General features: G+C 49.1%; 4 protein-coding genes and 2 long non-coding RNA genes across 6 annotated transcripts; 5 read left to right on the top strand and 1 right to left on the bottom strand.

The window, feature by feature from the left end:
- Window positions 1–3191: 3191 nt before the first annotated feature.
- On the top strand, window positions 3192–10171 carry LOC133351983 (uncharacterized). Its single transcript, XR_009756241.1, has 5 exons — window positions 3192–3311; window positions 3411–3512; window positions 4271–4419; window positions 7966–8009; window positions 10108–10171. It is a non-coding gene; the product is annotated as an uncharacterized LOC133351983 (long non-coding RNA).
- An 18584-nt stretch (window positions 10172–28755) lies between these two features.
- On the top strand, window positions 28756–62078 carry LOC133351891 (probable ATP-dependent DNA helicase HFM1). Its single transcript, XM_061567469.1, has 15 exons — window positions 28756–28953; window positions 42508–42641; window positions 43646–43696; window positions 44458–44535; window positions 51205–51296; window positions 52423–52526; window positions 53205–53252; window positions 53555–53652; window positions 53759–53896; window positions 54013–54098; window positions 56872–56955; window positions 58232–58389; window positions 59952–60055; window positions 61225–61386; window positions 61972–62078. Exons 1-15 carry the CDS (start codon window positions 28946–28948, stop codon window positions 62076–62078), a joined length of 1452 nt encoding a protein of 483 aa, XP_061423453.1. The 5' UTR covers window positions 28756–28945.
- Window positions 62079–62960: 882 nt separating this feature from the next.
- On the top strand, window positions 62961–68468 carry LOC133352058 (uncharacterized). Its single transcript, XR_009756252.1, has 7 exons — window positions 62961–63082; window positions 63991–64076; window positions 64230–64273; window positions 65336–65471; window positions 66319–66469; window positions 66899–66966; window positions 68159–68468. It is a non-coding gene; the product is annotated as an uncharacterized LOC133352058 (long non-coding RNA).
- A 496-nt stretch (window positions 68469–68964) lies between these two features.
- PRPF38A (pre-mRNA processing factor 38A) lies at window positions 68965–80481 on the top strand. The gene is made up of 10 exons (XM_061567576.1): window positions 68965–69146; window positions 69730–69889; window positions 70739–70860; window positions 71941–72026; window positions 76637–76762; window positions 77235–77344; window positions 78066–78092; window positions 79275–79369; window positions 80027–80075; window positions 80190–80481. Exons 1-10 carry the CDS (start codon window positions 69017–69019, stop codon window positions 80227–80229), a joined length of 945 nt encoding a protein of 314 aa, XP_061423560.1. The 5' UTR covers window positions 68965–69016; the 3' UTR covers window positions 80230–80481.
- Window positions 80482–81960: 1479 nt separating this feature from the next.
- Window positions 81961–90872, top strand: DPH2 (diphthamide biosynthesis 2). The gene is made up of 6 exons (XM_061567618.1): window positions 81961–82316; window positions 82626–82738; window positions 83879–84099; window positions 86825–87496; window positions 88144–88332; window positions 89291–90872. Exons 1-6 carry the CDS (start codon window positions 82011–82013, stop codon window positions 89422–89424), a joined length of 1635 nt encoding a protein of 544 aa, XP_061423602.1. The 5' UTR covers window positions 81961–82010; the 3' UTR covers window positions 89425–90872.
- Window positions 90873–125877: 35005 nt separating this feature from the next.
- Window positions 125878–130625, bottom strand: LOC133351931 (trypsin-2-like). Its single transcript, XM_061567545.1, has 5 exons — window positions 130514–130625; window positions 128601–128760; window positions 127714–127973; window positions 127069–127202; window positions 125878–126125 (listed from the first exon to the last, which is right to left on the bottom strand). The coding sequence occupies exons 1-5, from the start codon at window positions 130551–130553 to the stop codon at window positions 125976–125978; spliced, it is 744 nt and encodes a 247-aa protein (XP_061423529.1). The 5' UTR covers window positions 130554–130625; the 3' UTR covers window positions 125878–125975.
- Between the last annotated feature and the right edge of the window lie 9951 nt (window positions 130626–140576).

Below are 140576 nucleotides of genomic sequence, written 5' to 3'. Positions count from 1 at the left end.
CCCCTTACTAGTATATAAGATCGTGCCTCTTGGGACTTCTCTTCACTTGATACAGCAATTTTGCTGTGACGGTTTCACCTGAAGACGGAAGCTTGTGTTGCCTCCGAAACGTCGTGATTTAATTTATTTGTTTTCTTTTTTAACCTACGTGACTTTACCGAAAAAAACAAAGAGTATGAATCTTTGCAGTCACGAAAGCTTCAAATCTAGAATCTTCAATCAACCAACCAAGCGGGTTTCCTTAAAACCCTCTGCTGCTAGACCACCCAGATTGTATGGCTTACCAAAAATCCATAAAGAAGGTACGCCCCTTCGATTTAAAGCTTTCGTCACTGCAGGGATTCATCGTCTTGTCACGTAGAAGGGAAATAATAAAATAATAAAAATAAAACATAATAAAATACAATTCTCACGACGTTTCGGCCACAACGCAAACAGCCGTCCTCATGTGAAGAACAGGGCTGTCGGAAAGACGGCGTCATTTGGATGAAAGACAGCGTCCGAATGACGCTGTCTTTCCGACAGCCCTGTTCTTCACCTGAGGACGGCTGCTTGCATTGTGAGAATTGTATTTATGATGTTTTACTTTGTATTATTTTATTATTTCCCTTTTACGTGACTTTATCAAAAGAACCAAGAAGAGGTACTGCCCTTCGTTCTATCGTTTCCACCATTGACTCACCCACCTACAAATTAGCCCGATTTCTTTCTGAGACCTTACAACTATGTACTGGTAAGACCACCTCAGCTGTACTTAACTCAGTTCACTTGGTGTGGTTAATTAAGGACATCTCACTATCTCCAGGTGATTTGCTCATTAGTTTCGATGTGGTTTCTTTGTTTGCCAAAGTTCCTGTGCCTGACACAGGAACTTTGGTCCAACAAGGACTGAATGCTGATGTACCGGCCCTGGTGAGATACTGCCTCACCAACACCTACTTCACCTGGAATGGAACATTCTAAAAACAAGTTGAAGGTACCCCAATGGGTTGTCCCTTATTTCCAGTTGTACCCAATGTTTTCATGGAAAATTTTGAGACAGATGCCATCCAGGCATTCACTCTACATCCGTCTTTGTGGAAGAGGTACGTAGATGACACGTTCATCATCTGGCCACATGGCCGACCAGCTCTGAACCAATTCCTCAACCACATCAATTCCATACACCCAGCCATAAAATTCACTATGGAGGTGGAAAAGGATGGCAAATTACCATTATTGGATGTTTGAATAGAAAAGAGACCAGATGGCTCAATGGGACACTCTGTCTACAGGAAAGCCACCCATATGGATGCCTACCTAAAACCTGACTCCCACCACCATCTATCCCAAAAGAATTCTCTCGTCAAAACTCTACACCATAGAGCTCGATGTATTTCCGACCATCATCACCTAGCCGGTAAACTGGAACACGTACACCAAGATCTCAAGATGAATGGATATTCAGACTACACAATCCGTAAAGCTATCACCCCAACCGTTGGAAAAGAACCATCTGAGGACCCAATCAAAACTATCACCTTGCCATACATAGCAGGGGTCACCAATTTTTTTTCCAAAATCATGAGCAAACACAAGATCCAGGTTCGATTTAACACAGTACATAAGATTCGTGATCTGATCCCATCTGTGAGGATGTGATCCCTGACATGCAATACCCCGGTGTCTACAAACTAAGCTGTGTCTGTGGCAGTAGTTACATTGAGGAAACTCAGGCAACATGTCGCAGACTGGGTTCGTGAACATAAGGCAGATATGAAACACGGTAGGACCAATACCTCGGCCGTGGCTGATCATTGTTTTAATGCGATGGGCTCACGCGAAATTGATTTCTCGAAGACGAAGGTACTTTGAAAACCCACTGGCTATCAACAATGATTCGTTCATGAAGGCATCCACATATATAGACACAGATACAGTTTCCACCAAGAAGATGGGTACAAACTGAGCAATCATTGGAAGGACGTTATTAACCAGTTAAAATCATCACTAGCTGTGATGTTCCCATCCTACCACCTTCCAATGTTAGTTGTTATTTTCGGCTCTCTGATGTTTTACATTAACAGATTAAATTTCTCACACTAACACAGCCACCTCGTGCGCCATCCTGGAGGTTGCTGCTCGGCGGTCTTCCATTAACATGCTAATCTCTCACATTAACAAAGCCACCTCGGCGTGCTCGCCGCCGTGGAGGATGCTCGGCGATCTTACATTAACATGCTCATTTTTACCTGGCAGCCCTTTGATTGGTGGAAAACCTACCACCGCCGTAGTCGCTGCCCACCACATTAACATTGGCTGCTGACATTTGGGCTACGCTCATTACAAACCTTTATAAACAGTTGTCTTTAGAAGCTAACCCCCCTTTTCCTGATGACGACCACGTGTGTTGCCATAGAAACTTCGTAGTTTTTTGTTATTTTTGTTATTTTCTTTGAACCTATCTATGTGACCTTACCGAAAGACCCAACGAATATATACACCGGTGTGCTGTACTAGTGACGAATTGGCATGTTCTGTTTACGTGACAACCCTTACTAGTTGGCTGTGTCGGGTGGTGGCGGGTTTTAACGATACGCGATCTAACCCATAAAAACCCTCTCATGGATGATATTGGTCACGAAAGCCTACGTATTAAACTGACTTCACAATTTATTTAGCAATATGAAATACGTACTGAGGCCCTTCCCTCGTATTAGCCTTAGGCACCTCATAAGTTTAATCTGGGCCTGATAATAATGCATCTAAGACCTGGGGAACAAGGTGATCAAGAGGAGATTGACACATGTGACTGAAAATTGCACACTTCCATTATGGCACTAAGACCGTCCGTAGTGCCATATCACTTGAGAAAGAGATGAGCGCGCACACACATCATCATCAGCCATGATCAATCCACTGTTGGATGAAGAGGCCAATTATATTTTTTGTTCAATGTGCTGTGAAGATAGAGTAAGCTCAAAGGTTTGTGCCGTGAAATGAAAACGATGAGAAGCACTGCTCTAGAGGGATATTGGTCTACTCTTTCACATTGACCAGACGTGTTGGAAGAGGCAGGCATACCCACACTTTACCCTACTACACGCGTCCTGCCGATCAACTATGGTTGTATGTACTGTATTTATACACTGCTCGGTGGACAGGGGCAGTGGGGGGAGATTTAAAAGTGTGCACCGTTTAAAATATTGCGCTGGAAGGTGGAATTGATTACAAGTCTAGCGTGGTAACCATTGCACCATATATACTGGTAATTTATTGTAATTTCAGACTGCAGAACCATGCTTCTCACCTAAAGGATATCAAGTTGCGAGGTAAGTTTGTAAAGCCCTCACTGTTTTTAACGATGATTTAAAACAATTGCATTAAAATATAAAATTCCCATTCGTGTATTTTTTTTATTACTGTTGTAGATTTGCTGATGAAAGGAATTGCATACCATCATGCAGGGATGGAAACGTCTGATAGAAGAAAAATTGAAGATGTTTTCTTGCAAGGAGAACTGCCAGTACTGTGTACGTAAAATATGAGTAGTATATACTTTATTCATGGAGAGATTGTAAATTGATATATGTGTCCATGCATAAGGTTTGCATGTGGCTTTGTAAAATTAGTAGGGGCTGTCGTGTGCATATTTTAAGATTACAAACCCATACTGATATCTAACAGTATCCTTGCGTATAAGCATCTGGAAGTCCACCATCAATGGTTCAAGCAAGCCTGACTGGTGATGAGACACTGAACATTGAAACTGCACCAATGCTGCTGAAATTGTGGTTACTGGCAGCTGCCTTGTAACCAGCCGCATGTGATATATTTGCTGTCAGATACATGATTACAGTATTTTATAGAGTTCAATATTTTTATGATGACTTATTAATTTCACCGAGTTATTTATGCTATGGTTTGTGTATAGGGGCGGCAGTGTGTTTGACACTTGTTACAGAGGTTACAGAGGTTTGCAGTTGGAATATGGCAATTCGTTCTGGTTAATACTGCAAGTATATTACCGTAATCATAACATACTTTGTGCGGTCTCCTTAAGAGTGGCCATTAATATTCCCGTGACATTATTTGAAGAGAGTAGGTTGTTGTGTGCTGGTGTCGAGGTCCAGATTTATAAATGTTCCCACAAAATATCATCAGGAAGCATATAGCAACATTGCCCCTACCGTGAAACTATTGCAGAATATGTGCAACACAGCACCTTTTTTGTGATAGCCTGATATAAGAATGGTGCAAATACCGAATTTTTTATTTTATTTCTCTGCAGTCTCCACAAGTACACTGGCTATGGGTGTAAACCTTCCTGCACACTTGGTCATCGTCAAATCTACCATGCACTACACCGGGGGAGGCATGCTGCAAGAATATGGGGAAACAGATATTCTACAGATGATTGGCAGGGCAGGAAGACCACAGGTAGATGCACATATTCTGACTATATTGGTTCATAAATCCTTACTTTTGAGAACTAAATATTCGTTTTCAAAACTGAAATGCATTCTTGCATTGTGCACAAATGTATTCTAGTTTATTGCATCCCATCTCTTGAAACCCATCATGTGGACAATATAGCATCTATTTTGAAGAAGAGGTAAAGTCAGTGCTTTCTTGCTTAATTGTGCATTGATGTGGTGCTCATCTACTATTTACAGCCCTCAGCCAGGGGTGGGCCTCCTTCATTCCAATGGAATGGTAGAGTCTTTCCAAAGGACAACCAAATGTTGACTTTTTCACGAAGTTACATTTATTTTATCGACCAAAGAGGGATGATGGGCTGAGTCAACCTCTAACCATGAGTTGAACTCACAACCTTCTGATTGCAAGCTGGCCGATCTACCTCTGAGCCACCTGGCTGGTTCTGCAGGATGTAGTAAACTGTTACACTAGTCTTGCTCAATTATGAATGTCTCATACCATGTTAACCATTTGTTAAAACATAATTGTGTTTTTTTTTTAAATGGTAAAAAATAATTACAATCGGCTAAGCGCAGTAATAGATTATAGACGTGTGTCGCCATGCTGGAAGTGGGGAGCGGTTGTGTAGCGGTTAGCGCGCTGCGTTACAAACCTGGCGACCTTAGTGATGATTATCTGAACCGAACCTGGTACTGGCCATCCACCCCCTCGTGTACCGTGCTTGCCTTCATAGGTGTTTGCTAACAGCATTTGCCCCAACAGCCAGTTAAGGCTCTATGGGGGATTTTTGTATTTTGTAGTAGTATATGCCTGTGGTAGAAAGAGTTTGTGGATTGTGCATATTTGTGTGTCATACTCACTAGAGATGGCCGTATAGAAAGTTATGTGTGAACCTGTGTGTTTTCCCCAGGAATTTTTGTTTCCTCCCAAACACAAAACATATCCAAATAAATTATGCAAATATTTAATGCAGAATCCATCTGAATTTCCTAATTATTCGTATTGCTATTTATCAAATTTTTTTATGCAAAGTAACATACGTTATATCGTTTACAGTTTGATGTTTCAGCCACTGCAGTGATATTGACAAGAAATGAATTAAAATAAAAATATGAGCGAATGCTAAGTGGGACCCAAGAACTAGAAAGCAGGTAGGACAATAATGGCAGTTTTTTTATGTATATAAAAAAGGGAAATTTGTGGATATGTTTTCAGTTTCATTTATTAGGTATCACCCTGTGAGCCATGTGGCTCTTGACTCGGGTGCAACCACAACAAAACAAAATTATGAACAAGAAACATCTTAAAGTGACTACACGCAACAGAAAAAATAATGGAAAAAACAGCAAAGTCTTCCAGAAAAAACACCGCATTTCAACGCTGTGTGCAAAAAAAATCCCATTGGGATGCAAGTCAAACAATAACAACCATAAGACAATGTAGATTAAAGTTATCAGGCCAACTATGTACGACAACAAACAAACATGGCCAGACCAAACCGTCCTCAAAATCACTCAAATAAAGCCACAAAAACTATGTAACAGTGATCATAGGAACTGTTATTTTAATCCAACAACAAACGATATACATAACATGTACAACCAAATCCCGCAGCCATAACTCGCTGCAGGAGTCACTCCATAACAGCAGGAGCATCAGTAGCAGAATCTAAATTTCTCAATACACCTTTAAAGATCAGCACACCACAATCAAAACTCAAGATCATACTTTGCAGCAGTCATCCGGAATGATACATTTGATTTCAGGCCATTCTGAATAGCAGTGGCAGCTAGGTGTGTACAGCTCCTCTAGATCAGTTTTGAGTGAAGATCTCACAGGTAGTGATCCAAGTTGCAGTTTATTGGCGATAGTATTCCAGACCCTGGGGGCATCAATAGAAAAGGCCCTTCCTCCAGTATTTGTACGGCAATAAGGAATGTGAAGCTGGTAAATGAGCGCAGACCTTAGGTCACATTTGTTCTTCGAAACAGTGAGGAGATCCAGCAGGTAGTCTGCTGATTTTTATGTAAGTACATCGTGAATACATAACATCTGATGCACAAGCCATCGATCATTAAGATAAGTTAAGTTTGACCTAATGTAGAGATCACAGTGGTGGGTCCTATATGGGCAGTTCAATGCAAATCTTAAGGCCGAGTGATAAATTGAGTCAAGTTTCTTCAGTAAAGTATTGGGGGCTGATTTATATACGATGTCACAGTAATCAAGTAGAGGCAGTATAGTAGCTTTTATCAATTCCAAGCGGAATATAGGGGGGAAGCAGTGCTTGTGTCGATAAAGAAAACTAATTTTTTATTTTGTCTTTTTACCAATATAATCAATATGATCTTGAAAATTCAGTTTTGAATCAAAGATGACCCCAAGATACTTATAGATCTTGACTTGCTCTATTTGATGATTATTTAAGGAATATATTTTGGGGAAAATATCTTCCTGCTTTACTCCTGGTGAGAAGCATAGCACCTTGGTTTTGGAGGTATTCAGGACCAGTTTAAGAGCTACTAGCTTATGTTGTAGTTTGTTGAAATCACCCTAGAGCTTAGCAATCACGTCATCCAGAGAGCGGCCAGCAGTAATCAGTATAGTGTCATCTGCAAACAGATTTACCCTGGAATGATCCAGGTCAGTGCCCAAGTCATTGACATAAAGAGAACAAGAGGGGGTCGAGGATGGAACCCTGTGGAACCCCTTTTGTTATCTTAACACTGTTTGACCTCCAACCATCTGTGAATACAGTTTGGGTGCGAGAAGAGAGGTAATTTTTTAAACCATTCTACTGCGTGTTTGGAGAAACGGAGGCAACTTAGTTTACTAAGCAGGGTGCTGTGGTCCACTGTATCAAAGGCTTTGGACAAGTCAAGAAAAAGACTGGCACAGTACTGCTTATTATCAAGGCGACTGTAAATGTCATTCAGAGATTCTAATGCAGTAGATGTGGTGCTGTATTTTTTTCGGAACCCAGATTGTTTTCGATGTAATAGATTGTTGTTGGACAGGAAACTGCGAATTTGGTAGTTCAATCATTTTTTTTTATTGCATCAATGGGGACAAAATTGAGATAGGTCGGTAGTTATTTGGATCATCTTTAGGGCCCCCTTTGTGAAGTTGATGAACATAGGAATATTTCCATTCTAGAGGTACTGATGCTTCTTTGATGGACAGGTTGAAAATATGGGCTACAGGTTTGTATATTAGGTGACCAACAGTTAGCAGAGCAAAGACGGGAATACTATCTGCTCCGGTAGAGGAGGACCCTTTTGAGGTAGGACAGTTGTTTCAGAACATTACTTTCGTGGATTGGCTAGAAACTAAATTCGTTTAATGTTTGGACAGGGGTGTAGGAAATTGCATGACCAGGGGTGACTCCCAATCCATTATCAAAAAGGTCACCAGCTTCAGAAAAATGAAGGTTAAAATTGTAGACTATTTTTTGGAGTTCTGAAAAATAGTCCCTCTTTCGGTTAAGCGCAATGGGCAGATTATATGTGTTGGATGCCTTTTTCGATAAATTTGATTGTTTTGCAGAAGATCCTGGCATTTCCATGTGATTCCAGGAGAGTGGAGGAAAAGTAAGCATGTTTTGCATTCCGTATTTTTTTGACGCATCTATTCCTTAACATCCTGTATTCTAGCCAGTCATTGACCAAATTACTTTTCTGAGCACATGCCCAAGCCTCGTCCCTAGTTTGCATGAGCTTAGTAATCAAAGGATCAAACCATGGTGGGCGGTTGCCTTTAGTTTTAAATCTAACTAACGGAGCATGTTTGTTAAGAATTTGGAGAAACGTACCTGAAGGTCTCCCAAGCCGTAGCCAGGTTGGGGATATCACAGACCATGACAATATCCGAGTGAAGCACATCATTAGTAAATGCCTGAATGCTGTAAGTGTCTCATGGAGTGCTTCTCAACCAATGTAGGGGGGGCTTTGGGTCTGGCTGATGATCTCACCCCAAATAAGATGGAGTGATCACTAAGGTTTATTACCCAGAACACCAGTCAGTGAGAAATTGTGAGGGGCATTTGTCAATAGGACTTCAAGCAGAGATGACTGTCCCGGATTTTTTAGGTTGGGTCTTGTGGGGACATTTATTAATTAAAATAGGTTAAATTCATCTGCAAAATTTGTGGCCACGGCCAGCGGGTTTAGCCAATTCCAATTCAGATCACCCACTAAAACTATTTCACTTTTAGGGAGGCCCCCAAGAAGCTCTCTCTCAGTGCAGACGCAGCTTCAACATCCTTACTACTAGGTGGTCTATAGCAGCACACTACCAATATCTGTTGATTATTTGGGAGAGTTATTCTGAGAGCCAGACCTTCAAAGCAACATTTTTTTAACAAGGAGTGAGCTGGTGAACATGCAATAGTATCATCATAAACAACTACGCTGGTTTGGTCGTCTGCGTGCGTATCTGGACGTTAATTTATTTACGGACCCGCCCAAACAGCTCGCTCTGATTCGATGAAAATAAAACAGCCGGCAAAAAGCCACAGCTCACTTTGATTCGATAAAAATAAATAATTAACACGCCCGGAAGAGAGCGATAGCATAGGTTTGGCATGGTCTGCGCCGCAGTGCTGCAGTGCACTGTGGGCGCAGACCCTGCGCTGTGTGAGTGTGGTGTGTATGCAAGTGTGCGAATGGTAGTTACGCTAATATTACGTTTATTTATGTAAAAAATGGGTGCTGCGTGCTGCGATTAGTGGAGTCCCCAAACAACTTTACCTTACGAGTAGGCAGGGGTCGCTATACAGTAAGTCTTAGCGGACTGAGCTGCCAGCTTCACCTGCCGGGACCACGGCCAGTTGCGTAGCACCCCTTACAGTTTCGCCCATGGGTCAATACCCCCATGGGGCAACCCAGCTGACTGTTTGATGGGTACAATGGGTACTTTTCGGTTTATCCGGCTTATTACCATTATTATGTATTGACGTTGATCACGTCTCCATGGACGGCTTGCTGTCTACTTCGGTTGTGTAATTCAGATGTTGTGCATGCTGCTGCTGGTAAGGGCATGTGTTGCATAATATGCAGCATGTGTCCGCGTATCATGTTTGGCACGGATGCAGTTGGCGTTACTGTACATTTATCATGTTTTGGAGTGCCAATCCCATGCACTTTGAAATTTAATAAACTGTCAAAAAAGGTTGCAGCCCGGCCCCCGCCGCTGTCACTCTCTGGCCGTTGCACAAGCCATATCGAAATTTGCGACATGCAAATTTCGTGTGACACCACCCGGGTAACTCCCGGGATCAAAATGGGCATTGGAAAGTGATCGCTTTATTGAGATGATTATGGTACTACCACAGGGTATTGTGAACGGTTCAGGAGGAGGAGAGGTCTGGTTTTCTAAGTCTCACAGTACCGGTAAGAAGCGCCGGGTGGGGGATGCCCTCCACTGGGGTACAAATTCTGTCATTATTAGTATACGATCATGCAATGTTTCTATCTGCAAACTGTCATAACTGAAACGATCCCCGTTATTGTTCGATTGAGAAATGGAGTGACCCACACCTCTGATATCATATGTGAGGAACCCAAAAATCTGATGCATGCGTAAAACACCCACAATGGGAATACGTAAACGTAAAAACACCAACAAAATATTTTTATAAGAAAAAAATAGGTGGCCCCATAACGGATTTGTCTGTGTGTGTACATACAGACGGAGGATGCAGGGGCTAACCTGTGTGCGATCGGAACGGTGCAATTTCTGACCAATGTCACTGTGGATGGCGCACACGCTGACGCACACCGGAGCTGTGTCTTTGCCATGCAAGGGCATGGTGGATGGTGGAGTGCATATGGATGGTGCGTTACGAATAAAATTAAACAAAACAAACCCCTGGAAGCAGCCATGCGAGCAGGCTACCTTGAGAGCGATCGCGAATTGGTTGCGTGTCTGGAAGAAGCCTCGCTCTTTCAGATGCCGTACCAGCTTCGTCAACTCTTCGCTACCATTCTGCTGTATTCCATGGCAGCAGATACCAAGGCTCTCTGGGGTAAATTCTACGACGAATTGGCTCGCGATTACGAGTACCAGTACCGCCAGCTGACCAACAAAGAAGAAATGCTAAATCTTCTTGGTTCTTTCGCTAAAGTCACGTACAAGGGAAGTAATACAATAAAAAAATTTAAACATAATAAAATAATGCTCACGACGTTTCGGCCACAACGCAAGCCGCCGTCCTCAGGTGAAAACCAGGTATGTCGAGGCGACAGCGTCTGAATGAAACAGCACACGTGCTTGGAGCATATATATAAGCTGGGTTGGAAGGGGGGGAAAGGGCGCCTTGACAAAAAATTTGCATATCAAGAGCAATTTAGCATATTTATGGGAAATGCAGGTATGTGATTAGTACTACTTATGCCCGTGCATTATGCAGAATTAGCAGCATCAAAGGGAGGGGATATGGGAAATGCAGGTATGTGATTAGTACTACTTATACCCGTGCATTATGCAGGATTAGCAGCATCAAAGAAAATACAAAAAAAATTGGTAAAGTTCAAGACCCTTCACAGCCTCCACGAGTTCCTCACGGCAGGTGGGATCGCTCTGTCGGACTTTGACGACCTCCCGCAGCTTTCCGAGTACCCACACTTGGTCTTGGACTCGCTGCTTGAGAACAACCATATCCGCCGCGAATTGGACATGAAGGACTTCCCATTTCGACTTCGGCGCAAACAGTTCCCCATTGTCCCAGCATTCGCGATGACCATCAACAAGGCGCAAGGGCAAACTGTTCACAACCTGCGATTATATCTACCAACGCCATGCTTCTCGCACGGCCAACTGTACGTGGCACTATCGCGAAGTCACGGCAACATCCAACATCAAGGCGCTTATTGAGGGACCTGACGACGAGGAGGAAGACGGAGTGTACACGAAGAATATCGTGAATCGCCAGATATTTGAATAAGTTGCATTCTATATTTGAAGAAGTTGCATTATTGAATAATGTCATTAAAATACATATAACCTCACAAAAATAAACATAAAACAATCACCAAAACATGTATATTGTGTCCAGCCACTTTCAACTCCCCACCAACCAAGTATATACACACCGCCCGCGAAGCGGGCGGCAACTGCTAGTCATCATAAACAACTACGCTGGTTTGGTCGTCTGCGTGCGTATCTGGACGTTAATTTATTTACGGACCCGCCCAAACAGCTCGCTCTGATTCGATGAAAATAAAACAGCCGGCAAAAAGCCACAGCTCACTTTGATTCGATAAAAATAAATAATTAACACGCCCGGAAGAGAGCGATAGCATAGGTTTGGCATGGTCTGCGCCGCAGTGCTGCAGTGCACTGTGGGCGCAGACCCTGCGCTGTGTGAGTGTGGTGTGTATGCAAGTGTGCGAATGGTAGTTACGCTAATATTACGTTTATTTATGTAAAAAATGGGTGCTGCGTGCTGCGATTAGTGGAGTCCCCAAACAACTTTACCTTACGAGTAGGCAGGGGTCGCTATACAGTAAGTCTTAGCGGACTGAGCTGCCAGCTTCACCTGCCGGGACCACGGCCAGTTGCGTAGCACCCCTTACAGTTTCGCCCATGGGTCAATACCCCCATGGGGCAACCCAGCTGACTGTTTGATGGGTACAATGGGTACTTTTCGGTTTATCCGGCTTATTACCATTATTATGTATTGACGTTGATCACGTCTCCATGGACGGCTTGCTGTCTACTTCGGTTGTGTAATTCAGATGTTGTGCATGCTGCTGCTGGTAAGGGCATGTGTTGCATAATATGCAGCATGTGTCCGCGTATCATGTTTGGCACGGATGCAGTTGGCGTTACTGTACATTTATCATGTTTTGGAGTGCCAATCCCATGCACTTTGAAATTTAATAAACTGTCAAAAAAGGTTGCAGCCCGGCCCCCGCCGCTGTCACTCTCTGGCCGTTGCACAAGCCATATCGAAATTTGCGACATGCAAATTTCGTGTGACACCACCCGGGTAACTCCCGGGATCAAAATGGGCATTGGAAAGTGATCGCTTTATTGAGATGATTATGGTACTACCACAGGGTATTGTGAACGGTTCAGGAGGAGGAGAGGTCTGGTTTTCTAAGTCTCACAGTACCGGTAAGAAGCGCCGGGTGGGGGATGCCCTCCACTGGGGTACAAATTCTGTCATTATTAGTATACGATCATGCAATGTTTCTATCTGCAAACTGTCATAACTGAAACGATCCCCGTTATTGTTCGATTGAGAAATGGAGTGACCCACACCTCTGATATCATATGTGAGGAACCCAAAAATCTGATGCATGCGTAAAACACCCACAATGGGAATACATAAACGTAAAAACACCAACAAAATATTTTTTATAAGAAAAAAATAGGTGGCCCCATAACGGATTTGTCTGTGTGTGTACATACAGACGGAGGATGCAGGGGCTAACCTGTGTGCGATCGGAACGGTGCAATTTCTGACCAATGTCACTGTGGATGGCGCACACGCTGACGCACACCGGAGCTGTGTCTTTGCCATGCAAGGGCATGGTGGATGGTGGAGTGCATATGGATGGTGCGTTACGAATAAAATTAAACAAAACAAACCCCTGGAAGCAGCCATGCGAGCAGGCTACCTTGAGAGCGATCGCGAATTGGTTGCGTGTCTGGAAGAAGCCTCGCTCTTTCAGATGCCGTACCAGCTTCGTCAACTCTTCGCTACCATTCTGCTGTATTCCATGGCAGCAGATACCAAGGCTCTCTGGGGTAAATTCTACGACGAATTGGCTCGCGATTACGAGTACCAGTACCGCCAGCTGACCAACAAAGAAGAAATGCTAAATCTTCTTGGTTCTTTCGCTAAAGTCACGTACAAGGGAAGTAATACAATAAAAAAATTTAAACATAATAAAATAATTCTCACGACGTTTCGGCCACAACGCAAGCCGCCGTCCTCAGGTGAAAACCAGGTATGTCGAGGCGACAGCGTCTGAATGAAACAGCACACGTGCTTGGAGCATATATATAAGCTGGGTTGGAAGGGGGGGAAAGGGCGCCTTGACAAAAAATTTGCATATCAAGAGCAATTTAGCATATTTATGGGAAATGCAGGTATGTGATTAGTACTACTTATGCCCGTGCATTATGCAGAATTAGCAGCATCAAAGGGAGGGGATATGGGAAATGCAGGTATGTGATTAGTACTACTTATACCCGTGCATTATGCAGGATTAGCAGCATCAAAGAAAATACAAAAAAAATTGGTAAAGTTCAAGACCCTTCACAGCCTCCACGAGTTCCTCACGGCAGGTGGGATCGCTCTGTCGGACTTTGACGACCTCCCGCAGCTTTCCGAGTACCCACACTTGGTCTTGGACTCGCTGCTTGAGAACAACCATATCCGCCGCGAATTGGACATGAAGGACTTCCCATTTCGACTTCGGCGCAAACAGTTCCCCATTGTCCCAGCATTCGCGATGACCATCAACAAGGCGCAAGGGCAAACTGTTCACAACCTGCGATTATATCTACCAACGCCATGCTTCTCGCACGGCCAACTGTACGTGGCACTATCGCGAGTCACGGCAACATCCAACATCAAGGCGCTTATTGAGGGACCTGACGACGAGGAGGAAGACGGAGTGTACACGAAGAATATCGTGAATCGCCAGATATTTGAATAAGTTGCATTCTATATTTGAAGAAGTTGCATTATTGAATAATGTCATTAAAATACATATAACCTCACAAAAATAAACATAAAACAATCACCAAAACATGTATATTGTGTCCAGCCACTTTCAACTCCCCACCAACCAAGTATATACACACCGCCCGCGAAGCGGGCGGCAACTGCTAGTCATCATAAACAACTACGCTGGTTTGGTCGTCTGCGTGCGTATCTGGACGTTAATTTATTTACGGACCCGCCCAAACAGCTCGCTCTGATTCGATGAAAATAAAACAGCCGGCAAAAAGCCACAGCTCACTTTGATTCGATAAAAATAAATAATTAACACGCCCGGAAGAGAGCGATAGCATAGGTTTGGCATGGTCTGCGCCGCAGTGCTGCAGTGCACTGTGGGCGCAGACCCTGCGCTGTGTGAGTGTGGTGTGTATGCAAGTGTGCGAATGGTAGTTACGCTAATATTACGTTTATTTATGTAAAAAATGGGTGCTGCGTGCTGCGATTAGTGGAGTCCCCAAACAACTTTACCTTACGAGTAGGCAGGGGTCGCTATACAGTAAGTCTTAGCGGACTGAGCTGCCAGCTTCACCTGCCGGGACCACGGCCAGTTGCGTAGCACCCCTTACAGTTTCGCCCATGGGTCAATACCCCCATGGGGCAACCCAGCTGACTGTTTGATGGGTACAATGGGTACTTTTCGGTTTATCCGGCTTATTACCATTATTATGTATTGACGTTGATCACGTCTCCATGGACGGCTTGCTGTCTACTTCGGTTGTGTAATTCAGATGTTGTGCATGCTGCTGCTGGTAAGGGCATGTGTTGCATAATATGCAGCATGTGTCCGCGTATCATGTTTGGCACGGATGCAGTTGGCGTTACTGTACATTTATCATGTTTTGGAGTGCCAATCCCATGCACTTTGAAATTTAATAAACTGTCAAAAAAGGTTGCAGCCCGGCCCCCGCCGCTGTCACTCTCTGGCCGTTGCACAAGCCATATCGAAATTTGCGACATGCAAATTTCGTGTGACACCACCCGGGTAACTCCCGGGATCAAAATGGGCATTGGAAAGTGATCGCTTTATTGAGATGATTATGGTACTACCACAGGGTATTGTGAACGGTTCAGGAGGAGGAGAGGTCTGGTTTTCTAAGTCTCACAGTACCGGTAAGAAGCGCCGGGTGGGGGATGCCCTCCACTGGGGTACAAATTCTGTCATTATTAGTATACGATCATGCAATGTTTCTATCTGCAAACTGTCATAACTGAAACGATCCCCGTTATTGTTCGATTGAGAAATGGAGTGACCCACACCTCTGATATCATATGTGAGGAACCCAAAAATCTGATGCATGCGTAAAACACCCACAATGGGAATACGTAAACGTAAAAACACCAACAAAATATTTTTTATAAGAAAAAAATAGGTGGCCCCATAACGGATTTGTCTGTGTGTGTACATACAGACGGAGGATGCAGGGGCTAACCTGTGTGCGATCGGAACGGTGCAATTTCTGACCAATGTCACTGTGGATGGCGCACACGCTGACGCACACCGGAGCTGTGTCTTTGCCATGCAAGGGCATGGTGGATGGTGGAGTGCATATGGATGGTGCGTTACGAATAAAATTAAACAAAACAAACCCCTGGAAGCAGCCATGCGAGCAGGCTACCTTGAGAGCGATCGCGAATTGGTTGCGTGTCTGGAAGAAGCCTCGCTCTTTCAGATGCCGTACCAGCTTCGTCAACTCTTCGCTACCATTCTGCTGTATTCCATGGCAGCAGATACCAAGGCTCTCTGGGGTAAATTCTACGACGAATTGGCTCGCGATTACGAGTACCAGTACCGCCAGCTGACCAACAAAGAAGAAATGCTAAATCTTCTTGGTTCTTTCGCTAAAGTCACGTACAAGGGAAGTAATACAATAAAAAAATTTAAACATAATAAAATAATTCTCACGACGTTTCGGCCACAACGCAAGCCGCCGTCCTCAGGTGAAAACCAGGTATGTCGAGGCGACAGCGTCTGAATGAAACAGCACACGTGCTTGGAGCATATATATAAGCTGGGTTGGAAGGGGGGGAAAGGGCGCCTTGACAAAAAAATTTGCATATCAAGAGCAATTTAGCATATTTATGGGAAATGCAGGTATGTGATTAGTACTACTTATGCCCGTGCATTATGCAGAATTAGCAGCATCAAAGGGAGGGGATATGGGAAATGCAGGTATGTGATTAGTACTACTTATACCCGTGCATTATGCAGGATTAGCAGCATCAAAGAAAATACAAAAAAAATTGGTAAAGTTCAAGACCCTTCACAGCCTCCACGAGTTCCTCACGGCAGGTGGGATCGCTCTGTCGGACTTTGACGACCTCCCGCAGCTTTCCGAGTACCCACACTTGGTCTTGGACTCGCTGCTTGAGAACAACCATATCCGCCGCGAATTGGACATGAAGGACTTCCCATTTCGACTTCGGCGCAAACAGTTCCCCATTGTCCCAGCATTCGCGATGACCATCAACAAGGCGCAAGGGCAAACTGTTCACAACCTGCGATTATATCTACCAACGCCATGCTTCTCGCACGGCCAACTGTACGTGGCACTATCGCGAGTCACGGCAACATCCAACATCAAGGCGCTTATTGAGGGACCTGACGACGAGGAGGAAGACGGAGTGTACACGAAGAATATCGTGAATCGCCAGATATTTGAATAAGTTGCATTCTATATTTGAAGAAGTTGCATTATTGAATAATGTCATTAAAATACATATAACCTCACAAAAATAAACATAAAACAATCACCAAAACATGTATATTGTGTCCAGCCACTTTCAACTCCCCACCAACCAAGTATATACACACCGCCCGCGAAGCGGGCGGCAACTGCTAGTCATCATAAACAACTACGCTGGTTTGGTCGTCTGCGTGCGTATCTGGACGTTAATTTATTTACGGACCCGCCCAAACAGCTCGCTCTGATTCGATGAAAATAAAACAGCCGGCAAAAAGCCACAGCTCACTTTGATTCGATAAAAATAAATAATTAACACGCCCGGAAGAGAGCGATAGCATAGGTTTGGCATGGTCTGCGCCGCAGTGCTGCAGTGCACTGTGGGCGCAGACCCTGCGCTGTGTGAGTGTGGTGTGTATGCAAGTGTGCGAATGGTAGTTACGCTAATATTACGTTTATTTATGTAAAAAATGGGTGCTGCGTGCTGCGATTAGTGGAGTCCCCAAACAACTTTACCTTACGAGTAGGCAGGGGTCGCTATACAGTAAGTCTTAGCGGACTGAGCTGCCAGCTTCACCTGCCGGGACCACGGCCAGTTGCGTAGCACCCCTTACAGTTTCGCCCATGGGTCAATACCCCCATGGGGCAACCCAGCTGACTGTTTGATGGGTACAATGGGTACTTTTCGGTTTATCCGGCTTATTACCATTATTATGTATTGACGTTGATCACGTCTCCATGGACGGCTTGCTGTCTACTTCGGTTGTGTAATTCAGATGTTGTGCATGCTGCTGCTGGTAAGGGCATGTGTTGCATAATATGCAGCATGTGTCCGCGTATCATGTTTGGCACGGATGCAGTTGGCGTTACTGTACATTTATCATGTTTTGGAGTGCCAATCCCATGCACTTTGAAATTTAATAAACTGTCAAAAAAGGTTGCAGCCCGGCCCCCGCCGCTGTCACTCTCTGGCCGTTGCACAAGCCATATCGAAATTTGCGACATGCAAATTTCGTGTGACACCACCCGGGTAACTCCCGGGATCAAAATGGGCATTGGAAAGTGATCGCTTTATTGAGATGATTATGGTACTACCACAGGGTATTGTGAACGGTTCAGGAGGAGGAGAGGTCTGGTTTTCTAAGTCTCACAGTACCGGTAAGAAGCGCCGGGTGGGGGATGCCCTCCACTGGGGTACAAATTCTGTCATTATTAGTATACGATCATGCAATGTTTCTATCTGCAAACTGTCATAACTGAAACGATCCCCGTTATTGTTCGATTGAGAAATGGAGTGACCCACACCTCTGATATCATATGTGAGGAACCCAAAAATCTGATGCATGCGTAAAACACCCACAATGGGAATACGTAAACGTAAAAACACCAACAAAATATTTTTATAAGAAAAAAATAGGTGGCCCCATAACGGATTTGTCTGTGTGTGTACATACAGACGGAGGATGCAGGGGCTAACCTGTGTGCGATCGGAACGGTGCAATTTCTGACCAATGTCACTGTGGATGGCGCACACGCTGACGCACACCGGAGCTGTGTCTTTGCCATGCAAGGGCATGGTGGATGGTGGAGTGCATATGGATGGTGCGTTACGAATAAAATTAAACAAAACAAACCCCTGGAAGCAGCCATGCGAGCAGGCTACCTTGAGAGCGATCGCGAATTGGTTGCGTGTCTGGAAGAAGCCTCGCTCTTTCAGATGCCGTACCAGCTTCGTCAACTCTTCGCTACCATTCTGCTGTATTCCATGGCAGCAGATACCAAGGCTCTCTGGGGTAAATTCTACGACGAATTGGCTCGCGATTACGAGTACCAGTACCGCCAGCTGACCAACAAAGAAGAAATGCTAAATCTTCTTGGTTCTTTCGCTAAAGTCACGTACAAGGGAAGTAATACAATAAAAAAATTTAAACATAATAAAATAATTCTCACGACGTTTCGGCCACAACGCAAGCCGCCGTCCTCAGGTGAAAACCAGGTATGTCGAGGCGACATCGTCTGAATGAAACAGCACACGTGCTTGGAGCATATATATAAGCTGGGTTGGAAGGGGGGGAAAGGGCGCCTTGACAAAAAAATTTGCATATCAAGAGCAATTTAGCATATTTATGGGAAATGCAGGTATGTGATTAGTACTACTTATGCCCGTGCATTATGCATAATTAGCAGCATCAAAGGGAGGGGATATGGGAAATGCAGGTATGTGATTAGTACTACTTATACCCGTGCATTATGCAGGATTAGCAGCATCAAAGAAAATACAAAAAAAATTGGTAAAGTTCAAGACCCTTCACAGCCTCCACGAGTTCCTCACGGCAGGTGGGATCGCTCTGTCGGACTTTGACGACCTCCCGCAGCTTTCCGAGTACCCACACTTGGTCTTGGACTCGCTGCTTGAGAACAACCATATCCGCCGCGAATTGGACATGAAGGACTTCCCATTTCGACTTCGGCGCAAACAGTTCCCCATTGTCCCAGCATTCGCGATGACCATCAACAAGGCGCAAGGGCAAACTGTTCACAACCTGCGATTATATCTACCAACGCCATGCTTCTCGCACGGCCAACTGTACGTGGCACTATCGCGAGTCACGGCAACATCCAACATCAAGGCGCTTATTGAGGGACCTGACGACGAGGAGGAAGACGGAGTGTACACGAAGAATATCGTGAATCGCCAGATATTTGAATAAGTTGCATTCTATATTTGAAGAAGTTGCATTATTGAATAATGTCATTAAAATACATATAACCTCACAAAAATAAACATAAAACAATCACCAAAACATGTATATTGTGTCCAGCCACTTTCAACTCCCCACCAACCAAGTATATACACACCGCCCGCGAAGCGGGCGGCAACTGCTAGTCATCATAAACAACTACGCTGGTTTGGTCGTCTGCGTGCGTATCTGGACGTTAATTTATTTACGGACCCGCCCAAACAGCTCGCTCTGATTCGATGAAAATAAAACAGCCGGCAAAAAGCCACAGCTCACTTTGATTCGATAAAAATAAATAATTAACACGCCCGGAAGAGAGCGATAGCATAGGTTTGGCATGGTCTGCGCCGCAGTGCTGCAGTGCACTGTGGGCGCAGACCCTGCGCTGTGTGAGTGTGGTGTGTATGCAAGTGTGCGAATGGTAGTTACGCTAATATTACGTTTATTTATGTAAAAAATGGGTGCTGCGTGCTGCGATTAGTGGAGTCCCCAAACAACTTTACCTTACGAGTAGGCAGGGGTCGCTATACAGTAAGTCTTAGCGGACTGAGCTGCCAGCTTCACCTGCCGGGACCACGGCCAGTTGCGTAGCACCCCTTACAGTTTCGCCCATGGGTCAATACCCCCATGGGGCAACCCAGCTGACTGTTTGATGGGTACAATGGGTACTTTTCGGTTTATCCGGCTTATTACCATTATTATGTATTGACGTTGATCACGTCTCCATGGACGGCTTGCTGTCTACTTCGGTTGTGTAATTCAGATGTTGTGCATGCTGCTGCTGGTAAGGGCATGTGTTGCATAATATGCAGCATGTGTCCGCGTATCATGTTTGGCACGGATGCAGTTGGCGTTACTGTACATTTATCATGTTTTGGAGTGCCAATCCCATGCACTTTGAAATTTAATAAACTGTCAAAAAAGGTTGCAGCCCGGCCCCCGCCGCTGTCACTCTCTGGCCGTTGCACAAGCCATATCGAAATTTGCGACATGCAAATTTCGTGTGACACCACCCGGGTAACTCCCGGGATCAAAATGGGCATTGGAAAGTGATCGCTTTATTGAGATGATTATGGTACTACCACAGGGTATTGTGAACGGTTCAGGAGGAGGAGAGGTCTGGTTTTCTAAGTCTCACAGTACCGGTAAGAAGCGCCGGGTGGGGGATGCCCTCCACTGGGGTACAAATTCTGTCATTATTAGTATACGATCATGCAATGTTTCTATCTGCAAACTGTCATAACTGAAACGATCCCCGTTATTGTTCGATTGAGAAATGGAGTGACCCACACCTCTGATATCATATGTGAGGAACCCAAAAATCTGATGCATGCGTAAAACACCCACAATGGGAATACATAAACGTAAAAACACCAACAAAATATTTTTTATAAGAAAAAAATAGGTGGCCCCATAACGGATTTGTCTGTGTGTGTACATACAGACGGAGGATGCAGGGGCTAACCTGTGTGCGATCGGAACGGTGCAATTTCTGACCAATGTCACTGTGGATGGCGCACACGCTGACGCACACCGGAGCTGTGTCTTTGCCATGCAAGGGCATGGTGGATGGTGGAGTGCATATGGATGGTGCGTTACGAATAAAATTAAACAAAACAAACCCCTGGAAGCAGCCATGCGAGCAGGCTACCTTGAGAGCGATCGCGAATTGGTTGCGTGTCTGGAAGAAGCCTCGCTCTTTCAGATGCCGTACCAGCTTCGTCAACTCTTCGCTACCATTCTGCTGTATTCCATGGCAGCAGATACCAAGGCTCTCTGGGGTAAATTCTACGACGAATTGGCTCGCGATTACGAGTACCAGTACCGCCAGCTGACCAACAAAGAAGAAATGCTAAATCTTCTTGGTTCTTTCGCTAAAGTCACGTACAAGGGAAGTAATACAATAAAAAAATTTAAACATAATAAAATAATTCTCACGACGTTTCGGCCACAACGCAAGCCGCCGTCCTCAGGTGAAAACCAGGTATGTCGAGGCGACAGCGTCTGAATGAAACAGCACACGTGCTTGGAGCATATATATAAGCTGGGTTGGAAGGGGGGAAAGGGCGCCTTGACAAAAAAATTTGCATATCAAGAGCAATTTAGCATATTTATGGGAAATGCAGGTATGTGATTAGTACTACTTATGCCCGTGCATTATGCAGAATTAGCAGCATCAAAGGGAGGGGATATGGGAAATGCAGGTATGTGATTAGTACTACTTATACCCGTGCATTATGCAGGATTAGCAGCATCAAAGAAAATACAAAAAAAATTGGTAAAGTTCAAGACCCTTCACAGCCTCCACGAGTTCCTCACGGCAGGTGGGATCGCTCTGTCGGACTTTGACGACCTCCCGCAGCTTTCCGAGTACCCACACTTGGTCTTGGACTCGCTGCTTGAGAACAACCATATCCGCCGCGAATTGGACATGAAGGACTTCCCATTTCGACTTCGGCGCAAACAGTTCCCCATTGTCCCAGCATTCGCGATGACCATCAACAAGGCGCAAGGGCAAACTGTTCACAACCTGCGATTATATCTACCAACGCCATGCTTCTCGCACGGCCAACTGTACGTGGCACTATCGCGAGTCACGGCAACATCCAACATCAAGGCGCTTATTGAGGGACCTGACGACGAGGAGGAAGACGGAGTGTACACGAAGAATATCGTGAATCGCCAGATATTTGAATAAGTTGCATTCTATATTTGAAGAAGTTGCATTATTGAATAATGTCATTAAAATACATATAACCTCACAAAAATAAACATAAAACAATCACCAAAACATGTATATTGTGTCCAGCCACTTTCAACTCCCCACCAACCAAGTATATACACACCGCCCGCGAAGCGGGCGGCAACTGCTAGTCATCATAAACAACTACGCTGGTTTGGTCGTCTGCGTGCGTATCTGGACGTTAATTTATTTACGGACCCGCCCAAACAGCTCGCTCTGATTCGATGAAAATAAAACAGCCGGCAAAAAGCCACAGCTCACTTTGATTCGATAAAAATAAATAATTAACACGCCCGGAAGAGAGCGATAGCATAGGTTTGGCATGGTCTGCGCCGCAGTGCTGCAGTGCACTGTGGGCGCAGACCCTGCGCTGTGTGAGTGTGGTGTGTATGCAAGTGTGCGAATGGTAGTTACGCTAATATTACGTTTATTTATGTAAAAAATGGGTGCTGCGTGCTGCGATTAGTGGAGTCCCCAAACAACTTTACCTTACGAGTAGGCAGGGGTCGCTATACAGTAAGTCTTAGCGGACTGAGCTGCCAGCTTCACCTGCCGGGACCACGGCCAGTTGCGTAGCACCCCTTACAGTTTCGCCCATGGGTCAATACCCCCATGGGGCAACCCAGCTGACTGTTTGATGGGTACAATGGGTACTTTTCGGTTTATCCGGCTTATTACCATTATTATGTATTGACGTTGATCACGTCTCCATGGACGGCTTGCTGTCTACTTCGGTTGTGTAATTCAGATGTTGTGCATGCTGCTGCTGGTAAGGGCATGTGTTGCATAATATGCAGCATGTGTCCGCGTATCATGTTTGGCACGGATGCAGTTGGCGTTACTGTACATTTATCATGTTTTGGAGTGCCAATCCCATGCACTTTGAAATTTAATAAACTGTCAAAAAAGGTTGCAGCCCGGCCCCCGCCGCTGTCACTCTCTGGCCGTTGCACAAGCCATATCGAAATTTGCGACATGCAAATTTCGTGTGACACCACCCGGGTAACTCCCGGGATCAAAATGGGCATTGGAAAGTGATCGCTTTATTGAGATGATTATGGTACTACCACAGGGTATTGTGAACGGTTCAGGAGGAGGAGAGGTCTGGTTTTCTAAGTCTCACAGTACCGGTAAGAAGCGCCGGGTGGGGGATGCCCTCCACTGGGGTACAAATTCTGTCATTATTAGTATACGATCATGCAATGTTTCTATCTGCAAACTGTCATAACTGAAACGATCCCCGTTATTGTTCGATTGAGAAATGGAGTGACCCACACCTCTGATATCATATGTGAGGAACCCAAAAATCTGATGCATGCGTAAAACACCCACAATGGGAATACGTAAACGTAAAAACACCAACAAAATATTTTTTATAAGAAAAAAATAGGTGGCCCCATAACGGATTTGTCTGTGTGTGTACATACAGACGGAGGATGCAGGGGCTAGCCTGTGTGCGATCGGAACGGTGCAATTTCTGACCAATGTCACTGTGGATGGCGCACACGCTGACGCACACCGGAGCTGTGTCTTTGCCATGCAAGGGCATGGTGGATGGTGGAGTGCATATGGATGGTGCGTTACGAATAAAATTAAACAAATCAAACCCCTGGAATCAGCCATGCGAGCAGGCTACCTTGAGAGCGATCGCGAATTGGTTGCGTGTCTGGAAGAAGCCTCGCTCTTTCAGATGCCGTACCAGCTTCGTCAACTCTTCGCTACCATTCTGCTGTATTCCATGGCAGCAGATACCAAGGCTCTCTGGGGTAAATTCTACGACGAATTGGCTCGCGATTACGAGTACCAGTACCGCCAGCTGACCAACAAAGAAGAAATGCTAAATCTTCTTGGTTCTTTCGCTAAAGTCACGTACAAGGGAAGTAATACAATAAAAAAATTTAAACATGATAAAATAATTCTCACGACGTTTCGGCCACAACGCAAGCCGCCGTCCTCAGGTGAAAACCAGGTATGTCGAGGCGACAGCGTCTGAATGAAACAGCACACGTGCTTGGAGCATATATATAAGCTGGGTTGGAAGGGGGGGAAAGGGCGCCTTGACAAAAAAATTTGCATATCAAGACCAAATTAGCATATTTATGGGAAATGCAGGTATGTGATTAGTACTACTTATGCCCGTGCATTATGCAGAATTAGCAGCATCAAAGGGAGGGGATATGGGAAATGCAGGTATGTGATTAGTACTACTTATGCCCGTGCATTATGCAGGATTAGCAGCATCAAAGGGAGGGGATATGGGAAATGCAGGTATGTGATTAGTACTACTTATACCCGTGCATTATGCAGGATTAGCAGCATCAAAGAAAATACAAAAAAAATTGGTAAAGTTTAAGACCCTTCACAGCCTCCACGAGTTCCTCACGGCAGGTGGGATCGCTCTGTCGGACTTTGACGACCTCCCGCAGCTTTCCGAGTACCCACACTTGGTCTTGGACTCGCTGCTTGAGAACAACCATATCCGCCGCGAATTGGACATGAAGGACTTCCCATTTCGACTTCGGCGCAAACAGTTCCCCATTGTCCCAGCATTCGCGATGACCATCAACAAGGCGCAAGGGCAAACTGTTCACAACCTGCGATTATATCTACCAACGCCATGCTTCTCGCACGGCCAACTGTACGTGGCACTATCGCGAGTCACGGCAACATCCAACATCAAGGCGCTTATTGAGGGACCTGACGACGAGGAGGAAGACGGAGTGTACACGAAGAATATCGTGAATCGCCAGATATTTGAATAAGTTGCATCATCATCATCATCATAAACAACTACGCTGGTTTGGTCGTCTGCGTGCGTATCTGGACGTTAATTTATTTACGGACCCGCCCAAACAGCTCGCTCTGATTCGATGAAAATAAAACAGCCGGCAAAAAGCCACAGCTCACTTTGATTCGATAAAAATAAATAATTAACACGCCCGGAAGAGAGCGATAGCATAGGTTTGGCATGGTCTGCGCCGCAGTGCTGCAGTGCACTGTGGGCGCAGACCCTGCGCTGTGTGAGTGTGGTGTGTATGCAAGTGTGCGAATGGTAGTTACGCTAATATTACGTTTATTTATGTAAAAAATGGGTGCTGCGTGCTGCGATTAGTGGAGTCCCCAAACAACTTTACCTTACGAGTAGGCAGGGGTCGCTATACAGTAAGTCTTAGCGGACTGAGCTGCCAGCTTCACCTGCCGGGACCACGGCCAGTTGCGTAGCACCCCTTACAGTTTCGCCCATGGGTCAATACCCCCATGGGGCAACCCAGCTGACTGTTTGATGGGTACAATGGGTACTTTTCGGTTTATCCGGCTTATTACCATTATTATGTATTGACGTTGATCACGTCTCCATGGACGGCTTGCTGTCTACTTCGGTTGTGTAATTCAGATGTTGTGCATGCTGCTGCTGGTAAGGGCATGTGTTGCATAATATGCAGCATGTGTCCGCGTATCATGTTTGGCACGGATGCAGTTGGCGTTACTGTACATTTATCATGTTTTGGAGTGCCAATCCCATGCACTTTGAAATTTAATAAACTGTCAAAAAAGGTTGCAGCCCGGCCCCCGCCGCTGTCACTCTCTGGCCGTTGCACAAGCCATATCGAAATTTGCGACATGCAAATTTCGTGTGACACCACCCGGGTAACTCCCGGGATCAAAATGGGCATTGGAAAGTGATCGCTTTATTGAGATGATTATGGTACTACCACAGGGTATTGTGAACGGTTCAGGAGGAGGAGAGGTCTGGTTTTCTAAGTCTCACAGTACCGGTAAGAAGCGCCGGGTGGGGGATGCCCTCCACTGGGGTACAAATTCTGTCATTATTAGTATACGATCATGCAATGTTTCTATCTGCAAACTGTCATAACTGAAACGATCCCCGTTATTGTTCGATTGAGAAATGGAGTGACCCACACCTCTGATATCATATGTGAGGAACCCAAAAATCTGATGCATGCGTAAAACACCCACAATGGGAATACGTAAACGTAAAAACACCAACAAAATATTTTTTATAAGAAAAAAATAGGTGGCCCCATAACGGATTTGTCTGTGTGTGTACATACAGACGGAGGATGCAGGGGCTAACCTGTGTGCGATCGGAACGGTGCAATTTCTGACCAATGTCACTGTGGATGGCGCACACGCTGACGCACACCGGAGCTGTGTCTTTGCCATGCAAGGGCATGGTGGATGGTGGAGTGCATATGGATGGTGCGTTACGAATAAAATTAAACAAAACAAACCCCTGGAAGCAGCCATGCGAGCAGGCTACCTTGAGAGCGATCGCGAATTGGTTGCGTGTCTGGAAGAAGCCTCGCTCTTTCAGATGCCGTACCAGCTTCGTCAACTCTTCGCTACCATTCTGCTGTATTCCATGGCAGCAGATACCAAGGCTCTCTGGGGTAAATTCTACGACGAATTGGCTCGCGATTACGAGTACCAGTACCGCCAGCTGACCAACAAAGAAGAAATGCTAAATCTTCTTGGTTCTTTCGCTAAAGTCACGTACAAGGGAAGTAATACAATAAAAAAATTTAAACATAATAAAATAATTCTCACGACGTTTCGACCACAACGCAAGCCGCCGTCCTCAGGTGAAAACCAGGTATGTCGAGGCGACAGCGTCTGAATGAAACAGCACACGTGCTTGGAGCATATATATAAGCTGGGTTGGAAGGGGGGGAAAGGGCGCCTTGACAAAACAATTTGCATATCAAGAGCAATTTAGCATATTTATGGGAAATGCAGGTATGTGATTAGTACTACTTATGCCCGTGCATTATGCAGAATTAGCAGCATCAAAGGGAGGGGATATGGGAAATGCAGGTATGTGATTAGTACTACTTATGCCCGTGCATTATGCAGGATTAGCAGCATCAAAGGGAGGGGATATGGGAAATGCAGGTATGTGATTAGTACTACTTATACCCGTGCATTATGCAGGATTAGCAGCATCAAAGAAAATGCAAAAAAAATTGGTAAAGTTCAAGACCCTTCACAGCCTCCACGAGTTCCTCACGGCAGGTGGGATCGCTCTGTCGGACTTTGACGACCTCCCGCAGCTTTCCGAGTACCCACACTTGGTCTTGGACTCGCTGCTTGAGAACAACCATATCCGCCGCGAATTGGACATGAAGGACTTCCCATTTCGACTTCGGCGCAAACAGTTCCCCATTGTCCCAGCATTCGCGATGACCATCAACAAGGCGCAAGGGCAAACTGTTCACAACCTGCGATTATATCTACCAACGCCATGCTTCTCGCACGGCCAACTGTACGTGGCACTATCGCGAGTCACGGCAACATCCAACATCAAGGCGCTTATTGAGGGACCTGACGACGAGGAGGAAGACGGAGTGTACACGAAGAATATCGTGAATCGCCAGATATTTGAATAAGTTGCATTCTATATTTGAAGAAGTTGCATTATTGAATAATGTCATTAAAATACATATAACCTCACAAAAATAAACATAAAACAATCACCAAAACATGTATATTGTGTCCAGCCACTTTCAACTCCCCACCAACCAAGTATATACACACCGCCCGCGAAGCAGGCGGCAACTGCTAGTTCTATATTTGAAGAAGTTGCATTATTGAATAATGTCATTAAAATACATATAACCTCACAAAAATAAACATAAAACAATCACCAAAACATGTATATTGTGTCCAGCCACTTTCAACTCCCCACCAACCAAGTATATACACACCGCCCGCGAAGCGGGCGGCAACTGCTAGTTATTAACTTAGATTGCAATTCCACCTCCTTTGTGTGTCTGTTCGAAATGTTTAGCATACTTCCCAACATACTTCCCAACACTTGAAATTTGGCATGTGGGTAGCTTCCACACTGTGTACACAGCGTAAAAAGTTTAAAAATAGACTTTTGTATTTGGGGAGGGGGGGGGTGACCATGAAGTGTGTGGCGTCAAACCGCATACAGGCCTGGCGAGAATCGATATCTGGTGAGCGTTTGTGGTATCGATTAAACGGGAATAGGCCGATTCTAAATAAATCTACAACCTTCGATTCCTTTGCTCGATTTAAAGAATTGATTCTTGGCACGCGAGCGTCAGTAGACCTTCCACCGCGCGTTGGGTTTTATTTTTTATCAATCAGGTAATGATCAAAGTTTTATTTTCATTTATGATTAAATTGCTTTAAAATATATAATTGTATGATTTATAAAGATTAGGGCTATTGTGTGAAAACTACATGTAGCACGTTAAATGTTTCCCCCCCTAAGTAACATGGCTAGACGGTACAATGCCAATGGGTCTTTTATGTAAAAATGTATTTAGGTAAATTATTATTGCAAGTACTTTGAATTCTTACCTATAAAAAATAATTTTTGTTTGTCTGTGTCTCTCCGTCTGTCTGTGTACGCAACTTGCGACGCTTTGAACTCACAAACTGGGATTTACATTTCTAACTTTAAAGTAGTTAAATTGACAATTTAGTACCATAAATTATTATATTACTACGCTGAGCGCGCGCCAAAGCACGCATCTTCGCATGCACGAAACGTCGTGGTTCCCATAGCAACGCACACGCGCGATCGGTGGGGGCGGGGAAACATTCTCATTCGCTTTAATGCAAAAAAAAGACAATGCTAAGGTAATTCTTCAAAGTGTCAAGTCCTCTTCTCCCACCCTAATGTGTGCAGTTACTACTATAGTCAGTATATTCTGCTGCAGAGTCGGTAGATACGACTATACAGCCAGTGCATACTGCTATAGAGTCTGCAGATACTACTATAGAGTCAGCAGATAATACTATGGAGTTAGTAGTTACTACTATAGTCAGTAGATACTAGTATGCAGTCAACAATGCTTGACTCAGGGAGGAGGATGCCCCTGCCATGCATAGTCCCATGGGATGTTGGCTATCAACAACAAGGCAACTCCTATGACTAATTGGGAATGGGACGCAAGCGTAGGATTGATCACCCTGTCGCTGGCCGCCTTTGGGGAGGGTGTATACTATGAAAGGCCGAAACACCCTAGGAACCAAAGGTTCACTACTGACGATGCGCTCCCCAAATTTCACCAGGCTCACTGTTCATGAACTCTTGGAAGTGCTTGCACAAAGGATAGTAACATCTCATCCTGTGTTCTTGGAATCTTACTATTGAGTCAATAGATACCAATATAGATTCAGTAGGTACTACTATAGTCATTAGATACTACTGTAGAGTCAGTAGTCATAACTGTAGCGCCAGATACTACTGGAGAGTCAGATACTACTGTAGAGTCACTAGCTACTACTCACTCTATTGTATGTAGGGTGTTTAGGTATATGTGCCTACGCGGGGGTAAAAATATTTTCTGAGGGTGGCGGGAGGGTCAAGAATTTTCGGAGACCTTTACTATCAACTATTTACCATCTACTTTCTAAAACTTTTTTGACTTATAATTTTGTTGACGGACAAATGGACAGACAAACCGCATGCCGGGCTTTCACAATAGCTTAGTATTTGTGTATATATATGTTATGTTTTTAAGTTTTGAGACGTTTTGAAATATATTTTTCCCACGGGCAACGCCAGGTACTTCCCGCTAGTATGTATGTCCTGCCCAAGCTTACTTATTTTTCTTCATAGCTTTGATGCCTCTAACTTGCGTATCTGGTATGTAATAAAAAACAGATGCTGCTTTGTGCTGCTCGCTTCTCCTTGCTCATGCTTTTTCCCTCTCTTCCCTCCCTTCTCATTACCCTGATATCTTGACCCAGTGACGACTCCACCTTAAGTCTTTGATGCAGAAAAATGTTGTGACAAAACAGAGGTTGTGCTTCTTGGCTCTGTGCACCCAACTTAAGCTCATCACCCACAGTAAAAAAACGTTGGTGGCATCCATGACCTTGCTTTGAAGTTTGAAGGCTATATGAAAAGTGTAATTTCGAAGTAATTTTTCATCTTCAAAATATTGTCAGCACGAGATCATGCTTGACCACCTATTATGCAGATAATTTGGATAATGCATGTCTTCTCTCGGGTCGATTATTGTCGCGCCCTCTTGTTTGGCATGCCTCCTGCAAGAGTTCTCAATAGGCTGCAATGTTTTCATAATGCAGCCTGCCTGACTTCTGTCTATAACCGCTTCATCCAAATATATCACACATGTTCTGGAATCTCTACTTTGACTCTTGGTGAATCTTAGAATCGACTCTGAGATCGTGTTATTAGCCTAAAAAGTACCCACCTACCATTGGGACCTTTTGAATCCCAGTATTCTATCTCACAATCTACATTTCATGGATTCCAGTCTTCTCTGCATCCCAAAGATGAGACAGCACTCCAAGGGCGATTGGGCCTTCTGCTGTGGTTCCCCATCTGTGGAATGCCCTCCCCAGCCATATTCGTGATTTGGGCATTGTCGATGTTATTAAGTCACGACTGAAAACTGACGTCCATACTATTTAGTTGGAACACTAGACCAATTACTTAGGGCAAAGTATGAAATGTTGACATTTTCATATGTGTAGTGACGTAAATGATGTCACTATAGTGTTAGCACCAGCCACTATCATAGGAGTGCTGCGCCTGGAACCTCACAAGGAGGCTAGAGACACGTGGCAGGGAGCCGGGAGCTTCTGACATGATTCAGAAGGGGGCGTGGTCGAGGACGGGGCGAGGCCGCGGCCGGGGGAATAAAGGGGGAGCCCGACAGGGATCGAGGCTCGTCTGTGGGATCGTAGTGGGGTCCCGCGTCTATTCACTCCTCGATATTCGGTCCGGGTCTTCGCTCGGCATCGTGGGTCAGGCAGCTTGTGTGCTGACTGACCCGTTCGTTAATAGTTAACCCACAAAGCACATCGTAAACAGTGTAGCCACACCTAGCTATAGAACCCGATGCGGTTAGAGTTACAGGTTGGGGAAGTTGTTAAATAAACGTGTTGCCTTCAACTCCAGTGTGTGCGCCTCCGTACAGCACACTACACATGTGAAGTATGGGAATTGACGGCAGGAACTTCTTGACGGGAACACACTTTTATTAAATCTTTACGTATCAAAATACAACGTGTAGTCTCCTTTCATCCGACTTCACACTCCACTACTCTCGTGTAAACTCTAGGCCTCTGGCTACACACGATACCCTTCACTCGTGTAGACCCTACGCCTCTGGCTACACAATACACTCGACTCGTGTAGACCCTATGTCCCTGGCTACACAATACACTCGACTCGTGTAGACCCTATGTCCCTGGCTACACAATACACTCGACTCGTGTAGACCCTATGTCCCTGGCTACACAATACACTGCATTCGGCTCGTGTAGACCTTACGCCTCTGGCTACACACACTACACTCGCCTCTGGGTTACACAGAGTCCCGGTCCCGTTAGGACAGCGGGACTAGGTACCGCAGGGCCCTAGGTCTTCATCCCCGTCTTCATTCTTCGCTGGTTACACACTGCCCTCACGCCTGTGTGCATCCCCTTTTATAGCCCCTGCTCACGAGAGGCGGAGCTGATGCGTACTTCAACGTGAGCATCGCTCCTTAATGAACCAATCACGACGCACTCTCTCTACGATCCGTTTTCCCCAGCGCGTGTTAACACTCCTCCACCAATCACACCGCGCTGCCACCCGATCACTCCCTCTCAGCACGTCACCCGTCCACAGCCAATCAGTACCCCGTAACCCACGACCCCGCGCTGACCCCTGATCCTCCACCGTCAGCGCACGTCACCACCTACACAGCCAATCATTACGCGCTGGCATACGATCTCTAATCCCAGCGCGTATCACCTCTACATCACCCCCTCCCACATAGCTTGCAGCCGGCCCGGCTGTTAACCAACAACACAACCTAACGTCAATGCAGTAACAAAGAAACTCCACCTCTCAGTGTGCCCCGTAACGCAACAACAACAACACAACACAACACTTAAATATGAAGCAATATACAGCCCGACGAACAACACAATAAAGCGAACACCGGAAAACGAACACAATAAAAGCGAACACCGGAAACCGAACGCGCCAAGTGTCTCTGTGATCAAACGCAGTGCCGAGGCGCTCCGGCTGCCTCGACTCCTCACGTGGCAGGTCACACAAAGTAGCGCGACCTAGCGCGAGTCCGTCTGGCCGGTCCGTCGTATGGGACGGGACGTTGGCGACCGTCCGGTGGCTCCGGCTGCTCAAGATCCGGCCGCCGGTGGTCGGCAGCTGTCAGTTCCGAGACACCTGGGAGCGGATCAGGCGGAGACATGTGAGGAGCAGGCAAAGACAATTCCCCCTCAGGGTCGCTGGTCACGTCACATGCTCGGCCCTCATGACACAAGGGGAGGCCATACGGAGGCGAGAACGGTTTCAGTCGGGAGGGGTGGACGTACCAACGGCGTTTTCCCCATTTTATCTGAACGCACTGGGGGCGTGCAACCCGCACGACCTCCACGGGTCCCCGCCACGGCTTCAACAATTTAGGCGACGTAGCCAAAGGTGCCTGCGGGCAATGCAGCCAGGCCCTGTCACCTGGTTCCCAATTGTGCACGGACACCTTCCGTGCCCGCAACCGCTCGTTTGCAATTTGGCGAGCCCGTGAATTAAGCCGTGCGGCCTCCCTTGCCTCTGTCAGCTTATGAATATTAAATTTAATATGCTCTGCCAATTTCGAATTTGCTCGTGGTGCGGACAGACCCAGCTGCGTTTCCATGGGCGGGTCAGCTTCCCGACCGTACATCAGATAAAACGGGGAAAATCCCGTAGCTGCATGGGGGGCCATTCTATACGCGGCGAGGACCCCAGGGACCTGCAGGTCCCAATCAACATGCGCCTCACACACCTGCTGGCACAACATAGAAGTCAATGTCCTGTTAAGCCTCTCCACCATCCCGTCCGTCTGCGGGTGGTACGGGGAGGTACGCACCTTCTTGGTACCCAACAGGTCGCACACCTCTTGCAGTAATTTACTCGAAAAATTCTTCCCTTGGTCAGTCAGCAAGCGTTCGGGAGCCCCCTTGTCCAGGATGTAGCCCTGGACAAAGGCGTCCGTCACAGCCGCCGCCGACTGGTTGGCGAGTGGCCACGCCATAGGCCACCGGGTAAAATATTCGACCCCCACCAACAGGTACTTATTACCCCTAGGCGTGACCGGAAAAGGCCCCAGAATGTCGAGTGCAACGAGCTCGTTAGTGCGCGAGACCTGGATGGATTGCAGCGGTGGATTAGCTGGCACAGGCGGTGGTTTCCGTCTGGCGCACTCAACACAACCCTTCAGAATGTTCACCACGTCACCCCCCATTCCCGGCCAATAATAGTCACGCTGAAGCAGGGCAAGCGTTTTGTTAACTCCCAAATGCAAGAGGCGTTCGTGTGCGGCCAAGACAACCTTACCCCTCACAGCAGCAGGCACCACAATCGCATGCCGCCGGGACAAACTGTCCCATCTCATCAATAGGCCTTGCTTAAGCTCGTAGGAGCCAGTTCGGTCGTGGTTACCTTCGGAACCCCCCGTCTTGCGGCGCAATGCCAGCAGGGAGCTGTCCGCCATTCGGAGACGGCCCCACTCAATCAATGACATTGAGAGCAGCGAGTCCTGACCCCCAGGGGTAGCGGGACCATCCCCAATTGGTGTGCTCGCGGCCGCAACCAACGCCTCCCTACCTTCCGTAACCGGCGGTTTACAGCGCGCCGATCCCGATAAGCACGCACATTTGTGACAAGGCAACAACCGCGACAGGGCATCGGCATTTGTGTGTCGCAAGCCTTTACGGTACGTAGTCGTGAACTGATAGTCCTGGAGGACTTCCAACCACCGCGACAATTGGCCCGAGGGCTGGGCGACCCGCAATGAATACTGGAGCGCCGCGTGGTCCGTCCGGACCGTGAAATGACGACCATAGAGATATGGCCTGAATTGTTGTACAAAAAAAACAATGGCAAGCAGTTCGCGACGGGTGACGCAGTAGCGCTGCTCTGCCGGCGACAACACCCTGCTACCATAGGCGACCACTCGTTCGACCCCTCCAACGACTTGGGACAGCACTCCCCCAATGCCCGTGTTGCTAGCGTCCGTGTCTAGCAAGAAGGGACTCGCGAAGTCCGGATAGCGCAAGGGTGGGGCCCTAACCAAGGCGTCCCGGAGGGAGCAGAATGCAGCCTCCTCCTCCGGTCCCCATCGGAACTTCACTCCTTTCGCCGTTAGAGCGTGCAAGGGTTTTGCAATGGTGGCAAAGTGCTCAACGAATCGGCGATAATACGAAGCAAAACCGATGAAACTGCGTACGTCTGACACTGACGTGGGCGTTGGCCACGAACTGACACAGTCCGTCTTCGCAGGATCGGTAGAAATCCCCGAAGAGTCGACAATGTGACCCAAGTACCTCACGGATTTACGAAAAAGGTGGCATTTGGCCGGTTTAAACTTTAATTTAGCCGATCGCATTCGCAAGAACACCCCCCTCAATCGCTGGAGGTGTTCTTCAAACGTTTTACCGAAAACAATGACATCGTCAAGGTAAATGAGGCACGTATCCCACTGCAAGCCCGACAAAACCAATTCCATAAGACGCTGAAACGTCGCCGGAGAGGAGTGAAGTCCCATGGGTAACCGGTTAAACTGAAACAGGCCCCCTGGAGTCCGAAATGCGGTCTTAGGCTTAGACTCTTCGTCGAGTGGCAACTGCCAGAATCCGGATAATAAATCAAGAGTCGAAAAGTATCGCGCACCAGACAATGCGTCGAGAGACTCGTCCATCCTGGGGAGCGGATACGCATCGGCCACAGAGATCTTATTCAGGCGACGGAAATCGACGCAAAATCGCAGGGACCCGTCCTGCTTTTTAACGAGCACAATAGGCGCTCCCCAAGGACTGGAGGAAGGCGAAATAATGTCGGCTTCTAGCATATCGTTAACTGCCAACTGAACATGTTCCTTCTCAGCAGGACTCAGTCGGAAGGGATTTTGCCTGACCGGTGCCGCATCGCCCGTTTCAATGTGGTGGCGTAGCAGGTCCGTGCACCCAATGTCATACTTATGTTTACTGAAGACATCCGAAAATTCAATGAGCAACCCGCGCAGCGCACCCAACTGTACCGCTGATAAATCGTCAGAGTCCGCGCACAGCGAATCAACCCAATCGAGGTCCTCCTTCAATGTAACGTTTTTCGTGGGACTCGGATCCGCCTGCGCAACCAGCCTCTCCTCCGCAGGGACCCGCGCCGCGTGAGCTAGCACGGTGCCCTGCTGAATGACGGCCGGCCGCGCCCCAGGGTTTAAAACCATCACAAACGGATCCCTGTCAGCCCCCACCAAAGTGTGAGCCACCGACAAATCGAGACCTCCAACAGCCCTATTAGAAGGACCCAAAAGCATGCCCTGTTCCGAGGCCTCCTTCACCCATGGCTTCCGCAACCGGAGGGGAATTAACATTTGTGAACCCGGGGGCACGTGCACGGTCTGTGTCGCTAACGCCTGTATGGTAGCGCACGCCGTCCGAATTTCATTAGGGCTCGTCAAAAATGAAATACGGCGACCCGATGGTAGTTCAATGCAACGCTGATCAATGAGAATTTTGATGGGCATTTTTGCCAAAAAATCAGTGCCCAATAGACAAGGGACCGCCAGGGAGGACGAAACAAAAACGGGTCCCGACAATTTGATATCACCAATGCAAATGGATGCCCTAATCTGACCGATAATGCCCAACGATCCCCCGTTAGCGGCGTAAAATGGCACATCCACCGGAAGAAGCGGACGACATTGTACAGGGAGAATATTATAAATGAGATCCGATATAATAGTCGCCGATGCCCCCGTGTCCACTAACACCCTGACCTCGACCCCATCAATAGATCCAGTAACTACGGATGAACCCGCTGAGGCAGCCACTATTCTGTGCCCCAACTCCGACCATTTAATGTCTCCCCGGTCCCGGCCGAATCGCCCTCTCTGAACCGAATTCCCGAACTCTACTCGGCTCTCCCCCGCCGCAACGCGACGACCCATATGTGCCGAGTATGCGGGCCGAGCATGTGAGGTGCCGCGACTTGCCGGGGTTTGCAGGGACGACTTGGGGCCTTGGTCGTCGTCCAGCCGAGGTCCCATGGCGCGCTGACGTGGGGCGCGGCAACCGGAGGCCACGTGGCCCCGGAGGCCGCAGTTATAGCAGGTGATGACAGTCGTCGGAGATCTCGGTTGCTCCAGCTTGCGGGCCGCTCGCAGAGGCGAACGACCCCCCGATCTCCAGTCCCCCGGTCGTCCCGCGATGAACGCCTCCTCTCGTGGGCTGACGACTTGGGGCACGGTGACAACTGGGCCCGGAGTTGAGGCCACGGCAGCGTTGCAGACGACTCCCTGTTTACGTTGAAGGACCTCGTGCGCTTGTATGCTTGTGGCGACCCGTAAGGATGAAATATCGGTCTCATCGGCCGTGTTGATGGGGACCCCCAGGTCCTGCGCCAACTTGAGCAGCTGCTCCAAAACCATGGCATCTTGGCCCTCCTCGTCCATACGAGGGAACGCGGCGTCGGCGAGAGCAAGCAACGCCGTGCGGTAGGCGAGCACGGTCTCCGTGTCCGCCTTCCGTCTTGCATAAAAATGATGGCGGCACGCGGAGGGAGGACCATAGACCTTGGCCATGAGAGCCAGCGCATCTTTGAGCGTGGAGCGGTCCGACCTGCGTGCGGACGTGAAGGCCGCGAGCGCGTTGTCATCCAGCATGGCAGGCAGTGCCCGCAGTGCCGTAGCGTCGGACCAGGCGGACATCTCCTGATGCGCCAAAAATCTGCGCTGAAATTGGCTCCAATCCCCGCCTTCCGCCTTGAAGGCTGACAACGTGGGAAGGCGCTGCTGAAAAATGAAGTCGTCCTCCTCCTCGTGCTTCCTCTCTGCCGCCCCGCCGGTGTGTAAGATGGCGGCCCCATCGGCGGGTGTGTGATGGCGGTCCGCCGCGCGCGTTGGTGACGTCAGCGGGCGCGCATGGAGAACCGCTGCCACGTGGTGATGGCCGTTCCCGCCAAAAGTCGGTGCAGATGAAATGGCGGCCATCGCCAAATCGTTTTGGCGGGAATCTGCAGGGCGACCCTGCAGAACGTCGGCCGCCGTTCCCGCTCCTCCCGACGAGCTGATCTCCGCCAAGATGGACGCGGCGGCGAGCAGCAGCTCCGCCAGACGGGAGTGCGCTTCGCGAAGCACGGCGTCAGCCCCCCGTGGCTCGTCCGGCGCCGTCGGCGGATCCTGCCCCGTGGGCAACTCCTCTTCCTCACCCCCCGATGCCAGTTGACCCGCGTCGTCGAGGTTGTCCCCGTGGTCAATCCCGTGGGTCCGACGGTTCCTCCTTGTATCCATGCTTGGAAGACCGTTTCACTTCTGACGCCAGTTGAAGTATGGGAATTGACGGCAGGAACTTCTTGACGGGAACACACTTTTATTAAATCTTTACGTATCAAAATACAACGTGTAGTCTCCTTTCATCCGACTTCACACTCCACTACTCTCGTGTAAACTCTAGGCCTCTGGCTACACACGATACCCTTCACTCGTGTAGACCCTACGCCTCTGGCTACACAATACACTCGACTCGTGTAGACCCTATGTCCCTGGCTACACAATACACTCGACTCGTGTAGACCCTATGTCCCTGGCTACACAATACACTCGACTCGTGTAGACCCTATGTCCCTGGCTACACAATACACTGCATTCGGCTCGTGTAGACCTTACGCCTCTGGCTACACACACTACACTCGCCTCTGGGTTACACAGAGTCCCGGTCCCGTTAGGACAGCGGGACTAGGTACCGCAGGGCCCTAGGTCTTCATCCCCGTCTTCATTCTTCGCTGGTTACACACTGCCCTCACGCCTGTGTGCATCCCCTTTTATAGCCCCTGCTCACGAGAGGCGGAGCTGATGCGTACTTCAACGTGAGCATCGCTCCTTAATGAACCAATCACGACGCACTCTCTCTACGATCCGTTTTCCCCAGCGCGTGTTAACACTCCTCCACCAATCACACCGCGCTGCCACCCGATCACTCCCTCTCAGCACGTCACCCGTCCACAGCCAATCAGTACCCCGTAACCCACGACCCCGCGTTGACCCCTGATCCTCCACCGTCAGCGCACGTCACCACCTACACAGCCAATCATTACGCGCTGGCATACGATCTCTAATCCCAGCGCGTATCACCTCTACACATGTAACAGCACTTTGTGTTCTTTTGAGGAAAAGTACTATAATAGTAGGTTTTTACCCTTTTAACTGGTACAAAACTGACACCTTTATTCAAGGCATCATGTTTGCAATGACCACAACACAAGTAGTCAAAAAAGCAAACAAAAAGAAGCAACTCTGATAAGGATGATAATATGCACTGTCCTTGAAGTTGATTGGCCCACACCCGAGACGGCTTTCTTTAGAGCCTAGTCCCCATTGGTGTAGGGCCAGATGACACCAGAAGGCGTACAACTCAAACACAGTGCAATATCAGAGTATTGAGAGCTCGGGGTAAGCATTTACACTATGAGATCTCTTTTACCAGTGGCAAAATATAATAGTAGGTTTTTACCCTTTTAACTGGTACAAAACTGACACCTTTATTCAAGGCATCATGTTTGCAATGACCACAACACAAGTAGTCAAAAAAGCAAACAAAAAGAAGCAACTCTGATAAGGATGATAATATGCACTGTCCTTGAAGTTGATTGGCCCACACCCGAGACGGCTTTCTTTAGAGCCTAGTCCCCATTGGTGTAGGGCCAGATGACACCAGAAGGCGTACAACTCAAACACAGTGCAATATCAGAGTATTGAGAGCTCGGGGTAAGCATTTACACTATGAGATCTCTTTTACCAGTGGCAAAATATAATAGTAGGTTTTTACCCTTTTAACTGGTACAAAACTGACACCTTTATTCAAGGCATCATGTTTGCAATGACCACAACACAAGTAGTCAAAAAAGCAAACAAAAAGAAGCAACTCTGATAAGGATGATAATATGCACTGTCCTTGAAGTTGATTGGCCCACACCCGAGACGGCTTTCTTTAGAGCCTAGTCCCCATTGGTGTAGGGCCAGATGACACCAGCAGGCGTACAACTCAAACACAGTGCAATATCAGAGTATTGAGAGCTCGGGGTAAGCATTTACACTATGAGATCTCTTTTACCAGTGGCAAAATATAATAGTAGGTTTTTACCCTTTTAACTGGTACAAAACTGACACCTTTATTCAAGGCATCATGTTTGCAATGACCACAACACAAGTAGTCAAAAAAGCAAACAAAAAGAAGCAACTCTGATAAGGATGATAATATGCACTGTCCTTGAAGTTGATTGGCCCACACCCGAGACGGCTTTCTTTAGAGCCTAGTCCCCATTGGTGTAGGGCCAGATGACACCAGAAGGCGTACAACTCAAACACAGTGCAATATCAGAGTATTGAGAGCTCGGGGTAAGCATTTACACTATGAGATCTCTTTAACCAGTGGCAAAATATAATAGTAGGTTTTTACCCTTTTAACTGGTACAAAACTGACACCTTTATTCAAGGCATCATGTTTGCAATGACCACAACACAAGTAGTCAAAAAAGCAAACAAAAAGAAGCAACTCTGATAAGGATGATAATATGCACTGTCCTTGAAGTTGATTGGCCCACACCCGAGACGGCTTTCTTTAGAGCCTAGTCCCCATTGGTGTAGGGCCAGATGACACCAGAAGGCGTACAACTCAAACACAGTGCAATATCAGAGTATTGAGAGCTCGGGGTAAGCATTTACACTATGAGATCTCTTTTACCAGTGGCAAAATATAATAGTAGGTTTTTACCCTTTTAACTGGTACAAAACTGACACCTTTATTCAAGGCATCATGTTTGCAATGACCACAACACAAGTAGTCAAAAAAGCAAACAAAAAGAAGCAACTCTGATAAGGATGATAATATGCACTGTCCTTGAAGTTGATTGGCCCACACCCGAGACGGCTTTCTTTAGAGCCTAGTCCCCATTGGTGTAGGGCCAGATGACACCAGAAGGCGTACAACTCAAACACAGTGCAATATCAGAGTATTGAGAGCTCGGGGTAAGCATTTACACTATGAGATCTCTTTTACCAGTGGCAAAATATAATAGTAGGTTTTTACCCTTTTAACTGGTACAAAACTGACACCTTTATTCAAGGCATCATGTTTGCAATGACCACAACACAAGTAGTCAAAAAAGCAAACAAAAAGAAGCAACTCTGATAAGGATGATAATATGCACTGTCCTTGAAGTTGATTGGCCCACACCCGAGACGGCTTTCTTTAGAGCCTAGTCCCCATTGGTGTAGGGCCAGATGACACCAGAAGGCGTACAACTCAAACACAGTGCAATATCAGAGTATTGAGAGCTCGGGGTAAGCATTTACACTATGAGATCTCTTTTACCAGTGGCAAAATATAATAGTAGGTTTTTACCCTTTTAACTGGTACAAAACTGACACCTTTATTCAAGGCATCATGTTTGCAATGACCACAACACAAGTAGTCAAAAAAGCAAACAAAAAGAAGCAACTCTGATAAGGATGATAATATGCACTGTCCTTGAAGTTGATTGGCCCACACCCGAGACGGCTTTCTTTAGAGCCTAGTCCCCATTGGTGTAAGGCCAGATGACACCAGAAGGCGTACAACTCAAACACAGTGCAATATCAGAGTATTGAGAGCTCGGGGTAAGCATTTACACTATGAGATCTCTTTTACCAGTGGCAAAATATAATAGTAGGTTTTTACCCTTTTAACTGGTACAAAACTGACACCTTTATTCAAGGCATCATGTTTGCAATGACCACAACACAAGTAGTCAAAAAAGCAAACAAAAAGAAGCAACTCTGATAAGGATGATAATATGCACTGTCCTTGAAGTTGATTGGCCCACACCCGAGACGGCTTTCTTTAGAGCCTAGTCCCCATTGGTGTAGGGCCAGATGACACCAGAAGGCGTACAACTCAAACACAGTGCAATATCAGAGTATTGAGAGCTCGGGGTAAGCATTTACACTATGAGATCTCTTTTACCAGTGGCAAAATATAATAGTAGGTTTTTACCCTTTTAACTGGTACAAAACTGACACCTTTATTCAAGGCATCATGTTTGCAATGACCACAACACAAGTAGTCAAAAAAGCAAACAAAAAGAAGCAACTCTGATAAGGATGATAATATGCATTGTCCTTGAAGTTGATTGGCCCACACCCGAGACGGCTTTCTTTAGAGCCTAGTCCCCATTGGTGTAGGGCCAGATGACACCAGAAGGCGTACAACTCAAACACAGTGCAATATCAGAGTATTGAGAGCTCGGGGTAAGCATTTACACTATGAGATCTCTTTTACCAGTGGCAAAATATAATAGTAGGTTTTTACCCTTTTAACTGGTACAAAACTGACACCTTTATTCAAGGCATCATGTTTGCAATGACCACAACACAAGTAGTCAAAAAAGCAAACAAAAAGAAGCAACTCTGATAAGGATGATAATATGCACTGTCCTTGAAGTTGATTGGCCCACACCCGAGACGGCTTTCTTTAGAGCCTAGTCCCCATTGGTGTAGGGCCAGATGACACCAGAAGGCGTACAACTCAAACACAGTGCAATATCAGAGTATTGAGAGCTCGGGGTAAGCATTTACACTATGAGATCTCTTTTACCAGTGGCAAAATATAATAGTAGGTTTTTACCCTTTGAGTTGTACGCCTTCTGGTGTCATCTGGCCCTACACCAATGGGGACTAGGCTCTAAAGAAAGCCGTCTCGGGTGTGGGCCAATCAACTTCAAGGACAGTGCATATTATCATCCTTATCAGAGTTGCTTCTTTTTGTTTGCTTTTTTGACTACTTGTGTTGTGGTCATTGCAAACATGATGCCTTGAATAAAGGTGTCAGTTTTGTACCAGTTAAAAGGGTAAAAACCTACTATTATATTTTGCCACTGGTAAAAGAGATCTCATAGTGAAAAGTACTATATCAAAATAAACACTTATTTTGTATTATACTATCTTGTTCAAGATCTTTCCAATTTTCACGCTGTAATGAAAACTTTCTCAATTAATTTTAAGATAGTTCAGAATTATGTGTTTTTTATACTTTTTGTGAATTTCCATTAATAAGCTTCCTCTGTGCAACTTCATTTTCCCATTGCTATGAAGTAGCTACCGTTAATTTGTGAACACCTTCGGTCTCTTGCAGTTTGCACATGAATTTAACAGAGCACCTCAATGCGGAGATTGTACTGCACACGATCACAGATGTCAACGTGGCATTGGATTGGATCCGATCCACATTCCTGTACATTCGGGCACTCAAAAACCCAAAGCATTACAGTAAGAAATGCATTTACAATTAAAAATCAAAACATACAATGTTCGCGTGACAGATAAAAAATAGTGTTGCCTCTTAAATAGCTATAGTCTACGATAGTATAATCACCAGGTTCAAATTATGCATAGGAAAGGAATAACAATAAACATGTATTGGAAAAGGTTTAGTTACCTATTTGTGCATTTATTTAAGAAAATTATTCAAGAACATACATTTTAAATGTGTTTTTGAGTAGTATAGGTATTTTGGAAGGATGTATATAGATGTGTATCTATCCTATTTTCAAAATGTATTTGAGTGAATGACACTTATTCGAATGAAACACAAAATAATGTGATGTATATTATATAGTTTTGTGTTGAACGAAGATCCATATCTAACAGAGAGGGCCCTTGCTTGTAAACATCTGGCATTGCTTCATACAATCCTGACTTGGCACTGAATTGCAAAACCGGTCCACAGTTTTGATCCGAGGATGGAATGCGCATGATAAATTAGAATGATTATTATAAAAATTATGCACTGGCAATAACGTTATGAGTAAAAAAAAATACTGAATTTTTATGTGGCGAGACAGATATGTGAAGGAGGTAGTATTTCCTGCTTATATATGGACACTAAAACATTGTGTGAAACCATCTTTGGGTATTTTGAGCCATTATGCCTTTGCATAGATCAGCTATTGGAATATAAAACAGTAATCTTCGCTGTAATTACATTTCACAATGTTGGGTGCTTTCAAAAATATTATGAGCTGACTGGAGGAAATAACATGTTTTAATGTTATTAAGTACAAAGGACATAATGACAGTATATTTGCAAGGAGTAATGTTAAACATTCTGAAAATTTATATTTTGTTCGTTGACATAAAGTGTTTCAATAGTTTTGACTTTTGACTATGACAAGATATTAAACTGTTAAAGCCGTCTTAAGTACATCTCAAGCGATGCATAAAAAGGCAGCATACTGAAAAATAAATGTACTCTGTATGAATCATTGATACAGAATTTCCCGCTGGTCTGAGCAAAGAGGACATTGAGAAGAAACTTCTGCAAGGTAGAGTGATATTAACACAATTTCACATCAAACTGTAATTTTGCTGGAATAATAGTAGACAATTTGAAACTAAGGGAAATATAATTGTATGCTTGTGTTATTCGTATGTTACTGTGCTTCCCCTGGTACTGATGCTTTACAGTACTTGTGAATTCCCTCCGATGGTCTCATTTTCCAAACTCTTACAACCTTGCTCAATTCAAGAAACCTATCTACTTGTTAGAAGAAAAAAAACTGAGAAGAAAACCCATATCCGCAGCCTCCGAAACAGCCACTTGGTCAATTCAAATTGTTCCTTATTTTTCAATTACATACAGCATAATTTTCAATGATTAAAATTGAGACAAATTGCTTTTTCTTTAATTGTATTTGTTTAACGATCGTTATGTTAAAATAATTCAACTGACAACATGCCTTCTTCCCATATCTGTCTCTCCCCGTAAAATACAATCATTGTTTATAACATATCCAATCAGCCACACGGCCTTCTGGGAGTGAATATTTTCAGCAGCGTTGGTTTCAACGCAAGCAAAAATCTGGACCGGTCTCGACATTCAATGTATAAGCAGTCAGGCTTGTTTGAACCAATACAAGTGACCTGCTCGACGTTAAGAGGCAAGGATCTCCTCTGTTAGCTATGAATGTGTAAAGCATATTTTAGATTTTAGTGGAGAGACAAATGAGAAGAAGGCATATTACCTGCTTAGTTTGTTGTATTGTCCACAACGATGTTAATGTTTATTTTGCATTATTTATTTCAGAACTATGTTTAGAGAGTTTGAACTCACTGGCAACTTTCAAGCTAATTTGTATGCAGAATGGAGATATTAAGCCAACAGGTAAATAATCCTTCCGCTTAAACAGCATATTATTACGTGTTTGTGTGCTTTATTTGTGATGAAAAAACATAATGTAATCTCACATTTTATTTGTATATAGCGTCCAGTGATTAACGCAAATTGCATCTCAAAACGTGCTGTAGAATTTGTAACATGCACTGTTTCCTAACGGAGCCACAGGGGTAAAACCACAGACAAGCAGGGAAGGCAGTGAGAACCTGTGTAGTGACATAAGAAGGGAGGGGCTGCTGGGGGCTCTGGGACCCTGGGCGGGCCAGGCGCTTAAGCCTATTGGCGCCAGGCGCTGGGTTTTCAGGCGGGTCAGACGCTTAAGCCTCTTGGCGCCAGGCGTTGGGTTCCCGGGTGGCCCAGGCGCTTAAGCCGCTTGGCGCCACCAACGGGGGGGGGGGGGGGCTGTGTGTGCTCTGTGGGATATCTGGGGGCGCACACGGCCCCACCCCTCGTTGGGGACTAGGCATAAAAGGGGAGCTCCCTGGATGATCAGGGCCAGTCGTAGCTCAAGACCCAAGACACAAGACCAGCCATCTGAGGACCCTGGGATGTTGTGAGAGCCAGTGGTGGGACTCTGGAACTCCCGACTCTACGACCTTGTGAGGGCGAGTTCCAGAGCGTAGCCAGAGTAGAGTATCTAGGCTGTGTACCTAGGCTGTGTACCTAGGCTGTAACAGAGTTTCAGGAGTGTTGGAGAGTTGGAGAGTTGGAGTGTTGGACTGTTGGACTGTTGGAGTGTTGGATTGTAATAAAAAAGTTACCTCTACAAGTGTCTCTGGAACCCGTTACATTTGGCGTCAGAAGTGGCTATGGAGACAAGAAGTAAGCCATGTACCTTCAGTCCTGACGGCGATGTCGAGGAGCAGGCAGCGATGGGGCGGCAAACGCCGGCCGACAACAACGCTGCACCGCTGGCCGACAGCGACGCTGCACCGCCGGCTGAGCAGCTGTCTGCTCCGCCGACCGTCCCCTCTCCAACGTCGGGAGCAGGGATGGAGGAGGCGCTGCTTCGCCTCGCAGAGCTGCTCTGCGCCACCGCCTCCCTCCTGGGCGAGATGCGGCGCTCACAGGCGATGGCGGGAGGGAGAGAGGAAGCGCAGCGCTCGCCCGAGCCCGCCGCCGCCGCTACGGGCATGGTGGACGCCACCGGCATTCCTGCCGCGGATGTGGGGGATACTTCCGGGAATGACATCACTTCCACCGGAGGAGCAATGACCGCTGGGAGCTACGTCACTTCCAGGCCCAGCGTGGTCCAACCAAACAACGCCGCGTCATCAGCGCTGCGACCTTTACCGCCGGACGACAGCTGGCTTCAACCTAGCATAGCGCGTCATCAGCGCTGCGACCGGACAGTGAGGGCGCCATTCTTACTGTAACCGGCGCCGGGGCCGGCACATCGACCGACACGCTGGTCGCCGCCTTTGCTCTGGCCAAAGGTTGGAGGTCGGGAGACCAGGCCCCTGACACTTTGTCCATTTACGCGCTCCGGATTAATGATTTTTGTTGACATTTTCTTCGTTGTCGTCGGGGAGTCGTGATTGTTGTTGGGTAAACTGTGTGAAGCTTCGCTCGTGAGTGTTGTCAATGTGTGTGCGAAACTTTGCTTGTGATTGTTAACAATGTATGGTTTGTATTGAGCTTTGTTCATGATTGTTAATGTATAGCTTGTGCTGTCATTGTTAACGATGTATAGACTGTATGGGGCATTTATCTTGAGATGGTGACATGCTGCCAAAGATTTGGAATTGTCGTGCTGGCTCTCAAATATCTTGGGGTGCAGATCCTGACCAGGATGGCCCAGTGGGTATTGCGTGTCTAACACGAGAGTTGTGGTCCCGTCATGCTACGGCTGATGGCTTGACCTGACAGCCCGGAGATTGAAACACTCCGTGGCATGTCTAGCCTAGTGGGCTGTGCGCTCACATGGCTCGGAGAGTGTGGTCCCGTCATGGAATCGCTGACGACTTGACCTGACGGCCCGGAGGTTGAGACCCTCCGTGGTGCGTCTGGAGCAGTAGGCTCGCCCTGACGGCCTGGAGATTGAAACACTCCGAGGCGCGTTGAAACAGTGGGCTGGAGATTCGTGGTGTTCAGGTGTAGTTGTCCCGTTATGTTGGGACTGTATCCCTCAGTTGTTAGGGGGCATGTTGTGCAGGGAGTGAACGATGGGTCGTCTCAGCTCGGTCGGTACAGCTATATGCTGCGATGCGAGTCTTGGAGAGAGACTTGGTCTCAGCTCGGTCGGTACAGCTATATGCTGCGATGCGAGTCTTGGAGAGAGACTGGGTCTCAGCTCGGTCGGTACAGCTATATGCTGCGATGCGAGTCTTGGAGAGAGACTGGGTCTCAGCTCGGTCGGTACAGCTATATGCTGCGATGCGAGTCTTGGAGAGAGACTGGGTCGTCTCAGCTCGGTAGGTACAGCTATATGCTGCGATGCGAGTCTTGGAGAGAGACTGGGTTGAAGTTCCCCCGATATGGCCGACGCGTGCTACTGGTTGTGACGCCGCGTCGAAAAGGCGGTGGGGTAGTAACACGGAAATTCCCCCCCGATATGGCCGACGTGCGCGGTTTTAAGATGGAGACGCCACGTTGGAAAGGCGGGGGGTGCTAACGGTTGACATGTAATGTCGGTGGTGGTCCTCATTGAGGGCTGCTGGGACGCAAGCACGGGATGCCTTGGAGATACGGTTCGCGCGTGCGGCCACCATTTATGGACAGGAGCAGGCAGATTTATTTTGTTTGTGTCAGGTCAATTTTATATATATATATTTTAAACTGTAGATACTGGAGCAGCTCTGAAGTGTGACTTCTTTGCCCAGTACATGGGTCGGCCCTGAAGTACGACTTCTCGACCCGGGACGTAGACAGACGTCCGGATTAGTGTGTGTAGAGGGATGCTCGACATGTTGGTCTTCGCCTTCTCTCCACCTGACGGATGGGAGGCTGGCAGGGTGGTGTGGAACCCTGCCATCCATGCGGTGGTTGCGCATCCAACGCGTCGGAATCTGTATATTTGTTGTTGTTAATTCTCCGTTTTCTATGCCGATCCCGAGGAGGGCTAGGTGTGCCGCGGGTCGTTTGTTCACGTGTTATTGCTTCACCTTTTTGTTAATTGATGCTTGTATATAGTGTAAAGTTGTACAGGTTGGTTATGGTATTTATGGTTGCTTTCTTGTTCTCTTTTCTTTTCCTGTTGAGGCTCGCGTATTTTTTTTCTCTCTCTCCCTTTCGTTAATTTAAACTTTCTAATTATTGACAGCCGGGACGGCTGGAGGCTACGTAGAGGGGGGTAATGTAGTGACATAAGAAGGGAGGGGCTGCTGGGGGCTCTGGGAACCTGGGCGGGCCAGGCGCTTAAGTCTCTTGGCGCCAGGTGCTGGGTACCCAGGCGGGTCAGACGCTTAAGCCTCTTGACGCCAGGTGTTGGGTTCCCGGGTGGCCCAGGCGCTTAAGCCGCTTGGCGTCACCAACGGGGGGGGGGGGGGGGGGCTGTGTGTGCTCTGTGGGATATCTGGGGGCGCACACGGCCCCACCCCTCGTTGGGGACTAGGCATAAAAGGGGAGCTCCCTGGATGATCAGGGCCAGTCGTAGCTCAAGACCCAAGACACAAGACCAGCCATCTGAGGACCCTGGGATGTTGTGAGAGCCAGTGGTGGGACTCTGGAACTCCCGACTCTACGACCTTGTGAGGGCGAGTTTCAGAGCGTAGCCAGAGTAGAGTATCTAGGCTGTGTACCTAGGCTGTGTACCTAGGCTGTAACAGAGTATCAGGAGTGTTGGAGAGTTGGAGTGTTGGAGTGTTGGACTGTTGGAGTGTTGGATTGTAATAAAGAAGTTACCTCTACAAGTGTCTCCGGAACCCGTTACACCTGCGCCAACAATTGCTCGAGCCCTGTGCTGCTATATTGGGATGTTTCGCCAATTTCATTAATGAGTGTCTGTGCATGTGCCACGGTGTTATTGGGCCAAGATGCGCCGTTCCCATGCGGTAGCCGGCAATACCGGCCTCATGCCAATAGGGGGCAACAGAGGGTTCATACTCTTCTTGGTTCTTTCGGTAAAGTCACGTAAGAAGGGAAGTAATAAAATAATAAAAATAAAACATAATAAAATAATTCTCACGACGTTTCGGCCACAACGCAAGTCGCCGTCCTCAGGTGAAACCAGGTCTGTCGAGGCGACAGCGTCTGAATGAAACAGCACACGTGCTTGGAGCATATATATAAGCTGGGTTTGAAGGGGGGGGGGGAAAGGGGGCGCCTTGACAAAAGAATTTGCATATCAAGAGGAATCCAGCATACCCATGGGAAATGCAGGTATGCGATTAGTACTACTTGTGTAAGTGCATTATGCAGGATTAGCAGCATCCAAGGGAGGGGTTATGGGAAATGCAGATATGTGATTAAAGTAGCACTAATCACATATCTGCATTTCCCATATCCCCTCCTTGGATGCTGCTAATGCACTTACAAGTAGTACTAATCGCATACCTGCATTTCCCATGGGTATGCTGGATTCCTCTTGATATGCAAATTATTTTGTCAAGGCGCCCCCTTTCCCCCCCCACTTCCAACCCAGCTTATATATATGCTCCAAGCACGTGTGCTGTTTCATTCAGACGCTGTCGCCTCGACAGACCTGGTTTTACCTGAGGACGGCTACTTGCGTTGTGACCGAAACGTCGTGAGAATTTTTTTATTATGTTTTATTTTTAATATTTTATTACTTCCCTTCTACGTGACTTTACCGAAAGAACCAAGAAGATGAATCCCTGCAGTCACGAAATCTTTAAATCGAAATTTAGGGTTCATACTCTTAGTTCTTTCGGTAAAGTCACGTAGGTAAAAAATGAAATAAAAATTAATAAAAATAAAAACAATACAATCACGACGTTTCGGAGGCAACACAAGCTTCCGTCTTCAGGTGAAACTGTCACAGCAAAATATCTGTATCAAGTGAAGAGAAGTCCCAAGAGGTAGGACCCTATATAGTGGTTAAGGGGGGAGGAGCCAGGAAGGGCCGCGGGGGAGGAGGAGTTGTGAAGTGGTCAAGTACTGCTTTTCGTTATGCTGCTAGGTGGGTAAATAAATTAAATACGATTAAGCCGCATTTTGTTATGCTGCTGGAGAATGCTGTTAAACGCTGGGGATGTTAACACTCGGTAGAGTAAAATAGTGCCTGTCGGATAAAATGGTCCAAAAATGTGTAGTTAAATCTTTTTTGCATGGTTGATAATATCTTTCCAATGATTACTAAGTTTGTACCCATCATCACGGTTGAAATTATGTCTGTGTTTGTATATTTTGTTTGTATATTTTCAACCGTGATGATGGGTACAAACTTAGTAATCATTGGAAAGATGTTATCAACTATGCAAAAAAGATTTAACTACACATTTTTGGACCATTTTATCTGATAGGCACTATTTTACTCTACCGAGTGTTAACATCCCCAGCGTTTAACAGCATTCTCCAGCAGTATAACAAAATGCGGCTTAATCGTATTTAATTAATTTACCCACCCAGCAGCATAACGAAAAGCAGTACTTGACCACTTCACAACTCCTCCTCCCCCACGGCCCTTCCTGTCTCCTCCCCCCTTAACCACTATATAAGGTCGTACCTCTTGGGACTTCTCTTCACTTGATACAGATATTTTGCTGTGACAGTTTCACCTGAAGATGGAAGCTTGTGTTGCCTCCGAAACGTCATGATTTTTTATTTTTATTAATTTTAATTTCATTTTTTACCTACGTGACTTTACCAAAAGAACTAAGAGTATGAATCCTTGCAGTCACGAAAGCTTCAAATCTAGAATTAGGCAATAGAGGGGCTGAGCCCCAGTGCTGACAGTCTGTGCGCCATCGGGTCCAACGGTTACCCTATGGAACAGTATGTAAAAGGGGCAGACCCCAGACCCCAGGAGTGGGGCTGGGGATGACATCATCCCCAGATCCTTCTCGAAGGTTCGAGAAGGAAGGTGTGGCCGGGGCGGAGCGAGCCACGGCTCTGTATAAAAGCCGGACCTCTGGACGGTCCCGGCAGTCGTCGTCCAGCTGAAGACAAGAAGCCTCCTAAAGACTGAAGAGCCCCAAGGGCAGAGCTGTACCCCTGGCAAGGGTCGGCTCGAAGCTATACCAGTGAAGACTGAAGAGCCCGAGGGCAGAGCCGTACCCCTGGCAAGGGTCGGCTCCAGCTTATATACCAGTGAAGATTCAAGCTTAACTCACGGAGGACTTGTAGATTAGCCAGTGAGAGGCGTAGCAGTCTGGAGAGTAACCTCCATCGTGTATCGGGTGTGAGGGGCCGTTACCTCTCTGGGTTAAGTGCTAATTGTTAAATAAAAACTGTGTTGCCTCAGAGAAGCCTTCTTCTAGTTATTCAACCCACTACACATGGAAAACCCCCACGTGTGCAAGGGGTAATAACTCAATATCCGTGCATATGGATACATGAATTTGCTGTACTGCCACACCCTGGCAAGCCAAGTATATGGCGATATTGGCCACCTTGGGAAGAGAGTTTTACCAATTTGTGTTTGATCCACCAACCCTGTATTACAGGCATGCAGTATAGTCACCAACACCCTGGCATTTAATTTAAGTTTTTTAATATGTGTTGCTATTTTAACAAAAATGGTTTTATATTGTACAGATGTTGGCAGATTGATGGCTTCCTACTACATCGCATTTGATACCATAAAGCTGTTTGGCACATTACAGGGCTCTGAAGCCATGCAAGACCTGGTAAGTAAGGTCACAGGCTTGGTTTCTCATTCTTCCATATCACCATAAACTTATGTCAACAAGGCTTACTGCGCAATGTCCCTTACTTAGCAGAGGGAGAGCTCCCTGAAAGGGTTCATGACAACGCATTACAAGTAGTGACTGTAATTATGTTAACAGACAAGGATATATGTATCTGACACGTATCAAACAAACACAATGACTTACAGCAGCGGATTTGACAAACGGCCGTAAACTATTATTTTGTATAAACAAATTCATAAGCAGAAAAACAATTGTGCAGATAATTTAGCAGTTTTGGCATGTTTGGCGGTCATCATCATCATTGTATCTATACAGTACACCTTATTGGAGCAAGGATACCTTCTTATTTTATTTTTACTTAAAAAGACAGACTTTTTGTTTAGTACTGCATAAATCGTTGCTGACAATTCTATCAATAGGTGTGCTTCTGGCATAAGGTTCAACTAACACGTACATTTTAAGGCATAATCAATGCATTGTACAGCAGCATTCAGAGCCAAGTAAAAGTGATTTCCTGCTCAAATGAGCACTGAGGTTGTCCATCTACCGTTTACAGCCCTGAGACTATCGTGGAAAATCCACAATCCTATTACAGGGGTCTCTCCGCAGTACAACCACTGTTAACTTACTAACAGAGTGGTACTCATGTTATCAAACTCGGAGGGAAGGTGGGTTGAGTCAACTCACAACCAGCATTTGAACTTGGAACCTACTGTCTGCGAGCCACTCACACTGTTGAGCCACCAGGTCATAACTCCCGCATATATTTTACAAGATAGTGTTTTTGTGATTAGCTATTAGCTGAACTGATACATTTTGCTCTCTTTAACGCATTTTCGGTTTAGGACACCTTGTATTATAAATGTTTTAGAGGTTTGTAATTGCTATTAAATACTGATTTGTTACTATAATGGATGTGCGTTTATGGCTGACCTAAGAGCAAATGGTGCAATAGTGTCAGGGCAGATTTGGTAGCTCACTGTGTGTCTATTGTGCAGCAGCTGCGAGATCTGGCGGAGGGTGGAATGCATTTATAAATTCTGTGTAGTAGCATCAATGGTTTTGGCCATGATGACATCTTGATCTTTGACCTTCTTTACAGGTGACTCTTATCTCAAGCTGTCGAGAGTATAAAGACATCGCACTCCGCGTTAATGAAAAGAAAACCCTGAACACATTGAACATGGCCAAAAATCACACAATACGGTAACAATCAGTGACACACATCACAAAATAACCATTAGCATCGTAAAGAATGGGAAAAAAATAAGCGTACAATATGCCTCCACATATCTGTCCCTCCACATAAAAGAATACATATTTTACACATCCTAGCATTTCAGCAGACTTGGTTTCACACAACGAAACTCTGGACTGGTTTTGACATTCTGTGTCTCATCAGCAGTCACGTTTGTTTAAACCAATACAGATGAATTGTCATGTAAATATACAATTATGCATACTGTATATTGGCAAAGTTACATTACAATAAATAAAAACATTTATATGGTATTTGGCCAGGTTGAAGAATGTTAGGTATTTTTTTAAGACCCTGTATTAATGTCATATTTTTGGGAATAAAAATCCAGAACCTACACTGGAATAATCTTTAAAGTTTAATATCAAATGTTTTATTGGTCTAAAACATTTATTATAATTTGATTTAAGAGGTTTCTCAAATAGTGAAACATCAAATGAGAAAACATTTACATATTTGAGAAAATAGTAGTTCAAGTATTACGTATTTCAAAATATTGTACGGATAAACGAATGGGGTTTAAGTTTGTATGAGCGTATTTTAAGAGTATATTATATATTCAGTGTGTATTAGTTATTATTTGGATAAGCCATTATAAGTTAATCTGAATGCTTATATCCTTTCAGATATCCAATGTCCGGTAAAATAAAGACCATTGAAATGAAAGTAAACTGGTCAGTACAGCTATGAATTCAATATTCCTGTTAAGATAACACATACGTATATTTGGAGTTGGTTATTATCTTTCTTTATAGTTAGCAACACAACTTTGTGTTTAGGGTTTTAATGTTCTACACATTTGCAGATTATTATCCATTTGAAATCACCATACAGATCACACATTTTAATTGGAGAGCCTTCAAAATGTATTGACACTCATTTTAACACTTTAAACTGCATCTATATTGCAAAAAAAAGTTTGTTCGAGTGGAGAATTATGTTTTGCTACACAATTAAAATTACGCGTTGTTTGTAGTCTCATTCAAGCTCAGCTGGGATGTGTACTCGTGCAAGATTTTGCATTGATACAGGACACTGCCAAAATCTTCAGGACTGGAATCCGACTTACAAAATGTAAGTTTAAACTGCACTATTTAAACAAATTTACATTGTTTCTGAAGCTAACTTTTAAACGCATAACAGTATTTATATATGTTATTTCTCCATTTTGTGTTTGTAGGTCTTGCCGAATTTTTGCAGCAAAAGGATAAGCAGAATAATTTCCAGGCCGTGGTGAATGCAGTCCACCTCGCTAAATGTTTTCGTGCAAAGCTTTGGGAAAATTCACCTTCCGTTTTTAAACAACTTGAAAAAATCGGTAAATATGGTCCCTTTTACGATTAAAAGCAATAAATACAAATTATTTACAACCACGCATTTTTTTCAGAAGACCCTTCAATGAAACATTACTTAACCTCAGTATTTCTGCTGTAGGCTTCTCAATGTCCAGCGCACTGGTCAACGCTGGATTGACATCTTTTGAGAAAATTGAAAACACTCATGGACGGGAAATTGAGTTGGTGAGATAATGGGTGTAGTGTTAATGTATCTATGTTTGTGCTGGTGTTAAGCACACTTCCCAATACAATTATATGGTAGCTATACCATAAATGCCATTGGCCCAGTGGTAGCGCTTGTTGCAAAAGCTCGCAGTTCGAAGCTGGCAGACCGCACTGGTTAATTAATACTGCAGATTTATTCACCATAAAAATCTAAACACCATCTTCTTCAAAGTGAACATTAAAGATCCCTTGATGTCATTCAAAGAAGACCATTGTGTGCCGGCGTCATTGTCCAAATTAGCAAAATGTGTAGTGAGTCCAACTGAGTCGCAGACGTTATCTTGGGAGCAACACTATTTATTACGCAACTTTAACACAACATCACACAATCTACATTCGGGTCTTGAATGCCCATCTAACCACACTACGGCAGAACTAGACACGGTTCGCTATCCCTGTCCGGACCACAAGCTGGTTCCCGGACCACATGGCTAGAGGCTTCTTCTCCCCGACGTGGATCTTCTTCACACCAGCACACGAAGAACCTCGAGCTCCTCACGGGGCCCCCGTTATATCCCTCTGGGCTGGCTCCGCCCTTCACCCCGCCCACCTTCCAGATCTCTCGAGCTATTTCTCGAAGGCTCTTTTTGACCACGTGACCACCCAGCGGCCCTCGTCCACCGCTGGCCCCCCTCCAATATTATCCGGTCACGTGTCGGCAGGTCAACCAGCGTATCATGCCCCAACGTAACCCTGGCTGGCTGACGCTCCCTCTCGCTCCTTCACCGGGAGCCCGCACCACACACTGCTCACGGTGCCTTTGCATTGACAAGCGCTCACCCAAGACTCGCTAGCACTGGTACTACGCCCCGTAAGTAGGCTACACATAATGTCAGCACATTATCCGCCGTGGCTTCGTAAGCCCGGCACCATACAGTAACAATCACAGTCACGATAAATGTAAAAAGTAATTTGCAAATTACTCAATTGGGAAACACATTACAATCGTACTCTTTGGTTCTTTCGGTAAAGTCACGTAGGTATAAAATAAATTTAATCACGACGTTTCGGGCGCAACACAAGTGTCCGTCATCAGGTGGGACAACCACAGCAAGAAACAATTGCTGAAGTGAGCAAAAGAGCTACTGTAACTCTTTCTATGTGACTTTACCGAAAGAACCAAAGAGTAACTTCTGCTACTAGACCACCCAGATTATATGGTCTTCCTAAGATCCATAAAGAAGGCACTCCACTTCGGCCTATCGTTTCCACTATCAATTCACCTACCTACAAACTGGCCCTCCCCCCTCTTACCTATATAGCCTCTTGTTACAGCAGCTCTTTTGCCCACTTCAGCAATTGTTTCTTGCTGTGGTTGTCCCACCTGATGACGGACACTTGTGTTGCACCCGAAACGTCGTAATTCAATTTTTTTTATTTTTTTATATCTACGTGTAATTCCTGCAGTCACGAAAGCTCCAAATTAGTAGCAGAAGGTTTTAGGGAGAGCCGTTTGACTGGTTCGATTAGAGAAGTCGAACTGGTAATGATATTGTTGGTTTTTGTAGTCAGGCTGTTAGTAGGATCTTTGTTGATTTTGGTGTAGCTGCCATCATTAAGAAGGTCCTGGATTTTGTTGTATGTGGTTTTATCCATGACAGTAGCATTGCCTTTGTCGGCTGAGAGGATGACTGTCATCTGTCTTTTTTAATTTTGCGAGTTCAGACCGCTCGTCTTTGCTGAGGTTACTAATGGATTTATTAGCATTTTTAAGGATGGTGGCAATTTCAGATCTAGCAACGTCTGTCAGGATGTGTCACAAGCCTTTGAGGGCTACGTCGACCTGGGAGATTATATCATCCACTGGGATATGTTTAGGGGTGACTGCGAAATTCAACCCTTTAGCTAGTACCGATTTCAGGCTGTCAGAGATTGGGATGTTACTCTGATGACAATCTTGTTAACATCTAACTTTTTAACATGTGGATCTGGCTTCTTTTTTCACAGGAGGTTGAATTTAGCGATCAAGTTAACTTTAAATTTGGTTGACATTGAATTAGCAGAGGAGACTGTCATGTTATCTACATGGTCCCAATCAAAAGTGGACATTTTATCTGTTAATATTAGGTGTGATTGTAAGAGTCTTGTCTAAATTATCAAGTTCAAATCGGAGCAATCTTATTCTCTCTGAGATTAGTGATAGGCTGGCTTTGAACAAGATCCGTTTAGCGTTAGGAGAAATGACAGCAGCAGATGTGAGTGTAAATGCGATAGGTATTACCTTGTTATCGCGGCATCTCTTGAAGATCAGCGACTCGATTAGTTGCGCCTTCTTGTCCCGCTGTCTGTTAAAGCTCTAACAGATGTGTGTAAACCCTCCCCGTAGAGGCGGTTCAAACTATATTTGAAGTTTTCGTGACTGCAGGGATCCATACTCTTTGGTTCTTTCGGTAAAGTCACGTAGGTATAAAAAATAAAATAAATTTAATCATGACGTTTTAGGCGCAACAAGCATCCGTCATCAGGTGGGACAACCACAGCAAGAAACAATTGCTGAAGTGGGCAAAAGAGCTGCTGTAACAAGAGGCTATATAGGTAAGAGGTAGGGGGGAGGGCCCGTTTGTAGGCAGGTTAGTTAATAGTGGAAACGATAGGCCGAAGTGGAGTGCCTTCATTACAATCATCACCCTTCCTTAATAATAGTAACACCTGCCAATAATGAGTGTATTTCTTGTTTGTAAATTCAACAAAACCAAATTATGTTTTGCTGGTGTATTCCTGCGTTGTGCAGATAGTGAACAGACACCCTCCATTTGGGAACCAGATAAAAGAAGCTGTGCAGCGTCTGCCCAAGTACGAAGTCAGAGTGGAGCAGGTGCATGAGACCGAACCCCGACTCCAATCAAAGATTCCACATTGCTAAAAACAACAAACGCACAGTCACATGGCTCGGGTGCAAATCAGCTTCCCTTTCAGTGTGTTACTACTTTCAACGTACTCAAAGTAGCAGGAGCTTAAAGGCAAACGTCAATTAGGACTTTGCCAATACCTGTGAAACCATTCATCCATGTGGCTCAATTTACTTGAAGCAGCATGAGTCTAAGGAAAACATCAATTAGGTTTTTGATAATACCTGTGAAACTATCCACGTGGGTCAGCAGTAGAGTGAGCGACCTGCCATCGGAAGGTTTGCAAGTTTAAGTACTAGTTGGGAGTTGACTCACTCCATCATCCCTCCGTGGTAGATAAAATAAGCACCGATTTGTGGGGAAGTCAACTGGTTGTCTTATGGATAATATAGAGATGCATTATTTCCACCACTGGCTCAGGGCTGTAAATGGGAGATGGTCACCACCTCAATGCTCGTTTGAGAAATAAATAACTACGAGTACTTGTGTAGTGAGTCACTTCGGAGACAATAATAGGAGGAGGCACGTACGTGTGTTCTACACTTCTTAGACACTACTCGCACACGGGATAGATATAAACGGGTCGGGACAGCCGGCACGCTGCCTAACCCACGATGCGAGGAGACGAAGACGTAGCACGGCGGGTTCCATTCCAAACGACAGCCCCGATCCAGCCTCGGGACCTCCCTTTTATGCCCCCCAGCGTGGCCTGACTCCGCTCTCGGCCTCGCCCCCTTCTGGAACCTACCAGAAGGCTCCGGGCTATACCCCACGTGTCCCCTCTGTCACCTTTGCCCTCCATCCCTTACCCCGGCCTATCACGTGCCCTGCCAGCCGACCGGGCTGCTACGTCCTCAGGTGCCCCCCTCTGCCAGCAACCAGCACTATGCACCCTAGTGACCCATTCTGGGACATTGCATGCCCTGCTGGCAGAGAGAGCTACTACACCCACAATTCCACTTTCTGTCAGTAATCAGCGCTACGCGCCATAGTGACCCATTTGATGTCACTACACTTGTAATGCAGTATCTTGGTACAGCGATGGTGATTACAGTGGGGCAAATGGCTGTTGACTTTTAGAATTTTGCTATCATTTGTTAAATGTTTTTTCACTAGGTTTTAAATTAAGGAATCGAATAATTAACTTTTATCTTCACCTTAGTAATATTCAATTTAATTGAATGGCTTGGTAATCTTTACATATCATCTAATTCAGAATAGCGCTGGTTGCTTGTTTTTCAGGGTAACAAGTACTACAAAGGTGTGGCTGAGGTGATAATTACAGTGATACTAAAGAACTGTGCGGACCTGCAGTCCCACCGCACAGCTCCGGACAACCACTGCTGCACGCTACTACTGGGCAACGCCGACAACAACCTCGTCTATCGGAAAATCATCACGTGCGCTTAAATTCCACATCGGAGTAATTGTGACAAGGCCACGTGTTTTTATGTTGAATAGAACAAAATAATCATTAGCCTGATAATTTCAGACCCAAACATCGCACCTCCTTGCTTTGACATTCCTCAAAGACACTGGTGAACCATCGACCGCATCACAACATCAACAGGCCAATGCGCATGTCTCCTTCAGTGCGATAAGTGGCCATGTCACCCAAACTATGGACCATATGGTAAACCACTGTAGTCTGCTCTCCTTCAACGGAGCAGTAGAAAAACTACACAAACTCGCTCCTGAAGCTTGCTCGTGGCTATCAGATTTCGACATTGGCATTTAGCTCCTGAACATACAGCGATATAAAGAAATAGAACATAATAATTAGCATCATATAGAAGTAAATGTAACAAAATAAGCAGACATTACGCCTCCTTCCTATATGTAAACAATATTGTTCCTAAAAACAAATTTGATATAATTGTAGTGAGTCCAACTGAGTCGCAGACGTTAATTTGGGAGCAACACTAAATATAACACAACAGCACCAATATAACGTAACCTATGCTCTGGACTCGAATGCCCATCGAGCCATGCTACGGCAGAACTAGACACGGTTCGCTATCCCGGTCCGGACCACAAGCTGAGTCCTGGACCGCGTGGCTAGAGGCTTCTTCTCCCCGACGTGGATCTTCGAACACCAACACACGAAGAACCCCGAGCTCCTCACGGAGCTCTCGTTATATGCTCCCGGGCTGGGGCTCACTCCGCCCTTAGCCCCGCCCACCTTCCAGGCTCCTCGGGCCCCTTCTCGAACGTTCCCGAGAGCTCTCTGGGACCACGTGACCGCCCCTCAGCCCCCGTCCACCGGTGCCCCCCCTCCAGTATCATCCGGTCACGTGACAACAGGTCAGCCAGAGTATCATGCCCCAGAGTAACCCTGGCTGGCTGACGCTCTCGCTCCCTCACTGGGAGCCGGCACCGCACGCTGCTCGCGGTGGCTTCGCGCTAATCCGCGCTCACCCAACCACCGCTAGTGTTAGTACTGCAGCCAGCAACTCGGGCTGCCCGCAATAACATCACCGGCCGTGACTTCGCAAGTCTTGGCACCATACAGTGACAAGTACAGTCACTACATAATATTCAAATTTAAAATGCACTTGTTACTTGCAAAATTAATAATAATCACTTGTTTTTTATAGGGCCTTTTACTCTGGGGTGTCTATGAGCGCTGTATGCACAATAAGCGACTTACATCACGTCTCAAACACATTTAAATGGGCACCCCCAGTCACAACTGTCCCTGTGGAGACAAGAAGATTTAGCACCTGGCCTGCAATTGGGCGTGAGGTTGCCAGTAGGGGGAAATGGTTGCTGTGTGTAATTCCAATTGTGTAATTTTTTTTGTATTTTTTAAAAATTTGTCAACGAGTAGAACTGGTCTAATCGTTTTGAATGTCAGAAATCTTTAACGTCAGTGCAACATAGCGCACATATTTCATTATGAATATACCCGCAGTAATATCAAGTTATGGAAGCTACATATACATCAATATGACCTTAACAGAGATTACATGCTGCTGAAAACAGGGAGTTGGATGAAAAAGGTTGAAGTTGTTTGGCCGGAAAAAAGTGACGAGCTCAACATTTACCTCCTCAGCTCTACATATGGTATGTCTCAGGGTTACCACCTTGTCCACAGACTACACCAGGAAATATTTCTCAGTCAGCCTTGGTCAGGAGTCAGCAACCTGCGGCTTCGGAGCCACATGCAGCTTTTTACAGACTGCTTCATGACGTAATGTATGTATGTACAGTATTCACATGCATGGCAGCTCTTGAAATATAGAGTTTTGCATTGAATTAAAAAAGGCTCTTCTTGTTATTTTGGTTGCCGACCCCTGGCCGAGGTCTAACGAAACTGTGCAGTGTTCTGGAATAAATGTCAACTCAATCCTGGTACCAGGTCTAGGTAACAATAAATTCCTGCCACCCGAGCACACACGTCAATTCCCGAACAGGTGGCAACATTGTACATGTTATACACAAACTTGATTTCATCCATGTAGCCTCTCGTCCAATTTTACTTGTTATTTATCAAAGGTTACAATACAAAGTGGTTTCGTATAACATCTAAATGCGACAGCACCTCAAGACACCGTACATAAACAGAAGGCACATTTTCTAAAAATTATATATAGAGAGGCAGTCAGTCATAGGCAGAGGAAAAAGGAAGCTCTTGGTGCTGTATTTATACAAGGAAAGGGAGTCGACATAACTTATGATTGGGAGGAGGGAGGTCCAGATTATGGGGGCAGCAAACGAGAGTTAGCAACTTCCCAGTGAACCAAGGTTTACAGGGGGAATTTGACAGAAATCCTTGGTTGCTGGAGTGAAGAGTATGTGGAGGGGAGTAGATTGAGATGAGAGGGAGATATTTAGGCATGGGCGAGTCAATGGAGGATCTTTAAGATGGTTGGTACTATTTAAAAATTGATGTGGGATTGCATTGGGAGAGTGGAGGGATCTGAGTATTGTGGTGATGTTTTGTTTACGGATGTGGACGATAAGCCTGTCAGCGGCATCTGGGATAATCTGGAGTTTGAGGATGTGAGGAGATGTGAAGGTATGGATGGCAGCTGGGGTAAGGAAATGGTGGACGTGGGAAATGTGCAGATGGAGGTATGGGCCCTCCAGAGTTGATATTGGAAAGAGAACTCGAGCTCAGGATCAATTACAACGGCAAGGTTTCTCACTCTCGTGTGTTTGGCTGAAAAAAAATGAGTGGTGAAGATGATTAAAGCTATAGTCGTAAAAATGTGGTTTAATGCTTTTCCCAGTTGGTATGGACATCCATCAGAACTTCACACCATCCTACTCTAGCCCACGCACCTCTGGGTTCTACGGCAATGAGAGGCATCAGCAGGCCCAATCCCTGCATGCTACTACCTGCGAGAAACCAAAGACGTTTGTCACAGCAGCAATACAAGCAGCCGGCAATGGTTTGTGTCGCCTCATTTCTACATGCATTTTAGATTAATTTGTTTATTTCGATGTATGCATTTGATTCCATTGAACCAATTTAGAATGCAGCATCTCATATCTACAATACTGATATAATCCTTAAATTGTGCAATTGTTCCCACCAGCTCAGGTTTGGCAGTATGCAGTAATATACATAAGGGACGTTAAGTGTGGTGCATTATATTTTCCTGCAAAGATCATCTCTTTTGTGCTAAAGAGTTCCAAACTGACAGTGACGATCTACCCCCCTCCCATCTTCCTTGAGACCCCGAAATTAATATTTTATTCTCAGAGAAAATACATTAACTATATGTATTTTGTATGACTATAGGGACCTAATTAAAACTTCAGGACTGTCCCCCACCCTCCTTGGAACATTTTAAGACATGCTTCTGCACACTATAGTGGTTTACATATCTCAATTCTTTGCTCGACCTAAAATAAAAGTAATGTTCATTAAAATTCAGCATTTGATTGTATTAGTCACATCATATGTAATATGTCGTAATAAAATACGTTTACAATGAAAAACTTCTCCACAGAGCTCTCATTTGTTTTTGAAGGTTACTCTGCTGGCTCGGATGGTTCCAAAAGAAGCTGTCTTCATAAGTGTAAGAATAAACAAATGTGTGGACACGAGTGCTGTGAGTACCTTCATTACAATTGCTAGGCTTGTATTGCAAAATAATTTAAACATTTACAAAGTTATTAATATAATAAGCAATTATTATTTTGGGTTGTGTATCATATGTTGCATCAAACGAGGACCGATACACTTCTGGCCATTAACCAGCATAGATTCAAGTAAATCTGACTTTGCTGATGAGACACTGAATGACAAAACTGGTGCAGCGTTTTATTGTATTAAACTACAGTAATTCTGCTGTAATTATGCATTCCCAGAATGGAGGTTTTGCAAATGGGATGTGTACAAATACTTTAATGTCTATGTGGAGGGACAAACATGGAGGCGTATTTATTTTTTTGTAGGCTGGTAATGGAATGTGTAAAATAATGTGATTTGTTACGATTCGATTCAAGACTGCATTATTTGTGTCAAGTTTCTGCTGTCTCATTTGTATGGTCTGTCTCGTATATTCTGTCTGTGTGGTCTCATTTTCAACGTACGCCAAAATGACACATTTGCATATAATTTGCATCAATCGATCATTCTTTCATGCACAATTTGTTGCAAGTATCATAGGCATAATAAATAAATAACTCGTATAGTCTTTGTTTTCCTGCTCAAATGAGCATTTAGGCGATACTCATTTCCTAATGACAGCTATGGTCCAGTGGTGCTAATTGTACATTCCTGTGGTGGGGGCGAGTCTGATTCACAGGAGTCTGAGTCTGTCGTCTTCCCCACAATATGATACCAATTTTACTGACCCTGGTGAATGTAGGCTGAGCTAACCACCCACTCGGCTCTGAACTTGTAACCTTCCAACTGTGAGCGGCCCACCCGTAATGCGAAAGCACCTGTTAAATTCAGTGTTGTTACTCAGGTCTAATCGCTTGTGTTGCGCCATTTTAACTTCTAGGCAAAGAAATATGGCCAGGTCAATGCCGCTAACGCCTAGGACCCCAAGCACTCACGTACGTGACTTCGTAAGTGAACGAAAAAGCAAGACCTTAAGTCTAACTGGCTTTCCAAATCACAAAGGACTTAAGGTATGAGTGAAAATGTTATAGTTAAACATAGCACACTTTACAGCCCTCGCGTCTGTTACTGCACTTGTGTTGATACTGTACCTCGTTTTGTCTTGTTCATCATAACATTCAATCTGGATAATCCCTATAGATGGAACATCTAATTTTCAAGGGTGTTCAGGGTGTAAATTGGCATGTACGTAGCAAACACGTATGCAAACATTTAGAACTGATAGTGAGTATCGCACCCTGTCAACACACAAATAAATACATAATGCAGTGGTGCACACCGCTGCACTGTGAAGAATGCACTCGAGCTGTAACAGTTGTGCACATTGTGCGAGTGGGTTTTAATCATAGTCGAGTGTGTGCGGGAGATCATTGTTCCATGTTGAAGTGGCTCTGGGAGCGAGAGTGTGCCTGTTTCGGTTTCCACTCTTGGGATAGTTACGGATTACAACAGCCTTTGTCTGAATGCGTTTCTATGTAGCCTTTGCTACATTTTAAATATATAAGCACCCATGTATCAATAAGCACCCATGCTTTGTGAAATATTCTGAAATGCATTTGTATGTATGTTGAAGTTCTTTCGCACCGTATGTAGCCAACCGTGCCATATCGGAGGTGCGGCAGAAGTACAACAAACTAAACACAAAAATCAGTTCTAAAGAAATTAGTTTTCAATCTAGATTTAAAAGTGCATAAGGATTAAATGTGGCATTATTTAATATACACCCCAAACATTATATATCTTGTCTCATATTGACTTGTTTTCATTAGTAACATGCCAATTTTATAATAATTGTCATTTGATACAAAACGAAAATATCAGATTGTATTTGCGTTTAGTACTATAAATGGTAAACCCTCAATATACCTTAAGCACGTTATGAGCATACTGTTGTGTCTTGTGTTGAGTACATTCATAGGTTTGCTCTGTAAAGGGGAGAAATACAGTGAATTTATCCAAGTTTGCTTACGCCCCTAAGCCTCAGTATGGACCGCATGATGACAGGTACGTTTTACAGTAAATTAAGTGTGCTGAATATTAAAAATGCAACAGTGATTCATACATTTTAATTATGCTGAGTCATACAGTGTTAAGGTGTATTGTACTTGTATAGCCATGGCAAAGCTTTATATTTTAAACGTGTATGTCTTATTGCAGATGCAGTGGCCCTTCTGAGCTGCTGTCGCCACAAGGCCAGTTGGGTAATTTGGTTATGTCTGTAGATAATAGCTATATGCTCAACTTCAAATGTTACACTTGTCATTTTTATAACTCCGTGTCGGCTGAGCTCTTAACCTCCTAAAACAATGACTACAATTAAATGCAATGCTTTATTTAAAAATAAGCGACGCATGTCTTTCTGGGCCCTTTGGTCGAGTGTCTGTCCCACGAGACATTCTCACTCATGCCTGCATGTCTATCTATCTCTCTGTCCCTTCCGCTTCCAAAGTTAACAGAATAATATGGCACTGTTGTAATTATATGTTTGTAACCCTACATTTTAATTGTACAAACCTGGAAACAAATTAAAGGAGATAAGAAAAGATGGAGGTTTAAAATACTGTAGTGAAAAAAGTCAGAATAAATGTCTTGCTCAAATGAGCATTGTTGCACACTCCTGTTTATAGCCCTGATCCAGTGTTGGGAATTCACCTTTCCAATGGCAGGGGGAGACTCTATCCATAGGACAACCACTGATTAATTTCTCACAAACTGGTACTTCTAGACCACGAAGGGTTGATGGGCAGAGTCAACCCCAAATGAGGATTTAAATTCGTAATCTCCCAATTTGCAAGCACTCGATCTAGTGCTGAGCCACATTGTCGGATAGCTTTAAAATGAGCCACAGACTATAAAAAGAGCAAACATTTATTCACTTGGGAATGTATTATAATAGATGATTAAATAAATAAAAATTAAATTTCTTGATCTATTTTCCAGATAAAATGTTTTAAAAGTACAATGCCAAGCATATTAAGCTGTTTCCGATATACAGGGTAGCCTAAAATTTAGGGTAATTTAATTTAACACTGGCATTAAACATTTTTTTTATTCTTTAAGGTAATATTTGATCTATTATTATTAATACCTATTTTTCTTCTGCCCCAGAGGTCACCTCGACAAAGAACCCGAATTGAATTGAGACAAAATAATTGATGAATGTTCAAAGATTACACCTGCAATCTTGATTTGAAGCTTTCGTGACTGCAGGAATCCATACTCTTTGGTTCTTTCGGTAAAGTCCTCGATGTGACGGCGTGCAGATGTGTTTGCTGATGACAAGAGTGTGAATTACATGTCGGAGTCCAGAGAGTTACCAAGTGGAGTGGCCAAACTACTATCTCCCTTGAGCGTCACTGATGTTCCAGTTCCAGCATTTCTAAATCAAGCCGACAGCGGGTGTGTCTCTCAGATCACCTTTCACACAACACACATTCTACATGTAAACGTTATTCAGCGAAATCATCCAAAATGCACCAGGTCTTACCAGTCCAAAGCTAATCAGTTAAGTCTGGTTAAGCATTCAATGGGTGATCATCGGGGCTTTCTAGCTGTTGATAGCTTGGACTATGATCTGGGTTTTCTCAGAGTTTACCAGTTTTCTCCAACATACTAATTTTCTCATGAATGGAAATGGCCAAACATCCCAAACCAAGATCTGGAAATAGTCTTAGGAGTCAGTGAGGTTTTCCTGGAAAATTAAACAGCTTGATCCTTAAGAGAGGAATACAATACTCATTGGTTCTTTCGGTAAAGTCACGTATGTAGAAATAAAATTAAAGTAATTATTATAAAAAAACACTTTTTAAAAAAATACGCTTTATTGAAATGTACCGTACTTGTAATGGAAGAACTCCTCGACTCCAGGAAGTGGCCCCGAAGCTTGCCATAACGTAAGGGACCGTGGTCATTTACAGCCAACGTCAGTTTACCGTGGACAATTAAAGCCAAGCCGAAACATAACATATAAAAAATAATGTTTTAAAATATGTTTATTTTTTTTATGATAGAATATAGTATTGTCATCAGTATGACATAAGTATACAAAGTTTGCAGTCGATACCACATTGGGAAGTGGGTAAAAATTAAGTTACAAGATTTGAGGATACAACAACAACAGACAGTGAGTTAAATAAAAGCGTGTAATAAAATAAAATAGATCAGATTGTGATCTATTTTTATTTTATTTCTATATACGTGACTTTACCGAAAGAGCTACTAAATAGGCCACATTCTGGTTGTGCAGAGTCGACAAGAGGGATAACAACCATAGGAAGAGATCTTATGACAGATGCTCAGGACTGGATGTGCAGTGGAATCGCCAGGAGCAATGTGAGCAAGCTGTTCCCCCCTGTGTCGCACAAGCCAATCAACCTCTGCTGACAAATCCTGAGCAGGTAAAATTGCATCACAGACTTCACATACAAATGTAAATTCTACATTTAATATGGACGTTTGGTAAGATATGATGAACCATGATCGCACGTGTGGTTTAAGGTTTAGTTCCAAATAGAGCATTGAAATTATAATTATTCATAGAATTTAACGACAGTTACCTGCTTATCACTTAATATTTATCTGCTATGATTACTCTTCGCTTGAGCCTCACCCATTGATTTCTAAACACATGTTGAGAACTCGGTTTACCAGACTTTCATCTCATCCACGCTCTTCATCCACTGACCACAACAACTCTCGTTTTGCTTCTTCCCTTGCTTGGAGAAGTCTGGTGGTATCAACGGCTTTCACCACGATGACATCTTGTTTTTGACATGATTGTGATTGGAGGACGATATTTAAGTTCTTACTCTCTTTTTACATCTCAGGTGGCATGCAGTGAGAAATCCTACGGTGATTCCAAAAGTCGCATGTTTTTTTCTCCAAGCTCCACTTGGTGAGAAAAACCAATGCTTTCAAAAACGGGCCAAAAACACGAGTGTAGTATTATCGTATTTAACGTTCTTATATAGTACCTGCCCCAGCGGTAGTGGTTTTTCCCGCTTGTTGTAAAGGTCCCAGGGTTAGAATCTAGCAGGTTGTCCTGGATATTACTGTAGGTCTATTAACTGCTAAATACGACACGCCGTCTGCTTCGAAGAGGATGTTAAAATAGATGAGTTGGCCATTGTGTGCCGGAGTCAAATTTGCAAATGACAGTACTGTACTGTTGTACGCCGTATATTGAAAGGTTACATTTCCTACGGGGGTAAGAAAAAAACGAATTAGCGACGGTGCTGTTATACGAGTGTATAATAGGGAGTTAATTGAATCTTTATAGTGTACTTGGTTGTCAAGAAATTGTCATCCGCCACAGTTGGTTCGCGTCCTGGTGCATAGTGTGTCAATAGTGCAAAAGGAATCAAGGCATAGTTTATACATTCTAAATGTAAAATGTTAAGATTTATTGTATTCTATATCAGGTTATTGTCCTTTCTGTCGTCGTAGAGCACGTTTAAAGAATCTGCATTGGTGTCCTATAAAAAATATTGAGAGAATTGCATGGGACAGAAAATGGATCAAAACCCACTCTCCCATATTAAAAATTAGCAACCCTCACAAGTAGTCATGAAGCTGGGTGTAATTACCAGCGAAACATCACAGCACTCAAATTGTAAATGTGCATTTATCCATAATATAGGTTTTTTGGGTTATATCGCGTAAATATAAATGCCAATTCGTTACTAGTACAGCACGCCGATGTGTTGGAGAGCAACTCCACAACATTTACAATCTACGCCAGTGGTTACAACTAGCTTCATCAGGCGGACAGCCAGATTCGTGCATTTACTCTGCAACACACCGGTGGGCTGAAGTATGAACTATTGGTACGTCTTGTTTACGTGACAAACTTTACTAATTTGCTGTGTCGGGTGGTGGTGGGTTAACGACACATTTATGCGATCTAACCAAAACAAAAACCTTTACTGTATTATTAGCATTTGTCGCCCCCTATGGGCTAATATAATTTTTGACTGATGCTTTCCTGGGTTAACAAGTATAGTCAGTGAATAATATGGCCTACTGTGAGGATTATTTTAAATTGACACACTTATTGTAATGCTTGTCGTTATTGTTAAACATTTTAGTGTACAACAAAAGGAGGATGACGAGGACGCTATGAAGAACTTTCTAAATATATTTAGTGGGATTTTCTGAGTTGGTAAATTGGTTATGAAACGTCTGACCGAGGTGTTCTCGTAAAATTGCGTCACTTATATTATATTAACGGATGGTCTTCATCATAACATAATTTCCTTGCCTGCAATAATGTTTTAACAATGTAGGTTATCTAATAAAAACATTTCACGGTTGGTGTTGTATATTTAATGCTCTGATCGTATTACCAGTTTCAGTAAATGTTCAAGAGATGTAATGTTTCACAGTTGTGAAAATAAAGTTAACGTTTCCAAATACTTTTGAGCACCGAACGACGTCTCTTAAGGTATTGAGCCAGTGGAAGGACAAAAACAAATCCTGTGATAGCGGAGGCGGGGAGGGGGACTGCGGACATATGTCCTGTATTGGATCGAGTGTTCTCCAGCGACCAAGGGGAAGAGAAGACAAGGCCAGATGGCGGGAGACTGGTAGGCAGATCTGAGGTCGCTGTTGTGCAGCAGCACTCGCAGCTGCGGGGATTGACGGAGGGTATAACGCGTTGGAAATGGAGTGCGATGGTGGCATCAACGAGCTTAGGCCATGATCACATCTCAACGCCTGGGCGTCTCCATTAAGCGCGCAGTCGTTTTTCACCGACCCAACGCGGCGGCTACAGTCCACAATTGACTGGTTGCAACGTCCCCAGACCACAGCTGAGCGTTGCCATAGCGGAACGCGGCCCCCACGTGATCGGCACGTGCGCGTGACAATCCCATCCACAAATCCCTTCCGGGGTCGTCGGCGCAGCCGCTGGGGTCAGAGGCGGCCGCTTCCGGCCCGAGGCGGCGATGGCGAACCGGACGGTGAAGGACGCTCACAGCATCCGCGGCACCAACCCGCAGTACCTGGTGGAGAAGATCATCCGCACGCGCATCTACGAGTCCAAGTACTGGAAGGAGGAATGCTTCGCGCTCACGGGTGAGGAGCGCGGCGCGCGTTTGACCGTAGCCGGAGCCTCGCTCCTTCCGCGCGCGCCCCGCAGCCGCCTGCGGAGTTGCAATGGCGACACGCGGCGGCGGCCTCTGTGCCTCTGTGCCTGGCTGCTTCTGTGCCTGGGTGCCTCTGTGCCTGGGTGCCTCTGTGCCTGGGTGCCTCTGTGCCTGGGTGCCTCTGTGCCTGGGTGCCTGGCTGCCTCTGTGCGTTGAGTGCGTTACGAACTTTGCGCAGCGGTTAGCGCACTGGCAAAACGTCTCTTAGGGCCCAACATAGGGTGACGAATAAAAATGAACCGGTCCTGGACCTCACCCCTCGATCGACTCGGCCTTAAATGAGTACTGTAGCAGGTGCGGTTTGTAAATATCCCCGCTGAGTGGGGAGACAAAGGCGGCCGGGCCGTGGTGCTGGCCACCCACCCCCTCGTGTGCCGTGCCGGCCTTGAAAGGTGCTCGCCAACAGCATTCGCCACCAACAGGTTGTTGAGGCATCGTTGCTCTGTGTGCTTGTGTTGTGTTTCTGCTGCGTGTATTCACCCCGGTTGCGCCTCGCGCGTGTGTCCCGGCAGCCGAGCTGGTGGTGGACAAGGCGATGGAGCTGCGTTTCGTGGGCGGAGTGTACGGGGGAAACATAAAGCCCACTCCCTTTCTGTGCCTGGTGCTCAAGATGTTGCAGATCCAGCCAGAGAAAGACATCGTGGTTGAGTTCATCCGAAACGAGGACTTCAAGTGAGACATCGCAACAAGTTAACCGTGTAGCGAGGAGCCATAAGAGCAGATGGTGGGAGACTCGGGCAGATCTATGAGGTCTCTGTGTGAGTCTATGGGTCTCCATGTTGGTTATCTATGTGGTCCAAGACCAGATTAGCGGTTAGCGCGCTGCGCTAAAAACCCGGCGAGCCGAGTTCGATTCCCGCTCTCGACCAACAACGGCAGTGACAATTATCTGACCCCGTCCTGGGCCTCCCATAGGTCGACTCAGTCTAAAATGAGTACCTGATGCAGTGTGTAAACATCGCCCACTGGGGAGGCAAAGGCGGCCGGGCGTGGTGCTAGCCATCTACCCCCACGTGTCCCGTGCCGGCCTTAAGAGGTGCTCGCTAACATCACTTGCCCCAACAGTCTGTTAAGGCTATATGGGGGATCTTTCCCTTGTCTAAGACCATATAGGATCTGGCGGAGGGTGGTGGGTATGGTGGCATCAGCGGCATTGGCCATGATGACAATATTGATCTTGAAGTGCATTTTTTGCGCCTCGCTGCACATTTGGAAACATTGCTCGACTTAGTTTACCGACGAAACAACAGTCTAAACGTCGTGTCCTCTCACCGCTTAGCCTTTCCGCTTATTCCCCTTGCACTGCTCCACCTTGCAATTTCCTCCCTTTCGTTTCTCTCCCCCCTAAGCTCTTACAACAATAATAATAACCTTGCTAAATTCAAGAAACTGTGTTAACTCTTTATCTATTGTAACTTTAATAAGTGCTGTTTATTACTGGGCGCTTAACATGTGCTCGGCAACAGTTTATATAAAAAAAAGCTTCCTAAAATAATTTGTAAATTTAAATGTGTCGCACAGGTATGTGAGGCTTCTGGGAGCCATGTACATGCGGCTGACTGGAACCCCCATGGACTGCTACAAGTATTTGGAGCCACTCTACAACGATTACAGGAAGATCAAACGACAGGCACGGAGCGGTGGTGGGTTTCTCTAACTTGTGGTCAATCCAACGTGAAGCAAGAACAGCGTATTGAATTCATAATACATTTTTTGGGTCAGATCGCCACGTGAGTAAAATGTGTGGCGTACTCTTCCACCCAACGCAGTCGATTAATAAAAGTTGTCACGCCATGAACACAAACGTGTCGGTTTATTACTGCTTAAAGCAGCACATTGGTAGTGTCAGAGAGTGGTTTCACAACATTTAACAACTGGGTATGGATGTTTCGCTGGTAGTTACAACCGGCATCATCAGTCAGTTGCCAGAATTGTAAAAAATGTCCTCCAGTCTTGGGCTTTAAATAGGTGGTGTGATGTCTTTAATGTGCACCCACAAGGGAGCGATCTGACACAAACATCTATAATAGATCATAATGTTTGTCATGAAAGCCTACATGTTAAGTTTAGCACTTTGAAAGTTGTAAGTCAACGTGTTGTATTTCACCGAGATGATTATAGACCTGGGGAAAGAGACGATGGGAGGGAAATCTAAATTGGAGCAGTGAGAGGGTAAGAAGCAGAAAGAGAAGACGCATTGTGACCTGCAGTCCAGCAGTTGAACACAGTATTGATGAAACAAAATGGCCATTGAGTCCTCGACATTGGTGGAGGAATCAATAAGTGAAGTTCATGGGAACAGTAGACGTGGTAGCGATAAAATAATGAGTGACAGGGAGGCGGCTGACTCCCGGTGAGCGAGTGACTGGAGTGAATTCGTAAGCACTGGATCATCAGTCGCCCTGAATACTTTACTATGAAAACTATCAAGTGGAGAGAGGTAGGAACTGTGTGCTACATACTCTTAGGTTTTTTCGGTAAAGTCACGTAGGTAAAAAAAAAATAATGTGTGCTCGATCTCAGATATGGCACACCACATTTACAACTTCAGCTTAATGTGTGCTCTGTATGGCAGCATTAATAAATGTTCGAATGTGGTAATTGACATCACTGGCTCAGCGCTGTTAACAAGAGATGGGCATTGTTTAATATGTGTGGACCACATGTTGGGAACCACTGCCTCTACCCTGTGATGTAACCTTGTCATGTTTGTGCTCCCAAAGAATTTGAAATGATCCATGTGGATGAATTCATCGATGAGCTGCTGAGAGAGGAGCGGGTTTGCGACATTATTCTGCCCAGGCTGCAGGTAAGACGGCTGTGTTGTCCGAGTGTCTTGCAAATTGCATGGGAAGTTCAGTGATCTGGTCCCTAGCATTTTTGACTGCAGATTATCTGTCCTCTTGTCTGGAAAGGGAAACAATTGTGCAAAGTTTCTTAAACCACACCCTCCCCCACTCGCTCATTGATTGGCAGGTTGTGTGGTGGGGTAAAGTGTGGGTACACCTACCTCATGTTTCATTGCTGTACATTGATTTTTTGCATTTGTTATTTTGGTGACACTGGTCACTCTTGCAAATGAGTCTCTTCCTGTTTGCTTCAATTTCTCACCTGAATAACATCTGGTAATGCAACAGCTTTTGTTGCGCAAGCCTTACTGCTGATGAGACCCAAAATGTGTAAGCTGGTCCGGAGTTTGCTTACTTAATAAATACTGCTTGATAATGTTGGTCTGGAAAGTCAATAGGCTGATCTAATGTTTGTATTTATTTGGCGAAACAAAATAAACTTGAAATCTCCCAAGAAGTCTGCCCAGTCTGGAAAGAGTAGGCCAAAGTATCCTCTGGAAGGCACAGGTAATTGCAGGGCTGCACTTCGACCTTTTTATGTTATGTTCACATTCTTAAAAATTATATATGAAAATCATAAAAGTGTAATAACTCATACTGTTTGGGTCTTTCGGTAAAGTCGTGTAGATAGAAAAATAATAAAAATTCACGACGTTTCGATCGTAACACAAGCAATCGTCTTCAGGTGAAAAAATAGAGCAGGAGAACTGCTGAGGTAGGAGAAATTTCGTGGGAGAGCTGCTACAGCAAGAGGTTATATAGGTTTGAGAAGGGTGCAACCCAAGTGGGCGAAGCTAGAGATGGAATTTGCATGTAAATGTAAGATCGGAGAGCCTGATACACCTCACGACTAGGTGCTGAAGAGGCGTCCATTGTATTGATAGAGATTAGCATGTCACTCTGTAATTTGCATATAAATGTAAGATCGGAGAGCCTGATTTTCCTCACGACTACCGAAAGACACAAAGTATGAATTCCTGCAGTCACGACAGCTAAGTCAAAATGTAATAACTCAATGAGGCAATAATTATACATGCTTCCAGACTGTTCAGAGTTTTCCTCAGGGTAGTTATCACGTTGTTAACTGTGGTATTAACAGTTAACAATGTCATTTTGACACCAATTATCCTTTCAGAAAAAAAGGATCATGTGGAATGTTTAGCAACTTTTTTTAAGATTAACATCATCATTGCTATGAGAAAAGGCCCATGCTGTATGCAATTTGTTTTTTTTATAAACACGAGAACAGTAACCATGGTAGTAGCAATAGAAGAGTGAAAAGGAGGCAACTTACCACCGGCGAGCGAGTGACCGGAGAGTCTAGATTTGAAGCTTTCGTGACTGCAAGGATTCATACTCTTAGCTTTTTTTCGGTAAAGTCACGTAGGTAAAACAATTAATAAATATATAACAATGTCTCATCACAAATAACTCTCGCTACAGTTATTTTGCTGTGCCTTTTTACACCTAATGAGGGAGGCTTGTGTTGCCTCCGAAACGTCGTGATTTAATTTAGTTGTTTTCATTTATTTATTTTATTAATTGTTTTACCTACGTGACTTTACCGAAAAAACCAAAGAGAATGACCGGAGAGTGTTGCATCATCACTGCCCTTGTAAGGAAAACATAAAATACCTACTCTTGGCATTGTGTGTGGTAGATTTGTATGCTTGTTGTCATCTTCCTATATATAAATGTCAATTTTTGTCTGTCTATCTGTCTGTGTTTTCACGTGCTTGCGAGGGATTTGGCTCTCAAACGGTGGGGTTTACGTAAAAAAAATTGCCAGGTACCACACCGTAAGCCCCGCGGTTGGCAAGCGCTATTCCTTTTTCACGTCCGTCACCTTAAAATTAGTTTCATTAGCAATTTTGTGCGATTTTTCGTTATTTATTTATGTAGTTTTGTCGCCCGCCGCGGGACAAAGCACGCAATTGCGCATGCGCGAAACGCTGACAGGAGTTTCCCTAGCAACGCACACACGATCGCTAAAAAATGTAATTCGCGTTAACAATGCTTAAAAAATATACACACAACGCTGAGGTTCATTCTTCACAGTCTTATGTCCCCCCCCCACCCCAATGCATGCAGTTACTGATATAAAGTCCGTAGATATTAATATTATAGCGCTTCCATAGCATTATTGCAGCGCGGGTGGGGAGAGCGGCCCAGCCCCCAGGCTGGCAATGTGTCACCTCCTCCGGCTGGGAAATCTAGGCGAAACAGCAGGCTCTGCACGGGACTAGGCCTCACCACGGCAATGTAAAGTACAATTTTATTTAATCTTTTGCTAATAACTCAGGTTCATTGTTTACTATTATGAAACAAATAAGTTGGCAAATATTACAATAATAATGTTTGTATGCAGAAAACGAATATTTCATTATTAGGTTGCTAAATATTTCCCTTTTAGGTGTGTTTTTATGACGCTGTGACAGTGTACTGCCAGTCTGTGCTGTGGCCAGCTGCCTGCTGTTAATGTCCGTGCACTCGCACTCTATTATCTACACTGCTAATTTTATTTTCGCCCATTATGAGTATATGCCAGTCTATAATCAGTTGCCTGCATTTTTACCTCACTCAGTGTACTGTTCAGCCTTTCATGTCGACTGTATCCTGCTTTTCAGCTGCTGACCATATTGCCAGTTTTTTATGTCGACTGTAGCAATGCTTATGTCATTGAGTCGGCGTACTGGCAGTCTATAATTTAGACTGTAGCCTGCTTCTCAACTTACCTGTGCGTATTGCTGCTCTTTAATGTAGACTTATTTCACCTTATTTCTTCAATGCATTTCTATTGTATCGATTTGCTCACATCACGCTATTTACTGAAACGTAGTACTGCGATACTGATAGCTGTGCCATCATCGGGGATTGCTGTGCACGTCGATGTGTGTGTGTTTGAGTCCATATGTGTGTGCGTGTAGGTCAATGCTTGTGTGTAAGTCCATGCGTGTATCTGTCTTTTTCGAACGGACAACGCCCAATGTGTGTGTACGTCTAAGTGTTTTTGTGTGTATCAGTCGCTGTGTGTGTGAGTCGATATGTGTGTGTGTGTCAGTCCATAGTGCGTGTGTGTTAGTTGCTGTGTGTGCGTGGCACCAGTGTAAGTCGATTTCTTTGCGTGTCTGTCGGTCCATGTGTGCATGTGAGTCCATGTGTATGCTTTATTGACCTGGTCAAGACCTATGATACCATCAGTAGGTCCTGGCCTCTGGGTTGTTCTTCATTCTTTCGTAGTCCCTCACACTTTGCTCACGATCCTTAAGGACCTTCATGATGATGAGCGGCCCCGCGTAAAACTACGTGGCCGTGAGTCAGAGCCATTCCCTCTACATCTTGGGGTGCGACAGGGATGTCCTCTGGCTCCCATATTATTTAACATATATTTTGACCACGTAGTTCGTGAACCCTTCAATGGCTGTACCAGAGGAATTCCCATCTGGTACAGATACAATGGGAGGCTGATCGATGCCCGGGTGCGGTCAAGGGATGGCCCCCTATTGCTCAACCATGTTATGTATGCCGATGCTCTGGTGATTGCTGCTCACTCAGAGGAGGAGTTGGAGGCGCTGCTGCTGAACCTGGAGCTTGCCACTAAGAGGTGGGGCCTCACCATCAGCCCCACCAAAACTAAGCACCTGCCTGGGTATTTTGTACCATCGCATAATCCACCCCCACAACTCACAATTGGTGATGGGGCAGTTGTGGAGAGAGTGGAGAGTTTCCCATACCTGGCAAGTGTGCTCATGACCGGCTGTGGTTTAACAGCAGAGGTCTCACTCCGAATCAGTCGAGCGGCATTATCTTTTCATCGGCTGCATAACGCTGTGTGGAAGCTACCTGGTCTCTCGCTCCGAATGAAGCTCCAGGTCTTCTCGGCCATGGTAATTCCCTCCCTTCTCTACGCTTGCGAAACGTGGACTCCCCTATTGGAACATCTTCGCCGGTTAGAAACATTTAGGCTGGCCTGCCTATGATCCATCCTGGGTTTAACCAGGCTGGATTGTGTGAGGAGCTCACAAATCCTTGAAAGATCTGGACAAAGTCACATTGGTGACCTCCTACGACAGGCAAGGCTGCGTTGGCTGGGCCATGTAGCCCGCATGCCCAGCCACCGCATGCCTAAACAGCTTTTGTTCCGCCGGATTGAGGGGGATAAACGGGCGCGGCACGGGCTAGAGTAGAGATGTAGTGATGTGGTACAGGAGGATGTGGAGCTCGGTGGACTTGTCGATGACTGGTACCAGCAGTGTCAAGATCGGCCTCTGTGGTGGAGGCTCGTGAAGGATGCTACTGGGTAGTTGGAGGCAGTCGCCCTCCTACAACAACGGAGGGCGGAGGAGCGACGCTCAGAACAACGAGCGGAGCACCGGGTGGCTAAAGCACAGCAAGTTGGCACAGTAGGGGGGGCCTGCTGACGTCACGCATCCCCCCCCCCACCCTCCGCGTAGGCCGTGTATTAATCCAAGTCTCGGGCGAAGCCGGGTAGTCAAGCTAGTCAGATATAAGTATAAGGTGCATGAGAGGCTGTTTCATGTTGTGGCGGTTGCTTGTGGTGGTGGTACAGAAGCGGTTTGTGCTGGAGGTGGTGGAGGAGCTGGAGGTGCGGGTGAGCGCCCTGGAAGAGGATCTGGATGGAGGAGAATCTAGTGATGAAGATGAAGATGATGAAGACCACCATGAAGCTAAGAGGGTGTGCCCCGCTCACTGCACTACACACTGCAGCACACACACACGAAAAATCCCTAGCACAGGCAGAACATTCATGATGACTGCATGGAGTTTGTCTGGTCTCCCCTCACCCCCCGTGTTCTGCATGGGATTCCTCCGGGTTCTCTAGTTTCCTCCTATAGCTAAAGAAATCCACAATGTAACTGGTATTGTCCAAACATCCCAATTATGAAATTTACTTGCAAATTTCTCAATTGGGAAAACACACAGCAGCAACACGACCATACGCAAACTTGTGACGACCCTCCGTGAGGCTTTCCTGGGTAAACAAGCACAATAATACGTGCTATCAACTCTTGAAGGATTATGAGTCAACCCCCAAACCTAGGATTTGACATCGCAAAACTTCGGATTGCGAGCTGCTCGCTGCAGCGCCGAGCTAGCTGCTTGGCGGGTTGCACCGAGGCGTTGACGCTCACTCCGACGTGTGGCAGGTGGAGGTGGCCCCGCTGCAAGACGTGGAGCGCCGGAAACACCGCGACGCCGAGCGGCCACGACGCACGCCCTCGCCGCGGTTCCGCCGCAGCAAGACCCCTCCACGCAGGTCGCGTGCTGCCCCTACTCTGCACACCCAAACAGGCCACACGCTCTCTCTAATACAGACCCATATAGGTACATGCTCGCTCAAATACAGACCAACATAGGCCACTCTCACTCCAATACAGATCCACATAGGCCACTCTCACTCAAATACAGACCCACAAAGGCCACTCTCACTCAAATACAGACCCACATGGGCCACTCTCACTGCCAACACAGCCGTGTACACGCTCATCAGTGTATGTACTGTCTGTCCACTACAGTTGCCGCCGCTAGCCACCAGCCGGCGCTATTACACTACACGTGTCATTGTGTTTTCAATGCGTATGCGTGTCTGTAGTTAGGGTATGTGTGGGTGTCTTGTGTGTTGGGTGTGGGTGTATGCATGCCATTTCATGTTTGCTGTGTGTGTCGATTGAATGTTATTTATAGCACGCATCTCTACATGCTATATTTTTTATATCTTTTGTCAATGACCATGATGTTTCTGAATCATAGAAGGTAGTATGTTATAGCAGGAAGTGTACCCTCAATTTCTATTCTTCAAAAATACTGGTGAGAGCTCAGAACTATGGCTGTGTGTCCTTGGTGTATCGATTAATGAAATATCCATATGTGGTGCATTCGTGGCTTGTTGCTCATCAGAGCAGATGTTGGGATTGTGTGGAATTGCATTTGCATGAGTGCTTACACAGAGTACGATGTGTATTTTTGTTTGATTTCAGACGGAGCAGATCACCAAAGAGGAGAAGGTACGTCTCTGTCTGGGCTGCTGCTTGGTGATGTATCTGCTTCCCGTGGTCTCATGACTGCATGTAGCGCAAGAGGTAGCATGTGGAGGCCCGATTACTGGAGACAGGGAGTAGAGCGGTCTCCATGAGTCCGGTAACCAAGGGAGAGAGAAGACCTAAGGTCAGATGGTGGGAGAAACTGTTAGAGCAGATCTGGGGCGGTGATCCAGCGGGAGCGCATTCACCGCTTGTTGCAGAGCTAACGCTGTTCGAATCTGGCAGACTGCCCAGGTTAATACTGCGGTGTGCTTTAACCGTAAAAATATTTCACGTCGTATACTTCATAGTAGATCTTTAAGATCACATGATGCCATTCTAAAATAGACCATTGTGTGCTGCCGTAACGGTTGAAATTTTCCAAATTCGACAATCACACTGAAGATTACTGAATTGGTAACACGGAAATCATGGCCCCCTACTGACAGGCTTAATCCCGCTTTCAGGTTACGTGTCGAGTCACTTTGTGCCGCACAGGGACAAGCTGCCATTAGCTGGTTCCCGAGGCTAAAACGCTGCTTTCTGGGATGTTTTGTTCCGTTATGGGTGCATTCTAAATGCAATAATTATTATATGAATTATTACTATCGTGGAGGTCACTGTGTATCTACTGTGCAGCAGGTGAGGGATCTGGTGGAGGGTAGAAAGCATTCGCAATGAGGTCTTCTTGGTATGGTTGATGTTGATGTAGCGCAACAACTATAATTTTACATTGAGGTGGTTAAGCCAGATAATTGTCAGGAGTAGCGGAGAGGATCATGACTGTGATGCTCCCTCCTCCGTATTTGTGAATCGACCAGAGTAGTTCTATGTTCCATGGTTCTGTTCTGTGTGACCACAGTCGCACACCGGAGAGTTTAACATGTTACACGTGTGCATCAAGTATCTGCATCTGCCATGGTTTGTACGTATTAGGTTTAGGGTTGTAGCCCATATGGTTTGTGGACGATCGAAGCAAGGGAGCTTCTGCGTGGGGTCTGCAATGAGGTATTTGTCGCAGTGGGGTGTAGTGGCATCCACAGCTTTGGCCACGATGACGTACGTTGATCTTGAGTGAAAAGCGGGATTAGGAGAGCAGGCTGCTGCGTGGTTTTGTTGTTGTTGCGATGACGGTGAAGCGGATTTGTTCCTGTGCCGTCCCCGCAGTTTGTCCCCCCGGCGCGAACGGCACCGCAGCAAGAGCCCCCCCCGGCGGCACCGATCGCGTGAGAGGGAACGGCGTCACCGGTCAAAGTCGCCCGGTTCGTCCGCCCCCACTCGCACCACTCCTCGCACGCACACACTCTTTGATTAGTGGCCACATCACGCATGTGTGTGTGTGTATGGGTCTGGCAGTTGTTGCTTGTAAATATCAGTTTTTTTGGAAGCCTTTGAAATGTCGTTGCCCTGACATTTACGTTAAATTAAACTTCCCGGGATATGATTATAAGAAGGGTGCCGGTGTCAGGGTCCAAATTTTAAAATAACAAGGCAAACTACTCGATTGGTAAAAACCCAGAGATTGTTGCCCCCCTGCCGTGAAAACTGATTACACTAGTAATTACTTGTTTTTTTTCCATTGACAAATTGAATACATTATTGTAGTGTGTGTATGTTAATGATGGTAGCGCTGTCAAATAATGGTGAATACTGAGCCTTGAGAGATTCAGAAGAAGTAATGTTTTATATCCTGCAGCTGACATTATCCACAGGACAACCACCATTCATTTTCCCACATAGTGGTATTTATTTGAACTCAACCTTCCGATTGCGAGCCGCTCTGTCTACCGCTGATCCACTTGGCCAGGTTTATTATTATTAAGGAACACCTACAATAATGTAATAATGTTGCCATAAACACATTACAATCGCTGCACTTTTGGTCTGATATATTGTTTGTTCCGTTGTTCCTATGCCAGGTCAACATCGCAGCCACCGCCACCGTAGCCACTCGCGCTCACCAGATCGGTGAGGCCTTTTCTCATGTGCTGTGTGACACCGTCAGGTCTGAAAATTAAACGTCAAAGTACTTTCACCAGCCGTTTTGCTACAGTGATGCGCGTTGTGTGTGTGGCGCTGCAGGTCCAAGAGAAAGAGCAAGCGCAGTCACAAGGGGGAGTGACATCGCAACGTCTGGGCTGGGTGCGAGAATCCAGTGCTGGGGGCGGTTCAAGAGACAGACTGCCTGCTGCCCCAGAGTTTTTGGTTTCTCAGCGGTTTTTACGCTGCATTCAACTTACTAACGATTGCATAAAGTGGCACACATGGTTTCATTACAAGTAACTGTCGTACAAAAGCATACGTAGAATGTTTTAAGTGTTTTTTTGTACCTTTCTGACAATGCGGTGAATCGTAATAAACATTTGGATCAACGTGTATGTAGTGAATTTGTCTTACATCTATCTGAAAGTGTAAAAAGCAGTGAGTGTAATGCAAATCACTCTCCAACATTGCTTAATCTGCAAGTGTGCTTTGGTCCATGTTTAGATTTCAGTTCGTCACTTAATGAATGGAACCTGTCACAATGTAGAATATTTTTGCTTTAAAATTGTGCTTCATAAATTATTTTTTTTCACAAAATTAAAATGATGTGATACATTTTAATCCTGTTTGTGAGTTGGCTACAAATTCTGGTAGGATTTGTACAGTTTGTATTCATCCTAACAATGAGCAAGCAAATGGTAATTGACTAAATATTGTTTAATAAAAAAAGTTAACTGAGTAATGGATCCCTTAACTTTTTGTTTTAACAGTTTGATAAAATGTGAAGAGCCAGCCACTAGTCTCCACGTCTCTGCTGTATTAACATAACCTGTGTTGCCGGAATATTTCATATCTAGCCCTGGCTGTCTTGAGGGTCGTATTTTACTCCACTTTTTTCCCTTGAAAACCTCGGCCAGTCTCTAAACTTTCCAGAAGCGTCTTGCCAGCTTTTCGCAGCGTCGGGCGATATTGCAATGTGTTGCTCAATTCGAATTTATGCCAAGATGCCGACGCATAATGGCCTGCTACTCTTCTTCTTGGAATGGCATAACGGGAAGGGGCACGTGGCGAGAACGGATTTATGGGACGATGGCCAAGATAATAATGGAAGTGGCAGTTGAAGGAATGAGGACATTTGCTGAGAAAATGGAGCGATGAAATCAGTTGTGTGCACAGATGCTGTGTCCGTTACAGGCAGACCTTGCTTAGCGTGACCCCGTAGAATGCGGATTTGTTATTGCGCTCTGCCCTGGACAATTTTCTTTTACGATATCTAAACTGCTTGCCAGTGACAACACGCAGCAGCACCGGCGAAGGAAATGTACTCGCCCCTGTCATTCGCTCAGCCAATGAGAGCGACATATGCTCTTAAGCCGCCCCCACCACCTGCGATTCGATTATCACGATTCATGAAAACGATAAAATTTTGAGGAATCGGTGTTTTTTTTCAATGGTAGGAAAGTGCGTTTAGCCCCGCGATAACTCAGGAGACCTGGGATAGAGTCGCCGGCTCCAAAAAGAACCTCACCACAGACATTTAGACTGAGGGCATCATGAAGCCCCTTCGTTGAGCTATCATTTGTGGCCAGGTCGCTTCTGAAAAAGAGCTATATGGCTCAGTGGGCCTTGCCTGGTAAAATAATGTGTTCAAATTAAACAAGTTCATAACCATGAATATAAGAGATGCAGGAGAGTTGAAGACATCAGCAGGGGTTGTCCTCTGGGTCAACTTTACAATACCATGGGAATTTCCACCATTGGCTCGGCTATTAACAGATGACCACAGCCTCGTGCTCATTTGAGCAGGAAACAGCTGCTCAAGTGTGCAGTGTGGGGGGGGGGGGGTGCTCCATGGCTAATGATGTTGATGATGATGGAGCAAGGAGGTGGAGATTGAGCGAGCAGGAGCCAGGCTTTTTGATGCCCTCTGTGGACACCAGGTGGCAGCAGCAGCAGCAGCCCGAAGAGTCGCGCTGCCCCGGGTCAGAGCGAGGGGTCTCGTGTTTGTGTCTGCGAGACTCGAAGGGGACCTGGGACACTTCGGGGACCTTGGTAGTCCAGGGGACCATGTCGGCCTTCAGTAGCGACACGAGCGAGGCGCTGCTCCGAGGCGGCAAGGGGGGGCAGGCGGCGGCTCTGGCGCCTCCGACGGCCCCGGACGAGCTGCGCGGCGTGTTCGAGGTGGAGCGCAGCGCGGCCTTCGTGCGACTCCACAGCCTGCGCACGGTAGCCGCGGGGGCGATGTGGGGTGGTGGTGGTGGTGGCGGGTGATGTTTGGTGGGTAACGCGGTGATGTTGTGGATGCTGCGGCGAGGGTGGTGGGAGAGGAGAGCTGCAGGGAGGTGGAATGCGTGCGGTGCGGGTGACTGAATTAGAGGTGACGAAGCGAGGGTGATGTGTGGGGATGACCACGTGGCGGGTGGGTGGTGAGATGTGTATTATGGTGTGGTGGTGATGAGATGAGGCTGACGAGGTGGGGGTGACGAGGTGTGGTGATGTGGGGGTGACGAGGTGGGTAACGTGGTGACGATGCAGGTGGCGCTGCAGTTCCCCGACGCGATGTTGGGCGACGCGGCGCGGGTGGCGTGGGCGCTGGAGGAGGAGAGCGGCGCGCTCTGCTTCGTCCTCGGCGACTCCACCTACGGCAGGTGCCGTCACTCAGCTGCACTGTACACGCACTGCGCACACTAAATAGTTGCACTGTACACAGAACCGTCCCGAGGGTCACGGCGAATAGGGGCCCCGGGCCCCGCGCTTTGGGGGGCCCCGCGCGCTTTGGTATGGGGACCTCCAGGCGACGCTTCTCTACCCTCCACTGTTGTTGGAGGACGACTGCCCCAAAGTGCCCAGTAGCGTCCTCCACTAGCCTCCTCCATAAAGGCCGATCTTGACACAGCTGGTACCAATCATCGGCAAGTCCACTCAGCTTCACATCCTCCCATACCGCATGAGTCCATCTCTTCTCCAGCCCATGCTTGGGCATCCGGTTGCTGGGCATGCGGGTTACATGATCCACCCAACGCAACCTTGCCTGCCGGACGACCTCACTGATGGGAAGGTGTCCAGATCTTTCAAGGATTTGTGAGCTCACAACCCAGAATGGATCGTAGACAGGCCAGCCTGAAAGTTTCAAACCGGCGTCCATGTTCCATTAGAGGGGTCCACATTTCGCAAGCAAAGAGCAGGGATAGCTTGACTGTGGCTTCGTGTGGAGTGACAGCAATAGGCAGTCACATAAATGTATTATGTTCCTCGACTGATTAGCAGTAAGATCTTTGCCGCCAAACTGGAACTTGTCATAAGCACACTACCTAAGTATGGGAACTTCGCAATTTTATCCACAACTGTGCCACCTATCATCGGAAGTTGAAGGGTTGGCGTGTATGATGACAAAATACTCAAGCAGTTTGTTTTTGAAGGGCTGATGATAAGTGGCAAGCTCTAGGTTCAACAGTAGTCTCCAACTCCTCAGAGACAACACCAATTACCAGATCATCAGCATCCATTACATGGTTGACCGTCATCACTTGATCACACCCACACACACTACATAACACCACACACTCTGCAAACTAAATATATAATGCTGATACGCAAATTACGTTATTTCCCCCCCCTTTGATTACTTATTTGAATTTTCCTATGACACTACTTACTCTCGGCCTCATTCACCGTTCCTAACAGCGCCGTGGCTGACGCCGTACAGTGTGAACGTGTCACACGAGCGCAGGTGGTGGAGCGATTCTGTAGTTCCCCTGCCTCATGCCGAGCGTCGTCTCCCCCGGCAGCTGCTGCGTGGACGAGGTGGCGGCCCAGCACGCCGGGGCAGAGGGCCTCATCCACTATGGCCACGCCTGCCTCAGCCCCGCGCGCCTCCTCCCCGTGCTGCGCGTGTTTGGCCGCCGGGAGTGCGACGCGTCGCGGTGCCTCGCGGCGTTCCGCGGCGTCTTCCCGTCCACGGCGCAGCGGGTGGTGGTGCTGGCCGACGTGCAGTACGAGCACGCCCTGGGTAGGCCTCGCGTCCTGTCGTCGGTGCTCGCGGCCTGGCCCTCTCAGGTCATAAGTCAAAGCGATTTTCTGCTCGAAATGAGCATTGAGTGCAAGCCTCCAATTAACATCCCTGCGCTGGTGATGAAATCCGTATTCATCTGGCAGGGGACAGTTTGTCCATAGGACAACCGTCGTTGACTTTCCCACGGAAGTGGCACTCATATTATCAACTCTGGAGGGATGGTTTATTGGACATCTGTGAGAAAGAGCTTCATAGCTAATCGGATTCCTGTCTAAATACATTTTCTGATTCTGATATGCTGGATCACTCCCAACCAGAATTTAAACTGGCAACCTTCTGATTGTGAGTCACTCGCTGTACCATCGAGCCGCCCGGCTAGTATTAAGGGACGCCTACAATCATAAGCCTCACTGAGCCTCAACACTTTTTTCAAGAGGGCCCTGCCAAGGTTTGCAGTAAGGGGTGATGAATTGCTACGTGTATACCAAGCAAGTAATTTGCAGCATAATTTTGTTTTCAAATTTGACATTTTGAACATGATTCCATAACACGGGATCTCTAAAGTTTGTTTTTGCTGAACCAGATGAGAACTCAAGAGATCAAGGGTAGTCTCAGTTGCAAGAGTGACCTGAGTTACCAAAATGACAAAAGTGAAATTAAAGAAAGTATTGAAACAAATAGAAACAAGAACAAAAACGAGCATCACATGAGAAATGGAAAATATATTGCAATGCAACATTAGGAATTCAACAGTAATAGGGTGACTTTAGTTCAATAGTGATTTTTAAATAGACCAGGATACAAGAAATCAGATGTAGTTGCAGGTAAAGTTATCATAAGGAATCGACAGTTCAGTATGAATTTGTGATTCAGATGGTGCGAGAGTAACAGGATAGAGTTGAGGCGATGGGTTTCCAGATGTTGGGGGCATTCAGAGAATGAGAACCACGTGCGTTCTGTGTCCTTTGTACAATGCACTTTAGTGCTGTGAGGCACCTTAAGATTTTGAGGGTTTAGGTCCTGAATTAACATTGCATCGGTAAGGACTGAGTGTTTATGCATTAACGCCCAATGGCCCAATGAATCTCCATTTAAGTTGAAAGAGGTGATATTGGAGGAAATGTTATTTAACTTGATGCATGGATGATTCCATTGAGCCAGTTGCCCGGCTATTTTACAAGGGGAGAGATAGGTGGTGCTTGGAAACAGCAGCAACAAAGACAAAAAAACCCATAAGTATTGCAAAGACCGAGAACAGAGTCCTTCAGGAATATTGTACAACTAGATCACACTGGTGAGTGAAGTAGTTTGTTTTCCTCCCAACTGGACATCTGTGAAAAAATTCTTTATAGCTTATCGGATTGTACATATGTTGAACTTCTTTCACACCGTATGTAGCCAACCGCGCTAATTGGAGGTGCGAATTCCTCCAGTATAAATCAAAATTATGATTCTCTATACATACATTGGTGTATCGGCAGGTCGCGTGTGGGTGGATTTTGTAACAAAGAGTAAGGTGAAATAAAAGATAAGAGTTTCAGAAATACAAAGTCGGTTGCAGAGGTTGATTTGTATCTGATGTCAGCATAGTCTATGAGAGGCATGGAGGCAGCAGCTCCCATATGTTTCTATGTAGAAGATGAGGAACAGAATTTGTTTATATACAAAGTCCCCTTTTTATAAAAATTATTAAAAATTTGCATCGTGAGGTTTAAAGTTGAGATGGGAATCGAGCCAAACCTCAAGATATTTTTACGAGGAAACATTTTCAGTTGTTGTGCTGCAGACAGTGGTGATGGAGAAAGTGCGATGTCTCCGGCTGTCAGAGTTGGGGCTCATAACGGTCAAACATTGTCTTGTGTTAGCGTGCAGTTGGGGATTCAAAGCTATCCAGTTGTTTTGCATGGTTGTATAAAGTCCTCTTGTAATTGTGGTTGTGCATTATCTAGTGAAAATCCTGGGGTATTGAGAATAAAGTGGAAGTGTAGAAAGAGATAGATTGATACTATATAATTTATATAGTTGAGAATAGAATGGAAGCATGCACAGAACCCTGTGGAACATCTTTGCGAGCGAAGCAGATGGCACCTAGTATTTTATTGTCAATACACTTGTAGTATTAGCCAGGGTGGTCTTCCGGATTTAAACCACGATCCGCTACAACTAGCGGGGAATGCGTACCGCTCGCATGATGTCGACGCCCAAATGTCTTAACTTAATTCTGCTAAGGAGTGGTATTTTTATGCAATTGTATTTTACGTTCTCATCTGTCCTATTGTTGACGTATATGTTTTTATAAACAGTGGATTAAATAGGTAAAGACGCAGCCCTGAAATTACTTGATAACACCAATGCTGGCAGAAGGATATCCACTTGAGTGAACGCTAAAGAGTATTTGGCCTACTCTTCCACGCTGACCAGACGTGTTGGAAGAGGTAGGCATACCCACACTTTCTCCCATGGCACCCACTGTAGAACTGAATTATACTGCTGGGTGCACAGATGTCAGAGGGTTTAATAAACTTGCCGCATTGTTTAAATTGTTGCGCTGGATAAGGAATAGAACCAGCAATCTCTCGATTCTAAGTCTAGTGTGCCAACCGTTAAACCACGACAGCCTTAAATATTGAATATCAATGCAATTGCTGTTTAAACTCCAAAACTGACCATGTTTGCAAAATGATCCGTGTGCCATATTAATAGTGAACGTGTGTTCATACAGATGATCTGGAGAACATCCTTGGTCCAGAGTACCCTCATGTGCGGTTCGCTCGAGTTGAGTCTCAACCTGCGGATCAAACCCCAGAAGACGTGCCGCCGGCTGAGGACCCGTGTCGCACGGACGGCACCGAGCGTGCATTTGGCCGCCTGCTGCTGGTGGAAGCTGGCTCTCGGCTGGTGGATTACAGCGTTTTCTACATTGGCAGGGAGAGCATCACCCTGACTAATTTTATGATGAGCTGGAGCAATTGTGAGTTTTTTACGTACGACCCAGAGAGCGGAGAAAGCCAGAGGGCTTCGGCCAGCACAAGCCGCCTGGTGAAGCGGAGGTACTACCTGGTGGAGCGGGCAAGAGACGCCGGCTTCGTCGGGATTTTGGTGGGCACCCTGGGCGTCGTTGGATTTTTGGAAATCATCGAGCAGCTTAAGCGTGCGTTGGCACGCGCTGGTAAGCGCTGGCAGGTGTTCGTCGTGGGCAAGCCCAACCCCGCCAAGCTCGCCAACTTTCCAGAGATAGACGTGTTCGTTCTGGTCGCGTGCCCCGAGAACTCGTTGCTGGACGGCGCGGAGTTTTACCAGCCGATAGTGACACCCTTTGAAATGGAGGTGGCCTGCAACCGGCAGCGCCCGTGGACTGGAAGCTTCGTCTCAGACTTCAGGGAGCTGCTCCCAGGTTTGATGCCATTTTAGACCCATAGGCCGGTAGTTGTGAAGACACGTGATGCGTTTTAGATGTGGTGTAGTCGTTTTGTGTTTTGCCAGATGTGGAGTCAGACATTCACTTTTGTTCCAGTCTTGTAATTGGAATATATTTCTACATATTTGTGATTTTGGCCTGGTTTTTTTGACAGCGTGAACAACTACATCAACTGACCTGAAGAATTACAAAATAAATAAGCATGCAATATGCTTTCTTGTCATATCTCCACGTAACAATGCAAGGGTTTTTTTGCCCATCTCATTGGCCACGTGGCTTTCAGGAAGTGCATAATTTCAGGAGATATTGGTTTGATACAAGCAACCTCTTGACCAGTTCTGAAATTTAGTGTCTCAAGCAATGCTGGTGAACTGCCAGATGTTGATATGCAAGGAACCTTTCTTGTTAGACATGGGTCCTAATTTGACGAAAAACGATATTATACAAATTAGAAAACAATCACACTACAATTATGCCTATCTTTTGTTGACTATGCAAAGGAATATGACTTAATTATAATTAATACAGTCATGTAATTTCTTGACAAAGCGACGCCTAGATAAAAAACAGTATGTGGGTTTGAACGTCACAGACATCTTACTACAAATAACTTCTGCTTGCAGGTTACCCACATCACGTGCCACTGCCAGAATCGCAAGAGGAGGAGGAGGGAACGGAGGGAGACGTGTCTCTAATCACTGGAGCAATAAGGTGTCAATCGCGGGGGGTAGAGAACCCCACGGACATGGGACCCACCGATGCCCTGCTCGTCCGAGGTCACAACCTGCAAGTGGCGCCCAGCCAATCGGCAGGTACAATTCTGCACAAATGCAAAATGCAGATACAGTGGTACCTCGGTATACGTCGTTAATTCGTTCCAGAAGGTAGGACTTATACCGAAAATGACGTATACCAAAGATTTTTCCCATAAGAAATAAAGGGAAAGGAAATAATCCATTCCAGAGTATAAGAAATTATATTTTATATGGCATATTGTACATTAATGGGGTTGTATAAAATAATTTAGACACTACTTATCACTAAAATGCATACATAAATGTAAATAAATGCATAAATAAATTAAAATAAATTGAAATAAAAATTAAATTTAACATCACTTTACCTTACTGAGAGGAGTTGATAGCCTATGAGGATGGTGGTGAGGAAGGGGAGGAGGAGATGTTGTTTTTTGGAAGGAGAGTCCCCTTCCATTAAAACTTTAGGAAGCTGAAATTCTGGGGGTTTTTCTCTTTCTCTTGTCTGTCTTTTTTCTTGACTTGGACCTGGTTGAGGCTCACCAGGTTTGAGGTTTAGTAAAAACCTGTCCATTGAAGTTTGTTTTTGCCTTTTATATAAGAATGTTCGTGAAGTGTGACATTGTCTGGTCATTCTACACAATACTGTTACGGCTTGTTAGAGCTTGTTAGAACCGTAACAGTATTGTGTACGCGGGTACTGTACACGGTGACTCATCCCCACCCACACAAGTTCTAGCAAGCGCGTCGTATCCCAAGCAAGACGTATCCCAAGAAAGTTTTTTTCTCGTCAAAATACGACGTATACCAACTTCGACATATTCCAAAGCGGTCGTATACCGAGGTATGACTGTATGGGAAATCTTTTATCTTGCTGCTCCAGGAGGGATTTTGTTCGTCGTGATAGCTACTCCACCGCTACCTCTTGTCCCCACCCACCACTACTGCTGCTGCTGTGTCTGATTATTTCTTCAGTAATGAAGGTGCATTGACTGACCGTGTGTGCGGTCCGCAGCTGGTTACCTGGCTGCCCGTGACTGGCAGGGCCTGGACCCGCGTCTTGGTCAGACGCGCGTGTCGCGTGTACAGCAGGGGCGCCGGGGTGTCGCCATCGCGTACGAAGACGAACACAAGAGCGCGGCGACGTAGCAGCACGCGCCACGATGAGGCGGTGCCCGCTATGGCTTGACAGCGTGCACCACGATGTAGCGGCGTGCACCACGACATGGCAGCGTGCACCACGATGTAGCGGCGTGCACCACGACACGGCGGCGGGTGCCACGACTACATGAGACACACCCTGCCGTCGCCGCACGACAACGTCAAATGCGCCACTGCCTTGGAAAGCAACATTTTACACATCCCATCAGCGACGCGGCCTGCTGGAAGGGCATAATGCATATGCATAAAAGCGTACTTTTATTTTGCATGCGGAGGGGTGGATTTGTGAAGACGGTGTATAGTCTGCTCTCTTGTAGCTGAAATGTTTATAAAATATTGCAGGGTTGATGCAATGGCAGTAAACATAATCGATTATTGTTTTTTAATCGTGCAACTCTTCTTCTTCCTAGCGTTGTTCCCGCTGTGGCGCAGGGTCCGCTTTTCGGCATTGTCTTCTCCATTTGGCTCGGTCCAGGGCATCTTCAGGGGATGCGTTAACCGTCTTCATGTCTTCCTTTATTCGGTCCATCCATCGCTTCTTCGGACGTCCGCGTGGACGGCGGCCCTCTGACTCAATACGCACAGCAGTCTTGGCCACTGATGACTCTTCATTTCGCATCACATGGCCGTACCACCAAAGCCTTGCCTCAAGCATCTTGTCCGCAATGGGGGCCACACCAAGTCGCTTCCGAACGTCTTCGTTCCTGACACGATCCCATCGAGTGAGCCCGAGGCTCCATCTGAGCATTTTTTAATCGTGCAACTAAATCGCCTAATTAAACATGTTTTCAAAGATTAAACTTTTGTAATTTTGCGTGGAATAAAGCGATGCCAAACACCAAGCTAATGTGCGATGTACTTTTGAGGCAGTCCTGTATAAATTGTACATTAAAAAGTAAGATCCCTTACATACCCGTCCGATTATGTTCTAGAAAAACAACCCAAATCTATTTATGCTAAATATGCATTTTAATTTAACGAAAATATACATGTAAATATTGGTATTCATTTTACATTCTATAAAAATGGCATATATTTGCAAATTTTGGTAAGTTATTGATGAACGGTATTCCACTTAAAATTTAGATTGGACCTCCCCTAGATCCACTCAGCCTTAGATGAGTGCCTGATGCATGGTGTGTAAACATGGCCTTCATAGATGCTTGCTGACCATACTTGCCTCGACAGCCTGTGTACACACATGCGCTGATTTCATTGCTTGAACTTCCTGGTGGACTTTTCCTGGGATGCTTTCCATTCCCTGGCCCAAGCCCACTTACAGAAAAGAGAAGTGTTACTGTCTCTATGCCTCTTTGTTTCTGTCTTCGTGTCGACGTCATTATGTCTGTTCTGTGCCTGTATCGTTTGCATCTCTGTACTGTATGTGTCTGTCACGGGCGAGCCTACCATAAACCTGGGACTCGCAGCTTCTCATATCTCGCATGTTCCCACGACCCCTTCATTCTTAAATTTATAAGAAGAGCTACTCCTGGTTGACTGTTTCCTGCCCTGAGTGGAGGACTGTCTATCCCTCATGGTGAGTGGAGACAACCAGTCCACCAGACGTATTCCATAGAGGTCTGGTCTGTACCGGCCCAGCTCCCAACTGAGGAATGGCAGCCTCTCCTCTGCAGTGAGTATTTGGCTATTCTATGTGGCCAGCTGCAGTGGATCCTATTTTGACTTAAAACTTTCGTGACTACAGGAATTCATATTCTAGATTCTTTCGGTGAAGTCACGTAGATAGAAAAAAACAATTAAAATAAATTGAAAGTAAAAGCAAAAACCTCATGACGTTTCGATCACAACACAAGCGGTCTTCATCAGATGGAGAGAAAAGAGGGGGCAAGCCTCCAAATGTAACTGCTTATAAGGATTCTAAAGTGAGTGGGCGGGAGACGAGAGCTGCGCAAGCGAACTGCGTAAGCAACACGCTAATGCAGGAGCAAAACAATGGGGGAGTTGGGAGGAGGTGAGCTTGTGCAGTGCAAACAGCATGGCCGGGGCAGCCAGTCAGCCAGCGCTAATGTAGGAGCAGACAATGGGGGGGGGGAGGAAGGGGGGCAGAGACGGGGAGAGAGAGGGGGGGCAGAGATAGGGGAGAGGGGGGTAGAGATGGGGGCATTGCGACAGTCCCTGCCCCGTGAGCGGCGGTCCGCACAACAACGGCGAGGATTTGCGAGATTACGCCGAGGACGTACGCGCGCTGACCCAGATCGCGTACCCGGAGTACGAGGCAAAATTAATTGAGGGCCTCGCCGCCGGGAAGGGCCAGCGATATTTGGCACGCACCCCGTGGTGGCGGCCAAATGTAGACGGTGCACGCCTCCCCTTCAACACCCTTGTCAAGTGCGCGCGTAAATGCGAGAAGCTCTCCGGTGAGCGCACGCAGCTTCGAGGACGGGGACGGGAGTGCGCCGTGGCGAGCCTACTCTCAGACGAGGAAGAGGAGGAGGAGCTCGCCATCCCAACAAAGGGACGAGCAAGGGAAACCCCGAGACCCCGCGAGACAACCCCGGGGTGGGTAGCCGGGATACAGACCAGAACAGGAGATATCACCGGCCAGGTGGCCCACGTACGCGAGGAAGCGAATAGAAATATGAAGACCATCCAGTGTGAGATGGGTGAGCTATGCTCCACAGTAGGGGGGCTGGCCGGGAGGGTGTCCCAATTAGAGTCCGATTTGAGACAACTGCGTACTGGGAGAGGGAGAGGGAGCGGGCAGGGGACCCACTACGGAGCCGCCACCCTTCCCCGGACGTGTTATGTGTGCGACAGTCGAGGGTATCTCATGAGAGACTGCCCTTAGCTTGCCCGTGCTAGGCAGATGCATGAGGTTAAACGCCAACGCCCCCTAGAGAATGGACCACCTCGGGGTGCAATCGACGCCGTCCCGACACATATCGACGGCAATGGGAATAATGGCGAGCGAGTGATCTCCACACATGTTCCAGCAACAACGCCCGCGGAAGCGGTGACTCCTGGCGACTGGCTACGGGAGCTGGTGGCAGGGTGTTGTATATGTCGGGTTATTAAATTTGGATAAAAATAATAAAATGTTATATAATTAAAAAAAAGCATAAATCGCATAAATTATGCTAATGAATATAAATATGTAAATTATGATAATCACAGGAATAATCGTATTATTTTATGCGAATGCTTGCAATTATGTTAATGTATGCAATTATGATAATTAGGCTTAGCATCATTATCCGGAGTTGTATCAATCAGGATAAAACGATTATCTTTGATTAAACATTTATTGATTATCTTAGTGTGTTTATATTATGTTAGGTCTCCAAATTCATATCTCAACGCAGGATACAGTTCTTATAAATAAGAGTTTTGCATGGACTTGGAAAGAAACACTCAAACGCTTTTGTTAAGACTCTAATATGCAAAGGCAAACGTATACGTCAATATATTCATCGGCAAGATTATGCAATTAACGAAAATAAATGACTAGAACATTTCTTATTCATGTAACTCGACGGCAGCAACTGCTTTGCATGATCAGTTGATATTGAACGTACCAACTTGAAATTGCAACCCTTTTCGAAACACAAAGATAACCTTTTGAAAGTCTTGTTCATGTGCGTGTTGTGTGTGTGTTGTCTCCTTGTAAAATTAATTTGAAATTTTTTTTTTAGAGCCGGGAGTTGTGTCGTTAGCTTGCGGGGGGTGGGGGAGGTGGTATACCACCAACAGCAGATTCCCGCCCTGCTCTCCTGTTCGGGCGTGTCTCTGCTCTTTTGCTCACTCTCTCCACTGCTAGATGAGTGGCGTCGGCACGACGCTCGCCGTCGTGGTGCGCGACTATCCGGTGTCGGATAGCGCACAGTTCCTTCGCTGCTGGATGACGAGTCTGTTCTCAGCAAGAGCTGGTCGAAGTGTGTGTGTATTAAACACACGGCGCATTCGATGGCGCTCTCCTCTTCATCACTGGCGGCCTGTCAGGCTCTTTCCACTGCTCCGTTCTCTCTCTCTCTCATCTTCTCCGTGCTCTCTCCTTGATCGCTGCCAGCTTCACACGGACACCCGCCCTTACTTCAGGGCTGCGTTGGCTCAGGCTCTGGACGACGCGGCTGTGCGCGCTCACCGGCTTGGAGCGCTCTGGTGATGAACGATGCTCTCGTTTGTTGCTGGGTTGACGTTAGGTTGATGTTGAGTTGACGTTGGGTGTCTTCGCTATTGCTCGAGAATGATAACTGAAATCTCCGTCAGTTTCACTCGCACCTCGACGGCTCGCCATTCAACGAGCCCCGTCATACTTGCTGATTTTCTTGAGTCTTCTGTGTTGGTGGTGATGGTGTTGAGATGCTGAGATCATGGTGGCGCTCCTCCGTTGGTGGTGATGAGCGAGATTCCGTTCTCTCTTCTTGGTTTTACCGTTGGCTTGCAGCTGAGAGCTTTGTACGGGCACTCGCTGATGCCTCTCCCGCCCTCACTTCAGGGCTTCGCTTGTTCAGGTCCTCTCACGAGAATGATAGCTGTAATTTCGTGAGCTTCACTCGCACTTAACCACACCTCGCCACTTCGTTCTGCGAGAAGCGACACCGGCCATCGGTATCGGTGTTTGCTCCCTCACGACGGCACCGCCAGCCGGGGCACGGCTGAAACCCAGCCTCGACCCAGGCTGAACTCAGACTTCTGCGACTCTAACGACCCCTCCTCCTCCCATCTCTCCCCGAGGCACGATGCGCCCCAGCTACCTTGCGAGCCTCCCTCGCAACGCCGCGATACAAGCCGAGAGCAAGACTGAGCACGACTCGAACCAGACTGCCCTGCGTGATGTGCGTTGTGCTTTAAAACCCAAAAACGTGAAAAAAACAGACGCTAGGAGCACAGACCCCCTCTTCGTGACCCTTTGACCCCCTCCTTGCGCATCTCTTGCGAGAGAAAAACAAACCAAAAAAAACAGACACCCCTGAATGTCAGGTCATAAACCCTTTTCGCGACTCTCTAACTCCCTTGCTCCCCCTGCGTGGGTCATCCCGAGGCCAGACCCCGCCATACGTATTTCATGGCACGCGTGTGTTTGTGCCAAACCGTTGGAAGACAAAGGTGGCGGGGAGGTCCTGACGTTTGTTGTCTATCTGTATACAGGGATTGCACTGTTTTACTCGAGTTATATTTTAATGTCCTGAGGTTAAGTGTAACTAAGTTTCCACTTAAGCTTTCTTGACTGCTGGAATTCGTATTCTTTAGTTTTTGGTAAGGTCATGTAAATAGAAACATACAATACAAAATAATATATATGCGGTGAGTACGAGTAAAATAAGGGAATTACTAATAAAAAAAACCCCTATTGTAGGCTGCAGTCTTATACCATTCGTTAAGGAAAACGTTAAAGAAAACGCGAGTTGCAACAGTTGTTTTTCTCTGCTCTGCACGTTATCCGTGCATCTCCAGACGTCTTGGGAAGGTTAGGCCATCGACCTTTTGTCCATCTGGATATCTCTAGATAGTCTCTGACCTCTCTGTGCTCCGAAGTCTTGCCGTTTAATGGCCTTCCACGTTTTTTTTATGCCTGGTGTGGCATATGAGGGTTAGCGGGTTGTTTTCATTATTTAATTTAAAAAATATATATTTTTTTTGCCCTAATTATTATTAATATACATTTTTGGAAAAAGGGGCATAGATACAACAATGGATCACGGGGGTCATGTCGCTGGTGGAAGGGAAGGTAAATGGAATGCGTACCCGGATCCTGCTGGACACAGGGGCGGTGGCCTCGCTCGTGAGCACAGCGCACTGCAGCGCGATCGGGGTCGACGTGCGCCACCTGCAGGCCCCGGACCGCGCACTGCACACGGCGAGTGGAGCCGGAATGGGGCTACTGGGGAGGGCCGCCCTGGAGGTCCGCATAGGCCACCAGGTGTGCACCCAGGAGTTTTATGTCTCGAGTGTGTTGTGCCACGAGTGTATTGCAGGTAGCGACCTCCTGGAAAAGCTGGGGCTCAACGTGCAGCCCTGCCAGCGATGCGCCACCATGGAAGGTAGCGGCGAGCGGATTCCGTTCCTGGGACAAGAGCAGACGCGCTCCCGCTTCGCACCTGTGGCCACTACCCTGGCGACGGCAGTCACCATCGGGCCGCTCGCCGAGATGCTGGTGCCGGTGGCAACACTCTCCATCGACCTCGCGCTCCGACTATCGGGTGAGGTAATGCTAACTCCTCACCCGGAGTTGGCAAAATGATACGGGGTCGTGGGATCCGCCACGTTGGTAAACGCAGATGGGGGCCGATTGTTTATGCGTATGTTTAACCCCCACGGTACCCCGGCAATACTGCGACGGCGCACCACAGTAGTCACCGTGCACCCCCTACACGCGCGCCACTCCAACAACTCGGTATTCGCACTCTGGGCTGAGGACCCCGATCGCCCCGAGGACCATCAAGACCTGGCCTGGCGATTCGGCCCGACTCCCCGCGCCGAGGTCGTCCCCCTGCTTGACGCGTTACACATACCTTGGGCGGTTTTACCGAGGGGGGAGGCCGATCAACTATGTGGGTTACTGCGGGAGTACGCCGACGTGTTCAGCGAACACGACTCGGACGGGGGTCGGACAGATCTCATTAAGCACCAAATCGACACCGGTGCCGCCCGACCCATAAAACTCCCCGCGTACCGAGTGGGCACACCCGAACGCACCCAGATCAAAGAGGCGGTCGGGGACATGCTCCGCGATAACATAATTCAGCCCTCGGCCAGCTCCTGGTCTGCCCCGGTGGTACTAGTAACGAAAAAGGATGGGTCAACCCGGTTCTGCGTCGATTACCGCAAATTGAACGCAGTCACCCTCGGCGACGCCTTCCCTATACCCCGCATTGATGACACCTTTGACAGCCTCGCCGGGTACTGGCAGGTGGAGATGGCGGAGGAGGATCGGCCGAAAACCGCATTCACCACCCCGATGGGACTATTCGAGTACTCCCGTTCGGACTCACCAACGCGCCTGCAACGTTCCAGCGGCTGATGGAGTTGGTGATGCGGGGCTTGCAATGGGAACAGTGCCTGATTTACCTGGATGATGTGATAGTGTTCAGTAGATCTCTGTCTGAGCACTGGTCCAGGTTACGGGAGGTGTTCCAGCGACTGCGAGCGGCTCATCTCAAGCTCAAGCCGCGTAAGTATTACATCGCACAGCGCAAGGTGGGGTACCTCGGACATCGCGTCAGCGAGGCAGGGGTGCGCACCGATCCGGACAATGTACACGCCGTAGTGGATTGGCCACGACCAAGGAACCTGACGGAGATCAGATCATTTTTGGGGCTCACCACCTATTATCGCCGGTTTGTAAAGGGATTCAGCGAGATTGCACGCCCCCTCACCCGACTCACTTCCCCTAAGAACCCCTATCAGTGGACGGAGGCCTGTCAGACGGCCTTCACCACCCTCAAAGACCACCTCACCCACGCCTCCACCCTGGCTTTCCCTCATTTAACCACCGATTTTATTTTGGACACCGACGCCTGCAGCAGCGGGCTGGGCGCTGTGTTGTCGCAGGTGCAGGAAGGGACGGAACGGGTTATTGCGTATGCCAGCCGGACCCTGAGCGGGGCCGAGCTGAACTACTGCGTGACCCGTCAGGAATTGTACGCTGTGATCTTCACGTGTAAACAGTTCCGACCATATTTGTACGGCCGGAAATGTCGAGTGCGCACGGACCATTATGCTCTGCAGTTCCTCCTCACCTTCAAGGAGCCACGGGGGCAGATGGCCAGGTGGCTGATGCAGCTGCAGGAATACAACCTGCAGATCGAGTACCGGGCCGGGCGGATGCACGCAAACGCGGACGCCTTATCGAGGCGACCCGCGGTGTGTGCCAAGACGAGGGCGGAGGAGGTCTGCCCGTACTTCACGGGGGGACGTTGCCGACAGACAACGGACTCCCGGGAACCCGCTGAGCCTGACCCCCCCCCCGGCGAGACAGAGTGCCGTATGCGCCACAGAGACCCCCACAGGTGGAGCCGAGGATCCAGTCGACCGCCCGGCAAGCGCGGGACCCACGACTCGGGACCTGGCAGACCACCCCGCCCCGATCGGACGGATCCAGGGAGACGTTGGCTGCGCCTTCTCGGGCCTGAACGACGAGCAGCTGAGGCAGACCCAGCAGCGGGATTCGGATCTGGCGGCGGTGGAAGCGGCCCTGCGGGAGGGGAAGAGCACCCTGCCAGGGCCCTGGAGCGGTTTGTATGCCCGGTTGTGTGTGCAGAACGGGGTGGTATGAAAGTTAACCGAGGCCGGCCAGCCGGGGTGCATCTGTGTTCCCGCCCAGGTGCGACCCCAGCTGCTGCGGCTGGTGCACGACCACCCGCTCAAGGGCCATGACGGGGAACAGGGCACTCGGGAGACCCTGTGTCGCAAGTATCTCTGGCCCAAATTGGCACAAGACGTGGCCGCCTGGGTCAGGGCTGCCACGCTTGACAGCAGTGCGGGCCGAAACCGGTACGATACCAGGTACCCCTAAGGCCGTTCCGCGTTAGTCAGACTAACCAGTTGGTTGGCATCAATCTCCAGGGGCCATTTCCACGATCCCACCGGGGCAACCGCTATATCCTCGTAGCGGTAGAATACTTCACCCGCTACCCCGTGGCGGTAGCCATCCCAGATAAAACGGCCCTTGTGGTGACCCGGGCCTTCGTGGAGCATTAGGTACTTAAGCATGGAATCTCGGAACGAGTCCTCACTGACCAGGGTAGCGAGTTCGAGGCCGAGCTGTTCCCGGTGCTGTGCCGAGAGTTCGGAAATCCAGAAGGACTGAACCACAGCGTACCACCCCCAAGCGAACGGTATGGTGGAGCGCATGAATCAGACCTTAGCGGGAAAGCTCAAACGTATGGCGGCCGCAATCCAACGGGATTGGGACGAACACCTCCCCTACACCCTGTTTGCCTACGCGACCACTGTACACACATCGACGGGACAAACCCCGTTCCTAATGATGTTTGGTCGTGAGTCTCATTTACCCGCAGACCTGCTGTTCGGCGTTCCCCACCCCAAACGGAGGAAGGGAGCCGCCCCGTGGAGCACCTGATGGAGACCCTACGAGGGGCCCGGGACTGGGCCTACCCGCAAGGGGAGGCCCTCGGCGACAGGAGCAGGGCACCCAACCCCGCTTGGAGCCCCCCCTCTTCTCGACAGGCGCAAAGGTGTGGCTACACACCCCTCGCGTTGTGGCCGGACAGGTGGGGAAGCTGACGACCTACTGGCGGGGTCCCTGGAACGTGGTGCAGCAGATCTCCCCCTGGACGGTATTAATCCAGGGTGGAGAGAGGGGCCGAGAAACGGTGGTCAACGTCCGCCGCTTAAAACCATGGAGGGCAGCCCCGGCGGGGGAGAACCCCGCCGCCCGAGTACCGCGAACCCACGGGGCCCCCACACCACCCGGGCTCGGGGGCCTCGCGCGCTACATGGGCCCCGCCGGATCCCCAGCCCAGAGGCGTCCCGGCCCCGTCAGGGGACGGTGGGGACGGCGGCCCCTAAACCCTTCTACTGCTGAGTTTGTGCCCCAGCCCGCAGGTGCCGAGGGACAGGGAGAGCCATTGGAGTGGAGGAGGAGGCCGCCGCAGGAACCCCAGAGGATGGAGCCACCCGCCCCAAAACCAGCCACGAGGTCCGGACGGATCCCCCGGACCCCGCAGCGCTTCCTCGTGGGTGCGGCCCAGACGAGGTGCTCCAGTCAACCCGGGATGGGGACTGGCACCTTGGGGGGAAATGTGATGCCGTCGCCGCGAAGCCGCTCGGCGGGCGCCCCATCTACGACCTCACCACCACCAAGCGACGGGGCCAACCCCGCTTCCCCCTCACCGCCCCCCACATAAATAACATCCTCACACATTTTCCCAGCTAGAGCTCCGTGGGGAGGTCTCCTGGGCGGCAGGTTTTTACCCGATAGCCCTCATAGGGATAATCTTCACGGTTTCCTGCGGCCAGGGAATTGGGCGACCTCCCCCGATGCTGGTTCGCACTGCGGCGTTGTTACCCGGGTTGAGATTGTATGGTCACGGCGAGGGCTGTCCAGCCACCACGGTTGAAACGCACCCCCCACACACACGTATCGGCAAGGCAGGCAGGGTTCCGCAATCCACAAACGAACGGCGGGAAAACGGGGCCCCGCCCACTGATCGATGAGACGACGTAATCCGTCGCGCTAACCACATTCGAACCACCCATAAGCCAGCCAGGGTACAGGTGAAGCACTTTGATTGGCCAGCGGAGCGGGACCCCCTGTGAGGTGAGGAGGATAAAGAGAGGGGTGAGGAAAGCATAGGGGACTTTTTCTCCAGTCAGCTCCCGTACCGCGAACTCCGGGATCCAGCGACTCGAACGTCCGTGAGACGTGTTGACGCACTGCGAGGACAAGCCGACAGGAGCGTCTAACTGTGAGTGAGAGAGAGTGGTGAGACTTAGTATAAAAACCAATCCGCTTAGAGCCTATCGAATTAGATAAATTGGGTACAGACCCTTGAGCAATAAGTGTAGGCCTGCCTTGTCGATCCTTGCTGACTTAACAGCGAATCGCAGTCAGCCGGCAATAAATCATTAGTAACTAATCGTAGCCTCATGTGGTTTCGACGAGAGTGTGAACGCGAGTGGTGCTGGGTGTACGTACGCTCACAGCGTGTGAGTGCTGCGCGGGGCTGCGTGAGGGGAAGAGTGTGAACGCGCGCAGTGCTGTGTGTACGTACGCTCACAGCGTGTGAGTGCTGCGCGGGGCTGTGTGAGGGGAGGTGTCGTGTTTGATGGAAGGAGAGGCAACACAGTGTTAACAGGCGTACGGGAGCCGGCGACGAGCCATGCCTCTCTTGCGAACCCGAGGTGGGGCGACCCAGGGAGGGGAACCGTCAGGCGACAGTCCCTGCCTCGTGAGCGATGAGCCCAGCGGCGGCAGCGGCTGTTCGCGAAACAGCGAGGGGTCGGGAAGTGGCGGGACCCCTGCAGTCAGAACACAGCAGGGAGAGATCTCGGGGGCCAGCGACCCCGACAACCGCCTCTACGGGGAGCGTTTTCACATAACCATAAGATCTTTGAACAAACTCCGAGACAAGAAAGCTCATCTGATCGAGTCACTCACATTTTTTAAGAGATGCCGTGACTCTAAGGTAATACCGACCTCATTCACACTGACCGCTACTAATGTCACATCTTCCAATGGCAAAATTTTTTTTTAGAGCTACCTATGCCCTGATCTCTGAGAGAATTAGACTGCTCCGCACTGAACTGGATCATGTCGACAAGACACTTGAAATCACACTCAACATTGACAAAAAATGTCTACATCTGATTGGGAACATGTCAGCTAAATGTAAAGATAATCTGATTTCCAAGTTCAAACTTTCCAAGAAGAAACCAGATCCACACATACAAAAGTAAGACCTTGACATGGTTGATAATTCTTTATTTACCCTTTTATCTTCATAACATAGGTTTTTTGGGTCAGATCGCGTTATTTATAAATCTGTCGTAACCCTCCACCACCCGACACGGCCAAACAGTAAAAAATGTGTCACGTTTTCAAAGGACAAAATAATTCACTTCTTTAGCCCACCGGTGTGCTGAAGAGAGGATCAACAGCATTATCAATTTGAGTACGACGTTTCGCTGATAATTACAATCAGCTTCATCGGGCAAGAATAATGAAGCTCTCCTGTTGCTTCCGTTCTTAAATAGAGCAGCCTCAGGGTGATGTCATCATTTAATTCAATTCAATCTGGTGCAGTGATTCGAGGCAAGGGGGGGGGGGTATTGTAATTATATAGATTGGTAATCATTCAATTGTTATTCATTGGTATTTGTTTCCCTTATAAGGAATTGTAATTGTATTTATTTGATAATACGCTTCCAGGCCGCACTCCTTGCCTCGAATCACTGCACCAGATTGAATTGAATTAAATGATGACGTCACCCTGAGGCTGCTCTTTTTAAGAACGGAAGCAACAGGAGACCTTCGCCATTCTTGCCCGATGAAGCTGATTGTAATTATCAGCGAAACGTCGTACTCAAATTGATAATGCTGTTGATCCTCTCTTCAGCACACCGGTGGGCTAAAGAAGTGAATTATTTTGTCCTTTGAAAACGTGACACATTTTTTACTGTTTGGCCGTGTCGGGTGGTGGAGGGTTACGACACATTTATAAATAACGCGATCTGCCCCAAAAACCTATATTATCAATAATTTCGATGTAAAGCTTTCGTGACTGCAGGGATTCATCTTCTTGGTTCTTTCGGTAAAGTTACATAGAAGGGAAGTAATAAAATAATTCTCACGACGTTTCGCAAGCAGCGTTGTGGCCGAAACGTCGTGAGAATTATTTTATTATTTATTATTTTTATTATTTTATTACTTCCCTTTTACGTGACTTTACCGAAAGAACCAAGAAGATTATGAATAATATTGGTCGCGAAAGCCTACGTGTTAAATTTACCCTTTTATCTGGCAACAAAACCGACAACTTTTTTTTACAAGGAGTGATGTTTGCATTGATCACAATACTTGCGGTCGGAATGCAAATGTAGAGGTGTAATTGCGCATGGCTACGAATGTTGAGGTGTGATTATGCATGGCCACGGATGGCCAACAAACACAAGGGGCGGGGTTACGGCCGTACACAAGGGTGGCGCTCGCACCGACGTCCGCATGTGCACCCCCCACGGGCCCCCCCTTAGGGGGCCAGTCCTATAAAAGGTGATGAGCTCGAGGGCTCGAGGTGGGGACTCAGCTTTAACCAGAGAAGAAGGAAGACCTGCTAGAATAGGCCCCAGAGCTCCCCTGGCTCGCTGTCCTTATAAGGGCCGACCAGGGCAAGCCGGTGGCGTGGCCCCGAGAGCCCAGACTAAGCTGGTCTGGTGACTCAGGGTGCCGGGGTCCCAGCTTAACCAGGCTGGGACAGATAGCCTCCCCTAGCCCCGTAGTGGAGGAATTGGCTTAGGTTAGAGGGGTTAGCTGTCGTGAAATCCCTGTAGCCAAGTGACCTGTAATTACTGTGTTGGTGTAATAAACAAGTGTGCCTCCGATCCTGTCGTCAAGCCTCCCATATACTTACTACATCTGGTGTCAGAAGTAAAACGTCCAACGATGGACACACGAGGGACGACACGTACCAGGGAGTCGGAGATGGAAGACGCCGCGGCCGAATCAACACCAGAGATGGCCGGGGTCGGATCGGAGCAGCCGGGGCCGAGTACGCCCGCGCCGCTACGACAAGAGGGGGGGGATGCGTCGGCCGAAGGACTCCGGCTGGCCCACTCCCGCCTGGCGGAACTGCTCTACGCCGCGGCCGCCGCGTTGGAGGAGATCACGCGGCTGGGGGCTGGAGGGGCAGCGCGGGTCGACGACGGCAGCCGACGCGCGGCGACGTTTCCCGCCACCCCGACGCGGCTCGCGGTTAAATTTCCCGCCATCACTACAGTGCGAGCGGAGGGCGGGGCCGGCCCGCGTCACGTGACTGCTGAGCGCCAAGCACAAGCCGTGACATCATCAACACCGGCCAGCGCGTCAACATCAGAGCGACCGGCGATGCCATGCTCACAGCCCGCCCACACTGTATCATCGGCGGGGAGCGACGGAGAGCGATCTGCAGCCACGGACGTCGCCTTACAGCAGCGTCTGCCGCCTCTAAAAGAATTCGTAGGCGCAGACGGAGACTGGGGCGGCTTCAAGAGGCGGTTCATCGCTCATCAAGAGATGGCGAACTGGACGGACGCCGAGGCTCTACGCGCGCTGCCGGCGATGCTGGACAACGACGCCCTGGCTACCCTCACCTCGGCGCCTAAGGAAAAGCGCGCCACTCTACACCTGGCGTTGCAGCTGCTGTCAGCCGTCTATGGGCCGCCTTCGGACTGCAGGCAGCTGTTCCACGATCGGCGTCGGGGCGCCAACGAATCGCCCCTGGCCTTCCGGACGGCTCTCCTGGCCCTGGCGAAGGCTGCTTTTCCAAGGATGGACGAGGAAGGAGTGGATGCCATGGTGGCTGAGAAGCTGCTGCTACTCGCTGGTGAGCTGGACGTCAACGTCCTGGCTCAAGACGACGCGGAGATGTCGTCCCTGCTGGTCGCGCGCCACATCCACGGGGGCTTGCGGTCCCTACGTCGAAAGGCGGCAAAAGGGGCGGCCGGCCATGCCATGGCGGCCACCGCCCTCCCATCGGAGGAGGTCTGCGGGGTGGAGCGGCGAGGGGAATGGAGATCGGCGGCACCACAGGCTCGGAATGGACCGAGCCGCCAGGAGCAGCCCAGGACATCTGGGGCGCTCACACGCTGCTACAACTGTGGCCTGCAAGGCCACGTTGCGTCAGGATGCCGGGCTCCCCGTCAGCGCGGGGCGACACCTCGTCAGGACGCCACGCCGTCTCCTCCCAAGCTCCAGCAGAGAAATACGGCGAGTCGCGGCACCTCACATGTTTGGCCCACGCACACATCCGACACACACTCACGCGCTCAACTAAACAGGGCTCCAAATTCCCCGTCCGTCGCGCGCGATTGTTCTGTAATGCGGCAAGCGCTCCAACCGGGTCAGTGGTCGGAGCTCGCCCATCGTGTCGTTGCTGCGTCGGCGGGATCATCGGTTGTGGTCGGTCATATTGATGGGGTAGAGGTGCGGATTTTAATTGACACAGGGGCATCGGCGACCATTATATCTGATTTGATTTATAACATCCTTCCCGTTCAAAGTCGTCCCTTGCTCCCTGTTGACGTGCCATGCTATGCTGCTAACGGGGGCTCGCTGGGCATTATTGGGCAAATCCGCGCCACTATCTGCATTGGAGACATTAAATTATCCGGGCCTGTTTTGGTTTCCTCCTCACTCGCGGTTCCGTGCCTGTTGGGGACGGATTTCTTGGCCAAAATGCCCATCCGTATCCTGATTGACCAGGGGTGCATTGAGCTCCCATCGGGCCGACGCGTTACATTTTTGTCTTCCCCCACCACGGAGCGTCGGGCGTTTGCCACCGTGCAGGCGCTCGTGACAAAAACTGTGCGCGTACCTCCGGGGGCTCAGATGCTCGTCCCTCTTAGGTTGCGTCGGCCGTTTAATGAAGGGGTTGCGGATCGGGGGGTCTTGTTGGGACCATCTCGGGCCGGGGTCAATGGACCCGATTTGCTCGCGGCTCAGACCATGGTGAGAGGGGATGGGGACCCCTTCATTGCAGTCCTTAATGTGGGATTGTGAACGGCCGTGGTTCCTCAAGGGACCGTGCTTGCACACGCAACGCCGGTACCCTATGAGGAACCACTCGTGGGTCAGGTATCCACCGATCCTCCGTCGCGACCGCATTCGGACTGTGATGACGGATGGCTGGATGCGCTTTGCGCGGGTTCAGTGGACCTGTCCGACTCGCAGCGCGCGCAGCTGCGAGTTCTCCTGAGCGAATTTGCTGACGTTTTTAGTCAACACAAATTTGATATTGGTTGTACTAAATTGCTGCGACACCATATTGACACGGGTGACAGCGCGCCAATCCGCCAAAATCCCTTTCGGTTGAGTCCCGCCGAAAAGGATCATGTCAAATCGGCTGTTGATGACATGCTAGCCGCCGATATCATTTTCCCTTCCAACAGCCCGTGGGGCGCGCCGATCGTTTTGGTGAAAAAACACGACGGCTCACTGCGGTTTTGTGTCGACTTTCGGCGTCTGAACAAAATCTCTGTGGCAGATGCGTACCCGCTTCCTCGAATGGATGAGTCGCTCGATGCCTTGGCGGGGGCGCGATTCTTTTCCACCCTCGATTTGCTATCTGGATTCTGGCAGCTTCCTCTGGATGACGAATCAAAACCTAAGACTGCTTTTCGTACACCGCAAGGTCTCTTCCAATTTAACCGCTTGCCGATGGGTTTACATTCTGCGCCGGCAACTTTTCAGCGGTTAATGGAATTGGTCTTGGCAGGTTTGCAATGGGATTCGTGTTTGATTTACTTAGACGATGTCATCGTCTTTAGCAAATCCTTCGAGGAACACCTCCAGAGGTTGCGTGCTGTTTTTCTCAAAATGCGGGCTGCCAATTTGAAATTTAAACCGCAGAAGTGCCATTTACTCCGCGAATCGGTGCGATATTTGGGTCACATTGTTGGGCGCTCGGGGATATCCACTGATCCCGCCAAAACGGAATGCGTCAGCTCCTGGCCGACTCCCACCTCGGTGGGAGAGGTCAGGAGTTTCATTGGGTTCGCGTCGTATTATCGACGATTTGTGGCTGACTTCGCTACGATTGCGAAACCATTGCATGCCTTGACGTCCAAGGGAGTCAGGTTTCATTGGGGGCCGGAGGAGGAGGCTGCTTTTCGCGCCCTCCGGAATGCTTTGGTGGGGGCTCCGCCGTTGAATTACCCCGATTTTTCACAACCCTTCTTGCTCGATACAGATGCAAGTAACACGGGCATCGGGGGCGTGCTGTCCCAGCTCATTGGGGGCGTAGAGCATGTGGTGGCTTACGGTAGTCGGGTACTGTCTCCAGCCGAACAGCGGTACTGCGTTACCCGTCGGGAATTATTGGCGATTGTTTATTTTATTCAGCAGTACCGCCCGTATCTGTACGGTCGGCGGTTCACCGTCCGTACAGATCATGCGGCCCTACAATACGCCCTGCGGGTTCAACAACCATCGGGCCAGTTGTCTCGATGGTTGGAGATTCTCCAAGACTATGACTTTGTCACCACATATCGTAAGGGTGTCCGCCACACGAACGCTGACGCCCTGTCGCGATTGCCACCCACTTCGGAGTGCGCGTGCCTCTTGGGTTCGGGGCGTTGTAGGCCCCCGAACATCACCACCGATTCGGTCCTCGTGGCCGCTGCCGATGCGCCTTCGGCTTCGGGTCCTATCGAGCAAGAAGGGAGGGATTCGTTGCTGGGGTTGTCGGTCGCGGAATGGGGACGCCTCCAAATGGAGGACACCTCCCTCCTTGCTCTGTGCCGTCGCGTCGGGGGGGCTGGTCAGGGGGTGGCGAACGTTGACTCGTGGGGGTTGTTCCAGGGTCTTTTAATGCACTGGGATGGAAAAACCCGCCGCCAGCGGCTCGTGGTGCCTGCTGCATTAAGGGGTAAGGTGGTATGGGCTGTTCATGAGCGGCTTCTGCACTTGGGGGTTCACAAGACCTTTGCCACGCTCCAGCTCGATTTCTTCTGGCCGGGCATGGAAAAGGACGTGGGGGATCTCCTGGGGTCGTGCACGCAATGCGCGCAGAGGAAGCCACCTGCTAGGGGGTCCAACCCTCCGCTGCAGTCCATAAAGGTTTCCCGGGTTAACGAGCTCGTCGCTCTGGACATTCTCGGCCCATTTCCCGCTACGCCCAGGGGCAATAGGTATTTATTAACGGGGGTCGAGTACTTCACGAGATGGCCTATGGCCTGGCCCCTGGCCAACCAGTCGGCAGCAGCCATCGCGGAGGCCTTTGTCCAGGGCTATGTCCTCGACAAGGGTGCTCCGGAACGGCTGCTTACTGACCAGGGTAGGAATTTTTCTGGTAAACTCCTACGTGAGGTGTGCGACCTCTTGGGTACGGAGAAGGTTCGGACCTCTCCGTATCACCCACAAACTGACGGGATGGTGGAACGGCTGCATCGGACCATCACGTCTATGCTGTCCCAGCAGGTGTCAATATCCCAGACGGATTGGGACCTTCGTATAGCCGGTGTGTTGCAGGCCTACAGAATGGCTCCCCATGCGGCCACCGGATTTTCCCCTTTCTTTTTAATGTATGGGCGCGAGGCTAACCCCCCTGTGGCGACCCAGCTGAAGCTCTCGGCGCCCCAGGCGAAGTCTAACTTGTCCGAACACGTTAAATTTAACATCAGCAAATTGTCTGAGGCGCGGGAAGCGGCCGTGCAAAATTCTGAACTCCGCCAGAGGGCGAACGAGAGGCTTCGGTTGGGGCGGGTACAGGTGGTCAAATGGAAACCAGAGGACAGGGCGTGGTTGCACTGTCCTCAGGTGCCGCTGGCAACCTCGTCAAAATTGGTACGGCCGTGGCGGGGGCCAGTGGAGGTCGTACAGGTTTTGCGGCCGCAATGTGTTCGCGTCAAATGGGGGAGGCGCCGGTGGTATGTGCACCCCTCAAGGTTGAAACCATTCATCGCGCCGCCCCGTGGTTCACACACACACACGCATGGCCAAACGTGTGAGGGTTCCGCCGACTCCCCGACGTCGCTGCACTCGCCTAACCTGACACCAACTGTTCCGTCCCCAGGTGCAACAGGAGTGACGGGCCCACACCCACCAACCCTTCCCGGAGGGGTCGGGGGTCACTCGGCAGCGACGCCTGACTCTCTTGCACCCGGACCGTCAACAACCGTCACTGAGCGTGCCGGGACGGGCCCTTGTGACGGGCCCGCCGCGAGAACGCGCGCCAAAACGCGCAGACTTTTGTGAGGTCGGCCGTTGGGGGGCCTTGCGGACAATGGGAGAGGTGGCGTCCGGAGTGTGTGTATATATGTTGGTTTTGGGGTGTTTATTCGGGGGGGGTGCGTCGTTTTTTTTTCTCTCTCTCTCTCTCTCTTCCTGTTGTTGTTCTTGTTAAGGTTCTCTTGTTCTTGTTAAAAATTACGCGAGGCACACACACGGGGTTTTCGTGAGGGATGCACCTTTATTCTGATTTTTTTTGCAGCCAGGGACGGCTGCGAACTGTACAGGGGGGGGTGATGTAGAGGTGTAATTGCGCATGGCTACGAATGTTGAGGTGTGATTATGCATGGCCACGGATGGCCAACAAACACAAGGGGCGGGGTTACGGCCGTACACAAGGGTGGCGCTCGCACCGACGTCCGCATGTGCATCCCCCACGGGCCCCCCCTCGGGGGCCAGTCCTATAAAAGGTGATGAGCTCGAGGGCTCGAGGTGGGGACTCAGCTTTAACCAGAGAAGAAGGAAGACCTGCTAGAATAGGCCCCAGAGCTCCCCTGGCTCGCTGTCCTTATAAGGGCCGACCAGGGCAAGCCGGTGGCGTGGCCCCGAGAGCCCAGACTAAGCTGGTCTGGTGACTCAGGGTGCCGGGGTCCCAGCTTAACCAGGCTGGGACAGATAGCCTCCCCTAGCCCCGTAGTGGAGGAATTGGCTTAGGTTAGAGGGGTTAGCTGTTGTGAAATCCCTGTAGCCAAGTGACCTGTAATTACTGTGTTGGTGTAATAAACAAGTGTGCCTCCGATCCTGTCGTCAAGCCTCCCATATACTTACTACACAAACAAAAAACACAACTCTGATAATGTATGTGAAGTATTTGAAATGACGACAGGAAACTCCTTGACGGGTAACACACTTTTTATTAAATCTTGACGTGTCACGATACAACGTGTGGTCTCTATTCTTCTGACTATACACTTCACTTAACTCGTGTAGACTCTATGCCTCTGGCTACACACACTTCACTTGACTCGTGTAGACCCTATGCCTCTGGCTACACACACTTCACTTGACTCGTGTAGACCCTATGCCTCTGGCTACACACACTTCACTTGACTCGTGTAGACCCTATGCCTCTGGCTACACACACTTCACTTGACTCGTGTAGACCCTATGCCTCTGGCTACACACACTTCATTCCGCCTCTGGGTTACACAGAGTCCCGGTCCCTTTAGGACAGCGGGACTAGGTACCGCAGGGCCCTATCTCTTCCTCCCCGTCTTCAGTCTTCGCTGGTTACACACTGCCCGTGCGCCTGTGTGCATCCCCTTATATAGCCCCCGCTCACGGGAGACGGAGCGGATGCGGACCTCGACGTGAGCATCACTCCTTAGTTAACCAATGACGACGCGCTGTTCCTACGATCCGTTTTCCCCAGCGCGTGTTACCACTATTCAACCAATCACGCCGCGCTGCCACCCGATCACTCCCTCTCAAGCGCGTCACCGGCACACAGCCAATCAGCACCACATAACCCACGACCCCGCGCTGACACACGATCCCTACGCCAGCGCGTATCACCACTACATCACCCCCTCCCACATAGCTCGCAGCCGGCCCGGCTGCTAACCAACAACACAACACAACGTCAACACAACAAAAACCCCACCCCCCAGTGTACCCCGTAACGCAACAACAACAACACAACAGCAACACTTAAATAAGAAGCAATGTACAGCCCGGCAAACAACACAATAAAAGCGAACTCTAGAAAACGGACGCGCCAAGTGTCTCTGTGACTAAACGTAGTGACGAGGCGCTCCGGCTGCCTCGACTCCTCACGTGGTAGGTCATAAAAAGTAGCGCGACCTAGCGCGAGTCCGTCTGGCCGGTCCGTCGTATGGGACGGGACGCTGACGACCGTCCGGTGGCTCCGACTGCTCTAGACAGCGCGGATCGGGCCCGGAAGGACCGGCCCCGCCGCGAAGATCCGGCCGCCGGTGGTCGGCAGCTGTCAGTTCCGAGACACCTGGGAGCGGATCAGGCGGAGACATGTGAGGATCAGGCAATGACATTTCCCCCTTTGGGTCGTCGGTCACGTCACATGCTCGGCCCTCACGACACAAGGGGAGGCCATATGGAGGCGAGAACGGTTTCAGTCGGGAGGGGTGGACGTACCAACGGCGCTTTCCCCATTTTATCTGAACGCACTGGGGGCGTGCAACCCGCACGACCTCCACGGGTCCCCGCCATGGCTTCAACAATTTAGGCGACGTAGCCAAAGGTGCCTGAGGGCATGCAGCCAGGCCCTGTCACCTGGTTTCCAGTTGTGCACGGACACCTTCCATGCACGCAACCGCTCGTTTGCAATTTGGCGAGCCCGCGAATTAAGCCGTGCGGCCTCCCTTGCCTCTGTCAGCTTATGAATATTAAATTTAATATGCTCTGCCAATTTTGAATTAGTTCGTGGTGCGGACAGGCCCAGCTGCGTTTCCATGGGCGGGTCGGCTTCCCGACCGTACATCAGATAGAATGGGGAAAATCCCGTTGCTGCATGGGGGGCCATTCTATACGCGGCGAGGACCCCCGGGACCTGCAGGTCCCAATCAACATGTGCCTCACACACCTGCTGGCACAGCATAGAAGTCAAAGTCCTGTGGAGTCTCTCCACCATCCCGTCCGTCTGCGGGTGGTACGGGGAGGTACGCACCTTCTTAGGACCCAACAGATCGCACACCTCTTGCAGCAATTTACTTGAAAAAATTTTCCCTTGGTCGGTCAGCAAGCGTTCGGGAGCCCCCTTGTCCAGGACGTAGCCCTGGACAAAGGCGTCCGTCACAGCCGCCGCCGACTGGTTGGCGAGTGGCCACGCCATAGGCCACCGGGTAAAATATTCGACCCCCACCAACAGGTACTTATTACCCCTAGGCGTGACTGGAAAAGGCCCCAGAATATCGAGCGCAACGAGCTCGTTAGTGCGCGAGACCTGAATAGATTGCAGCGGTGGATTAGCTGCCACGGGCGGTGGTTTCCGTCTGGCGCACTCAACACATCCCTTCAGAATATTCACCACGTCACTCCCCATCCCCGGCCAATAATAGTCACGCTGAAGCAGGGCAAGCGTTTTGTTTACTCCCAAATGCAAGAGGCGTTCGTGTGCGGCCAAGACAACTTTCCCCCTCACAGCGGAAGGCACCACAAGTGCGTGCCGCCGAGACAAACTGTCCCATCTCATTAACAGGCGTTGCTTAAGTACGTAGGAGCCAGTCCGCTCCTGGTCCTCTTCGGAACCCCCCACCCTGCGGCGCAATGCTAGCAGGGAGCTGTCCGCCATTTGGAGACGGCCCCACTCAATCAGCGACAGTGAGAGCAGCGAGTCCTGACCCCCTGGGGTAGCGGGAACATACCCAATTGGTGCGCCCGCGGTCGCAACCAATGCCCCCATACCTTCCGTAACTGGCGGTTTACAGCGCGCCGATCCCGATAAGCACGCACATTTGTGACAAGGCAACAATCGCGACAGTGCATCGGCATTTGTGTGTCGCAACCCCTTACGGTATGTAGTTGTGAACTGATAGTCCTGGAGGACTTCCAACCACCGTGACAATTGGCCCGAGGGTTGGGCGACCCTCAATGAATACTGGAGCGCCGCGTGGTCCGTCCGGACCGTAAAGTGACGACCATAGAGATACGGTCTGAATTGTTGTACAAAAAAAACAATGGCAAGCAGCTCGCGACGTGTGACGCAGTAGCGCTGCTCCGCCGGCGACAAAACCCTGCTACCATAGGCGACCACCCTTTCGACTCCCCCAACGACTTGGGATAGCACCCCCCCAATGCCCGTGTTGCTAGCATCCGTGTCTAGCAAGAAGGGACTCGCAAAGTCAGGATAGCGCAAGGGTGGAGCACCCACCAAGGCGTCCCGGAGGGAGCAGAACGCGGCCTCCTCCTCCGGTCCCCATCGGAACTTCACTCCTTTCGCCGTTAGAGCGTGCAAGGGTTTTGCAATGGTGGCAAAGTGCTCAACGAATCGGCGGTAATAAGAAGCAAAACCGATGAAACTGCGCACGTCCGAAACTGACGTGGGCGTCGGCCATGAACTGACACAGTCCGTCTTCGCGGGATCGGTAGAAATCCCCGAAGAGTCGACAATGTGACCCAAGTATCTAACGGACTTACGAAGAAGGTGGCATTTGGCCGGTTTAAACTTTAATTTAGCCGATCGCATTCGCAAGAACACCCCTCTCAATCGCTGGAGGTGTTCCTCAAACGTTTTACTGAAAACAATGACATCGTCAAGGTAAATCAAGCACGTATCCCATTGCAAGCCCGACAAAACCAACTCCATAAGGCGCTGAAACGTCGCAGGAGAGGAGTGAAGTCCCATGGGTAACCGGTTAAACTGAAACAGGCCCCCTGGAGTCCGAAATGCTGTCTTAGGTTTAGACTCTTCGTCGAGTGGCAACTGCCAGAATCCCGATAATAAATCAAGAGTCGAAAAATATCGCGCACCAGACAATGCATCGAGGGACTCGTCCATCCTGGGGAGCGGATACGCGTCAGCCACAGAGATCTTATTCAGGCGACGGAAATCTACGCAAAATCGCAAGGACCCGTTCTGCTTTTTAACCAGCACAATAGGTGCTCCCCAAGGACTGGAAGAAGGCGAAATAATGTCGGCTTCTAGCATATCGTTGACGGCCGACTGAACATGTTCCTTCTCAGCAGGACTCAGTCGGAAGGGATTTAGCCTGACCGGTGCCGCATCGCCCGTTTCAATGTGGTGGCGTAACAGGTCCGTGCACCCAATGTCATACTTATGTTTACTGAACACATCAGAAAATTCTATCAGCAACCCGCGCAGCGCACCCAACTGTACCGCTGACAAATCGTCAGAGTCCGCGCACAGCGAATCAACCCATTCAAGGTCCTCCTTCGGTTTAATGTTCTGCGTGGGGCTCGGATCAGCCTGCGCAACCAGCCGCTCTTCCGCAGGGACCCGTGCCGCGTGAGCTAGCACGGTGCCCTGCTGAATGACGGCCGGCCGCGACCCAGCGTTTAAAACCATCACAAACGGATCCCTGTCAGCCCTAACCAAAGTGTGAGCCACCGACAAATCGAGACCCCCGACAGCCCTATTAGAAGGACCCAAAAGCATGCCTTGTTCCGAGGTCTCCTTCACCCATGGTTTCCGCTACCGGAGGGGAATTAACATCTGTGAACCCGGGGGCACGTGCACGGTCTGTGTCGCCAACGCTTGTATCGTAGCGCACGCCGTCCGAATTTCAGTAGGGTTCGTCAAAAATGAAATACGGCGACCCGATGGTAGTTCAATGCAACGCTGATCGATGAGAATTTTAATGGGCATTTTAGCCAAAAAATCAGTGCCCAATAGACAAGGAACCGCCAAGGAGGACGAAACGAAAACGGGTCCCGACAATTTGATATCTCCAATGCAAATGGACGCCCTAATCTGACCGATAATGCCCAACGATCCCCCATTAGCGGCGTAAAATGGCACATCCACTGGAAGCAGCGGACGACATTGGACGGGGAGAATGTTGTAAATGAGGTCCGATATAATAGTCGCCGACGCCCCCGTGTCCACTAACACCCTGACCTCGACCCCATCAATAGATCCCGTAACGACGGATGAACCCGCTGAGGCAGCCACTATTCTGTGCCCCAACTCCGACCATTTAATGTCTCCCCGGTCCCGGCCGAACCCCCCTCGCCGAACCGAATCCCCGAACCCTAACCGGCTCTCCTCCACCGCAACGCGACGGCCCATGCGTGTCGAGCATGCAGGCCGAGCATGTGAGGTGCCGCGACTTGCCGGGTTTAGTAGGGATGACTTGGGGCCTTGGTCGTCGTCCAGCCGAGGTCCCATGGCGCGCTGACGTGGGGCGCGGCAACCGGACGCCACGTGGCTCCGGAGGCCGCAGTTATAACACGTGATGAGGGTCGTCGGAGATCTCGGTTGCTCCAGCTTGCGGGCCGATCGCAGAGGCGAACGACCCCCCCGACCTCCAGTCCCCCGGTCGTCCCGCGGTGAACGCCTCCTCTCGTGGGCTGACGACTTGGGGTTCGGTGACTACCGGGCCCGGAGCTGAGGCCACGGCAGCGTTGCAGACGACCCCCTGTTTACGTTGAAGGACCTCGTGCGCTTGTATACTTGTAGCGACCCGCAAGGAAGAAATATCGATCTCGTCGGCCGTGTTGATGGGGACCCCCAGGTCCTGCGCCAACTTGAGCAGTTGCTCCAAAACCATCGCATCTTGGCCCTCCTCGTCCATACGAGGGAACGCGGCGTCGGCGAGAGCCAGCAACGCCGTGCGATAGGCGAGCGCGGTCTCCGTGTCCGCCTTCCGCCTTGCATAAAAATGATGGCGACACGCCGAGGGAGGTCCGTAGACCTTGGCCATGAGATCCAGCGCAGCCTTAAGCGTGGAGCGGTCCGACCTCCGTGCGGACGTGAAGGCCGCGAGCGCGTTGTCGTCCAACATGGCAGGCAGTGCCCACAGCGCCGTAGTGTCGGACCAGGCGGACATCTCCTGATGCGCCAAAAACCTGCGCTGAAATTGGCCCCAGTCCCCGCCTTCCGCCTTGAAGGCTGACAATGTGGGAAGGCGCTGTTGAAAGATGAAGTCGTCCTCCGCCTCGTGGTTCCTCTCCGCCGCCCCGTCGGTGTGTAAGATGGCGGCCCCAGTGGCGGGTGTCTGATGGCGGTCCGCAGCGCGCGTTGATGACTTAAGCGGGCGCGCTTGGAGAACCGCCGCCACGTGGTGGTGTCCGTTCCCGTCAAAAGTCGGCGCGGATGAAATGGCGGGAATCGCCAAGTCATTTTGGCGGGAATCTGCGGGGCGACCCTGTAGAATGTCCGCCGCCGTCCCCGCTCCTCCCGACGAGCTGATTTCCGCCAGGATGGACGCGGCGGCGAGCAGCAGCTCCGCCAGACGGGAGTGCGCCTTGCGGAGCACGGCATCGGTCCCCCGTCGCTCGCCCGGCGCCGTCGGCGGATCCTGCAGCGTGGGCAATTCTTCGTCCTCACCCCCCGATGCCAGCTGGCCCGAGTCGTCAAGGTTATCCTCGCGGTCAATCCCGTGGGTCCGACGGGTCTTCTTTGTATCTGTAGTGGTGGTATTGACGTGCGCCGACAGTGATGGATCACGGGGCGCGGGGTTGGGCACGCGATGTGGGCGTGGTATGGACGCGCGCGCCGGTGGTAAGGCGCGCTGACACAAGCTGGGAAAAGAGGATCGTAGCGAGTGCGCAGTGATTGGTCAGATAAGTGGGTGCTCTCAGCGACGTCCGCAGGAGGGGTATAAAGGGAGATGCGCGAGAGCACTCGTGGTCAGTGTTAACCAGTTGAAGACCGAAGACGGGGTGGAGGAAGTAGTGGCCCGAGACCCCTAGTCCCGCCGTCCTTGTGAGGACCGGGGCCCTGTGTGGCTCGGAGCCGAGACTGGGGGACCCGTAGTCCGACGCCCGTGTGGGTCGGGACGGTGGTACCCAGAGCCGAGACGGGCACCCCCGGCTGGGTGTGTCCCGGAAGGCTACGGGGCGTAAGAGCCCGTGTCAGTATAGCTGAGTGGGTGTCTGTCACCCGTGTAGCTGAGTGGGTGTGAGTCACCCGAGTAGCTAAGTGGGTGTCAGTCACCCGTGCAACGAAGTGGGTGTTAGTCACCCGTGTAGCTGAGTGGGTGTGAGTCACCCGAGTAGCTAAGTGGGTGTCAGTCACCCGTGCTACGAAGTGGGTGTTAGTCACCCGTGTAGCTGAGTGGGTGTGAGTCACCCGAGTAGCTAAGTGGGTGTTAGTCACCCGTGTAACGAAGTGGGTGTTAGTCACCCGTGTAACGAAGTGGGTGTTAGTCATCCGTGTAACTACAAGTTGGTGAAAATAAAGAGTGTGCTACCCGTGAAGTCGTCTCCTGCCGAGTTACTACTTTACAACTGGCGTCAGAAGTAAACCTGTCTTCAAGGAGAATGGACACAAGGAAGACTTCTCGTTCCCACGTGCAAGACCGGGGAGACGACGGCGTACCGGAGACACCACCCTCGGGAGGAGAGGACGAGGAGTTGCCGCCGATGCAGCACTTCGCAGAAATGGCCGATGCTCCGCTTGCCTCCGACACCAGCCTGCAGGACGCACACTCCCGCCTGGCGGAGTTGCTGCTCGCCGCCGCTGCGATCTTGGCGGAGATCTCCGTTCCAGCGGGCGGTGGTACGGCTGCGGGGTTGGAGGAGGCGGCGCGGCTGGAGGGATCCCGCCAGACGGCGTTTCGCGCCAAAAGTTTTGGAGTTGGCGCCATTTTTGAGGGCCCGCCACCGCTTGGCGGGAAGCGCGGACACCACGTGGCCAGAGATCTCCACACAGCGCAGCCCGCGTCATCGGCGCGCGCCGGAGATCTCCATTATGCGCCTGCAGACGGAGCCGACATCTTCTACAACCACAGCGGCGCGCGGGAAAATCGTTTCAACGACGACGACGGCGATCGAGTCCTCCAGCAACGATTGCCCGCGCTGTCGGTGTTCAAGGCGGACGGGGGCGACTGGGGAGCCTTCCAGCGACGGTTCGTCGCGCATCAAGAAATGTCGGGGTGGTCCGACACCACTGCCCTGCGCGCGCTGCCAGCGATGCTCGACGACGACGCGCTTGCAGCCTTCACATCGGCCCCGAGGTCGTCCCGCTCAACGCTCCAGGCCGCGCTACACCTGATGGCCAAGGTGTTCGGGCCACCCTCGACCTGTCGCCACCAGTTCTACGATCGGCGGAAGGTGGTTGGAGAAACAACGCTCGCCTATCGCACGGCGCTGCTCGCCCTGGCAGACTCAGCTTTTCCCCGCATGGACAAGGAGGGGAAGGACGCCATGGTGACGGAGCAGCTGCTGGCGTTGGCTCACGGATTGGGAGTTCCCATTAATACGGCGGACGAGATGGACATTTGCTCTCTGGGGATTGCCACAAGTATTCACGCTTACGAAGTCCTAAAGCGAAAGCCGACGGTCGTCTGCGCATCGGTGGGGAACGGGGCACCGGCCGCCACGATCATCGGCCCTCAGCCTGCTGTGCCGCGGGAGGAGGCCTTCGCCGTTTCAAGACCGGGGGAGTGGAGAACGGGAGGTCGTTCGCCCACACGTTCACACCGCAAGCTGGAGCAACCGAAACCTACGACGTCCCTCGTCGTCTGCTACAACTGCGGCCTTCGGGGCCACGTCGCGTCCGGGTGCCGGGCCCCACGTCAGCGTACCGCGGGACCACGTCCGGACGACGACCAGGGCCTAAAGACATCCCAGCTGAACCCGGCAAGTCGTGGCACCTCACGCGTTCGGTCCACATGCACGGCACGTTCGGGTCGCCGCTTAGCGGTGGGGGGACCGCGTATGGGCACCGGGGGTTCGGTTCGGCGAGAGGGGTCCGTACACGGCCCGAAAGCAGTCGAATGGTCCGAATTGGCCCACAGGATAGTGGCTGCATCGGCCGGGTCGTCCGTGGTAACGGGGTACATTGACGGGGTTGAGGTCCGGGTGCTTGTGGACACGGGTGCGTCGGCCACTATCATTTCGGACCTTATTTATAACATTCTTCCCGTCCAATGTCGACCCCTTCTGCCGGTGGACGTACCGTTTTACGCGGCAAACGGGGGATCTTTGGGAATCATCGGCCAGATTCGGGCGACTATTTGTATTGGCGATATAAAATTGGCGGGTCCTATTTTTGTATCATCTTCGTTGGCCGTTCCTTGTTTACTAGGCACGGACTTTCTGTCTAAAATGCCCATCAAAATTCTCATAGACCAGGCCTGCATTGAGCTTCCGTCGGGACGGCGGGTTGAGTTTTTGAAGAGTCCTACTAAGATACGCACGGTTTGTGCGACGGTGCAGGCGCTGGCAACCCAGACTGTACGGGTGCCCCCGGGTTCGCAAATGTTGGTACCCCTTCGGTTGAGGAAACCCCTCGGGGCAGATGCGGGGGCACAGGGAGTTCTGTTGGGGTCGTCTAACAGAGCTAAAGGGGGCCTCGACTTAGCGGTGGCCCAGACCATGGTGAGGGGGGACAGTGAGCCGTTCGTTATGGTCCTGAATACGGGGTCGCGGCCGGCCGTGATTACGCAGGGAACGGTGCTGGCTCACGCCGCGCCGCTACCCGTCGAGGAACAGCTCGTTGCTCACGCCGATTCGAGTGCCGATACGCATTCTCATAGTGAGGAGGGGACGGAGTGGTTGGACTCGTTGTGTGCCGGGTCCAGTAACTTGTCCAGTGTGCAGTCGGGTGCATTGAGGGGCTTGCTACTCGAGTTTGCTGACGTGTTTAGCAGGCACAAGTATGATATTGGCTGCACAGACCTGTTGCGCCACCACATAGCTACTGGGGACGCGGCCCCTATTCGACAGAATCCCTTCCGGCTCAGTCCAGCCGAGAAGGAGCATGTGCAGTCGGCAGTTAATGACATGTTGGCGGCCGACATCATTGCGCCCTCTTCCAGTCCGTGGGGTGCTCCTATCGTCTTGGTTAAAAAACAGGATGGGTCCTTGCGGTTCTGTGTCGATTTCCGCCGCCTAAACAAAATCTCAATGGCCGATGCGTATCCGCTCCCCAGGATGGATGAGTCTCTGGATGCCTAGGCGGGAGCACAGTTTTTTTCGACGCTCGATTTGCTTTCGGGATTTTGGCAATTACCCCTCGATGACGAATCTAAACCAAAAACCGCTTTCCGGACACCGGGAGGCCTATTTGAATTCAACCGATTACCCATGGGTTTACATTCCGCTCCTGCCACGTTCCAGAGGCTCATGGAATTGGTTTTGTCAGGCCTCCAATGGGACACCTGTTTGATTTACCTCGATGATATCATCGTTTTCAGCCGGACTTTTGAGGAGCACCTCCAGCGACTGAGAGCGGTGTTTCTCAGGATGCGTTCCGCTAAGCTTAAATTTAAACCGGCTAAATGTTTTCTGCTTCGGGAATCGGTCAGGTATTTGGGCCATATCGTTAGCCGTTCAGGGATCTCGACAGACCCTGCTAAGACGAAATGCGTCAGCTCATGGCCAACGCCGACCTCTGTCACTGAAGTCCGCAGTTTCATAGGATTCGCCTCCTATTACCGTCGTTTTGTCAAGCAGTTTGCCACCATAGCCAGGCCCCTGCACGCTTTGACGGCTAAAGGGGTGCGGTTTCACTGGGGGTCGGAAGAGGAGGCCGCGTTCTGCTCCCTTCGTGACGCCTTGGTGCAGGCTCCCCCCTTGTGTTACCCCGATTTCACGCAACCGTTTGTGCTCGACACGGATGCCAGTAACACGGGTATCGGGGGAGTGCTCTCACAGGTGGTCGGGGGGGTCGAACGGGTGGTCGCCTACGGTAGCAGGGTTCTGTCCCCCGCGGAACAACGCTACTGCGTGACACGTCGTGAATTGCTGGCGATTGTGTTTTTTATACAGCAATTCAGGCCGTATCTTTATGGCCGTCATTTTACGGTTCGCACGGACCATGCGGCTCTCCAATACGCTATGCGGGTGGCGCAGCCATCCGGCCAATTGTCCCGATGGTTGGAGGTCCTTTAGGACTACCAATTCACGACGATTTACCGCAAGGGGTTGCGCCACTCGAATGCGGATGCATTGTCGCGGTTGCCGCCGCGTACGGAATGCGCATGTCTGTTAGGATCGGCGCGGTGTAAACCCTCTGTCGCTGTCCCCGCGGAAGTTGTGCTCGCCGCCACGGATACTACGGGGGTCGACGCTCCCACGGGGAGGGACTCGCTGTTAGCGTTGCCTCTCATCGAGTGGGGCCGTCTGCAAATGTCCGACAGCTCCCTACTCACGCTACGTCGGAAGGTTGACGATCCCGAGGGAGGGGAAACGCGGGTCGGTTCCTGGGTGTGCAGACAGGGCCTTTTGATGAGGTGGGACAACATGTCCCGGCGTCACGTGCTCGTGGTGCCGTTTGCTATGCGGGGTAGGGTCGTCCTGGCTGCCCATGAACGACTCATGCACCTGGGGTTTCACAAAACGCTCGCCCTCATTCAGCGAGACTACTATTGGCCGGGGATGGGCAACGACGTGGCGAACATTCTTAAGGGATGTGTAGGGTGCGCCCAAAGAAAACCACCACCAATAGCGGCTAATCCACCGCTGCAATCCATTCAGGTTTCGCGCATGAACGAATTGGTCGCGCTGGACATCTTGGGGCCCTTTCCCGCTACGCCTCGGGGAAATAAGTTCCTGCTGGTTGGCGTAGAGTACTTCACTCGCTGGCCCATGGCATGGCCACTCGCCAACCAGTCGGCTGCGGCAGTGGCGGACGCCTTTGTCCAAGGTTATGTTTTGGACAAAGGCGCCCCCGAACGCTTGCTGACGGATCAAGGGAAAAATTTTTCGAGTGTTTTGTTGCGCGAGGTGTGCGACCTGTTGGGTACAAAGAAAGTACGTACCTCCCCGTACCACCCGCAGACTGACGGTATGGTTGAACGTCTGAACAGGACGATTACGTCTATGCTGTGCCAACAGGTATGCGATGACCAGGTGGATTGGGACTTACAGGTACCGGGGGTACTAGCGGCCTATCGGATGGCACCTCATGCGGCGACGGGGTTTTCTCCATTTTTTCTGATGTATGGGCGGGAGGCCGATCCGGCCATGGACGTCCAACTGGAAATTTCCCAGCCACGTGCAAAATCTAAATTGGCAGACCATATCAAGTTTAACATCGCCAAATTGGCTGAAGCGCGAGAGGCTGCGAGATTGAATTCGCGGTCTCGGCAGATCGCGAACGAGCAATTGCATGGACGGAAGGTGCATACGCACAATTGGGAACCGGGCGATAAGGCCTGGCTGCATTGTCCACACGCACCGTTGGCTACGTCCCCCAAACTGTTGAGACCATGGAGGGGACCGGTGGAAATTGTGCGGGTTGCACGACCCCAGAGTATACAGATTAAATGGGGAAAACGCCGTTGGTACGTGCACCTCTCCCGACTGAAACCCTACGCGGCGCCGCGTGACCCCGGGTTGTGCCGTGACGACCGAGCGTGTGATGTGACCGTCGACTCGGGGAGGGATGTGTCGCAGGCTGATCCTCACGTGTCTCCACCTGACCCACCCCCAGGTGTCTCGGACCTGACGGCTGTTGACCGTCGGGAACCGGAACCCCGCGGCTCGCGCGGAGCCCCGATGCCTGGCCCATGCCTTCCTGAACTGCCGGCGCCACCGGATGGCCAACTGCGTCTGGTGCCGTACGACGGACCGGCAAGGCGGACTCGGGCTAGGACGCAACACTTTTCATGAATAGAAAAAAAAAAAGAAAAAAGATGATTTTCCTTTTTTTGTTTAAAGCCCGACCTCGCTGCCGGGGTCCCCCTCTGCCGGGGTAATGTCCCGTTCAAGGGACGCTCGGACACATTGGGACGCTGAACGAGTCGGAGAGAAAAGAAGAGAAAATGAAAAATATTTTTTTTATTTTTTTTTTATTGTTACTCTTTCCGCATACACATTATCGTTGCCACTCGCCGGATTGCGCATATTGTTCTTGTTGTGGGCGTGGCGGTTGCTGGGTTTTGCGGATTGCGGTGTTCATGTTGTGTTGTTAGGGTTTTGTTGTTATGTTACGGGGCACACATAGGGGTGAAGGGGTGTTGTATATTTTATTAGCAGCCGGGTCGGCTGCGAGCTATGTGGTAGGGGGTGATGTAGTGGTGGTATTGACGTGCGCCGACAGTGATGGATCACGGGGCGCGGGGTTGGGCACGCGATGTGGGCGTGGTATGAACGCGCGCGCCGGTGGTAAGGCGCGCTGACACAAGCTGGGAAAAGAGGATCGTAGCGAGTGCGCAGTGATTGGTCAGATAAGTGGGTGCTCTCAGCGACGTCCGCAGGAGGGGTATAAAGGGAGATGCGCGAGAGCACTCGTGGTCAGTGTTAACCAGTTGAAGACCGAAGACGGGGTGGAGGAAGTAGTGGCCCGAGACCCCTAGTCCCGCCGTCCTTGTGAGGACCGGGGCCCTGTGTGGCTCGGAGCCGAGACTGGGGGACCCGTAGTCCGACGCCCGTGTGGGTCGGGACGGTGGTACCCAGAGCCGAGACGGGCACCCCCGGCTGGGTGTGTCCCGGAAGGCTACAGGGCGTAAGAGCCCGTGTCAGTATAGCTGAGTGGGTGTCTGTCACCCGTGTAGCTGAGTGGGTGTGAGTCACCCGAGTAGCTAAGTGGGTGTCAGTCACCCGTGCAACGAAGTGGGTGTTAGTCACCCGTGTAGCTGAGTGGGTGTGAGTCACCCGAGTAGCTAAGTGGGTGTTAGTCACCCGTGCAACGAAGTGGGTGTTAGTCACCCGTGTAGCTGAGTGGGTGTGAGTCACCCGAGTAGCTAAGTGGGTGTTAGTCACCCGTGTAACGAAGTGGGTGTTAGTCACCCGTGTAACGAAGTGGGTGTTAGTCATCCGTGTAACTACAAGTTGGTGAAAATAAAGAGTGTGCTACCCGTGAAGTCGTCTCCTGCCGAGTTACTACTTTACATATCCATGCTTGGAAGACCGTTTCACTTCTGACGCCAGTTGAAGTATTTGAAATGACGGCAGGAAACTCCTTGACGGGTAACACACTTTTTATTAAATCTTGACGTGTCACGATACAACGTGTGGTCTCTATTCTTCTGACTATACACTTCACTTAACTCGTGTAGACTCTATGCCTCTGGCTACACACACTTCACTTGACTCGTGTAGACCCTATGCCTCTGGCTACACACACTTCACTTGACTCGTGTAGACCCTATGCCTCTGGCTACACACACTTCACTTGACTCGTGTAGACCCTATGCCTCTGGCTACACACACTTCACTTGACTCGTGTAGACCCTATGCCTCTGGCTACACACACTTCATTCCGCCTCTGGGTTACACAGATTCCCGGTCCCTTTAGGACAGCGGGACTAGGTACCGCAGGGCCCTATCTCTTCCTCCCCGTCTTCAGTCTTCGCTGGTTACACACTGCCCGTGCGCCTGTGTGCATCCCCTTATATAGCCCCCGCTCACGGGAGACGGAGCGGATGCGGACCTCGACGTGAGCATCACTCCTTAGTTAACCAATGACGACGCGCTGTTCCTACGATCCGTTTTCCCCAGCGCGTGTTACCACTATTCAACCAATCACGCCGCGCTGCCACCCGATCACTCCCTCTCAAGCGCGTCACCGGCACACAGCCAATCAGCACCACATAACCCACGACCCCGCGCTGACACACGATCCCTACGCCAGCGCGTATCACCACTACATATGCACTGTCCTTGAAATTGATTGGTCCACACCCGAGACGGCTTTAGAGCCTAGTCTCACATGGTGTTGGACCAGATGACGCCAAAAGGCGCACAACTCAAAGACAGCATGAGCGTGTTGCTTGCGCAGCCCTCGTCTCCTGCCCACTCACTTTGGAACCCTTATAAGCAGTTACATTTGGAGGCTTGCCCCCTCTTTTCTCTCCCCCTGATGAAGACTGCTTGTGTTGTGATCGAAACATCATGGGTTTTTTGCTTTTATTATTTTCAATTTATTATTTGTATTTTATATTATTTTTATAAAAAAATATTATCTACGTGACTTTACCGAAATAACCAATAATATGGATTCCTATTGTTCTGGAACCCCAAGGGTGCAGAGTTGAGCCTCCTGGTTCCACTAAATGGGGTTTCGTCAGAAGACATCTGAGACAGTGTTCCCCCCGTGGGCCTCCGGCACAATCTCATTTTGATGATGTCCATGCGGTGTTATGGTAATTTAATTGAAGATAGCGGGGTTACCAGCCCCTCACTCCTGCCCAGTTACTGTTGGCTACTATGGTGGCTGTGCGTGCCATGAGGGGAACAGCTGATATGCATTCGCCTCTTAGTCTCCGCTCCCCCCTCATAGCATTTCTCACAAGACACCACAGTATTGCCTTCTGATACCAGCGAGGAGGTGGGTGTTTGTGGTGACCTATCTGTAAGTTATTCCTCTGAAACAAAGCATCCTGTGGACGGGGACACCTTCGGTTAAACCTGGGCTGGTGATATTCCACTAGCTTTTTTGCCCGTCCAAGGATGGGTGTATATTGCAGTAAATCTGAAACATTCAATAAAAAAATATTCAGCTCATGATTATGAATGAGGGGGGGGGGGGGGGTTGCCTCGTGGAGTGACATCACCCGCTAATGGTTATCGGTGAGGGGTTGCGGCATGTGGAGTGCGCGACTTTGTTGTGCGTTAGTGTAGATGCATTAATGAAGGGGGGGGGGGGGCTCTTTTGCAGTGACGTCACGCAGAGATGTAGAACTGTGCTGCGTAGGTTTATTTTTTACCGTCACTTTCTGTAAAGAAACGTCATATTTGAAGCGACTTTGCATAATTAATTATTTAATGCAGCTCGTTTTTCATCTGCGTTAGTGTAAAAATCCACCCACTCATGAATATTAATGAGGGGGGGGGGCTCATGTGGAGTGACGTCACGCGCGGGACGGACAGACATTTCTGGGTGCTTATCGTAGGTAATGTGAGTAGCATTGAGTCAGAGTGGTAATGGCATTGAACTGTTCACTCATTTGGCACTTGCATCCAAAGGGGGGGGGGGGGGGGTATGATAGGGAACTCGATTTTTATTCCAGGTGTAGCTCAATTTGTTTTGCTCCTCTGGTGACTGCCAGGGAATGGACCTAAGGGCTATATGAGACCAGGCCGGAGGGATTGAGACAGCCAGGTGCCTGCAGTGTGTGGTCTGGAGCTACCCGACTGAGTTGGTGGGGGGGGGGGGCCACGGGGCCACTAAGCAAAGAGTCACCTGGTTCCAGACTGTGGGCAACTTCTCACCCTGTACATTGAGTGTTGTAGAGTGGATTTCAAGTGAGGCTCTGAGCCACAAGGGAGCCAAGCTGCCACCTTCCAGTAAATGCTGCTGGGGGTAGAGAAATTCAGGAAGTGCGATGGTTTGGTTCTGGTGAAACCACCACAAGAAAGCACACCGAACTTGTCATACAATTTAGACTGCTTGTAGTACAATGGCGCTATAATGACCCTATCTTCTATATATATAAACACCTAACTTTATCTGTGATGAACGCTGCACTTCCCGTCGTTTTCATGCAGGGAGCGCGTAGGTTTGAACGACGGAGGCGCATGGACAGACGTTCGATTACGTTGGAATCGGTCTGCAGAACGAGGCGATTCGGCCGATTCCCAGAATCGATTCCAAGAATCGACTTGGCCCCCACCGATACGACTTTGCCATTTGTTCTGCAATGACGACGACAATTTCCCATTCTCCCCGAATACGCCATCACAATCAACAAGTCGCAGGGACAGACGTTCCATTACGTTGGTAAGCGCACAACTTTATCTTTCTATGATGAGTAATATAATATAACTTCGAAACAGAGCATCGGGTGCTTGTGGAAATGCATCGTTCGTGTGCAAATTTTGTGACTTTCCCGGCCGAAGGCCTGAAATGCTTTAGTACTTGAATAATAATTTCACTTTATTTTCATCAAAATCGCACTTTTTCCACATTTCCACGAGCAGTGTACGTCCGGAATGCCAATGACGAGCGTGTTGATAGAGTAGTGGAAAAACTACGCAAAACGGTCTCCTCTGGTGACTGCCAGGGACTCGTAACGAATTGGCATGTTTGTTCAAGTGACAAACCTTACTAAGTGGCTGTGTCGGGTGTTGGTGGGTTTAACGACACATTTATATTTACGCGATCTAACCCAAAAGGCCTCTATAAAGTGACCAGGTTCAGAATACAATGTGCTAACTAATACATCATGACCATAGTATCCAGTATCAGAGTGAGTGGCTTACAAAAATAAGTTTGGGAGTTCAATTCCTGGTTGGGGATTGACTCAGTATTCTACTCGAATGTCAATAGTGGTTGTCCTATGGATAGACTTGACCCATCATAGGAATGTGGAATTTCCACCACTGGCTCTGAGCTGCAAACAGGAGGTGAACACTACCTCAATGCTTCTTAAACATGCATTCACTTTGACTTTTTGGCGTTTAAAGTCAACAAACTGTGAAATTGACTTTCAATAAGTGCATACCCCATAAAAACAAGCTGACAAAAAGACAGAAACCAAGATAAATTATTGGTTCACGTTTTTATTCATTTGGTTACACCATAACAATCGTCGTCATGATCATCATTATGGTCGCGGTGTAGAGTAGTGTGACAGATCCACGCTTAGTTGGCCGCGATGGTCTGCGCGATCCAGGCGTTGTAGTTGCACACCTTGGTGTACACGCCGGGGTAGTTGGGCAGAGCGCAACCACGGCCCCAGGACACGATGCCCTGCAGCTCGCCATTGCACGCGACGGGGCCGCCGGAGTCTCCCTGCGGTGGCAGCAGCAGCAGGGGTCAGGGGGGTCGGGGATTAGCAGCTGTCTCCTGCATCTGGTGGCTCAGCGGTAGAGCAAGAAACTGTCAATCGTAAGGTGTTGCGAGTTCAAGTCCTGGTTGGAGGTTGACTCCTATCGTGGTTTGTATTAATAAAGTTTTTTTTTGTTATATCCACAATCTAACCCCCAAAAATGTATATTATGGGTGATATTGGTCGCGAAAGCCTACGTATGAAACCGGTGTTTTGTATCGTTTGTTGTTGTAATGTTCTGACCGGCCCCGACTGGACATCGAACAAAATAGAGCTTTATACCTCCAGAATAAGTAAATACAGTATTCTAATTCTGACTCATCCCATCATTTCTCTGCGAAAGTCAAAGGTGATTGCCCAATAACTTTTCCACCATGCTCAGGGCTGTAAACGTGAGGTGAGCACCAGTGGCTCAGTGGTCATTGCAGCAGGAAATCGATTTGACTTTACAAGCAGACGAGACCAGGGAGTAGCAAGTGAACGTCGTATTCATGTTACAAATGGGTGCAATTATATCAATGGACATTTGCACATGTTACCAATGCAGCTTATTATCGTACTCAATGTGTGGTCACACGATGATTGCACTCACAAAGCAAATCACGTGTAACAATTTTCACCAATTACTCTGGTCACTTGAGTCTGGAATTCCCTCCCTCTGGCCATCTTTTGCTGCCAAATTCAAGGCTAGGCTTAATACTTTTTAAATACAAATATACATATATACATTCTCCCTGTTTTCATTGTTTCACGTTTTATATGAATACCGTACTACTTCTTGCTCAGCATATTGACGTGAAACGATATACACCCAAATTATAGTCGAGCTGCGATTCCCGAATCCCTCCGTTCTTCGAAACTCTCCGATCGAAGCGAGCTCCTTCGGCTGCGATGTCGCCGTCTCACCTGGCAGGAGTCCTTGCCGCCCTCCAGGTATCCCAGGCAGATCATGTTGTTGGTGATGTCACCGGGGTAGGAGTTCCTGCAGGAGGTGTCGCTCAGCACGGGCGCCTCGACGCACATGAGGACGTCGGGACTGCCTGTGGGGGAGACAACGCCGGTCGAGGCGGTGGCGAGGCTAAGCACGCGGCACAGGGTGACATCCCGCCATTGACGCGTCGAACTTGTCACGCTGCGGGGTCAAAACACCGCCTGCAGCTTAGGAATTCGCTGTCAGTGTCTCTCGCTACGTTGCTCAATTCGAGAAAACGTATTCACTCTCGTTCGCGACGTCTTCAGTAGCGCGGTGTGTTGCTGGCCGCTTGGCGTTTTGGGCCTTTGTGCCAGTGCTGTAAAATAATAATATATATCCATGATTAGGTGTTTAAGTGTTATCCCCTAATTTCAGGCACTCCGGTTTCCCACTGCATACAACAATACTCGACAAGTAATTGTAACCGCCCAATCGTGACGTGGCTGCGTTAACGATTAGAAGGACGTGTCCGAATTGCATGGGGGCAGATGTTGACCGCGTTTTCCTTCACGTCTCTGCCGCAGTAGAAGGGGGAGAAGTGAGGTGGGTGTGGGGCGGTGAGCGCGGTGCGTCCTCACCGACGCTGGTCTGGGTCTCGCCCCAGCCGGAGATGGTGCACATGACTCCGGTGTTGACGCAGGAGGAGGGCAGCGCGATGGGCTGCGCGTACTGGTTGAGGGTGGCGGGCGAGGACAGCTTGATGAGCATGATGTCGTTGTCGATGTTCCAGGAGTTGTACTGGGGGTGCTGGATCGCCTTGGAGGCCTGGATCCTCTGCTCGGTGCCCTCGGTCACGAAGATGTTGTGCTCGCCGATGCGCACGGAGATGCGGGACGCGCTGGGGATAGAGGAGAGGGACGAGGATAATGATGAGGAATTGCATTTATACGGCTCTTAATGACTTTGCAACTCGGCGCCTTACGTCGCATCTGATCTCCACTATTCCTCTTCCCTACTGCTATCACGCTGGGTACAACGAGCGTCTTCCCAAATGAAACGCTCCATGTTCAAAATTACGGTTGGTGGTTCACCTGGCCCATCTCCCCTCTGAGATTGATAAGATTGCTACGACTTTGTAGTGTGATTTTTCTTTGTAGAGACTCGCCCAAGAAATTTGGAATTTACACCACTGGTTCAAGGCTGTTAACTGGAGTTGAGCAACACCTCAGTGTCCATTGAGAAATGTAATATGGGTAATGGAGATTGCAGTGCTGTGACTCGGCAAAACCCCACTAGAGCATCACGCCACCACGCAGAGATGGGCAAAACGCATTCAGATTGCTGACTTGTGTAATTTATGTACGAATGACCAATTTCTTTGAGGTGTGTAATTTATATACCAATTGCAAATTGCAAATGTAAAGAAATTATATACCGACATTTTCGTTTAATTTAGATAGCAGCCCCATCTCTGCCCCCTCAGCCTCTCAGTCACCCACACGCACACAGCGCGCAGCACACTCACGTCTGGTAGCAGTGAGCGGCAGACACGACCCACTCGCTGTTGATCAGGGAGCCTCCGCAGAAGTGGTATCCGATGTTGAGGGACACCTGCCACGGCTGCGAGTGGGCAGCGCACTCGTAGCCACCCACGATGTGGTCCTCATACATGTATGGGGTCGCCGCTGCCAGACAAAGACAAATATCCCCCAGGTGAGCTTTCACAGACTGTTGGGGCAAGTGCTATTAGCGAGCACCTATGAAGGCCGGCACGACACACGAGGAGGTGGGTGGCCAGCACACACACACCGTCGTGTCGATGTATGTCCAGGTCCATTCACTTGCTTCCACCAAACATTCCTCATCATCGTCGTCGTTGTCTTCATTGAAAGCAGTCTGACTGCTAGCAACATCCCAATCATCGCCAACATTGGAGTTGCTCGAACACCCCAATGTGGGACCACAAAGCTTGGGAAGTTCTTGGCGTCTGTTCTGTTTTCCATGCGTCTGTCTGTGGGTTTCCCTGGGCCTTTGTGCCAAATCTGCGCAAAGGCGCTTTGCACATTCTACAGCAGCAATTTGCATGAATTAAGCTGTATTAAAATAATATTATAAATAATAATAGTTATCGCTTGCACAAATATTATCAACGCCATCACCCCACTGTCATTGCCAGACGGGTGTATGTTGCATACCTGTCAACCCCTTGTCAGTGTCTACCTTATTACAGCCCAATTCAGACTGTATTGGTCACCCATGCCCTTTATAAATCTCAACGTTCATCCTACAAAGTCCCATCACAAGGGAGAAACACAAAGAAATAGACACATGTTTTTGCCCGTTTTGAAACAGCTGTATGCCGTATGGAGCTGAAAACTCAATTTCCCTGTACAATAATACGGGATAAACCGTACGGGTTGACAGCTATGGCGTATGTTGAACTTATTGTCGCACCGTACGTAGTCAACCGTGCTAATCGGACGATTATTATCGACACCATCGTCATCACCATCTCGCTCCTCACCGTCTCGCGTTGCGGGCTAAAAAGGAGCGTTTCACGGTGAGGCTAAATGAGTAAAAATGAAAGCCATCGGTGATGAGGCGAGACAACGTTTTTTTTCCGGATACAAATGGGCGACAGCCGTTGTGCAACATTGCAGGAAGCTCAAACCCGCGCCATTGGTTACCATAGCACAGCACACCGACTGCTGCACCACTATTGCTGCTCTCTATGTAGCCACGGCAAGATAATTTTTTAATTATAGTGATACAATGATAATAATATCCAGCCCCTTGCCAATCGAATGCAGAATGAAGGCCTCCCCACGATGTGTTGGCCGTTTCAACTGCGTTTTGTGTTTAATACGGTGCGAAATAAGTTCAACATACGTGCATGGGGGTTGTTTGACCATACTTCACCACGCTGGTCATTAGGGGTTCTGTCTTAAATTAAAAAATATATCATAGACTACGTTTTGGACAATGACCATTCTTAATAGCACCAAAATAATTTGGATCACATATCGCTCGCCACTAATGTTTGGCCGTAAGCTCAAAATCGAACTCTAGTCACCGGGTTCGTAGCACAGCACGGTAACTGCTACACTACCACTCCCCAAACGTATACAAGACAGACAAAGATCCCCCGTATAGCCTTAACAGACTGCTTGGGAAAGTACTGTTAGCAAGTAGCACCTATGAAAAAGGCTATCGATGTTTACACATCGAACCAGGTACTCATTTTGAGGCTGAGTCGACCTAAGAGAGACCAAGACTGGCTCAGATAATCGTCAGAATCGAATTCAGGTCGTTGGGTTTGTAGCGCAGCACGCCTATCGTTGCACTATCGCTCCCGACACAGATACACAGAGACAAATAAAGACAAAAACACAGAGACAAAGACAAACAAAGACACACACAGACTCTGGAGGAACTCACCAGCGACACCCACGAGAAGAGCGAGGATGAGCCCGTGCATGTTTCTCTGTGGTTCGTGAGCAAGACGATGCTGAGCTGCTGCTCAGAGTCGCCTTATATCCCAACCGGCAGCTCCACCTTATCGCGTGGCCTTGTCCGGTATCTTCTGTGCTGCCCAATGCCATGTGGAAGCCTCATTAAACCCATCAATATTTTCCCAGCCGATACTGAAATAGCCAGAACCGCTTATCAGAACCGTATTAAGCGCTTTTTATTTGTTCATATGCGCGCCTTCCACTGTGGTGTTCCTGTCAAGTTGAAGATACATTTCCCTTAAATGGCAAAAGAGTGAGAAGAAAATGAGCACAAACTACAAATATCGCCACGTTTGTCGTCCACACTGCCTTAACACAGAAACATTTTAAGATGTTCTTTACTTTAAAAGACTCGTATTTTCGTTTTCATGATTTGTAAATGACTCTTTAGAATTCAAATAGTGTGCCATCCACTGCTGGATGAAGGTCTCGCAACGACTTTCAAGTCATGGGGGCTGTTCGACCGTCACTGATGTTAGTTGTGCCTGGGAATTGAACTCGGGGTTTTGCCAGGTTTATAGCGCAGTGCAGAAACTACCACTGCATCACCGCTCCACCCAAATTATGTTAATAATAATTATGGATGCGTTGTCACAAACTTCACGGCTTGGTCCGAGATCGGTGCTCCGAGCACGTCTCGGTTGACCAGATTGTTTGATGTTGCTGCTGCTACGTTGGCAGTGGTGCACAAATAACGATTATCAACTACAACTCAACACACACTCGTCAATAACTACACCGTGCTCTTAAGTTACTGGGAAGTGAGAATGTTAAGGGAGAACTGCGTGCAATGTGCATATCCAGTCCTGCACAGTAAATATTCTTATATATAAAAGTACATTTTATCTGTCCGTCCGTCTGCGCACGCACACTTGCGAGGGATTTGGCTCTCAGACGGTGGGGTATATGTTGAAAAAATTTGCCGGGCAGCACGCCCCAAGCCCCGCGGTGGGAATAGGCTATTCCGTTTTCCCATCTGTAAACTTTCAAGTAGTTAAAGTCGCGTTTTTGTGCGATTGCTCTTGATTGATTAATTTACTTTTGCCTCCCGGCACATGACCAAGCACGCTATTGCGCATGCTTGAAATACTGACAGGAGTTGCCCCTGGCAACGCACGCCATCGCTGGAGGGTGGGGGGGATTTCTCACTCGCGTTCAAAATACAAAAAAATGTACACACAATGCTGAGGTAAATTCATCAAAGTGTCACGTCCTATTGTCTCCCACCCCAATGTGTGCACTTACTATTATAGGGTCGGTAGATTAAAAAATTATAGTGCTTAGACAAGATTTTTGTACCGGGGGGTGGGGGTGGTGGGGGTAGCGGCCCAGCCCCCAGCCTCGGATGGCTGGGCAATCTAGACGAGACCGGGGGCTCTTCACGGGACTAGGCCTCACCACGGCACTCTGTCAGGTGAGTACTTTGTGCTAAACAATAGATATATACTGCTAGTAGCGGGAAATACCCCGCGTTGCCCGGGGGAAAAATATATTTAAAAACTTCTGAAAACTTAAAAACATAACATATACAAATGAAAAGAAAACTCATTAAATAAAATAAAAATATAACTCAATCACGCCAAGATTCGATTCTTGAAATCGCGCCAAGGAATTGAAGGTTTAATATTAAGTTGGTTGCATGTCGGGAAGTATGCTAAACATTTCGAACAGACACACATTCACAAATTTCCCTTATAAAAAATATAGATAGAGTCAGCATGTATTACTGTAGTGCTAGCAGGTACCACCACAGTCGGTATCCACTGCTGTAATCATAGCAGGTACCACCACAGTATGCACTGCTGGAATCATAGAAGGTACCACCACAATATGCACTGATGTAATCATAGCAAGTACCACCACAGCAGTATGCACTGCTTTAATCAAAGCAGGTACCACCACAGTATGCACTGCTGTAGTGAAAGCAGGTACCACCACAGTCGTTATGCACTGCTGTAGTGATAGCAGGCACTACCACAGTTGGTATGCGCTGCTGTAGTGAAAGCAGGTACCACCACACTCGGTATGCGCTGCTGTAGTGATAGCAGGTACCACCACAGTCGGTATGCACTGCTGTAGCGAAAGCAGGTACGATCAAAGTCGGTATGCACTGATGTAGTGATAGCAGAATCCACCACAGTCGGTATGCAATGCTGAAGTTAATGTAGGTACCGCCACAGTCGGCATGCACTGCTGTAATCATAGTAGGTTACCACCACAGTCGGTATGCACTGCTGTAGTGATAGCAGGTACCACCACAGTCGGTATGCATTGCTGTGGTGATAGCAGGTACCACCACAGCAGTAGGCACTGCTGTAGTGAAAGCAAGTACCACCCCAGCAGTATTCACTGCTGTTAACATAGCAGGGACCATCACAGTGAGTATGCACTGCTGTAGTGATAGCAGGTATTACCACAGTCGGTATGCATTGCTATAGTGAAATCAGGTGCCACCACAGTCAGTATATATTACTGTAATCATAGCAGGTGCCACAACAATATGCACTGCTGTCATCATAGCAGGTACCACCACAGTCAGTATGCACTGCTGTAGTGATAGTAGATACTGCTATCGAGTTGGTAGATACTGCTATAAAGAGTTAGTAGATACTTAAACAGTCAGTATATAACACTACGGTGAGAAAATACTACTGTAATGAGAGATCACACTGACGGGCGACGGATGGCTGCATAGGCACTGCTGCATCGGTCATTGCCAATCAGGGCTAAGGGTTCCATCTGGGCCAATGGGAATCGGGAAGGTTCTGAGTGGGGCGTGGTTAGAGGCGGAGCTTTGCTCCACCGAGAGGGATATGAGAGCGAGGGAAGCTGCGCGGGGACGGAGGAGCAGTGAGTGCATGTGTAATGTAGGAATTTGGGCGGGAGACGACTTGACGGGTAGCACACTTTTATTAGCACCAACTCACTAACACGTGTGACCAACTGCAGCCTATGCTACGCGGTTCCCCCGGCTACACACACATGGCTCTTACGCCCCGCAGCTTCTAGGGAACCCACCCCAACTGGAGTCCGCAAGGGCGAGCAGCGCCGTGCGGTAGGCGAGCGTAGTTTCCGTGTCCCTTTTACGCCGCTCGTAGAACTGGTGGCGACAGGTCGAGGGCGGTCCAAACACTTTGGCCATGAGGTGTAGCGCGGCCTGGAGCGTGGAGCGGGACGATCTTGGGGCGGACCTGAAGGCGAGTGCGTCGTCGTCCAGCGTCGCCGGCAGCGCACGTAAGGCCGTGGCGTCGGACCACCCCGACATTTCTTGATGTGCGAGAAACCTTCGCTGGAAGGCTCTCCAGTCGCCCCCCTCAGCCTTGAACGCCGTCAGCGCGGGGAGTCTTTGTTGGAAGACTTGGTCGTCCTCCGAGAGTTGATTTTCCCGCGCGCCGCTATGGTTGAGAAGAATGGCGGCTCCCTCGGCAGGTGTTTCGTGGGGACTTTTGGCGCGCGCTGATGACGCGGGCTGTGATGAGTGGAGGTCCCCGACCACGTGGTGCCCCCGATTCCCGCCAATCGATGGCGGATCAGCGAAGTTGGTGCCAATTTCAAAATTCGAGGTGCGGAGCGCATTCTGGCGGGATTCTTCGGCCCGTGCTCCTTCCTCCAGCCTTGTCGTCGTCCTCGCGCCTCCAGAAGCGGTGATTTCCGCCAAAATAGAAGCGGCGGCGAGCAGCAACTCCGCCAGGCAGGAGTGTGCATCCTGGAGGCTGGTGTCGGACCCCAGTGGAGCGTCGGGCATCGCCGCGAGGTGCTGTGGCGTCGGCATCTCCTCCTCCTCCCCTCCCGAGGCTTGCAGTCCCGGTACGACGTGATCGTCTTCCCGATCTCGCTCGTGGGTACGGGTAGTCTTCCTAGTATCCATTCTTTGAAGACAGGTTCACTTCTGACACCAGTTGTACTGTAGGAATTTGGGCGGGAGACGACTTGACGGGTAGCACACTTTTATTAACACCAACTCACTAACACGTGTGACCAACTGCAGCCTATGCTACGCGGTTCCCCCGGCTACACACACACGGCTCTTACGCCCCGCAGCTTCTAGGGAACCCACCCCAACTGGGGTCTGGGTCTCGACCACTGGGTCCCACAGCCCCGCCCTCACAAGGACGTCAGGCCGTGGGTCCCACGGTCTCACCTCTGAGCCGCACAGGGTCCCGGCCCCCACAAGGACAGCGGGACCAGGGGTCTCAGGGCCCCATCTTTTCCAACTCCGTCTTCGATCCTCACTGGTCAACAACTCCCCGAGCCCTCCCGCGCATCCCCCTTTATAGTCCTCTGCTCCTGGGGAGACGGAGCCCATGCGGACCTCGATGAGAGCACCCACCCCAGTTGACCAATCACCACGCGCTGCCACATGATCCTTTTTCCCATCTTGTGTCAGCGCACACAACCACTCACCACGCGCCGCCACATGATCCATCACTGTCAGCGCGCGTCACCACTATACCATGCGATGTAGCCACACCCGACGCGCTCACACACGCTCCCCCCTTGTCAGCGCGTACCGCCACTACATCACCCCCCACCACATAGCTCGCAGCCGGCCCGGCTGCTAAGAAAAAAAAACTCCCCGTGTGTGCCCCGTAACACCAACAATAACCACCACAACACAACAACATAACACAACACAACACAACAAGAACTCCGCAAATCCCGTAAGAATCAGAGCACGCCACCGTAACAACAAGAATAATATGTACAATCCGCCGAGTGCCAAAAATAAACTATATACAAGAATGACCCGCGCAGCGTCCCTCCATTTCCGACCGCCCCTTGAACGGGACATTAGACCGGACCGAAGGGGAACGCCGTGACGAGATACAACCCCGGGACTCCTTCTCCACCCCCTTCAGGAAAAGTGTCACGTTTTAGCACGAGTCCGCCTGGCCGGTCCGTCGTACGGCACCAGACGCGGGTGACCGTCAGGTGGCGCCGGCAGTCCAGGAAGGCACGGGGCAGGCATCGGAGATCCGCGCGTGCCTCGGGGTTCCGGTTTCCGACGGTCAGCAGCCGTCAGGTCCGAGACACCTGGGAGTGGATCAGGCGGCGACATGTTCTTCCCCGAGTCGACGGCCACATCACACGCTCGGTCGTCACGACACAAAGGGAGGCCATGTGGTGCCGCGAAAGGTTTCAGATGGGAGGGGTGAACGTACCAGCGGCGTTTTCCCCATTTAATCTGAACACACTGGGGTCGCGCAATACGCACGACTTCCACAGGTCCCCTCCATGGCCTCAGCAATTTTGGGGACGTAGCCAACGGTGCATGTGGGCAGTGCAGCCAGGCCTTATTGCCTGGTTTCCAATTGTGCGTATACACCTTCCGTGCCTGCAATTTTTCGTTAGCGATCTGGCGAGATCTCGAATTCAAACTCGCATCCTCCCGCGCTTCAGCCAGTTTGGCGATATTAAATTTGATGTGGTCGGCCAATTTTGATTTTGCACGCGGCTCGGAAATCCCCAGTTGGGCATCCATGGGCGGATCGGCCTCTCGACCATACATGAGAAAAAATGGGGAAAAGCCCGTCGCGGCATGGGGGGCCATTCTATACGCCGCGAGGACCCCAGGTACCTGTAAGTCCCAGTCAACCTGATCGTCCCACAACTGTTGACACAACATAGAAGTAATCGTCCTGTGGAGACGTTCAACCATTCCATCAGTCTGTGGGTGGTACGGGGAGGTACGCACTTTTTTCGTACCCAACAGGTCGCACACCTCGCGCAACAAAACGCTTGAAAAATGTTTTCCCTGGTCAGTTAGCAAGCGTTCGGGGGCACCTTTGTCCAAAACGTAGCCCTGGACAAAGGCGTCCGCCACCGCCGCAGCCAATTGGTTGGCGAGTGGCCATGCCATGGGCCATCGGGTGAAGTATTCCACGCCAACTAACAGGTACTTGTTACCCCTAGGTGTAACGGGAAAGGGCCCCAAGATGTCGAGCGCGACCAGTTCATTCGTGCGCGAAACCTGGATGGACTGTAGTGGTGGATTAGCCGCTACTGACGGCGGTTTTCTTTGAGCGCACCCCACACACCCCTTGAGGATGTTCGCCACGTCGCTCCCCATACCCGGCCAATAATAGTCCCGCTGGAGTAGGGCGAGCATTTTATGAAATCCCAAATGCAGGAGTCTTTCGTGAGCAGCTAGAACGACCCTACCCCGCAAAGCAGATGGCACAATGAGCGCATGACGCCGGGACATATTGTCCCACTTCATCAGGAGGCCCTGTCTGACCACCCAGGAGCCGACCCCCGTCTCCCCCCCCTCGGGACCCTCTGCCTTTTGACGCAACGTGATTAGGGAGCTGTCAGCCATCTGGAGACGGCCCCACTCAATAAGAGGCAATGCGAGTAATGAGTCCCCGCACGCGGGAGCGGCAGGTACATTGACCCGTGGAGCGTCAGTGGCGGCGAGCAGAGCCTCCGCGGGGACGGCGACAGGGGGTTTACACCGCGCCGATCCCAGAAGACATGCGCATTCCGAGCGAGGCGACAATCGCGACAAGGCATCCGCATTCGAGTGCCGCAATCCCTTACGGTAAATGGTCGTGAATTGGTAGTCTTAGAGGACCTCTAACCATCGGGATAACTGACCGGAGGGTTGGGCAACCCGCATTGCGTACTGCAGCGCCGCGTGGCCCGTTCGAACAGTAAAATGACGGTCGTAGAGATACGGCCTGAATTGCTGGATAAAAAAAACGATCGCTAGCAATTCACGACGTGTCACACAGTAGCGCTGTTCCGCTGGTGACAAAACTTTGCTGCCGTAGGCGACCACTCGTTCGACACCCCCGACCACCTGCGAGAGCACTCCCCTGATACCCATGTTACTGGCATCCGTGTCAAGCAGGAACGGTTGCGTGAAATCGGGGTAACACAAGGGAGGAGCCCGCACTAAGGCATCCCGAAGGGAGCAGAACGCAGCCTCCTCCTCCGGCCCCCAGTGAAACTTTACCCCTTTAGCCGTCAAAGCATGTAGGGGCCTGGCTATGGTGGCAAAATTTTCGACAAAACGGCAGTAGTAGGAGGCGAACCCTATGAAGCTGCGGACCTCAGTGACTGAGGTTGGCGTTGGCCACGAGCTGACGCAGTGCGTCTTAGCAGGGTCTGTAGAGATCCCTGAACGGCCAATGATATGCCCCAAGTACCTCACCGATTCCCGAAGCAGGTGGCATTTCCCTGGTTTAAATTTTAACTTAGCGGAACGCATCCTGAGGAACACCACCCTTAATCGTTGGAGGTGCTCCTCAAAGGTCCGACTGAAAACGATGATGTCATCGAGGTAAATCAAGCAGGTGTCCCATTGGAGACCTGATAAAAACCAATTCCATGAGCCTCTGGAACGTGGCGGGAGCGGAATGGAGCCCCATGGGCAAACGATTAAATTGAAATAGGCCTCCCGGTGTCCAGAAAGCGGTCTTTGGTTTCGATTCCTCATCGAGGGGCAATTGCCAAAATCCCGAAAGCAGGTCAAGCGTCGAAAAAAAACGCGCCCCTGCCAAGGCATCTAGAGACTCATCCATTCTGGGGAGTGGATATGCGTCGGCTATCGAGATTTTATTGAGGCGGCGGAAGTCTACACAAAAACGCAAGGACCCGTCCTGTTTTTTAACAAGGACGATGGGAGCACCCCATGGACTGGAAGAGGGCGAAATGATGTCGGCAGCCAGCATGTCATTAACAGCCGACTGCACATGCTCCTTCTCGGCTGGGCTCAGCCGGAAGGGATTCTGCCGAATTGGGGCCGCATCACCCGTCGCTATGTGGTGGCGCAAGAGGTCCGTGCAGCCAATATCGTATTTGTGACTGCTAAACACATCAGAAAATTCGAGTAGCAGGCCCCTCAACGCTCCCAACTGCACACTAGACAGGTTACTAGAACCCGCACACAACGAGTCCAACCATTGTGTGTCCTCCCCCGATGGAGGATGCGGATCCAGGGTAGAATCGACATGGGCAGCGAGCTGCTCATCTACGGGCAACGGCGCCGCGTGCGCAAGCACGGTGCCCTGTGTAATAACAGCTGGCCGCGACCCCGCATTCAGAACCATAACGAATGTATCTCTGTCCGCCCGCACCATGGTCTGAGCTACCGCCAAGTCGAGGCCCCCAACAGCTTTGTTTGACGGCCCCAACAGGACACCCTGTCCCGCCGCATCCACCCCGAAGGGTTTCCGTAACCAAAGGGGTACCAGCATCTGCGATCCCGGGGGCACGCGCACCGTCTGAGTTGCCAGCGCCTGGACTGTTGCACAAACCGTGCGTAGTTTGGTAGGACTTGCCAAAAATACAATACGCCGACCCGATGGAAGCTCAATACAGGCCTGATCGACGAGAATTTTAATGGGCATTTTAGCCAAAAAGTCCGTACCCAGTAAACACGGAACTGCCAGGGACGATGAAACCAAAATAGGACCCGCCAATTTAATATCTCAGATACAAATGGTCGCCCGAATCTGGCCAACAATCCCCAAAGAGCCCCCGTTCGCCGCATAACATGGTACGTCCACCGGGAGTAGGGGTCGACATTGGACGGGGAGGATGTTATAAATAAGGTCCGAAATGATAGTGGCCGACGCACCCGTGTCCACCAGTACCTGGACCTCAACCCCGTCAATAAATTCCGTTACCACGGACGACCCGGCCGAAGCAGCCACTATTCTGTGGGCCAACTCAGACCATTTGACTGCTCCCAGGCCGTGTACGAACCCCCCTCGCCGAACCGAATCCTCGGCCCCCATGCGCGTTCCCCCCGCCGCAAAGCGGCAACCCAAGTGTGCCGTGTATGTGGACCGAGCATGTGTGGTGCCGCGACTTGCCGGGGGTAGCTGGGACGACTTGGGCCCTTGGTCGTCGTCCGGACGTGGTGCCGAGGCGCGCTGACGCGGAGCCCGGCACCCGGACGCGACGTGACCCCGAAGGCCGCAGTTGTAGCACATGACGAGAGACGTCGCAGGTTTCGGTTGCTCCAGCTTGCGGGACGATCGCAGGGGCGAACGACCTCCCGATCTCCACTCCCCCGGTCTCGCCACGGTGAAGGCCTCCTCCCGAGATGGAACAGTCTGAGGCTCGGCGACCATCGGGGCAGGTGTCGCAACTCCCGCCGATGCACAGACGACCGTCCGCTTCCGCTTCAGGACCTCGTGTGCATGGATACTCGTAGCAACCCCCAAAGAACAAATGTCCATCTCGTCTGCCGTACTGATGGGGACCCCCAGGTCCTGGGCCAACGCCAGCAGCTGCTCCGTCACCATGGCGTCCTTCCCCTCCTCGTCCATGCGAGGAAAGGCGGCGTCCGCAAGGGCGAGCAGCGCCGTGCGGTAGGCGAGCGTAGTTTCCGTGTCCCTTTTACGCCGCTCGTAGAACTGGTGGCGACAGGTCGAGGGCGGTCCAAACACTTTGGCCATGAGGTGTAGCGCGGCCTGGAGCGTGGAGCGGGACGATCTTGGGGCGGACCTGAAGGCCGCGAGTGCGTCGTCGTCCAGCGTCGCCGGCAGCGCACGTAAGGCCGTGGCGTCGGACCACCCCGACATTTCTTGATGTGCGAGAAACCTTCGCTGGAAGGCTCCCCAGTCGCCCCCCTCAGCCTTGAACGCCGTCAGCGCGGGAAGTCTTTGTTGGAAGACTTGGTCGTCCTCCGAGAGTTGATTTTCCCGCGCGCCGCTATGGTTGAGAAGAATGGTGGCTCCCTCGGCAGGTGTTTCGTGGGGACTTTTGGCGCGCGCTGATGACGCGGGCTGTGATGAGTGGAGGTCCCCGACCACGTGGTGCCCCCGATTCCCGCCAATCGATGGCGGATCAACGAATTTGGCGCCAATTTCAAAATTCTAGGCGCGGAGCGCATTCTGGCGGGATTCTTCGGCCCGTGCTCCTTCCTCCAGCCTTGTCGTCGTCCTCGCGCCTCCAGAAGCGGTGATTTCCGCCAAAATAGAAGCGGCGGCGAGCAGCAACTCCGCCAGGTGGGAGTGTGCATCCTGGAGGCTGGT

This window comes from Lethenteron reissneri, chromosome 39 (genome assembly GCF_015708825.2).
Source record: "Lethenteron reissneri isolate LAM-NWPU_2019-01 chromosome 39, ASM1570882v1, whole genome shotgun sequence".
Classification (NCBI taxonomy): Eukaryota; Metazoa; Chordata; class Hyperoartia; order Petromyzontiformes; family Petromyzontidae; genus Lethenteron; species Lethenteron reissneri.
The sequence above is the reverse complement of the archived record's forward strand: the minus strand, read 5'-3'. Positions and strand labels throughout refer to the sequence as shown.

Excerpts from the sequence above, each read along its gene's own strand:
- LOC133351891 (XM_061567469.1), top strand. Across the intron at positions 42,642-43,645 it reads CAAAAACCCAAAGCATTACA|AATTTCCCGCTGGTCTGAGC; the intron begins GTAAGAAATGCA and ends TCATTGATACAG. Across the intron at positions 53,653-53,758 it reads TGGAATCCGACTTACAAAAT|GTCTTGCCGAATTTTTGCAG; the intron begins GTAAGTTTAAAC and ends TTGTGTTTGTAG.
- PRPF38A (XM_061567576.1), top strand. The coding sequence starts at position 69,017 with ATGGCGAACCGGACGGTGAAGGACGCTCACAGCATCCGCGGCACCAAC. Across the intron at positions 69,890-70,738 it reads ATCCGAAACGAGGACTTCAA|GTATGTGAGGCTTCTGGGAG; the intron begins GTGAGACATCGC and ends TGTGTCGCACAG. Across the intron at positions 78,093-79,274 it reads AGATCACCAAAGAGGAGAAG|TTTGTCCCCCCGGCGCGAAC; the intron begins GTACGTCTCTGT and ends CCGTCCCCGCAG.
- DPH2 (XM_061567618.1), top strand. The coding sequence starts at position 82,011 with ATGCCCTCTGTGGACACCAGGTGGCAGCAGCAGCAGCAGCCCGAAGAG. Across the intron at positions 82,317-82,625 it reads GACTCCACAGCCTGCGCACG|GTGGCGCTGCAGTTCCCCGA; the intron begins GTAGCCGCGGGG and ends GTGACGATGCAG. Across the intron at positions 87,497-88,143 it reads CTTCAGGGAGCTGCTCCCAG|GTTACCCACATCACGTGCCA; the intron begins GTTTGATGCCAT and ends TTCTGCTTGCAG.
- LOC133351931 (XM_061567545.1), bottom strand. The coding sequence starts at position 130,553 with ATGCACGGGCTCATCCTCGCTCTTCTCGTGGGTGTCGCTG. Across the intron at positions 127,974-128,600 it reads GCCGCTCACTGCTACCAGAC|CGCGTCCCGCATCTCCGTGC; the intron begins GTGAGTGTGCTG and ends CTCTATCCCCAG. Across the intron at positions 127,203-127,713 it reads CGAGACCCAGACCAGCGTCG|GCAGTCCCGACGTCCTCATG; the intron begins GTGAGGACGCAC and ends TCTCCCCCACAG.